The 138,374-nt window shown below is 44.7% G+C and overlaps 1 protein-coding gene across 2 annotated transcripts; it reads left to right on the top strand.

The window, feature by feature from the left end:
• The first annotated feature begins 16,755 nt into the window (after positions 1-16,755).
• Positions 16,756-104,393, top strand: LOC147612202 (BTB/POZ domain-containing protein At4g08455-like). Of its 2 annotated transcripts, XM_086784092.1 has the most exons (3): positions 16,756-17,435; positions 103,634-104,066; positions 104,197-104,393. In XM_086784092.1, the coding sequence occupies exons 1-3, from the start codon at positions 16,887-16,889 to the stop codon at positions 104,268-104,270; spliced, it is 1,056 nt and encodes a 351-aa protein (XP_086640218.1). In that variant the 5' UTR covers positions 16,756-16,886; the 3' UTR covers positions 104,271-104,393. The 2 variants fall into 2 exon arrangements, with proteins under 2 accessions (XP_086640218.1, XP_086640219.1); XM_086784093.1 differs by having other exon boundaries at positions 103,634-104,393.
• The last annotated feature ends 33,981 nt before the right edge of the window (positions 104,394-138,374 follow it).

Raw genomic sequence — 138,374 nt, 5'->3', positions numbered from 1 at the left:
TTAATTAAGCAAAAATTGAACAAAATTAGCTTAATTAAGCAAAAATTGAACAAAATTAAAGTAATCAATGATGAGATTGGTACCTCTAAGGAGATTTTAGGACTTCAACCTAAGCACATGGAGGGTTGTCCTTCCTTCTTCCATCACCCACTGATTAAAATTTAAAAAAAAAGAAAAGAAAAGAAAATGGTTACAGTTAATAAATCTTTTTTTGTCCATGATAGAACACAGGGGAGGATAGTCCCTTCCATGGTTGGACGCTCTTAGAGGGAACTACCTCATATAAAGCGGGCATATAGTGCTATTGTTAAAATAGTAGGGTAAATGTTTGGAGCAAGGGAGAGTGGTATGTGAACCCTCCATGGATGCTCTCGGAGGGAACTACATCTCATACAGGTAAGGGAGGGTGCAAACCAATGGCCAGCCTCTATAGTGCTATTGAAATAGCAATGATGTGGGGTAAATAATGTTTGGAGCAAGGGGGAGTGGTGTGTGGCCCCCCCTCAAACATTTGTATGAGTTGCATAAGTCTAGTATGGTTCAAAGGGTCAATGATGTTTGGAGCAAAGGGCAGTGTTATGTGACCCTCAAACATTTATGTGAGTTGCATAAGTCATAGACTATGGAGCCCAAAGGTTAAAGAATATGTGGAATGGCTAGCCCATGTGAAGGTAAAAAGTAGGCACCTAAAAGAAGTGGGAATAGAAGCCAAGTGGGTGCTCACTTCAAGGGAGATAGTGCTTGAATCTAGAAAGGTTAGTGCTTAAATCTAGAAAGGTTAGTGTGGTAGGCCACATAGAGAAAGATTGTTGGAGCAAGAAGAAGACTCTAAATAACAGTCAAGCAAACATCATGATGATAGAAGAGCCAAATGAAGGGGCTTCTGAAGAAGGAGGCCAATCATCGGAAAGACTCTTCTAGTTGATGACTGAAGGCACCTGTCTTACCTTGTGTTTTAACCCACTCATTGTATTCCTACCCTTGTGTAAATCTATAGGCTCTAAGCCAACATTGTAGTCTATGACACATGCGTGACTAGTGTGGTAGTACTCGTAACTTAAGGGGGAGTGTTGACATAGTAGGTGATTTGGGGTAAAGGTTTAGAGCAAAGGGGAGTGGTATGTGACCCTGGATTGATATACTTTGGCAGCTTCTCGCCATACCTATCTGATCCCACTGTTTGCAATATCCTTGACTTCACATTTGGATCTTCCAAGAGGGGAAATATGGGCAAACAATGTTTTCTTGAGATCTCTATATGGGTAAATATGCTTGGTTAGGATCTTCACATTGAATCCATCCATCTTGTAGTAAAGGCATGTTTAAAACAAAATATAAATGCATTACTTAACCAAAGAAGTATGCATAACTTTATAAGTTGGATGAAGTGTTGTTTTGCTTAAAACGTAAGAAGGTGGCAACAGATGTAATAAGTATGCAGAGGAGTTAGGTTTCCATAGGTTGAATTCACCATTCAGTTTGATTTGTAGCTGACTCAAGCTTACAATATCACCAAGCCTCACGAGGGAAGGATGGAGCCACATAGCTGGTGGTGGAAGAGAGCTCCCATGCAAGAGACCTTTGGTTGTCTTCCATGGAGGTGATGATATGGGTGCATTTGATGGTCCCTGAGCTTGAAGATATAATATCTAGGAAGCTTTTGCCATCAACTAGCCATGGACCAAGAACCTTTGCTAGTTGTAGACAAATATGGAGGTTGGAGAGATTATTTATTTATATATCCATGGGGAGAGATAGGGTATCTCAGAAACCATGTCCCATCTGATAATTACACCTGGTGGATTTAGGAGAACCATCAACAATCTATAATAGGTATTTTAAAACACTTGTCCCATCTGATAATTACACCTGGTGGATTTAGGAGAACCATCAACAATCTATAATAGGTATTTTAAAACACTTTGCTTATCCTAGACATATAAATTTTCAAAGCATGAAATGTCTAATGAGTATAGGTGGGCTTGCCTAGTCCATATTGACTCTTTCCATATGTTTTATGTGCAAGGGAATAAATGCATTTCTAATAGATGTATAAGCATCCCATGCATTGATTTTGTGTGTGTGTGTGTGTGTGTGTTGGTGGGCGGGTAAAGAAGAGAGTGTAAATAAGTGCATATATGTTGATATAAGGTTTGGAATGTAAAAGGATTAAGTAGTAATAAAAGAAAAAGAGCCATGGAAGCACTTAGGTGACTTGGGAAAAAAACGTCAGCATCGAAAGCATACAAGTGTAAATGGAGAGCTTTTGGACAAGTTTTGAGATGATATGTGGTTTCATTTGGGAAGGTCAGGATTCAAAAGTAGTACCTAGTTCTGTTACCATCCCCAGACCCATCTCTGTTGCCATATTCAACAAATCCGCCCTCGTGGGCTACATTAAGGTCCATGTTTGGATCTATCCTAGGTCCTTGGGGAATTGCCCCCCCTTCCTAGGCCAAGTCCCCTACTGTATTGACCCTTAGAGGTATTTCGGGTCCATGGGATGGTCTAGGCGGTATCTTGGAATGACCCCCCATTCGTCGCCTCCGTACGTCTTTGCAGAATCACGAGTTCCATGTCTTGTAGGAATGTAGGATTATTGATCATCTGCTCAATATCCTTTTTGGTGTAGAGTCGGTCCTCTACTTCAACTACCCTGCCCGCCAGGTTACCCTCTTCTTCTATGGTTGTAAATCCTTCCTCTGTTTTGGATTTCTCGTTTATGGGTTCCAAGTTTGGAATTTCTCCCTCACTTCTACCCATAGCTATTTCTAGTATCTTTCCCTGTGAGATTGAAGTGGGTTAAGACTTTCCGTTTCCCTTCTTCTTGATAAAAAACAGAAGCAGGATGTAACACACACAAGAGAAGGAAACCCTAATCCATAATCATCAACCATAAAGAAGGAGAGAAGCCATAGTCACCATCACTCTCACACACACAAAGGAGAACACAACATAGTGTTGTGTCCACACTACAAAGTAAACCTAATGTAATGTCCACACACACTATGACCAGCTGGACACGCGGTCATTTATGTCTCACACATGTTCCTACCTAATCTGCCAGCACATAGCATAGCTGGCTCACACTGACATCGAGCTTGAATCTCAACAGCCCCTCTCAAGCTCATGATGTACTGCCGATGAAGATGTAGATGAGCTTGGGATATCAACACTCTCAACACTCCCCCTCAAGCTCATCCCATGTACTCCCAACATAGTCCGGAAGTACTCAAACTTCTCCCTGCTAAGTGGCTTCGTGAAGATATCAGCCACCTGCTCATCAGTCTTCACATAGTGAAGATCAACTGTACCATCCAGCACCTTTTCTCTGACAAAGTGATAATGGACCTCTATGTGTTTGGTCCTCGCATGAAATACTGGATTCTTTGCCAACTGCATACTGCTCATGTTGTCACAATGTATGACAACTTTGCCATCAAGAGGCTCACATAAATCTGCCAAGAGACTCTTTAACCATATAGCCTCACAAGTAGCAATGGCTGCACCTCTGTACTCAGCCTCTGTACTGGATAAAGCAACTGTAGGTTGCTTTTTGCTACTCCAACTCACCACAGCACTGCCAAGTGTAAAAGCATATCCACTAGTAGACCTCCTGTCATATGCGCTACCTGCCCAATCAGCATCTGTGTAGCCATGTATGTCCAAGCTTTTACCACTCTCATAGAATAAACCATAATGTGCTGTGGTTTTCACATATCTCATGATGCGTCTCACTGCATCCAAATGTGGTTTCCTGGGGCTCTGCATAAACTGGCTCACTAGCCCCACTGCATAACTCAAATCTGGGCGTGTGATAGTCATGTATATGAGACTACCAACCATCTTCCTGTACATAGAAGGATCATCCAATTCCTCGCCATAATCAGCCCGCAATTTCACATTTTGCTCCAATGGTGTACTCATAGGCTTACACCCTGTCATGCCATACTTTGCCAACATATCCAAGGCATATTGGCGCTGTACTAACCAAGTACCTCCATGATCTTTCACCACTTCAATGCCAAGGAAATATCTCAACTCACCAAGATCTTTCATGTCAAATTTCCCACTTAAAGCTTGCTTGACATGCATCACATCTGTACCATGATCACCTGTAATAATCAAGTCATCCACATAGATGACTAGTAACACAATCCCATGCTGTGTCTTCTTCACATACAGTGAAGAGTCTGCTGTAGAAATCTGAAAACCAAGTGAGATAAGATATCTACTCATCTTATCACTCCAGGCACGTGGTGCTTGCTTCAGACCATACAATGCCTTTTTCAACCTGCATACGTGAGTAGGATATCTAGGGTGTACATACCCTTCTGGCTGCGCCATGTATACTTCCTCTTGTAAATCTCCATTCAGAAATGCATTCTTAACATCCATCTGATGCATTTCCCAGCCATTAGCTGCAGCCATAGCAATGACTGCTCTCACTGTGCCCATCTTAGCCACTGGGCTAAACGTCTCATCATAATCCAATCCATGGGTCTGTGCATAACCCTTTGCTACCAATCTTGCCTTATGTCTTTCAATAGAACCATCAGATTTGCACTTCACTTTGTAAACCCATTTACATCCAATAACATTCTTATCCTTTGGTAGGGCAACCAAATCCCATGTATCATTATGGACCAATGCGTCCATCTCCACATCCATTGCTTTTTCCCATACATGCTCTCCAACAGCCTCTGTGTAGCATGTAGGTTCCACATGCTTTACCATAGATGTCATATATGCATAGTGCATAGCAAAATCTCTGTATGTCAACCTGTCAACAGGATATCTGACCCTCTGGGATCTCCGCAATGCATGCGGGTCACTCTGTACACCTGTGACTCTAGCATGTGGTGGCACATATCTGTCCTGTCTAGCACCAGGTGTGCGTAATACAGGTATGCCAAGCTCCTCATCCAAACTTTCAGAACTGGATGACTCATATCCTGTGATTCCAATTCCTTCGACTTTCTTTTTGCCTTTATCCATAGCACTACTGCCAGTGCTTACACTCTCATGCCTCAAACGTCCTGACCATGGACGTACACTGCTACTACTCTCAGCTTCTGCTGGCCCAGACATAGTAGTAGAACTAGAACTTGCTTGTGATGGCAAGTTCACAGGCACATTCGCCTCAAGTGTGTCAATGACTCCCTCATCTTTGGCTTTATACCAACTAGCAAGCTCATCGAATACAGCATCTCGTGAGATGACTACTTGTCTAGTTTGAGGGTTAGAGCATTTGTAAGCTTTGCGATCCTGTGCATATCCAACAAATACACATTTCTCTGCCTTAGGATCCAATTTCCGTCTTCTTTCATCAGGTACATGAACATAAGCTACACATCCAAAGACTTTAAGATGTCCAATGTCTGGCCTATAACCTGTGAGCCGCATCTCTGGCGTGCTTCCATGAATGGCTGCTGTAGGTGTTTTGTTCAATATATAAACTGCAGTAGCACATGCTTCTGCCCAATAGTAATCTGGCATGCTCTTTTCATTAAGCATCGCCCTTGCCACTTCACATATAACTCTATTCTTCCTCTCAGCCACACCATTCTGCTGAGGTGTATACCTGCATGTCAATTGTCTCCTTATTCCATGCTTCCTCAAGAAATGCTCAAAGGCCTTTGAGGTGTATTCACCACCTCCATCTGTCCTCAGACATTTAATCCAACAGCCATACTGCTTTTCTGCAAAAGCTTTGAAATCCATGAATTTTTTCAATACTTCACTCTTCTCCCTGAGAAAGTATATCCATGTCATCCTGCTAAAGTCATCAATGAATGTAACATAGTATAAACTGCCTTTGATAGATGGATTTTGTGCAGGACCCCATACATCACTATGTACGATCTCAAGTGGCCTGTTACTCATATTTCCTTCTCTAGGAAATCTCAATCTTGCCTGCTTCCCAAACTGACAGGCTTCACAAACATGCATATGTCCATCATATTTGAACCTAGGCAATCCATTGACTATGCCTCTTGTTTGCATGTTCTTTAATCTCTGTATATTTACATGGCCAATCCTCTTGTGCCACATATCAATATCCTGTACCACATTCCTGCTCTTTGAGAACATGGCTGATTTTAGCTCTGGAATTCCAGCATCCAGCTTAAACAGTCTTCCTTCTTTCTTGCCTTTAGCAATCACTCTACATCCATGTTTAAAGTCTTCAACGAAGCATCCATGCTCATTGAATCTAACCTGTAATCCCTGTTCTACCATTTGACCAACTGAGGCCAAGCTTTTAGTGATCGAAGGCACATACAGCACATCTGACATAGACTTTGTCTGACCATTATGCATGACCAATGGTACACTTCCAACATGTGTAATGACATGCTGGGTATCATCACCTGTTTCCACATAGCCCTTCACATCCATTGGCTTCATGTGCTCAAACCATTCTCCATGACATGTCATATGGTTTGATGCTCCTGAGTCCATGTACCATGTATCATCATTCTCAGCATTTGTTGTCATAGAACCCACAACATGCTTCATGGCAAACAAATGATTTGCAGTTCCATCATTGCTACTTGATGCATAGTTGCCACCATGTTGTGCATAGTTTCCACCATAATGACCACCACGTTGTGCTCTTCCCCCTCTCAAATCATTCTGTTTGCGAAAGCAATCTCTCGCCATATGACCATATTTGCCACAATAATGGCATTCCACATCTTGCATAGAATTTTGTTGGCCTTGCCAACGTCCTCGTCCACGGGGGTTACCTCTGCCTCGCTGAGGTGCATAACCACGACCACCTCGAGCACTATATGAAGGCTGAAAATTCTGCTGTGGAGGCCTATCCTGCCATCCACGACCATTACCACCACGTCCACGTGATGCGAATCTCCCCCTGCCTCGAAAGCCTCTAGATGAGTAAAAAGCTTGATTTCTTGCATGTTCATCATTGCTTGACGAGGATGCACCACCTGTAACACTCATACCACCAAGGCCAAGCTTCAATTCTTCCACAATGAGCAATGACACAAGCTCATTAAAGTCTGGCATTCCTCCCAACCTTACTGAGATGGAAGTGTCAAAAGATTTGTATTCTTTGCCTAAACCACGCAACGTGAGTGCAACCAAATCATCATCATCCATTGGGGCATGGATTGATGACAAGGAATCTGCATAACCCTTGATTTCCTGAACATACTCATGTATACTCCGATTCCTTCGTGTTACACTGTGAATGTGTTGCTTTAGTTGTATCTTCCTTGCACCAGTGTCTGTCTCATACATTCTGCACAAGATACCCCATGCTTCTTTCGGTGTATCTGCATCTTGGATGTGAATAAGCAAGGCATCTGTTACACATATGGAAAAATAATGCAACACCTTCGAGGACCGCTCTACCCATTGCTTGTGAGCCAGTAACTGAGCATTATTTGGTTGAGGAGGTAGGTATGGCTCCGGGTCTTCCTCCGAGACAAGACTCCACAACCCTTTGCCTTTCAAAAAACTCTTCATTCTAAACTTCCATACTTGAAAGTTAGTGCGATCAAGCTTCTCTCCAACAATCTGTATCGGACCATCTCCCATTGTTACAAAAAAATAGAGTAGATGTACCCTTTCGATCACAATGTACGAAGTACCTGTAATGCTCCAAATCTCTTCAAATCACATCAAATGCTTACAAATTGTGTGCATTAACATCCCACAATGGTTCACCAACAATGTACACTCGATCAAAGTTGAAATCAAATGAAACTCCTTCACAAAAAATTTTCTGGTTTTTTTCTCGCCAGTAAATTCTCGCCAGTAACCAGTCAAGATTATGCTCTAAATCCTTCAAATCTTGTCCAAATGCAATGATTCAACTTGCATTATCTTCCCAACACATTGCTCCAACATATCCTAGAAGGGTTTGATCCAATTCTTCAAGGGGAATGAGAACCACCAAGTTTTGTAACCTCTGGTTTGAATTTTTCTGCACCTGTCAGGTACCACCTCTCACTAAAATTGCTCTATCTCCTTCAAATCTTCTCCAAATCCAAAACTTTTTGATTCAAAAGTTTAGCAACTCATAGGACTCTACTTGTACCAGAGGAATTTGGCCAATTTGATATAGGCAAAGATTAATGCCTTGATTAAAAATGCTCTGTTTCTGGACAGAATTTCTGCAAACCTGCACACCTCTGATAAATCACTTCAATGAGCTCCAAATCCATGAAATGAGCTGCAACCAAGCATCACAAGGCCTTAGCAATGTATTTGCTAAACTCTCCAAGCTTTAAAGCATTCAATTTGGTGTCCAAATGAGTGAATTAGGATGAAATCTTTGAAAACTGTCCAGAATTCTGCATCTTCATGCACCGCCTGCTCCAGAGGGCTGTAGAGAGAGGGGAAATCACAATTGAATAGATAGGCCTCTTAGCAATGACCTAATCTACCTTGGGTATGAAGGGTTTAGCTCAATTTTGCCTCTAGCTCCTGCAATTGATCCTCCACGGGGGGTATGTTTTCTGTTTTTGTGAAAAACCAGAAATTTTTGCATAAACTCACTTTCACTTGATTTTGCTCAAATCTGTATGCATCAATCTGCTTCAAGATCCTGTATGTTGTTTGTGTCCACTTTGTTAATACATTTGCAAGCCCGAATACATGTGCCTTTGTGTATACATTTGCCAAGAGTATACATTCACTTCAAGCTTTCCATGGAAGCTTTGAGAAAAAACCAGAATTTTTCACTTGCTCTATGCACTTCAATCTTCACTGAACTTGCTCTTTGATACCTGCAATCCGCAGAGTGGGTCTTGCTACACTCACCAATGGTCCTTAGCTCTCAGATCTGATGGCGGTGTGTGCTCCACAGCTTTTCCTTTGCTCCAAGCTCCAATGGCTTCCTTCACAGCTTTTTCTTCTTCTTCTCTCTTCTCTCACTCACTCTCACAACTCAGCTAATGAGCTCTTGGCTCTGATACCATGATAAAAAACAGAAGCAGGATGTAACACACACAAGAGAAGGAAACCCTAATCCATAATCATCAACCATAAAGAAGGAGAGAAGCCATAGTCACCATCACTCTCACACACACAAAGGAGAACACAACATAGTGTTGTGTCCACACTACAAAGTAAACCTAATGTAATGTCCACACACACTATGACCAGCTGGACACGCGGTCATTTATGTCTCACACATGTTCCTACCTAATCTGCCAGCACATAGCATAGCTGGCTCACACTGACATCGAGCTTGAATCTCAACAGCCCCTCTCAAGCTCATGATGTACTGCCGATGAAGATGTAGATGAGCTTGGGATATCAACACTCTCAACACTTCTCAGCTCTTATCCTACGAGTGTCGAGCTCTTGTTTCCTTAAGCTCAACTCTCATAGTTGTCGTTCCACCTCACTCCGTTTGAGGTCTAACTCTACTTCCTCGGTGGTGGGGAAGAATATTTGACCCGTCCTAGCTGCTCTTTCCATGTCTCGTCTTATTCAGGGGGGTGCCGGTATTCGTGCTCAAAAATTTGTGTACCCTCAAGGTTGGATTCCCTCTTTTTGGTATAATACACCTTCCTTAACTGACCCTTGTGGCCTCGGTCTAGTCCAATTAACTTTCTTGTACTTTCACGTGCAACTTTTTGCGTCGAATTTGGTGACTTTGGGTGCGTAATCCAATTGATAGCAAATCGATGGTGCCACTCCTAAAGAACGATTTGCAAGTTCTTGGCACCTTCAATGGTCCCTTATGTTTTTGATTTTTATGAATTTTTTGAAACAGAAAGAAAATAACACACCAACCTGCTCATTCACGCCGGTGGTTTAAAAGGTGCAAATATAAAAATTAACAAGAACAACCAATGAAGCCTTATCTTAGAAACACTCCACTACAACACACACCACATCACAACCAATTTCTCACAATTTTTTCTACCACACACATCTTATCCATTCATTTTCCACACAATGCACTACCAGAATGCAAGGGCAATAATGAATCCTATGCAATGGGAGCTGAAACTCTAAGAGGTTGGAAGAAACATGGGCTACCATGCCTCCAAGAGAGAACTCTACACATTCACCTAATGAGTGAGTAATAGATCACAACCGTCGTAGGGTACTTACCAATGCTTCAATCTTGAGTACCTTGAGGCCTCTAAGTTCACTTTGTTAAGCTCCAAACTCCAAGCTCCACCTCCACGCTATCACCATGGAGTCGCTCACACCGTTGCATAGGACAATCACTCTCTCTCTCACTCTCTCATACAAGCATGAATCATACAAGCATAATAGAGGCACAATGCTAGAATGTTCTCACTCCTTCAATCTCTCTCAAGACACAAAGGGAGAATTCTCAATAGCACAAAGGGGATTGTGTCTCTTCATTATGAGAAAATGCCTTATATACAGTTGGCCCTTGTTCATACTTGGGCGCTCAAAACTTACTTACGAGGCCTTGGGTGGCCAACATCTCATAATGTACAACTTTTATAGTGCCGTTTCATGACACTTATTAATGTCCTCAATTGAGGATCATGTTTGTTAATCTAAAATGGGATTAACAATGTATGTATGCATGTATGTACGTATATATGTATATGTATATATATATATATATGTATATGTATATCTGTATATATATATGTATATGTATATGTGTGTGTGTGTGTGTATAATATATATGTTGAAATATAAAAGTGTGCGGGCACAAGCCCTTGGCAAGAGGCTGTAAAAGAGAATCTGTAAATGTGAGAGAATTTGTGAAAAGGTGAGAAGAATCTACTGGGAGAGAATAAAGGGTAGCATGAGAAGATTTAGGAAGTGTGGAGATATTCTGGGAGAGGTGGAGAGAATCAACCAAAAGAGGTGGAGTGAATCAAGGAGAAATCAGTGGGATTAGATGCTTGGATGTAAACTCTATAAATTGAGGCATTGGCCTAATGAGAATTTGCTGGTTTTTTATTATCCATGTCTACATTAAGCTATTAGTTAATTGCTCACTAATTACATCTCATCTAATCACTTTGTTAATGATGTTGATTCTAGCATTTGATCCACCATAGCTCATCACATCGCTGTAATTTTAACATGGTATCAGAGCCTAGCCTAGAATCCATCAAGTTTATGAGCCCATTATCTAGTTAATTAGGATTAGTAGATAATTAAGAAATAATTAAATTTTTTAGTTATTTTCAAGAAGCTTTCTATACCCCCAGCCAGTGGTGGAGGAGCTCCCTCTTCTTGTAGGCTCAAAATTAGCCCAAACTCTTCTAGCCCAATATAGCTAACTCACTTATGCTCCAGCTAAGCTAATCAGAAGCGCAAACCGCCAATGCAAATTGCAGAAAATCGCGAATGAAGAGGCGCCATTTTTCTGAGGTGAATTTGACATTTCTGCTGCTCCAAATCAAATGGGTCTAATTCCTCTTAGCCCCGGGGGTTTTCAAGCATGCTCTACAAGCTGGTGAAAGTCAGAAATTGATTTGATCAAGTCTATAGTGAGATCCAAGCTCTTCATCAAATCTGCAGGGGTGACTTTGGTAAAACAGAGATTAAGCATTCAATGTTTCGTCGAATCTTGTGTTTCTTGGCTTAATCCTCTACTAGACTAATTGCTATTGATGGCCTTGAAAGGATTTGAGCTCATTTGAACTCTAAGGCCTCAGATCTGGGCTGCCCGCATACTCTGTTTTTTGAACACAAAACAGAGGATTAATTTGTTAATCAGTGATTAATCATTGCTAATCATTGTATTTTGGTACAATTGAGGGTTCAAATTAACCACTAGGTATCTGATACAGATCCCTATAACTTCAGATTTCAATTCGGAGATGATTTGATACTCCAACCATTCCGTACAAATTGGTTACCCTTGATTTAATGTAATTTCTAGTGATTTTATGCTGATAAATCTGTTGTAATCATCTCTTAAACACCACATTGAGTTGTAAAAGGGTAGACACTGCCCTTGAATCTTGAAATTCGATCAAGAGGTAAGACCCCCTTCACATCATCATGAGTACAGCACAAGAAATAGCCAAATTTAATGGGGAGCAGTTTTACACATGGCAGACAAAAACCATGTATCTGCTCATGAGGAAAAATCTATGGGGGCTAGTTGAGGGAAGAGATGAATGCCCAGAGGTGAGAGGGAAAAATGAGTGGAAGAGCAGGAATGAAAAAGCATTGGGACTTATTGCACTCAGTTTAAATGATGAAATCATTCATCATATCACAGGGATACAATGGGTAAAAGATGCATGGGATGAACTCAATAAATTATTTGGCACACAAGCTAAATATTCAAAGATAAATCAGCTAATGCAATTATACAAATTGGATATGAAGGAAAGTGAACCTTTAATCACACACTTGAACAGATATAAAAGCATTAAGCAACAACTGGTAGCTATTGGCAAAAAGGTAGAAGATGATGAGGCACTAGCAGTGCTTCTGAAGAGTGTGGACAAAGGTGAATATGAAAACATTGTAGCAACACTAAAGAATGTACCTGAATTGAAGCTACACGAGATAGAAGGAGCTCTACTAGAGCAAGAGAGCAGAGGCAAAGAGAAGAAATGGCTCGACTCAACAGCAGGAGAAGAAAAAGCATTCTTCACCCGAGGAGGATTCTCTCGAGGACGAGGACGAGGATTCTCTCGAGGATGAGGACGAGGAAGAGGCAGAGTAGGAGGAAGGACCTTCACTTGCCACAACTGTGGAAAGTGAATGGCAAGAGACTGCTACAACAAACCCAGTGGAGAAGGAACGACATCGGCAAACTTCATGGAGGCTCCTAAGGAAGTGGAGTTGACGGATCACCTTTTCTGAGAGAGAGAGAGAGAGAGAGAGAGAGAGAGAGAGAGAGAGAGAGACCCCACAACCCAATGTAACCTACCTCAACAAAGTAAAACCACTTCTGAGCCACCGATGATGTAGGCCACGTGGTAGATGTATGTGTGAGCACTTTAGTCAAGGTTGCACAGGCACTTGTAGTAGCCTTGGACACATAGAGAGAGAGAGAGAGAGAGAGAGAGAGAGAGAGAGAGAGTGTCAAGGACTATGAGTTTAGGGACTTGAGGCACTGGTCGCGGACTATCAAGTAAGAGAGAAACTTGGTATAGGGTCCAGGTGTGCTAAGTTCACTTGTGGGGAGGTGTGCTAGACACTAGTCACTCACGGACTATCAAGTAAGAGGGAAACTTGGTATAGGGTCCAGGTGTGCTAAGTTCACTTGTGGGGAGGTGTGCTAGACACTAGTCACTCACGGACTATCAAGTAAGAGGGAAACTTGGTATAGGGTCCAGGTGTGCTAGGAGTATTCACTTGAGGGGAGATGTTGAAATATACAAGTGAATAGGGTGTGTGCGGGAACAAGCCCTTAGCAAGAGGCTGTAAATGTGAGAGAACCTGTGAAAAGGTGAGAAGAATCTACTGGGAGAGAATAAAGGGTAGCATGAGAAGATTTAGGAAGTGTGGAGATATTCTAGGAGAGGTGGAGTGAATCAAGGAGAAATTAGTGGGATTAGATGCTTGGATGTAAACTCTATAAATTGAGGCATTGGCCTAATGAGAATTTGTTGGTTTTTGAATATCCATGCCTACATTAAGCTATTAGTTAATTGCTCACTAATTACATCTAATCACTTTATTAATGATGTTGATTCTAGCATTTGATCCACCATAGCTCATGACATTGCTGTAATTTTAACATTAAGCTATTAGTTAATTACTCACTAATTACGTCTTATCATCTAATCACTTTGTTAATGATGTTGATTCTAGCATTTGATCCACCATAGCTCGTCACATTGCTGTAATTTTAACAATATATATATATATGTGTGTGTGTGTGTGTGTGTGTGTGTGTGTATGTATATGTATATGTATGTATGTATGTATGTATGTATATGTATATGTATGTATGTATGTATATTATAATGGTTATTAGCATAGTAAATTAAAAACATAATCATTTATAGTACAAATATATAATGTTTATTAGCATGGTCAATTAAAAACATCCCTTTTACCACTCAAGGAACCATCTTCTAATTCATGTAACAAGGTACCATGTTACTTGGTACTAGGTCTACCACTAACCATATAAATAAACTATGATGTATACTCTTACATGTAGCATGTATGAATGGTCAAATAACTTTCTTGGTGTAGTTTGATTCATGTAACATCTATGATTCAACATGTAACTTTTTTGGTGTAGTTTGAATCTACATTAAACATCTCTGAGATGATATAATGGTCCTACTAGATTACTTAGACATATAGTGGACAATAATGACCATGACCTTTTGCGTTAAATAGAACTTGGACATACAATTGACAATAATGACCATGACCTTTTGCATGGTTAAATAGAACTTGGACATACAATTGACAATAATGACCCCATGACCTTTTGCATGGTTAAATAGAACATGTTATCCTTAGATAGACGTGGAACTTTTTTTTTTGGATATTCCACTGAGGTTTCTTGAAGCTTTCTTTACAAGTGATAATTGTTGTAAAGCAATTATTTTTTGCTTTGCAATGTTTTATCTTTTGTTTCAACTTTCAGTTAGGTCTTTCAATTCCTTTATATTTGTTTATAAGGTTAATGGCTACAAAAATTTACAAATTCTCAATCTTTGCAAAATGAGATGTACACATAGCCTACTTAAGAAGAAGAATTAAGAGTCGATGATTCACTCTCATCATTTGATATACTAAGGCCTTGAGTTGTTTTAATTTGTCAAGACCCCTTTATGAGGTGCACCCATGTTTGAGCAATTTAGTGCCTAACATCTAGGTTTTGACATATGATGGGTCATGTGTAACTAGGATGGCCATGACAACTTTTAGGAGGCTTGATTCACCATAGATAGATACATTGCTGGACCAATGTTTCACATTTGGGACATGTTGAGGAGCAAAGGAGTGCAACCCTCAAAACTCTATCTTAACATTGTGGGGCTTGCTTAAGGAGGATTGGGAAATCTTGGATGGGGCTTTTAAGCCACTAATACCACATATGAGATACAAAGAATATTAATAGTTGGAGATAGTTATAATGGCATGTTTTGGAGGTTGGTTGTTGGCATACTGGTTATATCCTATTCTTCCACCGAGTATTCAATAACCACCTCTTTTTTGAAGCAATATCTAGCCTAGTCACATTCTTTTGTATGCCATCCAAGTTCTTGTCTCACAAATGCATCATTGGAAGAGGCTGAAGGAAGATGCCTTCAAGTAAAACCCATTACTTAATAAAACAAACTTAACCTTTGAAACCCATTGGAAGATGCCTTCAAGTAAAACCCATTACTTAATAAAACAAACTTAACCTTTGAAACCCATTTTTCCTTAAAGGTTAAAATGGGATATTAAGCCCATTGTTGCAATACCATTACTCAATAAAATGAACTTAAGCTTTGAAACCCATTTTTACTTAAAAGTTAAAATGGGCTATCAAGCCCATTACACCCTTCAATTTTCAAAATTGCTCTTGACCCACCTCTTACTCTCTCATCCTCACTAGGTCACCTCCCTTGTCTCACTACTTACATAGGTTGTGGAGGCTCTTAGTAATCTAAAATTGTGAACAATATATAGTTATCTACGAAGTCAAAGCCTCACACTATTAAAAGAAGTCATATCATCACCAAGAATTATCATATTCACTTTGACCTTTTTCAAGAAAAAAAGGTGCATGCCACATGTCAAAGGTCTCTTGGAAGATGGTTGGGTGCCACTTTTATAAATACCTTGAGCTACTATTACAATAAACTCTTCAAGGTTTTCACTAAAGGTTAAAGCAATTATACAATAAATATATTAATTTACATAAAACATGCTCTCTTTAAGCTAACGATGGTTTTGGAGGGCACCACACTCAAAAGAGGCCTTGAAAAGACTTGTTTTCACTCAATCGATTACCTTTTTAGATTCTCAGGGGTGCTAGTCTCCTTTTACAAGTGAAGCAAATCGATATTTTAATGCTCAAGAGTGTAATATACATTCTTAATTTATAGAAGCTAAAATCTAGAGTGCCATTGCTAATGATGAAAAGATGATAAATTTCAAAATAAGGAGTGGTGGACTATGAGAAATGATTAATGAAATTTTATTGGATAGAGAGATTTGGATTAGTGTATGATTTGGATTAGATAGAGAAAAGTTTAGAGGATTATATATATATATATATATATATATATATAGCTTTTTGAGTACAGAAATTGAAATGTGTTAACTTTTATCTTGTATCCCTTACAAGAAAGAACTTGGAGAAGAAGAGGTGGCATCACAAGTTTTGGGTCAAATATTATCCTTACTAATCAAACACATTTAGACCAAGTGCCTTGTGTGGTTTTTCTAAAATCAATGAAAAGCAAAAGATTGCGCTCAAGTCCTTTATAACATGAAAGGCAAAAGATTGCACTCAAGTCCTTTATAACATGAGGGGCATGATCAGAGCTTGTCTTTTTTGCTATCTTTTCTCATTTGTTGATGGGACTTTGGCGCTCAGACTTATCCCTTCTACCTCATAGGTGGTAACTCTTGTCAACTATGCCAAAGCCTTGCCAAGATGGCTACCAAGTTCCGTTGATGATCACTAGGCTTTGATGCTCTTATACTTGTAAAGTTTTTAATTGAATTAATTAGACTATTAAAGTTTATAATTTGAAGCTTTCAAATGGAGTTTTGGTGAGCAGAAATAAACTAACAAACATGTGTAGCCGGCTTCCCTTCCAATAGTTGGGTTCTCTCTCTCTCTCTCACTCTCTCACACACACACACACACACACACACACACACACACACACACATGATGTAGTTCTCTCTCTGCGTGTGTGCGCGCGTAGCTCGAGGTTCTTACCCCTGTCTCCCTTCCGTTCTACACTGCCCAGATAGTGATGCATCCTTCGGCCTCCTCATCCTCGTCTCTCGACTGGGCGGAATGGGTACCGGAATGTCTACAGCCAGCGATAGCCATCGCCAGCGAGCTGCCTTACCACCACGAACACGATGGGGATGAAGAAGAGGACGAGGAGGAAGAGGAAGAAGAGGAAGATCACGACCATCTGGAGGAAGAAGAGCAACTGCAGGACGAGGAGGATGGGTACCTTCATGGCGATGTGGAAGAGCATGCCCAATTCCACCATGTTCAGCACCACCACCTAGGACTAGGGGTTGGACAAGGGCATGTGCAGCAGAGAGCGGGCAGCATCGTGTGTGTGTCTTGCAAAGAGGTGTACTGCCCCCGCAGAGGAGGGGGCACCTGCCGCGAGTGCTACGAGGAGGCTTCGGAGACGGAGGCCGCCCTGAAGAAGGAGATAGAGGATCTCAACGCTCGCATTGCCTTCCTACGTATCTGGGCTCCCGAGGCCATGTCCGACCACTTCTCCGACCTCGTGTTGGAAAGCTCCGACGGCTCCAAAATCAGGGCCCATCGAGCTGTGCTGGTATGTATTCTTCTCCCTGCTTATGTCTTTTCCGTAGCCCTTGTGCCAGCCAGAAGAGTTTGCAGCGTTTACACTTGCAGCCTACATGCATAGGCTACACTGCAGCTAGATGCCAACGATGTTTTGTGGGACGTTGTCAAAGAGCAAGATTGAGCTTTGTTTTGGGCATCTGTGCCAGCAGAAGACAATGTGCTTCAATAATCAAGTGGAGTGGGGTTAATGGTAACATACATCGGCTCTATACACTCTAATGGTGTCCTATGGAGAGTGCTAGCTAAGTTGGGTGGTGTCCATTTGTGAGCTCTAGTTGTACGATAGGACAGATGCCTAGAGAAACTTAAGGATTAAGGATGAGAACAAGTAGATTAGGAGGGAAAGCCGTAAATGAGACACAAAATATATGAGACGTAAATACTCATACTATTGCCATGTCCCTCACACCCCCTCTTCTTCCCTCCCTCCCTTCCCCCTACCTCTCTTTCATGATCACAACCGGGAGATGACCACTCCTATGTACCCGTCTTTAACACCCCCTCTCACATCTTGGTTGTGGGCCAACAACCACCTTCTGAAGTAAATGCTCAAGCTGATCTCATGGCAGTGCCTTCGTGAAGATATGTGCTACATTGTCCTGAGATGGACAATACTCTAGAAAGATATCATAGTCAAAACCTTCTCTCGGACATAGTAATACTGCAGCTGTATATGCTTTGTCCTAGCATGGAACACTGGGTTCTTGGCCATAGCTAAGGAACTTTGACTACCACACTTATAATGGTAGCAACATCTCGACAACATGCTTAATCTCGAGAGCCAAACAACTTCACAAGTGGCAGCCCATGCTGCTTTGTACACCGCTTCAGTGGATGAAAGCGCAAATGTCGCCTGCATCTTATTGCACCATGAAATGAGACCAAAACCTTGTGAGAAACAGTATCCAGTAGTTGATCTTTTGGTATCAACATTACCAGCCCAATCCGAGTTTGTATACCCTGACAAAAGTGCTCCTATGCTCTACAAAATGCCATAAGTTTGTGTCACCTTGCTTTGAACACGGAGACAAGCTCTCTAATGGTTTTGCTAGGGTTGAGAAGAAAACTAACTCGAAACCCCCCACTGAATAATTGATGTCTGGACGAGTGTTAGCTAGGTAGATCAAAGATCCAACTAGTTTCCGGTACAAAATAGCATTAGCCAAAGGGGAATCATCATACTTGGACTTCTTGCTACCTGGATCCATAGGAAGAAAGGGGTTTGCACTCAGCCATCCTAAAAGCTTGAAGTACCTCTTTGCAATAGCACTACTGAGAAAGAAAGATAGAGTTGGCTTGCTGCCAAAACTCCATCCTGAGGAAGAAATGCAGAAGATCGACATCACTCATCTCAAACTCTTGATGTAAGCTTGCCTTTGTAGCTTAGATCTTCTTCTCATGGTTCTCTGTGATGATCAAATCATCTACATAAAGTATAATCAATGCATGCATATCCCAAGGTGGAAAGGTATGCAAGGTACGGTACGAATCAGGTACGTAAGGTATACATTCAAGTACGGGTTGAGATTTTGAGGTACATTAAATATGTAAAGTATGTAAAAACATAAAACTATACTATATAGTGTATATATATACACAAAAAATGAATGAAAAATTGCAAACTTTAAATTTGAAAAACAATTCATTTCTGAACAGCAACACAATTACCAAAATGAGAGCTATCAGTAAACAAAAGCATAAATAGGTTTCAGGAAATGGAATCACTCAAACGTTGAGTACCCATGACTGAAATGCCACGGGCTACATACTATAAGCAATCAATCAAAATTTATAGGTTAAAAGATAGTTTACTATCTAGAGAAACCAAAAAATAATAGTTCTAGTCACTAGTGTCACTATCACAGCACATTGCAGGGCGCTCAATGATCAATCCACTTCATCACCATCAGATGATGAAGAAGATGAAGATTCAAGATCTCCATCTGTCAACATGTTTCCTTCGTTATCATACTCTCGGCAGCACTGGCTCTACAATGGTGGTGATTGCAACAGCTGGCACCACATCATCATCTCTCGTTGCAATGTTTGGATCAATGAGAGGAATGACTATGTTCGCACTTTGCTAAAATCGGCACGACAGCCAACCTAGGATTTTTTTTGGTCCAAAATGTTTTTAAAAACTGCCATGTACTTGCCAATGAGATGATAGCTCAAGTGGTGAAGGTGTTTGCCTAGGACCAAGAGGTCTTGGGTTCAAAACCTCCCTTGGTGCTCCCTCGGTAGTTGGATAGGTGGGGCCCCTATGGGCGGTGAAAAATTGGTCACTACGGGAGGATCTTGGGCCAAAGGCCAATTGAGGAAAAAAAAAACTGCCACGTACGGATCGGTACCATACAATATTGTACCGACACTAAAATGTACCTTAGCATAAGGTACGTACGTACGGATGCAACCTTGGCATATCCCCCTCTGAATATACATAGGGGTTAGTGAGCATTGATGACGTTAGTGGGGATGTCGTAGTATCTTGTCACGTGCATCCCGCACTTGGATGCCACGTAGACATTCTGTACAGAAGGTGCAGGACCTGGGATGGTGAACTGGTCCCATGTGAGCCCAGTCCGGGACGAGTCAGCCAGGGATCCATCTCAGTCGTCCGAGGTCAGGTGTGCATTGTCCTGCACATGAGTCCAAGGTCAGGTGTGCAATGTCCTGCACAAGAAGCAGTGCCAGTCCGCGCTGTGAGTCTCCCTCTGGAATGATGTCAGATGTGCTGAGTATCTGGTTTGCAACTGGATGCCAGGCCTCTGTAGGCATGTAGGTTGCATGAAGAGATGGGGCCAGCCCATAGGGCTACCCCAGTGTAGGTGTTTGCATTGGCATAATTAGTATGGGCATGGGGGAGGCATAGAACCACCCCCAAGGGGCCAGGAGGGCCCAAGACTTTGCCCACCAGCCAAGGCAAGGGCTGGAGGGGCAGTCGGCCAGCTCCAGACCCTCTGGACAGGCAGCCGACAGAGGGTAGAACCCCTAACAGTAGGCGGCCAGGTGTGGGGGGGCAGCCCTACACCTCTACGCATGGTGCCCAGCAGCAGGCTGCTGTCCCAGATCATATGCGCAGGCTGGACAGTACTTGTCAAGTGTGAAAACACTTTTATAAAAGTGTGAACCCAATTTATTATTAAATTCAGTCGTGGAGCTTCATGAGAGCCAGCCGACTGCATGTGTTGGGAAGTATAAAAGCCCAGCCCATAGTTTCATTAGAAGCATCTCACAATTCACCAAGAGCCTCAAGCATTCAAGGGCCAGGACAGCCAAGGGTTTGCTAAAGCTAAGGGGTGAAGGACTGAAGGTCAAGGGCAGGTTTTCCAGCCAAGAAAAGGTCAAGTACTCTTGTATTTGTTTCAGATTCACATCATTCTAATAAAGCAAATACACCATCCGTGGTGGGGGCCCTACAGAGGGTAATTGGGACCCAATACTGTGTCCTTCTCCATCTCCCCCTTCTCTCTCTATTTTCTGCACATCGTCTTTCAGTTTTGTGCGTTAATTCCGTCGCGAAAAGAGTGCTGTTTTCTGAGTTTTGAAGTACCGATCCTTCTCCGAAGCTTCCGCATATTACAGTGGTATCAGAGCCTACTTCAAGGACGAAGATTCAGCAAAGAAAACCAGAAAATTTTTTCGCTCGTGTGGTTGGTTTTTAGACGCCGGTGGACTACCCTTTTCGGAGTGACTCCTGTCCCTCGAAGGACGGTTGGTTTTTAGCCTCCGGAAGCCTCCGGAAGTCTCCCACACAGATAGTGGATGGTCAGATTGCGTTCCGGAAAGGAACTGCATATTCCCGCTATGGCGAGCTTTGGCGACGAGAGAGAACCAGAACCATGGGACCAGAGTGCACCAGGCAGCCCAGCTCGGGCACCCGGCTTGAGTGTACAAGACATGTTCCAGCAGATGATGCGAGCAATCGCAGACCAGACAACCAAGTTAGACGAGCAGAAGGCGCGGATTTTGGCTCTGGAGGAGCGTTCTCGCTCTCCAGCGTCGCGTTTTCCATCTCCTCCTCCCTCTCCTTCCGTACCCCAGATACCAGATCCTCGTCACAGGGACCCTCTCGAGGGGTCACAGCCGCAGTCAAGCTCCTTGCTTGAGAGGCAGATACGGGCATTGGAGATTCGACAACGAGAAGACGAAGCCATGCGACGAGTGGAACACGAGCGTTACCTCCGAGCTTTGGACGCCAGATTGACACCGGCGGCGCCCTCGAATCATTTTCCCGAGAAAATGAACTTCAGTAAGTATAATGGTAAACTCGATCCCACTACTCTGTATTCATGGTTACATCAATTTGAAGCTTACTTTGCCGCAGTTAGGAAATCAGATATTGACAAAGTGATCTTAGCCAGTTGGTATTTGGAAGGTGAGGCCATTCCTTGGTGGACTCAGTGGGCTCATGCCCACACCAGATCAGGTATGGCAGCTTATGGGTGGGACGAGTTCGTCCGTGACCTTAAGCAGCGGTTTTTACCGCCCCACTACCTTGAGCGACTCGAAGACGAGTTCAGGGGTGCGCGTCAGAATGCGCAACCAGTCCTTCAGTTTGCCAATAGAATTTCGACCTTGTGTCTACAATTAGGCTTATCTGATGCGGACAAGAAAGGGCAGTTTTTGTATGGCCTGGACACGCAAATCCAGTGGGAGGTGCGTATGTTTAGGCCAGCCACCTTTGAGGACGCACTCTCGCTTGCGCAGAGTGCAGAAATGAAACACAATGGTGGCAAGCCCAAGACTTCCCAGCCGGCTTCTCCTAAGGCTAACGCCTCGGGGGGAAAAAGCCAGAACCAGACGGGGTCTTCCCCAGGACAGAGCCCGGGAGCCTCTGGCTCCAAGAACTCGAACAATGCGTCTAAGCTTACTCCAGACCAGAAAGCGGAGGCAGGCAAGACAGGTGGCAAGTTGAGTGCTGAGGAGCTTTCTCAGTACAGGAAGGAGGGTAGATGTTACTTTTGTCACACAAAAGGACATACTTCTCGGGATTGTCCGAAGAAGCCTCCAAAGGCCGCCGCCGCCTCCACAGCTTCCGTGGTGAGCACAGCTCCGCCACAGATCCCCGCGGCTACCCCTAGTTCTTCAACCCCCGGTGCTTCAGTTGGAGCAATTATTAGCCGGGAGCTCGAAGATAAGCAGAAGGGCGCCCATAACCAGGAGTATGAGCGCAACGAATTGCTCAAGTCCTTTGGCTACATAGGTGGCCAGAGAGTCGTTGTCTTGTTTGACAGCGGCAGCACGGAGGATGTGATCACGGAAGAGGCCGCTAGGCGTGCCCGCTTCGAGCTCACTCCGGTGGACAAACAAGTTGAGGGATTTAGCACAGGTATGACTACGAGCGTCAAGTATGAAGCTCTAGGTGCTCAATTAGTCATTCAGGGCATAGAGTTTGTGCGTGATTTTATGGTTGCCCCTCTTGTAGGTGCAGACATAATTTTGGGGATCCAGTGGTTTCACAAGTTTCTCCCTGATGTCCAGTGGGACAAGCACACGTTCCAGATGGATCGGAATGTGTCAAACACCCCTGTGACCATTAAGTGTGAGCCAGGTATTCCAAACTTTCCGCTCATAAGCCACTTGCAGGCTAAGAGAGCAGTCAGGAAAGGCGCACAGTGTGCGATGATTTACATCCAGACACCCCAGACGGTGGCCAGTGCTTCCGAGAAGTACTCGGTTCTCCATGAAAAGTTCCAGAAGATTTTTCTTCGGGACAGTCTCCCTCCCCAGCTTCCCCCGTCCAGACCGGAGGATCACAAGATTGACCTCCTCCCAGGCTCGGAACCCCCGAGCAAGTTTCCATATCGCCTTTCGAAGGCAATGGAATCGGAGTTGGACCGCCAACTCCAAGAATTGTTGCAAGCTGGCTTCATCCGCCCCAGCGTGTCGCCATTTGCAGCTCCGATCTTATTTGTCAAGAAGAAAGATGGGTCTTCTCGGTTGTGTGTCGATTATCGTGCACTCAACAAGCTGACTATCAAGAGCCGATTCCCGATGCCTCGAATTGACTACATTCTCGAGAGGCTGAATGGAGCTAAGGTGTTCTCTAAATTGGATTTAAAGAGTGGGTACCACCAGGTTCGGATTGTTGAGGGGGACATCCCCAAGACAGCTTTCCGTACAGAACGGGCCCACTATGAATTTGTGGTCATGCCATTTGGTTTGACGAACGCCCCAGCTACATTTAACCGCATGATGATGCGTATTTTCCGGGAGTTGATTGGAGTGTGTGTGTTCGTATTTCTGGACGACATACTCATATTTTCAGCTACAGTTGAGCAGCATGACATTGATGTGGAGAAAGTCCTTAGGTTGCTGGAAAGCAACGAGCTCTATGTCAATGAAAAGAAGTCAGAATTTTATCTGTTCCAGGTGCATTACTTGGGATATATAATCAGTGCCGAAGGCATTCGACTTGATCCGGCTAAAGTGGCCGAGATTGTTAACTGGGAAGTACCTCAGACTGCTTATGACATTAGATCATTTGTGGGTATATGCCAGGCATATTCCACCCACATTGACAAGTTTTCTGATCTCTCGGCAGACCTCACCGATCTGCTAAAGGGAGTGAAAACAAGGAGGCAAAAGATTCGAATGACTCCACGAGCGTTGGAGGCATTCCAGAACCTCAAGGTGGCTTTGTCAGAAGCGCCTTGTCTAGCCCTTGCCTCGTGGGACGAACCATTTCAGGTGATCACCGACGCGAGTAACATCGCGATTGGAGGTGTATTGCAACAGAATGGTCATCCAGTAGCTTACATGTCTCGTAAGTTACTGCCCGCCGAAAAGAATTACTCAGTCTACGATCGTGAACTCCTAGCAGTTATACAGGCCTTGAAACATTGGAAACATTTCCTGTATGGCCGTGACTTTGAGGTTCGCACTGACCATCAGGCATTGCGCTGGATTCAGACGATGCCCAGTGCACAGTGGAGTGATCGACAGCACCGCTGGAGTCAGATATTCCAGCAGTTTGGTGGCATGATTGAGTACCTTCCAGGAAAGGCCAATCCAGTGGCCGATGCTTTGAGCAGGAAGGGACAAGTATCTACGATTCAGACCACTAGACTAGACCTTGTTGGTACAGGACTAGAAGACATGAAGCACACGTACGCGGATTCCGAGGAATTCGGTACACAGTGGGAACAGGCATTGGATGCCACAGGACCATGCCATTTTCTGATACGCGATGGTTGGCTTTACTACAAAGGCCGACTGTGTGTCATGAAATCATTTCGGGCAGCTCTTCTCCATGATGCCCATGACGCCATTACAGGTGGTCATAGGGGCATGAATTCGACTCTGGAGAAATTAGAACGGCAATACTATTGGCCAAAGATGAGGCGTGATGTGTTTACTTATGTACAACGCTGTGACATTTGTCAAAAGGTGAAAGCTCCTCGTGGAAAGAAGATAGGGTTGTTACAGCCTTTGCCAATTCCTGAGGGTCCTTTCCAAGACATTTCAATGGACTTTGTCACAAATCTGCCTCCCAGTCCGAGTAAGCGTAATACACAGTGTTTGACTATTGTTGACAGGTTCAGCAAATTTGTGATGCTTATTCCTTGCAGGGCCAATGTGACTGCCGAGGATGTTGCCCAGCTATTCATTCGGCATTGGTACCCGATTGGTGGGATTCCTAGGACCATAGTGTCAGACCGAGATGCCAAGTTTACCAGTCATTTTTGGAGGGCATTGTTTGATAATTTTGGTACTAAGTTGAATTTTTCCAGTGCGTTCCACCCACAGACAGATGGCCAGACAGAGATATACAACCAGTTGGCCTTTGATGTGCTGAAGTGTTATGTCCACGATCAGCAAGGTAAGTGGGAATCGTTTTTGCCTTTAGTTCAAGCTGTTCTGAATGACTCTTTTTCTTCAGCTATTGGCAGGACTCCATATGAGGCAGCGTTTGGAAGACCTTTCCAGTCGTTGTTAACCAGGACGTCGTCTTCAGTACCGGAGGCGAACAGAGTGACGGAGTCTTACCAGGAGATCCTAGAGTCCGTCAAAGACAGATTGGCTAAAGCGCAAGAGGCCTACACTCGACAGGCCAATAAAGACCGAAGGGACATGAAGTTTTCGGAAGGAGATTGGGTATATCTTCGGATTATGAAGCAAAGATTAAAGCAGGTGGGCAAGCGATGCCCAAAGTTGTCTTTCAGGAGCTTCGGACCATTCCCCATCCGGAAAAAGATTAATGAGGTGTCTATGCAGTTAAAGCTACCTCCGAGTTGGACTATGCAGGATGTATTTCATGTCAGTTGGTTAAAACCATATGCAGGTCCACCCCCTTCAGAGGTCAAAGACGAAGCGGAACCAGACATCATTGATGAAGCCGAAGTAATGGTTCCAGAACAGATCCTTCTGCACCGTTTCAAGCATGGCTCAGGCCGAAGACTACGACAGTTCCTCACGAAGTTTCAGGACCGAGGAACTCATGAAGCGGTATGGCTCGACAAAGAATTTTTCGAAGATTATCCGGCTTTATTGACGGATTATTTGGAGGCTATGCAGCTTCCGTCAAGTTAAGCAGAAGGGGATGTCACGTGCATCCCGCACTTGGATGCCACGTAGACATTCTGTACAGAAGGTGCAGGACCTGGGATGGTGAACTGGTCCCATGTGAGCCCAGTCCGGGACGAGTCAGCCAGGGATCCATCTCAGTCGTCCGAGGTCAGGTGTGCATTGTCCTGCACATGAGTCCAAGGTCAGGTGTGCAATGTCCTGCACAAGAAGCAGTGCCAGTCCGCGCTGTGAGTCTCCCTCTGGAATGATGTCAGATGTGCTGAGTATCTGGTTTGCAACTGGATGCCAGGCCTCTGTAGGCATGTAGGTTGCATGAAGAGATGGGGCCAGCCCATAGGGCTACCCCAGTGTAGGTGTTTGCATTGGCATAATTAGTATGGGCATGGGGGAGGCATAGAACCACCCCCAAGGGGCCAGGAGGGCCCAAGACTTTGCCCACCAGCCAAGGCAAGGGCTGGAGGGGCAGTCGGCCAGCTCCAGACCCTCTGGACAGGCAGCCGACAGAGGGTAGAACCCCTAACAGTAGGCGGCCAGGTGTGGGGGGGCAGCCCTACACCTCTACGCATGGTGCCCAGCAGCAGGCTGCTGTCCCAGATCATATGCGCAGGCTGGACAGTACTTGTCAAGTGTGAAAACACTTTTATAAAAGTGTGAACCCAATTTATTATTAAATTCAGTCGTGGAGCTTCATGAGAGCCAGCCGACTGCATGTGTTGGGAAGTATAAAAGCCCAGCCCATAGTTTCATTAGAAGCATCTCACAATTCACCAAGAGCCTCAAGCATTCAAGGGCCAGGACAGCCAAGGGTTTGCTAAAGCTAAGGGGTGAAGGACTGAAGGTCAAGGGCAGGTTTTCCAGCCAAGAAAAGGTCAAGTACTCTTGTATTTGTTTCAGATTCACATCATTCTAATAAAGCAAATACACCATCCGTGGTGGGGGCCCTACAGAGGGTAATTGGGACCCAATACTGTGTCCTTCTCCATCTCCCCCTTCTCTCTCTATTTTCTGCACATCGTCTTTCAGTTTTGTGCGTTAATTCCGTCGCGAAAAGAGTGCTGTTTTCTGAGTTTTGAAGTACCGATCCTTCTCCGAAGCTTCCGCATATTACATATCTAGTCCATACTATGCATAATGGAGTTGATAGTTATATAGTCTTGTGGGTTGACTACCATGAGTATATAACATGCATGCTCCTAAAAGGTGAATTTGGGCATGTTCTTGGATTCATCTAGGTATATAATTAAGCCGTATTAGCGGACATGCACTTTTCACATTGTGAAGTTTTCGTCCGAGTTGCTTGTGGGGGTGTCTTGCTTTTGACATGTTTTGTGCCACGCAACAAGTGGTAAGTGTTCTCTACACCTTTATTTATTTAAATGTAATTGTTATAGCCTTATAGGATTCACACTCATTAAAACTGAGGGCCCAACTTATAATGTGTTCGGGGTCCATATTTGTTTATAAGTTCCCAAGGATTAATTAATGAAGGGTGCCTCTTTGTAGTGTTTGTGGAGGGCAAGTGTGGGCACCCGAGCCTAGGCATCCACACACACTTATGGTAGTTATGCCAAGTGTGGTGCTTGTGGACAAGTGTCTACGAGTTGGTGTGCATGGGCCAACCTTCCTCACGATTTGTGAGCTAGTCGACTTCCATTCTGTATACACACTGGATGGACTTCTTAGTCTAATGATATTTGTGCTTGAAATTGTTTTTCGTGTGATTGCCTGCTATGCGTGCCCAATTCATGGGAAGGGACACCTGCGCTTGAACATGCACCTTTATAAGTACAAAGGTTGCCCTAATGACATCACTACTTATGTCAAACACGCAAATAATATCTAGATATTATGCTAGCCCCTCCTAAGAGTGGGTTCACATACACACACATAAGTGGGTGTTTACTCCTTTGTAAGAGGATGTTCACACACACACATACAAACACATAGGCAAGACCTTGATCCCAATAGCTTTTACTTGCAATTCTAGCTTATAAGAGCCCCAAATCTATAAATTGGAGCCCTCTCTCTTCATTTGAGCAGACTCTATGTTGCAAACTAGCATCTACTATGTTGGCTACTCCATGGTTAAGGCTCTCTACTACCTCTACAAGCTGCCCCTTCCACCCCTTATCAAACCTCAATCCCCATGGGAGATCTTCATCATGGGAGAACTGAAGAAATTGCAGCAGGAGGTCTCCACCCTCAAAACTGAGCTGACACACAAGGAAACAAAGATTGCCAGTCAAGAAACAAGGATTGCTGGCCTCGAAGCTCAATTGCAGGACATCAAGAACAAGCAGGAGATTCAGGAAGCAGCCCAAGAAGCAACCCAAAAAATACAGGAAACACAACAAGAAAGCACAAAACCTCAGGTAAAATCAGAGAACTTTGTCAGTGAAGTACTGTCAGTCCTGAAAGAAAATGAAAGGGTCAAAAGCCTGGAAACTTTTGTTCGAATTGGGGGCTTGCCAGAAGATTGGTCAGTAGGTACCAACACAGATGAACAGCTAGAGGGATACATCTTGGATGTAGATATCATAAAGGAACGACTCACTAAAGTGGTACCTTTTATAGACCTTGGTGACCCAACTGACATTCAAATTAAAGGGAAACAGGCTAGGGTTCGATACTATGATATGATTGATAAGATCAAGGTAATGAAGCAGACTAAATCATTGCAAGGTACCTCGGTGTGGATTTCTGATGAGTTGACCCCACTACAACTAAAGAATAGAGCGGGGGAACTGGCCAAAGTCAGAGAAGCAAGGAAACAAGGGAAGTGGGCGGTCTATAGAGGAGGAAAAGCTATCATCAAAGATTTTAAAGGTCCACCCTCCTTTTGAAGGACATGAACTTGATACTTATACATATCTAATCACATTAAGCACATGGTGATTTTACCATTGTAACATGTAACTCTCATGAGTCATGAGAGCTTTGAAGTTAGTTTCTTTTTGATCCCACATGCACTTTTCTTTAACCGATACCCCGAAGTGGATTGTAACCAAAGATGTATTCTGATCTGTCCTATAGGTCAGCTTTGGCCTCGACAGGACGTTAATATATCTTTCTTTCTTTCTTTCTTTCTCTCTCTCTCTCTCTCAGGCTGCCCATGAAGTATACCGGCTGTTGGGGACTATTTTGAAGGCTTCCATTGCGAAGAAATATTGAAGGCAAGGGTATTTGATCATTGTATTATGATTTTTCAGCCACTCAGCATTTGTCTTTTTAATTGGTTATATATGTACAGCCATTGAACACTTGCTATTGCCATTGGGCATGAAATTGAGCCATTGGGCACTTGCTATTGCCATGGGGTATTGTATCTCAGCTAGATGGGCTTATGGACAACTCTATGCATTTATGAGTCATACATATGGGTTTATGGACAGATGTGTGGGCTATTGGATAAGCTATGTTGGTTGGTATCCACATGGAATATACATATTCGTAGCATTTTGATGGGTCATTTTCATGACAGCCCTTGTATACGAACTATTCATGGTTGTATGTGGATAAATTTGGAGCGTGTGCTCCTCCAAAGTGTGTACATGATATTCTTCTCCTTGGGTAATAAAATACTTGAGGGGGGGGGGGGGGTTGGCCCATTCTGGCCTCTATATGGTGTCAGATGTGCACATCTCTCTTTTACAATTTTGTGGAATTAAGTGGCATATGTTTAAGGCCAATGTTTAATTGCATTAATGGTCAAGTGTTTTGTGAAACCCCTTCGGTCCCCTTGGAGTTACATAGATTGGGCAGTAGAGCAGTGCATGGTAGAGCTTGGGCAACGGGCAGAAGTCTAAGCAGCTTGGGTAGGGGTTTGGGGCCTGGGCAAGTCACCCAAGTCGGGCATATGGCCGGAGCAGCCCATTTAATGTGCAAGGATGGACATAGGGATGTAAGGGACCGTGTCGAGAAGGAAAGATAAAAGAGGCACGATTATTAAAATAGGGAAAAGCTTGGGTTAAAAAAAGCACAAGTGAGCGTTCTTTATATATAGCTAAAGCGGGAGGGGGCTAAATTTTAAGCTTCAGCTCTTTAAAAAGCACAAAATTAAAGCAAGCGTGCTTTTTAAAACTCAATATCCCTATAAATTCAGCCTCTCCCTTGTTGTTGGCTCATACATATAAGTGCAAGTTCTACCTACGTCATCTCGAGCCTCTTTATATCTGAAAGCTGCAAACTTCGTTTCAGTCCTCTCATGCACTTGAAAATCCTTTCTGTAATCTTTTTGTGAAGTCATCTGCAACAGTAAGACATCGTGACTTTGAGAGAGAGAGAGAGAGAGAGAGAGAGAGAGAGAGAGAGATGCAAGAATCATGTACAAAAGTAGCACCTTTTAGGATTTATTTGTCGTATGCCGTGACCCCTTTGTGAGCCCAGTCCGGGACATGCCAGGCACGACCTACGTAGGTCAATCTCCCAGCCCTAGAGTGTCAGGTCAGTCCTCTTTGTTGGGGTAAAGGCATAATGCCCACCCTTATAGTGTGTACAAGCCCATAAGTTATAGTACATAGTACACTTAGTACTTTTAATGTACTAAGTGCACTATGTGTACTAGTGCAATATACATGTGTGATAGGGGAGTCACACACTCATGCCTCATGAGTTGACTTATCCCCACAACTCTCTCTCTCTCTCTCTCCCTTGTTGTTTCTCTGTGTATGTCTCCCACACATGAATTAACCTAACCCTAATTCTTCCTTCTCCCACACAACTGGTATCAGAGCCGGTGCCCTTCGAATCTCTGACGCAGGCAGGCAGCAGCTCGACTCTCCCATTCAGCAGCCTATGTGTGAAGAGGCCAGAAGCGAACCACTAGACAGCAGTCGCAGGCGTGAGGGAAGGAAAGCACCTGTAACGTAGGCTGCAGGCGTGTTAATCACTGGCGAGCTACAGGCGTGTTAATCACTGGCGATAAAAAAGCACCCGTAACGTAGGCTGCAGGCGTGTTAGTCACCGGCGCCACACAACTGGTGGACATCGCGACAGGGGATGGCAGCGCGACTTTGCACTTGCTATCGAGCAAGTCTATGCCTGCGAGAAGGGGCGTTTCCACGCCTGTTAACAAGCAGGGTTTGCAGCAGTTCTCCTCTCCGAGCTCCTTCAGCCCCTTCACCTCTTCAAGGCCTGCGTTTGCCCTTCCCGGGGACTACCATCGTTTTGTGGAGCCAGGAGCGCCTGCAGACGTGATCTCCAGAAACAGCCGCAACTATAGCTATGAGGCTGATACATTCATTACTCAACCAAAGCCAACACAGCTCTAAGTGTGGTCATTTTGACCACTGGAGAGAAGATCTCATCAAAGTCCACACCATATTCCTGCTTGAAGCCCTTAGCCACTAACCTGGCTTTGTATCTTGGCTTTGCATCTGGTGCAACTTTGAGCCTGTATACCCATTTGCATGGCAAAACCTTCTTGCTTGCAGGCAAATGCACCAACTTCCATGTTCCATTTTTATGCCTCTTGGCGCCTCTCGTATCAGGCACAGACTACCCGTTGCTTTACATCACCGCCAGGGGCTTTGCCTCACCTGCGCAGTTCGCCTCTTCCAACTATGCCACAGCAAAACAGTTCGCTTCACGTGCTCTTTCGCCTCCGTGGGAACCCAAGTCGACACGGATGCCACCATTCACATCCAGAAGGCCCGCACGTGGGAGAAAAGCTCCACCACTCCTCTGCGTGAGATTTTTTGAGAGCTTTTCAGCAAAATTCTGCATTTGCCCATCGCCAATCCCACAGTGAGGAGTTTTCATTAGCACAATCTTTCTGCAGCAGCACCAAATTCATCAACCCGCCTGCAAATCAGAGAAAAAATCAGAAATTACAAGGTATTTTCCTCAATTTTTTTTGGGATTTGCAATTGAGCAAGTACAATGAACAATTGAGCAGATACAGGTGCCGAATTGCTCAATTTTGAGCGAAATTGGCAAAATTGGGTGACATTGGTCACAATCAGGATCAATTTGCAGGACATTGGTCACAATCAGGATCAATTTGCAAGAAATTGGATGTCGAAATTTGGGGATTTTGATGTAATTGTGCAATTAAGCACTCATACATGCTGTATGATGTGAAAAATCGCACATTTGGGCAAAATTGCAGCAAATTGCAGTGCAAATCAAGGGGCTTTTGTGCCGATTTGGTTGATTTGCATGCAGGCAATCGCATTTGATGCTGTGGATAATGTGTTGATGCCTTACAAGCACTCAATGTGCCTGTGAATCAAGGGGCTTTCATTATTTGGATGTATATGTGGCCAGGGGGAAGCATCGTGAAGACTCTGGATGCCTTCATGTGCGTCAATGTACCATGTATGATCAGAAATTGATCTTAAATCAAGGGGCTTTTCAAGTTCGTATGCTTGTTGAGCTTGGCAAAGCAGCAGGCAAGACATTTATGCCTTGAATCCTCAAAAATCAGCTTGCAGTCAAGGGGCTTTTGCCCAATTTCTGTTCGGGACTGTTGTATGCAGTGTACGGGACTGTAAAAGTCTGATTTTCACTCATTTGAACAGCCAGGAGAGCATTTATTGCTACTGTACCTGTTGGTACAGATTTGGTACAGCTTTGTACAAGTTTTGCCATGGCTGCACATTGATTTGAGTGGGGAAAAGGTTCAATTTCAGCTGCTGTACTTGCCGGTACAGGTTTGGTACATCATTTGTAAGCACTTGGTACTGTTGTACAGTACTTAGGAAGGGCAAAAGAGCACATTTAAGGTGCTGTCCAAAATCTGCAGCAACCAGATTTTGGTGATTTCATCACAAACAGTGGGAGAAAAGTTGCATTTGTGCTTCCGCAGTGGGAGATAAAGCTTGGGAGAATAACTGTGAGCACTTTGTGCTTTTGGTGCAGTGTTTGCACATTTTGCAGGGAGTCAGGCATTGACAGGTTGCATTTTGCTATGGCAACCACAGGTGAGAGCTCTTCATTGCTTCACATCAAGAAGCTTGAAGGCTCGCATAATTATGATATTTGGCAAACCCAGTGCTACAATGTGTTGCTCCAAAATTATCAGCACAAGCCTATCAAAGAAAGGGGTGTCATGCCCGCTTCTCTTATTGCTGAAGAGTGGGAAGATATGGATGAGCTGGCAAGATCTACTATCATGTTGTCTGTGTCAGACTCATTACTTTTCAGCATTCGTGAAGAGAAGACAGCTTGGGGAATGTGGCAGAGATTGCAGGACTTGTATGCCCAACAAAGTGCCTCAAGCAAAGTGTATTGGTTGAAGAAACTCATAGGTCTTCAGATGAAGGAAGGGGCGTCTATGACAGCCCATCTAAATGAGTTTAATGGTATTGTCAGCCAGGTCATTAATCAAAAGTTGGCAATGGACGATGAGTTCAAAGCCACTTTTCTGTTATGCACTTTGCCAGAGAGTTGGGACACATTCAGGACAGCCACTAGCAATTCGCATGCTATGCTGTCATATGCAGATGTTGAGGGTGCTCTTCTTCAAGAAGAGATGAACAGGAAAAACAACTCTGTTGGAAAGTCCAATGCAATGAATGCACGTGGGAGATCCCAGCAAAGGGGAAAAAGCCAAGAAAGGGGAAGGAGCAAGTCTCGCTCCAAAAAGGATTTGGAATGCCATTATTGTGGCAAGAAGGGACACATTAAAAAGCAATGCTACAAATGGAAAAATGATCAAAAAGAAAAGGGAAAAGGCAAAGACAAAGAGAGGGCAGACAAGGCTCTTTGGGAGCGTGCCATGAAGTCAGAGATGGATTCTCTGCATAAAAATGGAACATGGAAGTTGGTGCATTTGCCTGCAGGCAAGAAGGTTTTGCCATGCAAATGGGTATACAAGCTCAAAGTTGCACCAGATGCAAAGCCAAGATACAAAGCCAGGTTAGTGGCTAAGGGCTTCAAGCAGGAATATGGTGTGGACTTTGATGAGATCTTCTCTCCAGTGGTCAAAATGACCACACTTAGAGCTGTGTTGTCGTTGGTTGCGCATGATGATCTGGACTTGATTCAGATGGATGTGAAGACTGCTTTTCTTCACGGTGATCTCCATGAGGAGATATATATGCAGCAGCCAGAGGGTTATGCAGTGAGTGGAAAGGAGAAGCTTGTATGCAAGCTGAAAAAGAGTCTTTATGGGCTCAAACAGGCACCAAGGGAATGGTATCATAAATTTGATACATTCATGAAATCCCAGAAATTCAGGAGAAGTGACATAGATCACTGCTTGTACACCAAGAAAGCTTTGGATGGCAGTCTATTGATCCTCATCTTGTATGTTGATGATATGTTGATTGCCGGGAAATCTCGTAAAGAGATGGATGCCTTGAAGAAGAGGCTGCATCAGACCTTTGATATGAAGGATTTGGGTGATGCAAATCACATCTTGGGTATGCGGATACTTCGGGACAGAAATCAGCATGTGTTGTATTTGTCTCAGAAGGAATACATTGGCAAAGTCTTGCAGAGGTTCAATATGGATGGGGGGAAGCAGACTAGTACTCCTTTGCCTCCATATGTGAAACTCAGTGCTATGGACAGCCCACAGTCAGATAGAGACAGGGCTGATATGGCCAAGATTCCGTATGCTTCAGCTTGTGGCAGTCTCATGTATGCCATGGTTGCTACTAGGCCGGACATTGCATTTGCAGTGGGAGTGGTTTCTAGATACATGGCCAACCCTGGCAAGAAGCATTGGGAAGCAGTGAAAGGTGTCATGAGATACCTGAAGGGCACACAAGATATGTGCATTTGTTTTGGCAAACAGGATGCATTAGTGCATGGTTACACGGATTCGGATTATGCCGGTCATCCAGATAACCGGAAGTCTACTACCGGTTATGTATTTACATTCACAGGAGGTGCTGTGTCATGGATATCCAGGATGCAGAAGTGCACAGCCTTATCTACTACAGAGGCCGAGTATATTGCAGCCACAGAGGCTTGCAAGGAGGCATTATGGCTATCTCGGTTAGTGGTTGATTTGGGTTATACAGGGGATATTCCATTGTTGCATTGTGACAGTCAGAGTGCCATCCAATTGGCAAAGAACCCTGTCTTTCATGCAAAGACGAAGCATGTGGATGTGAAGTATCACTTCATCAGAGAGGTGATAGAGAACAAGCAAATTCAGCTTGTTAAGATTCATACGGATGACAACCCGGCTGATCTGTTGACAAAGAGTTTGCCTCTGGAGCGGTGTGCTCATTGCAGACACTTGATGGGCATTGGATGAGGCCAGTTTCAGCCTTGATATGGCCTTGTATATTATCATGTACATGCTGATTTTTTCTTTTCCTTCATTTAAGGGCACTTTGCCTTTAAGTGGGAGGTTGTTGGGGTAAAGGCATAATGCCCACCCTTATAGTGTGTACAAGCCCATAAGTTATAGTACATAGTACACTTAGTACTTTTAATCAGAGTCACACGGGGACGCGGGGACGGCCCTTAGGGACGCGGGACGCGGGACGCGGGGACGGGGACGGCCGGGGACGGGGGGGGGACGCGCAGGGGACGCCGTGCAGAATGGGGACGCATACAGTCGTCCCGGGGACGCGTTCCTGAAACGCGGGACGGGCAGGGGACGCAGACAGGGGTCATAAACGGTCAGAAAACGGCCAGAAACGGGCAAATTTCCAGCTATAAAAGAAGGCACACTTTAGGACTTTTCTCCACACTCAAGTTTGAAGCTTCAAGCCTCATTGCTCAAGCCTCAAGCTTCCAAAGTTCCAAGTTCCATTGTCCAAGCCTCAAGGCCCAAGTGGCAAGTTAGCCCTCTCTCTCTCTCTATACTATCTACATTGTGCCAACTTCCAAGCCATCTCTCTCTCTCTCTCTCTCTCTCTCTCTCTCTCTCTCCAAGTTCCATGATCCATCCCTCTTGAGACTTGCAAGCCTCAAGAGTCAAGCGGCAACTTGCAACTCTCTATTACACCCTTCTTCCCTCTCTCTCACACTATCATCATTCATGGCATCTCAAGGTGAAGGCGCCGCCGCCACATCTTCCGTTGCGGGCTCTTCACGAAGGAGGCCGGCGGTGCACACATGGTCATGGTGGGATGAGGTCCACTACACTAGTCGTGGAGTGGGCGGTGGTTCAAGCCTCAAGGGCATGGAATTGCATGATCTATTGTGATCTATCATCTATGATCTATCTAGTATCTCTATTTTGTACCCACTCTTTTTTGTAACCCTCACTGCCCATGAGGCATGTACTTATCTCTTTGTATCTATCAGACTATCAATCACATAATCAGTGTGCCATCGATGCTTTATTAGCGCATTTTGCTCAAAATGACTCTTGTTTTTTTGTCTATTCGGTGTAAAATTTTGTTCAAAGTGTGTCTCTATATGTATGTCATGCATACAACTCCTAAATTGCTTTTAAAAAAGAGGTTTTTTTTTGCCGTTCCCGACCCCGTCCCCGGGACGGCACTTCCCCGTCCCCGTCCCCGTCCCCGTCCCCATGTGACTCTGCTTTTAATGTACTAAGTGCACTATGTGTACTAGTGCAATATACATGTGTGATAGGGGAGTCACACACTCATGCCTCATGAGTTGACTTATCCCCACAACTCTCTCTCTCTCTCTCTCTCCCTTGTTGTTTCTCTGTGTATGTCTCCCACACATGAATTAACCTAACCCTAATTCTTCCTTCTCCCTTAACCCATTGTGGAGAATTCAGCAAGTGTTCATCATTTAGGAGCATGTAGAGGTCAATTGTAGCACTAGTTTCATGTTAGGCATATAGTTGCATTACATGTAGAAGGGGCCAGCCCTAAGGCTAGCCCCAAGTGGTGGGTAGCCTTGCAAGGGGCAGCCAAGCCTCTTGTCATGCCACCTAAGACCTGTCGGCAGCACCTTATTGTAACATGCGGAAGCTTCGGGGGAGATCGGTAACTTCAATGCTCAGAAATCAGCACACTTGTCGTGGCGAAATTAACGCACAAAACTGAATATAGATGTGCAGAAAAAATAGAGAGAGAGAGAGAGAGAGGGAGAAGAGGACACAATATTGGGTCCCGAATACCCTCTGTAGGGCTCCCACCACGAATGGTGTATTTGTTTTTATTAGAATGATGTAAAATACTGAAAATAAAAGACTGACTGAACCTTTCTTGGCTGAGAGGAATCTCTGTCCTTGACTTGCAATCCTTCATCCCTTTTGCGTTAACTTGATCTGAGCTGTCCTGGCCCTTGCTTTAGCTTCAGCACTTGGCAAATGATGAGATGAAGGAACTGAATTGAGGCATGGGTATTTATACCCCTCTAGACAGCCAGTCGGCTGGTTAATAGCAGTCGGCTGTCTCAAATCTGCCCTACGACTGATAAAATACAGCATATTTAACAATAAATGAGAGGGAGACCCACAACGCGGACTGGCACTGTTTCATGTGCAGGACAATGCACACCTGACCTTGGATGACCAGGATGGAACCCTCGCTGACTCGTCTCGGACTGGGCTCACATGGGCTCACATGGGACTAGTTTACCATCCCAGGTCTTGCACCTTCTGTACAGACATGTCTACGTGGCATCCAAGTGCGGGACGCACGTGACATCCCCTTCTGCTTAACTTGACGGAAGCTACATAGCCTCCAAATAATCCGTCAATAACGCCGAATAGTCCTCGAAAAACTCTTTGTCAAGTCATACCGCTTCGTGGGTCCCTCAGTCTTGAAACTTCGTGAGGAACTGTCTGTGTCTTCGGCCTGAGCTATGCTTGAAACGGTGCAAAAGGATCTGTTCTGGAACCATAACTTCTACTGCATCAACAATATTTGGTTCCGCCTCGTCTTTAATTTCTGGAGGGATCGGACGTGCATATGGCTTTAACCAACTGACATGAAACACATCGTGCATAGTCCAACTCGGAGGTAGCTTCAACTGCATGGAAACCTCATTAATCTTTTTCTGGATGGGAAAAGGTCTGAAGCTCCTGAAAGACAACTTTGGGCATTGCTTGCCCACCTGCTTCAACCTTTGCTTCATAATCCGAATATAAACCCAATCCCCTTCTGAAAACTTCATATCCCTTCGGTCTTTATTGGCCTGTCGAGTGTAGGACTCTTGCGCTTCAGCCAATCTATCTTTTATTGACTCCAAAATCTTGTGTTAAGGCTCCATTACTCTGTTCGCTTCAGGTATTGAAGACGAGGTCCTGGTCAAAAACGACTGGAAAGGTCTTCCAAACGTTGCCTCATATGGAGTCCTGCCAATAGCTGAAGAAAAAGAATCATTCAAAATAGCTTGAACTAAAGGCAAATAAGATTCGCACTTATCTTGCTGATCGTGGACATAACACTTCAGCACATCAAAGGCCAACTGGTTGTATATCTCTGTCTGGCCGTTCGTCTGTGGGTGTAATGCACTGGAAAAATTCAATTTAGTACCAAAGTTATCAAACAATGTCCTCCAAAAATGACTAGTAAACTTGGCATCTCGGTCTGACACTATGGTCCTAGGAATCCCACCAATCGGGTACCAATGCCGAATGAACAACTGGGCAACATACTCGACGGTTACATTGGCCCTGCAAGGAATAAGCATAACAAATTTGCTAAATCTATCAACAATAGTTAAGCACTGAGTATTACGCTTACTCGGACTGGGAGGCAGATTCGTGACAAAGTCCATTGAAATGGAAAGGGCCCTCAGGAATTGGCAAGGGTTGTAATAACCCTATCTTCTTTCCACGAGGAGCTTTCACTTGTCCCTTCTTGCTCAAAGCATCGGCCACTGGATTGGCCTTTCCTGGAAGGTACTCAATAATACCACCGAATTGCTAGAATATCTGGCCCTTCTTGCTCAAAGCATCGACCACTCCTTTCCTGGAAGGTACTCAATAATACCACCGAATTGCTGGAATATCTGGCTCCAGCGGTGTTGTCGGTCACTCCACTGTGCACTTGGCATTGTTTGAATCCAGCGTAATGCCTGATGGTCAGAGCGAACCTCAAAGTCACGGCCATAAAGAAAATGTTTCCAATGTTTCAAGGCTTGTATAATTGCAAGGAGTTCACGATCGTAGACAGAGTAATTTTTCTCTGCGGGCAGTAACTTACGAGACATGTAAGCTACTGGATGACCATTTTGTTGTAACACACCGCCAATTGTGATGTTACTCGCATCGGTGATCACTTGAAATGGCTCGTCCCACGAGGCAAGTGCTAAACAAGGCGCTTCTGATAAAGCCGCCTTGAGGTTCTTGAATGCTTCCAACGCTCATAGAGTCATTTGAATCTGTTGCCTTCTTGTCTTAACACTCTTGAGCAGATCGGTGAGATCTGCCGAGAGGTCAGAAAACTTGTCTATGTGGGTGGAGTATGCCTGGTATATACCCACAAAGGATCTAATGTCATATGCTGCGTAACACGCGGAAGCTTTGAGAGTCTTCTTTCAGCCCTAAACACCACTTAGAACATGCTGATGCAAAAACGCAGACAGAAGAGAGAGAAGAGGGAGAGTGATGACTGGAAATTCAATATCTTCATATGGTACAAAAAGGTACATAGATTCTACAGCCATGGGCTGTCTTGAAAAGGTAGTGAAATACCCTATTCTAATCCTAGTCTGACCCACACCCAAAGGGGGAGTGAATGACCTTAACTATGAGCACGTGTGCCTTTATATAGGCCCTTGGACAACTGGAGTGCTGGCCGACTACTGGTTGGCCGAGCATATATTTTCTCTAGCGTGCACAGGTCGTCGCTTCCTCCATCTTCTATAACAATAGGTGATCATGAATGTGACCAGGCGAATTTCTAGCAAGTCAGAGAGAGGAGGGTTTGCTAGCTTTGTGTGTTTTGCGACATTGGCCCACAATGTTCCTTCTCCTGCTAACGGAAGTAATTCTTCTAATTCCGGACGTGTGGCACGAAGAGGATATGGTACATAGTGTTGCCTTGTGGGTGTGACTGCCGAATAAGCTTCTGGTAGAATTTGGCGGGTGGGATCGAAAGGAGTAATCTGCATCAGCACTTTGAACATGAGTGTCGGATGTAATAGTGGATTGCCGTGTTGGATAAACTCCTCATATTCGGCAGCTGTCAAGGAATCCAAAACATTTTGTTCAGTATAAGGCACAACGTTACCAAGTGGAGGCAGATTACGTACCTCCTGAGGTTGCCATGGTGGAGATGGGATAGGTGTCAATATCTTCTCGGGGGCGAGAGTGTTAGTGGGAAAATCTAATTCTGGCGGAGAGAAGGAAGAGTAGATACATTTAGCTTGGGAAGAGTTAGTGGGTGGTGCGCTAGGATAAGGATTAAGCAGCCTATTGGCGATATTAGAATATACAGGGTAAGTGTTTTTGAAAAATGAAGATGGACCCTCATCTTCGCCTTGACCAGAGCTAGGGGGTGGGTGGCTAGGTTTATGGGCTTTAAAAAAGTTTTGAATCTCAGGGATTTCTTCGTTATCAACATCCGGGTAATTTATGTGAGTGGCATCAAAATTATAGCTTACGGTAGTGAGCATAGCCTCTAAATGCTTGTGTATATTAGTATAGAGCTTAAGGATGCCAACCGGGTGATATAAGGTAGACTCACAAAGATTTAAATGTTGGTGAGTATTATATACTTCTAACCACCCATGACTAATTAACCTTTGATAAGTATTAGCCGCCACCTCGTAGTTGGTTGGCGTCGCTGGTATGCCATCTGGAACAAACAGGTCGAGTTTGTCAACACTGTTGTCCAGGATGTCTGAATTTTGTAACACACGACACCAACTACGGAGGTTGAGGACTATAGGATGCAAGGGATAGAAGAAGATGTCTTGCGGGTTAGTTAATATAAGATCCCTCCTCAAAATGCCCATAATGATTGTTGGGTCAATATCTCTTTCAGTATTTTGTTTTATAAGGGTTAATTCTCCTAGGCCTATATCTTCAGCTAAGTTGATGTCATATTGAAGTAATGAGAGTGTTAGTGTAGATAAAAACAAGGTAAGAGTTTAAGGAGGGGCCCGAGGAGTTATTGGCAACTGTCCCAATTCCGAGGCGTGCTCAAGGAGGATAGGTAGATCATCGGTGGGCTCCGGTCGTTGACTCCTTTCTTGTGTGGCCAATTGGTGAGCCAAATCCTGTATGCGGATATCAGCGTTGTTGAGCTGGTTGGAAATGGCTGTCTCCTTGACCATCCTCTCAGCATCCAGTTCCTCAAATCTTTTCGTTTCCGCCTCCTGTGCTCTTCTGGCAGTAGCTTCTCTTTGATGGGCCTCAGTAATTTGATTTAATTGTTGTGCTGCCAGTCTTTGTGTATCCTGTAATTGTGCTTCCAGTTGTGATATTGTCTCTTGTCTTCTTTGCGCCTCTGCTTGGTTGGTGACGATTGTCTCATTGAGGGCCTTGATTTTTTCCGCATGTGCTTTGTTAGCCTGCTCTCTTTCTTGTTGCAGTCCTTGCACTCTTTCTTGTTCTTCTTTAAGGTGGGCTGTGAGGAGATCTATTTGTTGTCGAAGCATATCCTCATTATGCTTTGCGCCATCTTGGTACTCTTGCATTTCCCTAGCATGCCTAGTTGTGAGGCTCGGTGTTTGTGCTATCTCTTTTTGTAGCTGCTCCTTTGTTTGCTCTAGCCTTGCATTCAAGCCAGCATTTTCGTTGATTTTTTGTACAATGGTTTGACTTAAAACTAAATTATTGCTTTCCAAGGCATTGTATCTGTTTTCCTGTTCTTCTGTAGCCTTTAAACTCTTCATGATTACTTCTTTATGAGTTTCTTCTGCCGCTGCCAAATTGTCTTTTACGCTTTGTATTCGTGCATGGGCCTCTTCCAGTTGCTTCCATAGGCTGGCGTTCCTGTCACGTAGCATGTGTGTTGTCAATAAATGGCAACGCCACACCTTTTGTTCCTGTTCCCAGTTGGTACTAGTGGTAGCTCCTATTTCTGTAAGGGGATCATGGAGTAGTGCGTCTAAGCCTTCCAATGTATCCTGGATGAATTGCTGAGAATCCACATCCTTGAAAGATCCAAGTTGCAGCAGTGGCTTATTATCATTCAACTTTCTTCGTTTGCTTGGATTGGAAGTATCCGGGGAGTGTGGGCGCTTACTAGATTCTATTGGATCCTCCATTCCTTGTGTTGCCACTGGTGCTTCTTCGATTATTGGTCCTTCCTGTTAGCACATTCATCCCTAGTTTTTGCTCATTTATGGTGCCCATTTGGTCCCTTTTGCATGGCCCTTGCTTGTGGACTGGCCACCTCTTTTTCTAGTATTTTTTTGGGATTTTTCCTAGCTTTTCTGGCATTTTCTAGTGGGCCTTGTCCAGTAGCTCCAGTTGGCCTGTTTTGCAGCTCCAGTCGGCCAGCCTTCCCCTACTATAAATAGTGGATGCTGGCCTCTCATTGTTCATTCAGTCTTGTACATATGTTGCTCCCTCACTTATGAGACTACTTGTGTCTCTTGCTTGGGACTGTTTTGCTTCAGTATATTCAGCATAGTTTTCTCCATCTCTCTCTCTCTCTCTCGCACTCTCTGTTCATCAGCACATTCTAGTGCCACTTTGCTTCCGCTCTGTGCACTCTTTCATGGTATCATCACTCTTGGTTTATCAACCTCCTTGCTGCCCCAGATTCAGCCCTGTTTTCAGCACCTTCTCCTCTGTGTTTTCTCTCAGATCTGCAGCCCTTTGCTGCTGCGTTTTCTGGACAGCACCTGCTGGTCACTTCTCCTCCAGATTGGCTTCACCAATTGCAGCCATTAGGTATTTTCTGATCAGCGTTTTCTTTGCACGTGGAGATTGGACATAGGCGGCCTGTTTTTTTAAGGACAACAGTCTTCTGTGTGCTGCATTTTCCTCTCCAGTGGCCTTTCCCCTTTGTAGAGGGGGTCTTTGGTGTTGCAGGCTTTGGTGGCACTCTTGGTACCTGTGGAGGACACTCCTTCAGAGTTTGTGCGTTTTTCTTGAGGAGAGCCCAAGCTACTGTCCTTGTTGTTGCCTTTCCCTCTTGCACCCTCTTACAACATATTCTTGGGTGCTGTCAGCCTCTTAGGGCTGCGTTTTGGTAGGAGGAAAGACCCTATATCAGCGTTTTTTGATTTGGACGGTTTTTATCTTATGAGGGTTGGTTCTCTTGATTGGATCAATGATGACAACTTCAGATTTGGCTCCCGTACCACTCTCTTGTTATTTCCTTGATGAGGCAGACAAGTTGGATGGTGGTAACTTTCAGTCATGGAAGTTGCAGGTTACTTCTATTCTCAGAGAGTATGGTTTGATGGAGTTTCCCTCGTACAAGAATCGGTGCTTGCCGGACCTTGCCTCTGCGGAGGATGTGTGTTGGTGGAGGAAGACTGACGGACATATCTATGGCTTTCTCCTCCTGAATTGTCAGGATTCGGTTTTTCGACACTTCATCTATGCTCCTGATGATGCTTCTACTTTCTATGTGTGGCAGTTGCTTTGTGACCTGTATGGTGATGCCAGTAATCGGCAGATGCTTTCTGCTTTTGGGTGCTATGGAGCCAGTGATCTTCTGGATACTTCTTTTGGAGATGTTCCTGCAGTGAAGGATAGCAGTTTGCTCACTGCATCTGAGGAGTTTGTTTCTCCTGTTTCCCTGCCTTCAGTTTCTGTGTATACTTCTCCTTGCCAAGATGATATATCTGGTAATACCCTCAAAAGAAAGAGTCCATCTGCTCCAACTCTCTACCAAGAGTAGCCAAATGCCGTATAATAGCAGCCTCCTCGAAGGTCGTATCGCTAGATGTAAGAACTCAACTGCCCCCTCTGAAAACTGATGTCGGGACTCCACAGGCCCAACCAAATCCAAATCCCAATCCTTCAATCCCTGGAAGTACCACTGTGCCCCACGCATGATCACGGACACACTTGACCACAATCCAGAATCCTCACACAGAGTAAGAGGAAGAGGAACATCCACTGTAGTGGTAACTGAAGTAGTAGTAGCCTCCTCAATAGCATCACACAGCGTAGAAGCAGGCTCCTCCATAGAAGGCAAAGGGACCAGCAACACATCTTGGTCACTGGTTGACGAAGACCCTTTTGCATGGCCCTTGCTTGTGGGCTGGCCATCCCTTTTTCTAGTATTTTTCTGGGATTTTTTCCAGCTTTTCTGGCATTTTCCAGTCGGCCTTGTCCAGTAGCTCGAGTCGGCCTGTTTTACAGCTCCAGTCGGCCAGCCTTCCCCTACTATAAATAGTGGGTGCTGGCCTCTCTTTGTTCATTCAGTCTTGTACATACTGTACTCCCTCACTTATGAGACTACTTGTGTCTCTTGCTTGGGACTGTTTTGCTTCAGTATATTCAGCATAGTTTTCTCCATATCTCTCTCTCTCTTGCACTCTCTGTTCAGCACATTCTAGTGCCACTCTGCTTCCGCACTGTGCACTCTTTCACTTCCAAGGCATGGTTCTTTGGTGTTTGTTCTTCAGCTCCCTCTATTGGTGTATCCACTAGTCGTGATTCTGCATTCACTTGTGTTAAGTATAGTCGTGTCTGGATGTGGACTCATGTCCAAATTTAGGATAGATCCAAGAACTAACCTACTCGTAGTCGTGATTAACTCCCTGAGCTTATGGAGATAGGTATCTCAATGTCCTAATGCTGGCTTATTGCATTGGGTAGAGTTGCATTGGTCGCCGCTCTTCCGGAGTTGACTAGGTGGTCCGGAACCATGCAAGTGCCGGGTCTTGACTGGACACCGACATGCACTTGTCTTCTAAAATGTTGTGTGCTTCTTGTCTCACAAGTTCTTTTGTTTGTGCTTATATCCTCAATATCTCCATATTGCTATTGGCATTTTAGGAGTATAATGATTACCAAGAATCTTGCAAGTAAATGATTAATCACCTCATTGATGAAATGTGAGCCGCGATCACTCACCAATTCTAAGGGGCAGCCGAATCTTGATATGATTTGCTCATTGCAATTGTTCGTGCGTCCGCTTTCTTTGAAGCTGTGGCTTCCGTCCACTTCGTGAAATAGTCTGTGGCTACGATTATGTAGCGGGCTTGGGATGGATGCGCCGCTGGACTAATCGGCCCCACAAAATCTATCCCCCATTTTTCAAATGGTTGCCTTACGATGATGGGGGTTAGTGGCATTTTGTCTTTTTGTTGATGGGGGTTAGTGGCATTCATCGCATCTTTTGATGAACTCTATGGCGTCCTTGAATAACGTAGGCCACCAGAGTCCAGCTTGGAGCATTTTCCGAGCTGTAATTTATCTAGCAAAATGCCCACCTGCTATTCCCGAATGAGATTCTTCCAGTATGATCACGAATTCATCCTCTCTTACGCACCGTCTGAGCAAAGGGTACATCTTGCGGAAAGCCATAAGCCAAATACTCTGAGATCTCTTCGCTCCACTCAGGTACCATATCCAATTTGAATAGACAAGCATCAGGAAGGTCATCATCGACACCAGTTGTTGGTTCTCCATTTGGAACTCTGGACAAGTGGTTGGCCAACACATGCTGTGTTCCCTTCCTTACCGTGACAGTAAAGTCAAATTCCAACAATAATAGTAGCCAGCGTGTGATTCTTCCCGTGGTGCAAGGCTTATTCACTAGATATAGTAAGGCTTGATGGTCTACAAAAAATATGAATTTGTTTGCGAAGAGATAATGTTGATATTTCTTGACTGCATAGACCATGGCCAATCCTTCTCTTTCTGTAGTGGTGTAGTTCACCTCTGCATCATTCAACTGACGATTAGCGAAGCAAAGTGGATAGTCCAATTTGAACTCACTAGGTTGGGCTAGCACGCAACCAATAGCAAAATTTGACGCATCGATGTGTACGTGGAATATGAGATCCCAATTGGGGGGTCGCAGAATGGGTGCGCTTGCCAAGGCTTGCTTCAGACGATCATAAGCCTCTTGACACTCCTTGTTCCACTCAAAGATAATGAGAAGTTTATACAAGGGTTTGGCTATCTCAGCATAAAATATGATGAAGTGTCAGTAATAACCCACATGACCCATAAACCTTTGCACTCCTTTGTAGTTGGTAGGCGGTGGTAGCTCTAGGATCAGTCTGACCTTGCTATCATCTGTGGATATACTATTTTTTGAGATTATGTGTACCAATATCACACCATACTTGACCCAGAATTGGCACTTCAAGGGGTTTAATGATATCCGATATAATCGCCAGCGTTCAAACACTTTTCTCAAGCAGGTCAAATGATCTTTCCATCGAGAATGTGCACATAGATCATCAATAAACACTTCCAACCACTTTTGCAAGTAGTCCTTAAAAGCTGTGCACATCAATCGTTGAAAGGTCGCTGGGGCATTTGTGAGACCGAACGGCACGACTTTGTAAGCAAATGTCTCCCACATTGTATTGAAGGCTGTCTTGTGTTGGTCTTTTGGTGCTATGGACACCTGATTGTACCCGAAAAACCTATTTAAGAAGTTGTACGCTTTCCTCCTAGCCACTCTTTTCAAGACATGTTCGGTATACGATAATGGGTAATGGTCCTTCTGAGTGGCCGCATTTACTTTTTTAAGATCGACACATACTCTCAGTTTCCCATTCTTTTTAGGTACTATCACAATAGGTGACAACCACTCCGTATGTTCGATCTCATAGATAAAGTCAGTAGCAATGAGCTTATCAATTTCCTCCTTTACAATTGCTGCATACTTTGGATTCATTTGGTATGGTTTCTGCCTGGCAGGCCGTGAGCTTTCCATAATTGGATTCGTATGTTGTACCACCTCTGGCAGTACCCCTTTCATTTCCTTGTAATTCCAGGCGAAACAATCCTTGTATTCCTTGAGAAGAGCAGTGAGCTCTTCTTCCTCTACAGAAGTCAAATCTTTAGCAATATATACGGGCCTTGCTTCTTCCCCTGGTCCCACAATATTAACCTCCTTGACTTCTGCCGGGCCATCGTATGATGTCGACAACCCTTCCTTTTTTACCCTAGTGGCTGTTAGCCAGGCCACTCTCCGATCATCTACTGTATAGTTCTTGAAATGGTCGGGCACTGAAAGCCCATTTGTTTTATCCTCATTGTCCTTTTTGGCCTTTGCCATGATTTTCTTGGCCTCACGCTCTGGCTCTGCCAAGGCTTTGTTGCGTTTTCGGTGTCCCGCTTTTGTAAGTTTGGGTGTATCAGTTTCTTGAAGGGTGATTTTCTCTTGGTGTCTCCCTTCCAATGATATTTTACTCAACTCTTCACCCCAATCCTTTGAGAATTCATCATGTACCTCTGTAGCCTCAAGGTATCGCATCCGTAGTATGCTTCGTAGCAGGGCGTTTCGTCGGGCGAGGTACCGTTTCTGTCTCCGCCATCGTTTGAGGCGTTGAGCACTGGTACGGCTTGATGTCTCTCCTCGTGATTCCTCATCCATGGTTTGCCAATTAACCATGCAGGTAGAAGTCATGGGGACGGTTCCAGATTCCAAATACTGGGTTTCCTTGGGTTGCATTACATCAATGGTAGCCAACACGTGCATCCAATTTTCGCTGAAATTAGGGGGAGGTAATGATGCATACATTCTCGTTTCCTCCTCATCCTTGGTCTCCTCGTTTGTAGGTTGGCATATTTGTAAGGATGTGGTTCGCTCCGTTGTGACCGAGTCATTACCGAACAATTGCCTTCCATGGGGTGTGCTTTCCATGCTCTTAGATCAATCTTCAAGATTTGTGAGTCCTTGTGTACATATACATGGTCCAAGGCCCAATCATGCACCAATTTGGATTCCCTCATGAAGGGTCGTCCCAATATTATGTCATATGTATCAGGTTGGCGTAGGAAGTCCATGACCACAAATGTATGACGATAGCGAAACGAAAAAATTCTGAACTTAATATTTTCCAAGAGCCCAATGGGTCTCAAAGATGTTCCATCAGTCATCTTAACGATTAGATCTGCTCTTTTTAAATCAGGTTTTCCCTAGTTTTCCTAGTAACGTTTGGTAATGATGCTGACACCTGTCCCACCATCCAGGATAGCCAATGCTTGGTATCCATTATGATGAATAGGGATGATAGCGTTCGTATGGTCACTCTCATAGTAGCGTCCTAGTTGGTTAACTGGTATTTTAACGACTCGTGTTCCCTTTGTATGCTTCAAGGGTCTTTCTGCCAAGGGTGGCAGAGCCTCATCAATATTATCAGTTGGCCTTAGTCCTCCCTCGACCCATTCTTTTACATCTGTCCATAAGGTGGGTGAATTGCGTAACAGTTGCCCTAAGGGCATCTGGACAGGTGTGGATAGTACAGCCGCGAGGCTTCCTATATCCGTGGGTTCTTTTGATATAGAGTGTTCTTCCCATCGAGGGGTCTCGTACTCTTACAAGGGAAAGGAATGAATAGATTCCCCCAACTCATTTTCCTCAAACATTCTAGTCATTGTGTTTATTTGGGAGTTCTCTTCAGTTCCTTCCGGAATCGAGTTTGGCATGTTCAAGACCCTATTCCGGGGTAGTTCATCTCGTGGATAGATGGTATCCCTTACTCAACTGGCCCTTGGCTTAGTTTCATGAAGTTGTTGGTAATCTTCGACTAAGACTTTGGCATCTTCTAGCTTCCTTATTTCTTCGTCGGCATTGGGATACTCACCAACCCCCTTTAGGGTTGCTGATTGTTCTCCTTGCTTTCCCTGGTCTAAGCCTCCAAGGTTGATCCCTTGATCCCCTTCTTCCTTTGATTGTGTGGATCGGGTATCAATCGTATCTTCTTCGGATCTGTCTTGGATTGTAACTCGTGTGTCTCCCTTTCCTAATTTCTTCACTCTTCTCCTGCAGCCAGACTTGGAAATAGTCGCATCCGCCCGGTTCTTTCCCTTGTCTCTTGATTGAGCTTGAGCTCGTGTTAGGACATTGAGCGGTGTGATCTTACCAGATTGCACACTAATGGTACGAATGGTGGCTTGATTAGCAATAGAAGTGGAACCACTTGCTCGGTAGGGACAATCTTTGATCAAATGATCAATTCCACATTTAGTGCATGTGAGCACTGGCATGTCATTGGGCGGGGTCTGTTAGAAGTCATCTCCTGTTTATTTTTATAAACCAGGGCCTTTGTTGTGGGTGTGCCTGCCCTTATGAGGTGTTTTCTCATTTTTCCCCACTCTCCGTATTTTTCCCTATTTTTTCTATGGCTTGGGTGGCTTCCCAGGTATGGCAGGAGGGCCCATGTGCTGGCCGACTGATGGTACTGGTCCACGACTCCATATCTGTGATGGCCGACTGCTGACAGCTAGCCGACTGGCTGTATTTGCTGGTCGTGGAGGTTCAGGGCCAGTCGGCTGCCTTTAGCACAGGCCGACTGGGTATTTGGGGCCATATAAAATGGCCCCATGGCCCCCATTCCATTTTGTATCATACTCGGGATCCTCTTGTGTATATAGAGCAGAGTTACACGCCTCTATTTCTCTCTCTCTTGTGCTGTGATTTTCTGCACTGCGTTTTGCTCTTGTGTTCCCAGATCTGGTCATCATCTCCGCTACGTATTTTGACATGGTATCAGAGCCCTAGGCTCTTGATAGATCTTGGGAGTTTTCTGAGCAAGAGGGGGACTGTTGTGTTGCTGATTGGTGGATTGTTTGGGACTGTTCGGGAAGAGGAGAAGCAAGAGGACGGCCGGCTGATTTGCTGGACAGCCACTTGTAAGTGTTAGTTCTTTTTTGTTCCCACCCACCCACCCTTTTCAGAGTACATCCCCGCAATGGCAGATCTGTTTGAGATGGCCGAGAGGCACGTGAAGATCTCGACTCTCCCCACGTTCCCAGTGGACCGTCAATTGGATGGGAACAATTACGGCATCTGGAAGGTTATGATGAAATTTGTTTTGGAGTCTTACGACCTCGCTGATTTCGTCGTTGTTGGGGTTCCGCGGCCGGAAGTAGAGGAAGGGGAGTTACTGTTGATCCGAAAGGACCGGGAGGCTCAGACAATGCCAGGGTCCGTTCGTTTATCTTTCTCAATTGTACACCGCAGGTAATCAATCATGTAAAGCATATGACGCTGGCCAGAGGCATATGGCAGCACTTGGCTTCTCTTTATAACAGGGTATCACCCATGAAGAGGATCTCCTTAGAAGTGTAGATGCGGGTTATGAACCCTGCAAAGTCCTCGACGATGCGGGAACACATTAACAAGCTGCAGGCTCTTCAGCAGGAAGTTCTTCAGGCTGGGAAGCAGATATCATCAGAGGACATGGCCATAACGTTGCTGTCACACTTGCCCTCTCAGTACTCAGCATTTTACTCGTCTTTGATTACCAGTGGCAGGCTCAGCATCATCACGTGGGAGGAGCTTGTGCCCATGGTCCTTGACTAGAAGGAACGATTCACGAACCCTCCTCAGGGTGGAGGTTCGGAGGCCTTAACTGGCCAACGGTCGAAAGGCGGTAACACGGGCAAAGGGAAGGCTTCGTCGGAGAAGTCTTCTGAGAAGAAGTCCGTTACTGACCGCGAGCAAAGAGGACTTGTAATGATTGTGGCGAGAAAGGCCACTATTGGAGGCAATGTCCCAAGCGGAAGACCGAGAAGGGTGAAGATTCCTCAGTAGCAATCATGAAGACTCCGGCTTTTGTGCACTTGGAGGTGGTGGACACCGATGTTTCATTTTCTTCAGGCAGGGAGGAGATTGGAGGACTCTCCGCAACAGATACTCGGGAGTGGATTCTAGATAGTGGTGCTTCCAGGCACGACTCCTTCCCGTTCCGGTTTACAGGATCTCTGCAGGCTTTCTGGTCACATTCTTACTGGGGATACATCCACTATCCCAGTTCACAGTGAGGGCAGGATGGAGATAGTTCCCGATGGCAGGGGGCCTCCCAGGTGTTGTATGTTCCGTCACTTGGTTTTTATCTGTTGATAGTGCATCAGGTTTGCAAGACTGGTGTACGGGTGGAGTTTGATGAGCATTTTGTTGCTCTCCGGGACAAAGCAACATGCCAAGTAGTTTGGGAAGGCGGAGTGGAGAAAAGAGTTTACAAGCTTTCAGCACTCTCTCTCCCAGGTCCTCAGGTTTGTGATGAGTGGCAGTCTGGTAATGGCCACTTAAGTGTGGATACGCTGCAGGTGCAGGCTTTCCGGGACCAGATGGTGGATAGCTTGCCAGTAGATGGCAGCAGTTAGCAGGAACTCTCCAGTACTGATGTTGGTAGTTCTTGTGTTCGTCAGTCAGAGGAAATTGAACAGGTAACTTATGCTCTGACGTCTCGTAGTATTCGGGACAAAGAACCTCCAGTAGATGAGGATGTTCTTTCCACGGGGACCTTTCGGAAAGCCAGGCAGGTGGCAGTTGATTACTTGCTTAAGGAGGTGCATACTCCAGGCTTTGTGGTTCCGGATTCAGAGGGGGTGGTTGACAGGTTTCAGAAGGCCTTGCGTGGTCTTCCGGTATTGCGAGGCATGAACTGGCTCACAAGGATCAGTAACGGTTAACTCTGTGTTCGGGTCCATCGGTGAAGTAATAGGCTTGCAGTTCTCCATCCCAAAGGCCTCAAGCAACTCATGAACATACCGCTGCTGAGAGACGAAAACCCCCCTCTAGATCTCCAATCCCAAAAAGAAGTGGAGTAAGCCTAAGTCGATCATCTCAAACTCCTTTGACAAGGCAGCCTTCGTCACTCTAATGTGCTCCACATGACCGCCAGTGAGAATGAGATCATCCACATAAAGGATGATAAGTGTGACCAAGCCGCGTTCCCGAAAGAGATACAAGTTCGGATCTGCAACCGATCTCTGAAATCCAGTCCGAATAAAGAAGGAATCATGATTCCAAGCCCTGGGAGCCTGCTTAAGACCATACAAGGCCTTACGTAGCCTGTAAACCATCCCTTCAGATCCTGGAACAATAAAGCTGGAGGCTGCTCAACGTACACCTCCTCCTGTAGGTCACCATTAAGGAACGCAGATTTTACATCCATTTGATACACGGGCCACCTCTGAGAAGAAGAAAGGGCAAGAACGGTCCGAATCGTGGACATCCGCGCTGTCGGTGCAAAGGTATCCTCGTAGTCGATGCCTGGCCGCTGAGCATAACCTTTAGCCACAAGTCTGGCTTTGTGTTTGTCCACCGACCCATCAGACGCATATTTGGTCTTAAAGACCCATTTGACACCAATGACTGACCGCTTCGACGACCTCGGTACCAAATCCCAAGTGTTGTTCTTCTCGATGGCATCAAGTTCCACCTGCATGGCTTTCCTCCAAGTATCCTGTGAAAGGGCTTCCTTTTCGGAAGTGGGCTCTTTGTCCCGCATGATACGAGACATCAAAGCATAGTTCACCTGAAGAAGCTCCGCTGGGTTGCTTTTATCTCGGACTCTTATGTGATTTTCGAGGGCCGTCCTCTGTGGTCCACTCGGAGGGTAGCTCCGTGACACCTGACTCCCGAAGGGTGTCTAGCAACCACCTAGGTACTCGAACAGATCGTGGAGCCTCCTGTGGTCGCGGGGGCTCTACTCCAGCTGCGGGCTCAACCTCCTGTGCTGGCTGAGGTTGATCAATTGGAATGATGGTCTGGGAATCATCATCAGACTCCTCTGGATCTCCAAGAAGTGGCGGCTCCTCGACAGGGGATACTGGAACATGCTCGTCAAAGACCACATCCCGGCTGACAACAATCTTGTCCCTGTCTAGATCATACAACCTGTAGCCCTTGGAAAGAGAGTTATACCCCACAAATACAAGCTTGCGGGACTTGTAGTCAAGCTTCCCCCTCTGCTTCTTCGGAATATGTACATATGCGTCACTCCCAAAGACACGGAAGTGCGAGACATCAGGTTTCCTGCCAAAGTATGCCTCAAATGGAGTCATATGGGGTACTGAAGTCGTCGGAGATCGGTTGAGGGTATGGACAGCCGTTGCCACAGCCTCCCCCCAAAGTGGACGAGGAAGATCACGATGCTCCAGCATGGTCCTCACCATCTCCACCACAGTCCTGTTCTTGCGTTCAACAACTCCATTCTCCGAAGGCGATCCTGTATTGGCCAGTTCCCTTTTGATGCCATGATCTGCACAAAATCTGAGAAATACAGTCGAGGAGAATTCACCTCCTTTATCAGCCCTGAGAGTCTTGACCTGAAATCCAGACTCTTTCTCCACCATCACGTGCCAATCCTTGAACCGAGCAAAAGCCTGGTCCTTCTGGGAAAGAAAGTAGACCCACGTGAATCTAGTACAATCATCAACAAGTATCATAAAGTAGAGAGATCCTCCCAAAGATGGTGTCTGCTGAGGTCCACACAAGTCAGTGTGAATCAACTCCAATGGTTTCGAAGCCCGCTCGGAAGCCTGCTTCGGAAAGGATTCCCTGTGCTGCTTACCACGTATGCAAGAACTGCAACGCCCTTGCCTACTACCAACATCTGGTCTCGGAAAGCTCGCCTCAATGCATCCACATTTAAGTGGCCAAAACGAAAGTGCCACAAATCGCCGATGTGAGAACCTGTCAATGAGGAGAGTGTAGAGAGCTTGTAGATACCATTCTCCACACTGCCTTCGCAAACAACCTGGCCAGTCTCTCGGTCCCGTAGAGCAACTGAATGCTCCTCAAATTCCGCCCGAAAGCCAGTCTTGCATACTTCATGCACTGACAGAAGATGAAAACCCAGAGCAGGGACATAAAGAACACGGGAAGCATGCTTGCCCCTCTTGCCGTCGGGAATAATCTCCATCCGGCCCTCACTATGTATCGGAATAGTGGAGTTATCGCCAATAAAGATGCGACCTGACTGCCGTTTCAGATCGAGAAAGAAGTCACGGGATGGAGCCATGTGCCTGGAAGCACCACTGTCAAGAATCCATTCCCGGGTATCCTTCACGGTGAAGCCAACTGCCTCCTCGCTCGAAGATGATGAATCATCGGAGTCCACCATCTCTAAGTGCACAAATGCTGGAGTCTTTGCAGTTGAGGCTGAGGAATCAGCACTCTTCTCTGATGGAGGAGAGATGGTGAATTAGGGTTTAGAGTTCATTCATGGGAGACATACACAGAGAAGCAAGGGAGAGAGAGAGAGAGAGTTGTGGGGATAAGTCAACTCATGAAAAGCATGAGTGTGTGACTCCCCTATCACACATGTATATTGCACTAGTACACATAGTGCACTTAGTACATTAAAAGTACTAAGTGTACTATGTACTATAACTTATGGGCTTGTACACACTATAAGGGTGGGCATAACGCCTTTACCCCAACAACCTCCCACTTAAAGGCAAAGTGCCCTTAAGTAAAGGAAAAAAAAAAATCAGCATGTACATGATAATATACAAGGCCATATCAAGGCTGAAAATAGCCTCATCCAATGCCCATCAAGTGTCTGCAATGAGCAAACCGCTCCGGAGGCAAACTCTTCGTCAGCAGATCAGCCGGGTTGTCATCCGTATGAATCTTAACAAGCTGAATTTGCTTGTTCTCTATCACCTCTCTGATGAAGTGATACTTCACATCCACATGCTTCGTCTTTGCATGAAAGACAGGGTTCTTTGCCAACTGGATGGCACTCTGACTGTCACAATGCAACAATGGAATATCCCCTGTATAGCCCAAATCAACCACTAACCGAGATAGCCATAATGCCTCCTTGCAAGCCTCTGTGGCTGCAATATACTCGGCCTCTGTAGTAGATAAGGCTGTGCACTTCTGCATCCTGGATATCCATGACACAGCACCTCCTGTGAATGTAAAAACATAACCGGTAGTAGACTTCCGGTTATCTGGATGACCGGCATAATCCGAATCCGTGTAACCATGCACTAATGCATCCTGTTTGCCAAAGCAAATGCACAAATCCTGTGTGCCCTTCAGGTATCTCATGACACCTTTCACTGCTTCCCAATGCTTCTTGCCAGGGTTGGCCATGTATCTAGAAACCACTCCCACTGCAAATGCAATGTCCGGCCTAGTAGCAACCATGGCATACATGAGACTGCCACAAGCTGAAGCATACGGAATCTTGGCCATATCAGCCCTGTCTCTATCTGACTGTGGGCTGTCCATAGCACTGAGTTTCACATATGGAGGCAAAGGAGTACTAGCTTTCTTCCCCCCGTCCATATTGAACCTCTGCAAGACCTTGCCAATGTATTCCTTCTGAGACAAATACAACACATGCTGATTTCTGTCCCGAAGTATCCGCATACCCAAGATGTGATTTGCATCACCCAAATCCTTCATATCAAAGGATTGATGCAGCCTCTGCTTCAAGGCATCCATCTCTTTACGAGATTTCCCGGCAATCAACATATCATCAACATACAAAATGAGAATCAATAGACTGCCATCCAAAGCTTTCTTGGTGTACAAGCAGTGATCTATGTCACTTCTCCTGAATTTCTGAGATTTCATGAATGTATCAAATTTATGATACCATTCTCTTGGTGCCTGTTTGAGCCCATAAAGACTCTTTTTCAGCTTGCATACAAGCTTTTCCTTCCCACTTATTGCATAACCCTCTGGCTGCTGCATATATATCTCCTCATGGAGATCACCGTGAAGAAAAGCAGTCTTCACATCCATCTGAATCAAGTCCAGATCATCATGCGCAACCAAAGCCAACACAGCTCTAAGTGTGGTCATTTTGACCACTGGAGAGAAAATCTCATCAAAGTCCACACCATATTCGTGCTTAAAGCCCTTTGCCACTAACCTGGCTTTGTATCTTGGCTTTGCATCTGGTGCAACTTTGAGCCTGTATACCCACTTGCATGGCAAAACCTTCTTGCCTGCAGGCAAATGCACCAACTTCCATGTTTCATTTTTATGCAGAGAATCCATCTCTGACTTCATGGCACGCTCCCATAGAGCCTTGTCTGCCCTCTGTAAAGCCTCTTTATAACATGAGGGCTCCCCACAGTCAGTGAGCATCAAGTAGTCAACCCCTGGAACAAACCTGTCAGGGACTCTGGAGGGTCTTGTGGACCTCCGTACCCAATGACCATCATTTGCAGGTTGCTGTCCAGCCTGCATATCACCCATTGGTGGCTCCTGTTCCATGCCATAAGGCTGAAAAATCATGCCCGGTATCTCCTCTAACTGTGGTATATCCATAGGGATATCTTCTGCCATCTCTGGCTGTCCATTTGGACCATTTTCAGCACCATTTAAGGGCTGGTTTTCCTGCTGTAATGGCTGATTTACAGCCCTTTGTTGTTGTCCATGATGTCCATCATCATCAAAGATGACTCTGCCAGGCTCCTGTTGCCTTGCAGGCTCCTTATACATGCATGTTTCATCAAAAAAATGACATCATTGCTGCGTATGATCTTTCTATTCATGGGATCCCAAAGTCTATACCCCATTTCACCTCTGTCACCATATCCTAGGAATATGCATTTGTGAGACTTAGGATCAAGTTTGGTGCGCATTTCCCTGCGTATGTGCACGTACGCAACGCAACCAAACACTCTCAAGTGCTTGTATGACGGAGGCTTCCCTGTCCATACTTCTTCTGGCACTTTCCCACCAAGCCTCGTGTTAGGTGACCTGTTTATAAGGTGAACGGCTGTCATAACAGCTTCAGCCCAAAAACCATGAGGTAATGCAGCATGTGACAACATAGAACGGACCTTCTCCTGTATGGTCCTGTTCATCCTCTCTGCTGTCCCGTTTTGTGGAGGATCATAAGGAGTAGAGAGCTCCCTCTTGATGCCTTTAGCATCACAAAAGTCCTGAAACTGTTTGGACATGTACTCTCCACCATTGTCGGAACGCAAAGCCTTCAGTGTTTTGCCAGTTTGATTCTCAACAAGAGCAACAAACTTCTCAAACACTGAGAATGTATCACTCTTCAAACGAAGAGGATAGACCCACACCTTGCGTGTGGCATCATCTATAAAAGACACAAAGTATTTTGCCCCTCCCAAAGAAAGCTGAGGCATCTCACATACATCTGTATGCACAAGCTCTAACTGAGCATCTTTCTGTCCAAGAGCTTTCTTGTGGGGGCACTGTAGTTGCCTACCATATATACAATGCTCACAAAACTGAAAACTTGAAAACTTTAGAGAAGGCAAGTAACCCAAACGAGACAATTGCTCCATTCCCTTGACACTCATGTGTCCCAACCGGCTATGCCACATAGAGATTTCCGGCAGCTCGGTTGCATTTACATTAGCATGGTGACAAACACCTGCATGCATAAAGTAAAGAGTGTCCACTTTAGAGCCTCTGGCAACAACCAGTGAGCCCTTACTAATCTTCCACTTTCCACTACCAAATGTGGTAACATAATCAGCATCATCAAGCTGTCCAGTAGAAAGCAGATTCTTCTTGATCTCAGGCACATGCCTGACATCATGAAGCATAAGCTGTGAGCCATCTGAAAATACAAGCCTTACATCACCTCTGCCAAGAATTTTGCATGCATGGTTATCACCCAAATAAACCACTCCTTCATTGCCAGCAGTATACCTGACAAACAAGTCTCTGCAACCTGTGACATGAAAGGAGGCACCTGAATCAATGATCCATGAGTGCATACCATGACCACCTGTAAGAAGTGAATGGGCATCAAGTGAAGAAGTAAAGAGGACCTCATCCTCACTGCCACCTGCATGTGACACATTGATTTCTTCGATCTTGACTCCACTTTTGCCCTTTGGCTTTACATCTTTGGCTTCATCCTTCTCTTTGTCTTTGCCTTTTCCCTTTTCCTTTTGATCATTTTTCCATTTGTAGCATTGCTTTTTGATGTGTCCCTTCTTGCCACAATAATGGCATTCCAAATCCTTTTTGGAGCGAGACTTGCTCCTTCCCCTTTCTTGGCTTTTCCCCCTTTGTTGGGATCTCCCACGTGCATTCATTGCATTGGACTTTCCAACAGAGTTGTTTTTCCTGTTCATCTCGTCTTGAAGAAGAGCACCCTCAACATCTGCATATGACAGCATAGCATTCGAATTGCTAGTGGCTGTCCTGAATGTGTCCCAACTCTCTGGCAAAGTGCATAACAAAAAAGTGGCTTTGAACTCATCGTCCATTGCCAACTTTTGATTTATAACCTGGCTGACAATACCATTAAACTCATTGAGATGGGCTGTCATGGAAGCCCCTTCCTTCATCTGAAGGCCTATGAGTTTCTTCAACCAATACACTTTGCTTGAGGCACTTTGTTGGGCATACAAGTCCTGCAATCTCTGCCACATTCCCCAAGCTGTCTTCTCTTCACGAATGCTGAAAAGTAATGAGTCTGACACAGACAACATGATAGTAGATCTTGCCAGCTCATCCATATCTTCCCACTCTTCAGCTGTAAGAGAAGCGGGCATCACACCCCTTTCTTTGATAGGCTTGTGCTGCTTTTTCTGGAGCAACACATTGTAGCACTGGGTTTGCCAAATGTCATAATTCTGCGAGCCTTCAAGCTTCTTGATGTGAAGCAATGAAGAGCTCTCACCTGTGGTTGCCATAGCAAAATGCAACCTGTCAATGCCTGACTCCCTGCAAATGTGCAAACACTGCACCCAAAGCACACAAAGTGCTCACAAATGTTCTCCCAAGCTTTATCTCCCACTGCGGAAGCAAGAATGCAACTTTTCTCCCACTTTTTGTGATGAAAACACCAAAATCTGGTTGCTGCAGATTTTGGACAGCACCTTAAACGTGCTCTTTTGCCCTTCGAAAGTACTGTACAACAGTACCAAGTGCTTACAAATGATGTACCAAACCTGTACCGGCAATTTCAGCAGCTGAATTTGAACCTTTTGATCACTCAAAACAGTGTAAAGCCATGCCAAAACATGCACAAAGCTGTGCCAAATCTGTACCAACAGGTACAGTAGCAATAAATGCTCTCCTGGCTGTCCAAATGAGTGAAAATCAGACTTTTACAGTCCTGTACACTGCATAAAACAGTCCCGAACAGAAATTGGGCAAAAGCCCCTTGACTGCTAGCTGATTTTTGAGGATTCAAGGCATAAATGTCTTGCCTGCTGCTTTGCCAAGCTCAACAAGCATGAAAACTTGAAAAGCCCCTTGATTTAAGATCAATTTCTGATCATGCATGGTACATTGACGCACATGAAGGCATCCAGAGTGTTCACGATGCTTCCCCCTGGCCACATATACATTCAGTACACAAAAGCCCCTTGTTTTACAGGCACATTGAGTGCTTGTAAGACATCAACACATTATCCACAGCATCAAATGCGATTGCCTGCATGCAAATCAATCCAATCGGCACAAAAGCCCCTTGATTTGCACTGCAATTTGCTGCAATTTTGCTGCAATTTTGCCCAAATGTGCGATTTTTCACATCATACAGCATGTATGAGTGCTTAATTGCACAATTACATCAAAAGCCCCAAATTTCGACATCCAATTTTCTGCAAATTGATCCTGATTTGACCAATTTCCTGCAAATTGATCCTGATTGTGACCAATGTCACCCAATTTTGCCAATTTTGCTCAAAAATTGAGCAATTCGGCGCATGTATCTGCTCAATTAATGATTGCACCTGCTCAATTGCAAATCCCAAAAAAAAATTGAGGCAAATACCTTGTAATATCTGATTTTTCTTCAATTTGCAGGCTGAATGATGATTGCAGATGCTGCTTTTGCAGAAATGGGCAATTGAAGGAGCTGCTGTGCAGGTTTTTGGAGCCTTGTGTGTGCTGACTCATAGCGTGTGTTCGCTCGACTACCTGCGAGCGATTGGTTTATCGCATGAGTTCCCCTCGTAGCCAGCCGGTCATCCTATGCTGTCGACCGACGCCTTGCTGCTGTTCGCTCCACGCTCGACGCTTAGCGCTGGCGCCTTTGCTTCACGCCCAGCAGTCAGCGCTGGCTCCTTTGCTTCACGCCCAGTAAAAGTCAGTTCGCCTGCCTTCGCATAGCTTCGCCTAGCACCACTTGCACGTCGACGGGCTCCGTCGGATCCAGCGCTACTTGTTGCCACGTATTCGCCTAGCGCCAGCTACAAGACGAGCTCCGCCCAGCGCTAATACGCTGAAGGGCCTTCGCCTAGTGCCTTCTACGCCCAGCGCCCTAGCGCCAGCCTTCGCTTCGCTCGCCTCCACGCTCACGCTTCGCCTAGACTGCGAATGCTGCCTTGTGCCACGTGCTCGCCCAGCCTGAAGTCGACAGTCCTGTATTCGCCTTCTTCTCCTCCGTTCTCTTGCAAGCTTCTGGCTGCCTGCTGCGACTCTGATGTAAGCTGCTCACGCTATCGTTGTTTGTACTGCAGGAAGCCTGCTTCGCCTGCGTGTACACACCCAAGCCAGTCACTTGCTGCTAGCTCTGATACCAGTTGATGGAGGAGAGATGGTGAATTAGGGTTTAGAGTTCATTCATGGGAGACATACACAGAGAAGCAAGGGAGAGAGAGAGAGAGAGTTGTGGGGATAAGTCAACTCATGAAAAGCATGAGTGTGTGACTCCCCTATCACACATGTATATTGCACTAGTACACATAGTGCACTTAGTACATTAAAAGTACTAAGTGTACTATGTACTATAACTTATGGGCTTGTACACACTATAAGGGTGGGCATAACGCCTTTACCCCAACATTCTCTGTCCGCTTAGGGCCCTTCCTCCAGTAGTGGCCTTTCTCGCCACAATCATTACAGGATCTTTCGGCCTTCAGCTTCTCTCGTTCTGAATCAGGCTTCTTCTCAGAAGACTTCTTCGGTGAAGCCTTCCCTTTGCCCTTGTTGTTATTCCGGCCTTTCGACCGTTGGCCAGTTAAGGCCTCCGAACCTCCGCTGTGAGGAGCGTTCGTGAAACGTTCCTCCTGGTCCAAGACCATTGGCATAAGCTTCTCCCAGGTAGTGGTGCTGAGCCTGCCACTCGTAATCAACGAGGAATAGAAAGCAGAATACTGAGCAGGCAAGTGGGACAGCAAAGTGATGGCCATGTCTTCAGATGATATCTCTTTCCCAGCTTGTAGGACTTCCTGCTGAAGGGCCTGCAACTTGTTAATGTGTTCTTGCATCGACGAAGACTTTGCAGGGCTCATAACGCGCATCTGCACTTCCAAGGAGATCCGTTTCATGGGTGATACCCTGTTATACAAAGAAGCCAAGTGCTCCCATATGCCTCTCGCCAGTGTCATGTGCTTCACATGATTGATCACTTGTGGTGTGCAGTTGAGGAAAATAGATGACCGGACCCTGGCGTTGACACAATCCCACATGTGTGCCTGTGCCTCTCGGTCCTTCCTCGTCGACAGTAACTTCCCTTCCTCTGTTTCCGGCCGTGGAACCCCGATCATGATAAAATCAGCAAGGTCATATGACTCCAGCACCGACTCCATCATGACCTTCCAGATGCCGTAATTGGACCCGTCCAACTGACGATCCACTGGGAATGTCGGGAGAGTCCGAATCTTCACGTGCTTCTCAGCCATCTCTAGTAGATCTGCCATCGCGGGGAGTTACCTGAAACGGTGGGTGGGTGGGAAAAAAAATCTGTAAAACCTGCAAGTGGCTGTCCAGCCCCTTTGGTCCGTCTTTCTCTTGCACCTTCTCTTCCCGTACAGTCCAAAACAGTCCACCAATCAGCAACCTAACGCTCCCCCTCTTGCTTAGAAAAACTCCCAGGATCTATCACGAGCCTAGGGCTCTGAAACCATGTGAGAATATGCAGCGGAAATGATAACCAAACTTGGGTAGACAAGAGCAAGTAGAATGCAGAAAATAGACAGCACAAGAAACACAGAGAGATAGGTGTGTAAACTCTTCTCTATACACAAGATTCCGCAAAAGACTGAATGAGGAAGTGGTGGGGGCATGGGGCCTATTTATATGCCCCATGTGAGCAGTCGGCCAGTATCAAGGGCCTCCACGACTGCATGAGCAGTTGGCCAGCAATGAAAAGGTCCACGACTGCATACATCCAGTCGGCCAGCAATCCAGAAGCCCACGAATGATGTGTGGGCAGTCGGCCAGCCACAGGACTGCAGATGGGACAGTCGGCCAGCCACTAAGTGCTCCTGCCAACCTTTGGCATCCCTCCACACCACTGGAAAAAATGGGAAAAAATACGGGGAGTGAGGAAAAATGATAAAACACCTTATACAGGGCGGGCACACCCACTACAGAAACCCTGGTGTATAAATATAGACAAGAGATGACTTCTAACAGATCCTTGTGAGCAGTGTGATGCCTCTTTGACTTAGAAGCAGAATGGTTCATTGATCTGGTTGATGGACACCATGCTGCTTGTGAGGTGGTGAGGATGCAGAGGTTGCATTGCAGGTTTGGGCTTCCACTAGAGGAACCCATGGTCATCCAGAGGCACTTTGTTCGTGAACAGATCGTTGGCTGATGACATCTTGCTAGAGTTCTGTTCGACAGAGGAGAGTACGGTGGACCTCTTCATGAAGTCGCTATCTCAGGATTTGCTCAGGCGGCACCCCAGCTCCCTGTGGTTGGTTTCACAGACAGGAGCTGAGAGGGGGTGTTAGAAGTCATCTCCTGTCTATTTTTATACACCAGGGCCTTTGTTGTGGGTGTGCCCGCCCTTATGAGGTGTTTTCTCATTTTTCCCCACTCTTCGTATTTTTCCCCCATTTTTCCCTATTTTTTCTATGGCTTGGGTTGCTTCCCAGGGTTGGCAGGAGGGTCCATGTGCTGGCCGACTGATGGTACTGGTCCACGACTCCATATCTGTGATGGCCGACTGCTGACAGCTGGCCGACTGGCTGTATTTGCTGGTCGTGGAGGTTCAGGGCCAGTCGGCTGCCTTTAGCACAGGCCGACTGGGTATTTGGGGCCATATAAAATGGCCCCATGGCCCCCATTCCATTTTGTATCATACTCAGGATCTTCTTGTGTATATAGAGCAGAGTTACACGCCTCTATTTCTCTCTCTCTTGTGCTGTGGTTTTCTGCACTGCTTTTTGCTCTTGTGTTCCCGGATCTGGTCATCATCTTCGCTACGTATTCTGACAGGGTCGCCACTTGTTGTGGTTAGTGTGTATGATTCATATTCCTGTTTGGGCATTTGGCTACCCGATGCGGTCCACCACAGTCATAGCATTGTAAAGGTCCTCTTCTCAGATTTGAGTTTATTTCCTTGCCCTTTCATTGTACCGTGGTTTGAAACATAGGTACTGGCGTGTTGTTCTGTAGGACATAGTAATCTGGTGTGACCTCACCCATGTCCTCATAGTATTCCCCACTGAATTCTAATTCTCGTACCAACTCAGCATCTTCTGTTGGCTCTTCAATCTTTACTTGATTGATCTTAGCTTGTGGTGGTTGTGGCGGTAGAACTAGTGGAGATAAGGGCGAAGCGTCTTGTACCTGGAACATCCCCCTAGATAAGTAAGAAGAGTTGGGTTGTCCAGCAGTGGCAGTGGTTTGCACAGGTGGTGCCGGCAAGGCCAATGGGGCTCTATTTGCTGGTAGTTGTGCCACATTCTGAAACCTTGAAAATCTACACATTAACGTGTCATGATTACCCAATTTAACACAACACGCACAATACAGTAATGGTCTTGCCCTTAACTGTGGACATTCGGTGGTGGTATGATTTAGTCTGCACATGGAGCACCACACCAATTCCCTGCGGGGGTAAAGGTGACTATGCCCATGACCTGACGTCTCTCTTCCTTCCTTGACCTTTAATTTCTCCAATATGGCATTGTTGAGCTCATCCACAGTCATATGTTCGACTTGCTTGCTTCGAGTTTCAATTTCTTGGTGACTCGAGACAAGCGAAGTCGTGGTTGCTACAGACGTTCTAACATCCTCGGGTTGCGGCAATTCTAACATGTTATCTTCATATTCGATTGCCAATTTGCAGCATGCATCAAGAGTAGCTGGCCGGGCTAGTACCAGGTAATCATGCATTTTATGGTCTCCAACCCCTCTACTGAAACAAGGTAACAATTGATCATCTGTTAATCTTTCCCGAAGTTTGCATCTTGAATTCAAGTGTTTCAGGCAAGAGACATAGTCTCTCATTGACTCATCTTCCTTTTGTTTGATGTTATGTAGTTGTTCCACAGGGCTTCATGTGTCACCACTACGTGCAAAGCTGGGCACAAAAACATTCTTTAACTTGGTGAAGTTAACCTTGTCCTCAGGCTTAAGGGTTTTGAACCATTGATGAGCTTTTCCCTCTAAGGTCAGCGAGAAAGCATGTATCATGGAACGGTCCGCAGGTTTCACATGTAGAGTCAAAAATCTCTACATGCTGGATAGGATTCCCATCCTCAGAGAATTTTTGGACAAGTTTTGAGATGATATGGGGTTTCATCTGGGAAGGTCGAGCTTCTAGAGTAGAACCTAACTCCCTGACCATCCCCCTACGGTCTACCCATCTCTGCTGCCATATTTAACAAGTCTGCCCTTGTGGCTACATTAAGGTCCATGGCTGGATCGTTTCTAGGTCTCTGGGGAATTGCTTCCCCGCTTCCTAGACCTCGTCCCCTACCTGTATTGGCTCTTCTAGGTATCTCAGGTTTATGGACTGGTCCAGTTGTAGTACCTTGGTGGGATTCCCCAATAGTAGCCTCTATGCGTCTTTGTGTCGTGTGATTACATGCTATAGATGTGACGAATAAGGACATTATGCATACAAGTGCCACTATGTTACCCTCTTCTTCTCTGGTTGTAAACCCTTCTTCCATTCTGGATTCCTCGTTGATGGGTTCCAAGTCTCCATCGCTTCTTCTGGTAGCAATTTCAAGTTCTTTTTCTCGTAATTGGAGAGGGTTAATACTTTCTGTCTCCTGTCTCTCGGCTCTTGTCCTACGAGTATCAAGCTCTTGTTTCCTTAAGCTCAAGTCTCGGAGTTGTCGTTCTACCTCACTTCGTTGGAGGTCCAATTCCATTTCCTCGGTGGTGGGAAAGAATATTTGACCCGTCCTAATTGCACTTTTCCTATCTCGTCTAATTCGAGGGGTGCCAGTATTCGACAGCCTAGAATCAACGCTTGGAATCGCACTTCTTGTCTTGGACCGAGTCAAGCGCTAGTTGACGGACCCATGCATGCAGATTGCGCCTCTTTATCATGACTAGTTTGGAGACCGAAAAATTTCTGGGCGATATCAATGATCCCACTGGACTTGGTTGGGGAGTGTGGTTTATCTCCTTTTCCAAACTCAGCGTATCTCAGCCCTTCTTCCATGGATTCTTCACTACTGGTTTCTGCGGTGATCAGGTTTCTCAAAACACTCAAGTGTGTGCTTGCGGAATGTCTTGATCCCACATTTCTTTGGTAGGAAGTTCTTGGGTGATTTGATGCACTATCGTCAGGCGTAAGATCGTCTTCGATGAGTTTTCTAGATCTTAAGTGCATGTATGTATGATTTGATAAGCTATTAATTAACCCAATTTGATTCAATTTCCGATTCTATTGCTCACGTCGTGAAACAGCAGGACTCGGTTTACATCGTGAAAGAATGGTTCACGTTGTGAAACTATAGGAAAATGGTTCACGTCGTGAATTGTTTTCCTGCACTTTCACGTGCTCAACAATTTCCCTCCTTTAAGATTAAATTCCTTCTTTCAGTCAAATTCCCTTCTTTAGCCGACTCTCACAGTCTTAGTTTTATCAATCCGTCGGTTTTGGTCTTCACGTGAAACAACAGGATTTCTTTCACGTCGTGAAACAAAAAGTGTTTCACGCCGTGAACTGCTTCGGAAATGGTTCACGTCGTGAAAGTCTATTACAACCCACCAAAAAGTGGAGCACGTGAAAGTGGACCGTGTCAGAGGTGTCAGGATAAGGGTTTCTATTTTTGGAATGTAATCCCGTGATTTCCAGCGAAAATCTCGGTATTGATTTCGTGAGCGACTCGCGGCGTGAAATTGCAGGAGAATGGTTCATGTGGTGAACAACTTCTTGCACTTTCATGTGGAGTTTTTCGTGCGGCAATTTTTAGTCTTGGGTGCATAATACTTATCCAAATGATGAAAATTAGATTGTGCCAATGCTAAGGAATGGAATGCAAGTTCGTGGCTCAATCAATGGTTCCTTATGTTTTTGAATTTTTTGAATTTTTTGAAAAAGGAAGAAAACAACACCTAGCCCGCTTCTTCACGTTGGTGTTTTTTGTGGTGCTAACATTAAACTTATCAAGAGTAACCAGTGAATCCTTTCCTAGACTACTTTCCACAACATTCACAGCATCAACCACACACACCTTATCCTTTCATTTCCACACAATGCACTACCAGAATGCAAAGGCAATAATGAAAACTATGCAATGGGAGTTGAAACTCAAAGAGTATGGAAGAAACAAAGGTGTTTCCTTGGCAGCGACGCCAAAAAGTTTATGGGTTGCCTTACCTCCAAGAGAGAACTCTACATATTTATCTAATGGATAAGCAACAGAACACAACCGTTGTGGGGTACTTACCAATGCTTCGATCTCGTGTCTCTTGAGACCTCCAAGCTCGCTTTGTAAAGCTCCAAACTCCAAGCTCCACCTCCACTCTGTCACCGTGGAGTCACTCACACCATCACATAGACCAATCACACTCTCTCTCACTCTCTCATACAAGCATAAACACACAAGCATGAAAGAGGGACAATGCTAGAATGCTCACTCCTCACTCTCTCACAAGCACAAGGGAAGAGCTCTCAATAGCATAAAGGGGATTGTGTCCTTTTCATTATGAGAAAATGCCTTGTATACAATTGGCCCTTATTCACACTTGGGCGTCCAAAACTTACTAACTAGGCCTTGGGTGGCCAATATCTCATAATGTACAACCTTTATAGTGCCTTTACATGACACTTATTAATGTCCCCAATTGAGGATCATGCTGTTAATCCGAATGGGATTAACATCAGTGCGGAATTTTGAGCCTCAGACTTATGCACGGGCACTTACCCTCGCTCAAAATCAAGAGCTGATGGTGAACGGAGGTAAGTCCAAGTAGATAGAGTCCACCCCAAAGCCCCTATAGCAGCCATCTACCCAACAGTCATCTACCCAGGGTAAGGGGGCTTATAATAGCAAAGACCAAAAGGACCAAAAGAAAAATTCTTTTGATCAATTGGGCCATAAGAAAGATTCTACGCCTAAGAAGACTCCTGAAGAAAAAGCTATTGAGGGCATAACTGGAGGTTATCTCCAGCATGATGAACAGACACGGTACCGACAGAGAATCGTTGTTTCTTTTGTCACACTGTGGGACACGGGAAGAAAGATTGCCCAAAATTCCAAGCTGAAAAGTCTGCTAAGGCATCCACTTCCATAGTAGCAACGGTAGCATCATCATCCATACCTCCGCCATAAGTTCCAAATGCCGTTCAGCTTTTACCCTCTTTGAGTTCAGTGCCACCAGTGGTATTTGATGATAAGCAGGAGGGTGAGGTTGAGGGCAATACAAAGGCTCTCATCCGTGCCTATGGCACTTCAAAGGGACAACAATTCATTGTCCTCTTTGACATGGACAGTTCTGAGGATGCCATCTCTCCGCAGTTGTCTACCAAGATGAGCTGTACCTTGGTTCCTTATCATTTGGATGTGGACGGGTTTACCCTTGGTTTACGTACATTATTCATAAAGCTTTGCAATTTTGAGTTTTAGGTTCAGCCGGCCACATTCCAACGGGATTTCATTGTCTCCCCCCTCTTAGGGTGTGACATGATCCTCGGGATCCAGTGGTTTAGACACTATGTACCCATTCCTGATTGGAGTCAGGACACTTTCACCATCGTTGAAGGCTCTCCTGAGCCTCTCATGATTTGTGGGGATTGGAGCATTCCTGGCATTCCACTCATTTCCCACATTCAGGCCCAAAAAGCCATTAGAAAAGGACCACCGTACACTAGTCGACCAGCCTATTCCGTACAGCAAACAGCAGTCGACCAGCACCTGCTTCTCCTCCGTACATTGTTCCGTACAACCTACAGCCGACAAGTACCTGCAAAATCACATGGGTAAAAATTTATAGCTTTACATGTTTTGAAATTTGGGCATTTTCTCTGTGAGAGTTTTTCTGGCAGATACAAGGAGGTTTTCTTGCAAAGAAACCTCTACAGGCTTTTTGCAAGGCTTTGAGTGCAGAAATTTTGGGCATTTTGGCACAGTGTGAGCCACTTTTGCTGCTCTACTCAGTCAGTGGTGCATTGTTTTGCACATTCAGAGGATTGAGAGTGCAAGCATATTTGGGTCAGTTGTACTCAGTGGAGTACAGTTGCTTTCAGGGTTGTTGCTTTTGGGTTTTTTGATACACAGGTACAACATTGTGCACTGGCATAATGGCAAATCAACAGCAGAGTGATGTGTTCACGTACTTGTCTAAGGAAGACGTCCAGGTCCATTGGCTCCAGAGACTCCTCCCCAAGGGGGTGCTCGTGGAAGAGGACAACAGGCACAGGCACTAGGTCAGCCACTACGTGTTCAAAGAACAAATGCTTAGAAGACATGGGATGCCAAAGATGCACAAGCCTTATCACTTATTGCATTTTCAGTACAGAGGTCTATTATACCTCATATTCGTTCAGTTGGCTCTTCACGGAATGCATGGGTGACTTTGGAGCAGATGTACGCTGCTCGTAATGAGGCACCGATCTCATTTTTGAAAAGAGAGCTGGAAAATTAGAAGATGCATGAAGGAGATGATATGTCTAGCCACTTGAACAAGCTGCAGGATTTGAGAGAGCAACTCATCAATGTGGATGAGATTATTCCTGAGACACAGCTTGTATCCACCATCTTAAACTCTTTGCCAAGATCCTACTTGGCTTTTCATACCTCTTTGAACCTCAGCATGAGGAATGCTATTGAGCCCCTAAAGTATCAGGAACTTGTTGCTCTCTTGTTACAGGAAGAGCAAATCAGGAAGAACATGAACATGAACACAAGTGTTGAACAAGCATTCGTGACAGGTCAAAAAGGGAAAGGCAAGTCTCAGCCAAAGAGTTCAAATCAGAATTCAGGTGATGGTGGTTCATCTCAGGATACCAAGAAAGGTGATGGACAGCCCAAGAAGAAGGGCAAATGCCATTACTGTAAGAAGCCAGGTTACTACATCACAGAGTGTAGGAAGAGGATTGCCAAAGAGAAGGCGAAGGAATCTGGGATGTCTGTAAATGATGCCTCTAAAGCTCCTCCGGAGACTGCTTCCTTTGTTGAAGACAGGGATTACTGTTTCTACACATGCAGTTACGATGCCTCTTGGTCTTCACAGGCACTCAGTGTGACTGAGCATGCATGTACTTGGTATTTTGATAGTGGTGCTTCAAAGCATATCACATCTCGCAGGGATTTGTTTTGTAATGTATGCCCTGCCCCTGTTGGCAAGACCGTTCAGTGTGCCAATAATGCTTCATATCCAGTTCGTGGCATTGGGGAGATTCAGCTCACAGCCATTGATGGCTCTATTCTTCGCCTTACAGATGCCTTATATGTACCAGGGATAAAGAAGAATCTGTTGTCCATTTCTTCTTTAGCACAGTGTGGTATGCAAGTCAACTTTGATGATGACAAATGCGTGGTCAGAGACAAAGCTAATGCCTTGACCTTGACTCTATCAGTTGGATGCATTTCAGCCAGTGGATCAGCCCGCTTATCATGCATTCACTCTTACTCCAGCTATGGTTGATGCGGAGTTATGGCATGCTCGCATGGGGCATGTAAATTTTGGTAGTCTTATGCTTATGCAGCAACATAACATGTTGACAGACCTACCTCTTATGGAGAAGCCTCCAGATCACATTATTTTGGGAAAAATGCATCGGTTTTCCTTTCCACGTGATCAGGCTCTACGAGCAACTGCAAAGTTGCAGCTTATACACAATGATCTTTGTGGTCCCATGCAGACGAAGTCATTAGGATTTTGCTTCTATTTTGCTACATTTATTGATGACTTCTCTCGTATATGCTGGGTCTATCTGTTGACACGGAAATCACAGGTATATGATGCATTTTTGGCCTTTGTAGCACTTGCTGAAACAGAGTCAGGATGCAAGGTTAAGACCCTCCGTTCTGACCGAGGGGGGGAATATGTGTCACACATGTTGAATTCCTTTCTTGAGAGTAGAGGTATCAAGCATCAGTATACTACTCCTTATGCTCCACGGCAAAACGGGGTTGCAGAAAGGAAGAATCGGTCACTCATGGAGATGGCCAGATGTATGTTAAAGGCAAAGAAGCTACCACATGTCTTTTGGGTGGAAGCTGTTATGTGTGCTTGTCATATTTTGAATCGATGTCCCACAAAGGCATTGGTTTCCATTACTCCTTTTGAGGCTTGGCCTTGCCGCAAGCCTTCGGTATCACACTTTCGTACTATAGCCATGAGAGCAAGGGCTACCGGTTATATGACCCACTGTCCAAGAAGATATTCACTAGTCGGGATGTGATTTTTGATGAAAAATCAGAACTATCCATGGCTAGTTATGATGCAAATCAGGCTGAAAATGATGTGTTTGAAGGCTTGCTACCTATGGAGTTTCATTCCACAGTTGGTGATCCAACCCATGAGGGTTCAAGGCAGCCAGCTAATCATGAAGATGGTGCAGAAATTCAGCAGGAGATTGAGCCAGAAGTTGAGCCAAATATGGGGCAACAGGCTCCACAGGTCAGACATATACCTAGATGGTATTTGAGGACATTACAGGACAGCCATCTAGATGCTCCTCTTGTTGGCCGTACTCGTAGGGAGACACGGACCAATGAGCATGCACACATCATGGATTTAAATATGGTTATGGCAGCCAGTTTACAGGATGATGATGAGCCTGATTCATTTGTGGATGCACGAGACAATGTGCATTGGAACAAAGCCATGCAGGATGAACTTGATTCTATTAAAAAGAATTAAACATGGGATTTGGTTGATCTGCCCAAAGGCAAGAAAGCCATTGGTACTAAGTGGGTCTATAAGTTGAAAAGACATGCAGATGGATCCATTGACAGGTACAAAGCCCGTCTAGTTGCAAAGGGCTATGCACAGAAGAAGGGCATTGATTATGAGGAGACATTTGCTCCTACATCCCGTATGTCGACACTTAGGAGTGTCATTGCATTGGCTGCACATCGTGGTTGGGTTGTTCATCAGTTGGACATCAAGACTGCTTTCCTACATGGGGACCTCGAGGAGGAAGTTTATGTACATCAGCCCATAGGTTTTGCAGAACATGGTCATGAAGGGAAAGTATGCAGGCTGAAAAAGGCCTTGTATGGTTTGAAACAAGCTCCACGAGCTTGGTATGCAAAGATAGATGCTTGCTTGCTCACAAAAGGCTTTGTGAACAGTCCATCAGAAGCCACTTTGTATGTAAAGAAAGAAGAGAAAGATCTGCTGGTCATCAGTCTTTATGTAGATGATCTTTTGCTCATGGGATCAAATGATGACAAAATTGCAGCTTTTAAAGGCATACTGCAACAAACATTTGCCATGTCTGATTTGGGGCTCGTACACTACTATTTGGGCATACAGTTTGTGCAGAATAACAGAGGCATTGGGTTGTTGCAATCTCGGTATGTTGCTAGACTTTTGGAAAAGTTCAAATTTCAGGATTGCAAGCCTATCAGCACTCCCATGGAGCGTGGGATGAAACTGTCACTACAAGATGGCAGTATTTTATTTGATGCCACTACATATGCTCAGGCTGTTGGGTGCCTTATTTACTTGTGTACTACACGGCCAGATATTCAGTATGCCGTATCTCAGTTGAGCAGATTCATGCACAGCCCGTGATTGTCACATTGGCAAGCTGTGAAGCGTGTATTTCGGTATTTGCAGGGTACCTTGTCTCTTGGATTGCTTTATCCTGAGGGGGGTGACATGCAGCTATATGCTTACAGCGATTCAGATTGGGTTGGTGATTTTGATACCAGACATTCCACTAGTGGAAATTGTTTCTTTCTTGGCTCTTCATGTATTTCTTGGCTAAGCAAGAAACAGACCACAGTGGCCACTTCGTCTTGTGAGGCAGAGTACAGAGCAACCTACACTACTACTGTTGAGTGTGTCTGGCTGCGTCGTCTTATGAGTGATATGGATATTTCAGTGGAGGAGCCTACACCTATCTATACTGATAGTCAGAGTGCCATTGCCGTGCCGAGGAATCCTGTGTTTCATGCTCGCACGAAACACATTGAGATTCACTATCACTTTGTTCGAGAGAGACTCCAGGCAGGTGATATCAGTCTGATTTACTGCCCTACAGATCAGAATGTGGCAGACATCTTCACCAAGGCATTACCACGCCCGAAATTCGAAGCATTCCGCACTGCTTTGAATTTGTTTCCTTTTGGTGGATGATGTATAGTGATCACATATAACTTCAGGGGGGTTTGTTGGGTTTTATGCTGTGTATGCACCCAGGGGAGTGCTAGTGATCATCAGTAGGTTATTGGGGCACTTTTTACTTCAATTAGTGGAGGTTTTTTTCCCTAGTTTAGCTTAGTTTCACTTATAAAGGTTTATAAGTGGTTTGGTCCACCTGGCACTATTTATGACCGGACTATGTGAACACACTTTAGGTCACATCTTTTATGTGTGGCTATTGTACTTTTTATTATTATTATCAATACATGAGCAAACGTGTTCCTCTCTCTCACTCTCACGTTTCCTGTTAGTGTGCCTTTCAAAACCCTAACCCTAACAGCCATTTCCCACACGAGCTGGAACAACAATTACTCAGGTCCGGTTTTATCCGACCATCCTCCTATCATTTGTTGCTCCCATTCTGTTTGTCCAGAAGAAAGATAAGTCTGCACGATTATGTGTGGATTACAGGGCGCTCAATAAGCTAACAGTGAAGAATAGGTTCCCCATGCCCAAAATAGAGTACATCCTAGAACGACTCAATGGTGTAAAGATTTTTTCTAAGATAATGTAACACGCGGAAGCTCTGGGAGTCTTCTTTCAGCCCTAAACACTCTTGGAAACCTTCTGATGCAAAAACGCACCATCTGATGCAGAAACGCAGGTAGAGAGAGAGAGTAGAGAGAGAGAGTGAGAAGTGCTGGAAATTCAGTATATACTATGGTACAAAAAGGGTACATATCTTGCAGCCCTTGGCTGCCTTCATAAAAAGGTGGTTAACCCTAAAATCTGTCCCCTATGGGACCTCTAGTGATCCCAACCCCTAGTGGGTTTGAATGCCTAAAACAATGAGTACTTGGGCCTTTTTATAGGTCCCTTGGACAAAGGGTAGACTGGCCGACTGCTGGTCGGCCAGTATTAATGCATTAAATGCTTATTAATTCAGCCGACTGGGTGGTGCTCCTTGATCTTGATGCGCATGATGCTGGTTCAGCCGACCACCTCCAGTACTCAGCCGACTGTCCTTTCTATGCAGCCAGCACCAATGTCCTGCAGCCGACACACTTCTGATCTTCAGCTTGTTCTCCATGCTAGTCTACTCTGCCACAAGTGCTCTGTACTCCTCGGTTCTACTCTTTATCTGGTTGCCTCTTCTGGATCTAGCCCTGAGAATGTCCATGGCATCTATGATGCACATGACATCCCCCTCTGCTAAACTTGATGACGGGAATCCAACCTGCTCTTGGATGACTGTCATCATCCCAATCCTGTCCCGAAGTCCCTCCGTCATCATCCATTCCTGGCAGCCTTTTTTCTCTGAAAATCCGGTCTGTTCTCCAAACCACTCTGTCTCTGATGAAGATCTATGCATCTGGTCTTCCTCTAGTCCACAATCCATTCCTGCCCTGACTCTGAACACCGTCTTGGTCTTCATTCCTGGAACTGAGTCTGGCACTCTCACATCACCCTTGGAGGATCAACCTCCCTTGGGACCGTAACCTGAGAACCTATCTGGCTCACGGAACTGCCATCCCCATCTGGCATTGTGGAACACCACCAACAAACCTCCTGGGAGTTCTTCCCGATCTGTGTTCCCGCCTTGGGCTTCGAATCCGTGTACTTTCCTGTACCTTGGACCTGTACACCATCATCTGGGACTGAATCAGTGATTAGCTTGGCTGAGCCTGATGCTCTGATACCAATGTAACACGCGGAAGCTCTGGGAGTCTTCTTTCAGCCCTAAACACTCTTGGAAACCTTCTGATGCAAAAACGCACCATCTGATGCAGAAACGCAGGTAGAGAGAGAGAGTAGAGAGAGAGAGTGAGAAGTGCTGGAAATTCAGTATATACTATGGTACAAAAAGGGTACATATCTTGCAGCCCTTGGCTGCCTTCATAAAAAGGTGGTTAACCCTAAAATCTGTCCCCTATGGGACCTCTAGTGATCCCAACCCCTAGTGGGTTTGAATGCCTAAAACAATGAGTACTTGGGCCTTTTTATAGGTCCCTTGGACAAAGGGTAGACTGGCCGACTGCTGGTCGGCCAGTATTAATGCATTAAATGCTTATTAATTCAGCCGACTGGGTGGTGCTCCTTGATCTTGATGCGCATGATGCTGGTTCAGCCGACCACCTCCAGTACTCAGCCGACTGTCCTTTCTATGCAGCCAGCACCAATGTCCTGCAGCCGACACACTTCTGATCTTCAGCTTGTTCTCCATGCTAGTCTACTCTGCCACAAGTGCTCTGTACTCCTCGGTTCTACTCTTTATCTGGTTGCCTCTTCTGGATCTAGCCCTGAGAATGTCCATGGCATCTATGATGCACATGACATCCCCCTCTGCTAAACTTGATGACGGGAATCCAACCTGCTCTTGGATGACTGTCATCATCCCAATCCTGTCCCGAAGTCCCTCCGTCATCATCCATTCCTGGCAGCCTTTTTTCTCTGAAAATCCGGTCTGTTCTCCAAACCACTCTGTCTCTGATGAAGATCTATGCATCTGGTCTTCCTCTAGTCCACAATCCATTCCTGCCCTGACTCTGAACACCGTCTTGGTCTTCATTCCTGGAACTGAGTCTGGCACTCTCACATCACCCTTGGAGGATCAACCTCCCTTGGGACCGTAACCTGAGAACCTATCTGGCTCACGGAACTGCCATCCCCATCTGGCACTGTGGAACACCACCAACAAACCTCCTGGGAGTTCTTCCCGATCTGTGTTCCCGCCTTGGGCTTCGAATCCGTGTACTTTCCTGTACCTTGGACCTGTACACCATCATCTGGGACTGAATCAGTGATTAGCTTGGCTGAGCCTGATGCTCTGATACCAATGTAACACGCGGAAGCTCTGGGAGTCTTCTTTCAGCCCTAAACACTCTTGGAAACCTTCTGATGCAAAAACGCACCATCTGATGCAGAAACGCAGGTAGAGAGAGAGAGTAGAGAGAGAGAGTGAGAAGTGCTGGAAATTCAGTATATACTATGGTACAAAAAGGGTACATATCTTGCAGCCCTTGGCTGCCTTCATAAAAAGGTGGTTAACCCTAAAATCTGTCCCCTATGGGACCTCTAGTGATCCCAACCCCTAGTGGGTTTGAATGCCTAAAACAATGAGTACTTGGGCCTTTTTATAGGTCCCTTGGACAAAGGGTAGACTGGCCGACTGCTGGTCGGCCAGTATTAATGCATTAAATGCTTATTAATTCAGCCGACTGGGTGGTGCTCCTTGATCTTGATGCGCATGATGCTGGTTCAGCCGACCACCTCCAGTACTCAGCCGACTGTCCTTTCTATGCAGCCAGCACCAATGTCCTGCAGCCGACACACTTCTGATCTTCAGCTTGTTCTCCATGCTAGTCTACTCTGCCACAAGTGCTCTGTACTCCTCGGTTCTACTCTTTATCTGGTTGCCTCTTCTGGATCTAGCCCTGAGAATGTCCATGGCATCTATGATGCACATGACATCCCCCTCTGCTAAACTTGATGACGGGAATCCAACCTGCTCTTGGATGACTGTCATCATCCCAATCCTGTCCCGAAGTCCCTCCGTCATCATCCATTCCTGGCAGCCTTTTTTCTCTGAAAATCCGGTCTGTTCTCCAAACCACTCTGTCTCTGATGAAGATCTATGCATCTGGTCTTCCTCTAGTCCACAATCCATTCCTGCCCTGACTCTGAACACCGTCTTGGTCTTCATTCCTGGAACTGAGTCTGGCACTCTCACATCACCCTTGGAGGATCAACCTCCCTTGGGACCGTAACCTGAGAACCTATCTGGCTCACGGAACTGCCATCCCCATCTGGCACTGTGGAACACCACCAACAAACCTCCTGGGAGTTCTTCCCGATCTGTGTTCCCGCCTTGGGCTTCGAATCCGTGTACTTTCCTGTACCTTGGACCTGTACACCATCATCTGGGACTGAATCAGTGATTAGCTTGGCTGAGCCTGATGCTCTGATACCAATGTAACACGCGGAAGCTCTGGGAGTCTTCTTTCAGCCCTAAACACTCTTGGAAACCTTCTGATGCAAAAACGCACCATCTGATGCAAAAACGCAGGTAGAGAGAGAGTAGAGAGAGAGAGTGAGAAGTGCTGGAAATTCAGTATATACTATGGTACAAAAAGGGTACATATCTTGCAGCCCTTGGCTGCCTTCATAAAAAGGTGGTTAACCCTAAAATCTGTCCCCTATGGGACCTCTAGTGATCCCAACCCCTAGTGGGTTTGAATGCCTAAAACAATGAGTACTTGGGCCTTTTTATAGGTCCCTTGGACAAAGGGTAGACTGGCCGACTGCTGGTCGGCCAGTATTAATGCATTAAATGCTTATTAATTCAGCCGACTGGGTGGTGCTCCTTGATCTTGATGCGCATGATGCTGGTTCAGCCGACCACCTCCAGTACTCAGCCGACTGTCCTTTCTATGCAGCCAGCACCAATGTCCTGCAGCCGACACACTTCTGATCTTCAGCTTGTTCTCCATGCCAGTCTACTCTGCCACAAGTGCTCTGTACTCCTCGGTTCTACTCTTTATCTGGTTGCCTCTTCTGGATCTAGCCCTGAGAATGTCCATGGCATCTATGATGCACATGACAGATAGATCTTAAGAGTGGCTACCATTAGGTCCAGATCTTCGAGGCCGACATTCCAAAAATGGCCTTTAGGATCGAGCGTGGCCGCTACGAATTTGTGGTGATGCCCTTTGGTCTCACCAATGCACCCACGACGTTCAACAAAATGATGTCTCAGGTTTTTCGGGATCTCGTTGGCAAATGCGTCTTCATCTTCTTAGATGACATTCTTATCTTCTCAAGGACTGCAGAGCAACATGAGCGAGATGTGGCACAGGTTTTGCAACTCTTGCAAGACAATGAGTTATTTATCAATGCCAAGAAGAGTGAGTTTGGAGTCTAGGAGATCCATTACTTGGGTTACATCATCAGTTCTTCAGGTATTAGCCTCGACCGTGAAAAGGTACATACCATTCTCAGTTGGGATGTTCCCACTACAGCCTAGGAAATCCGCTCATTTGTGGGTCTTTGTCAGGCCTACATCACCCATATGGACAAGTTTTTTGACCTTGCAGCACCTCTTACTGACCTGCTCAAGGGCGTGAAGACTCGTTGTCAGAAAGTGTCCGTCACTCACGGGCAAGGCTCTAGAGGCATTCCAAGCAATGAAGAAAGTTGTCTATAAGTCTCCAGTTTTGAAGTTGGCATCATGGGATGATCCGTTCAAGGTGATTACCGATGCCAGTAACCTTGCTATTGGAGCTGCTTTACAGCAAGATGGTAGGCTATCAAAATACGCAGTGGAGATGATAACCAAATCTGAGACCACAAGAGCAAGTAGAGTGCAAAAAATGGACAGCGCAAGAGGAGAGAGATAGATGTGTAACTCTACTCTATATAGACAAGATCTCGAAATGATACAAGATAAGAATAGCAAGGGGTGTGGGGGTCCATTATATATGGACCCCAGGCAGCAGTCGGCCTGCTCCAGAGGCAGCCGACAGGGTTCAATCCTCCACGACCAGCTACAAGGGCCAGTTGGCCAGCATACATGAGTCGGCCAGGACTGTACATAAGTCGGGTACAGTTTGGCTAGAGGAAAAGCGCCTGCCAGCTCACGATTGCCCCCCCAAACCATAGATAAATGGAAAAAATACGGGGAGTGAGGAAAAATGAGAAAAGCACCTACAAGGGTGGGCACACCCACAACAGAGGCCCTGGTGTCTCAGTAAAGACAGGAGATGACTTCTAACACCCCCTCTCAGCTCCTGGCCCTGAAACCAACGCCAGGGAGCTGGAGTGCCGCCTGAGCATAGCCTGAAGTAGAGACTTCGTGAAGAGGTCCACCGCAAGATTCGCAATCTTGCGTCCCATGAGACTTCAATGGCGTTTGCATAAAAGAGCTCAACAGCCCCACGGAGAAGCTCAAGTCCAATCTGGTGTTCCGCAACCAGATGATTGAACCAACCAACTTCCGATACTGCGAGGCATCAACTGGCTTACAAGGATCATTAACAGTTAACTTTGTATTTGGGTCCATCGGCGAAGTAATAGGCTTGCAGTTCTCCATCCCAAAGGCCTCAAGCAACTCATGAACACACCGCTGCTGAGAGACGAAAAACCCCCTTTGGGTCTGCCAGATCTCCAATCCCAAAGAGAAGTGGAGTAAGCCTAGGTCGGTCATCTCAAACTCCTTGGGGTCGGTCATTTCAAACTCCTTTGGGCAGCCTTTGTCACGCCCAATGTTGCATAGAAACGCGTTTCGTACAGGTTTGATACGTATGAAACGTTTCGTCTTGTACGAAACGCGTTTTTTATTCATCTTGAATAATTTAATACCCTACAGCCTGTCACATCACATCGTTTCGTACCTTTTCTGTGCGCGTTTCCCAGTGGCGGCCACCTATACTTTTTCGCCATTGTGTACCAGCTCGCCATTGAATCAACGCCCGTGTCAGCCCGCCTGCTCCTTGGTGTCCTTGGGCCTTGTGGAGGTCTTCTAAAGGGATAATGTCATGTTTTGCTTTATGTTGGTTTTCTCTGCACAACTCACAAAGCAGCACGTTTTGTTCTCCTAAAGAGGCATTTGAGGACTTGGCTACCGGCAGTGACCCTGAGAGTGAGGCTGTAGAGGCAGAAGATGCAGATGAGGATGAGCATGAGGATGCAGATGAGGATGCATCATTTTATTTGGACATGTTATTTAGTTTGAACTTTGGACATGTTATTTATTTTGATCTTGGATTTTGTGTCACGACTCATCACCCATGTGGTGATCCTTTTGATTTCTGTTTAATCACATCACCCATGTGATTTGTGATATCATCATATCTTACATGTATTTTGTTTTTCTTGAAATGAATTCAATGTGGTCTCTTATAAGTCATGTCACTAGTTTTTTCTTTTGTATATTTCAAGTTAAAAATATACATGCTTTTTCTATTTTGTATGAAACCTTTTTGTACTCGTTTCTTACCTTTTATGAATTGTTTCAAAACGTATGAAACTCGTTTCATACCTGCCGTTTCAGAAACCCCTGGCAACACTGGTCACACCAATGTGCTCCACATGACCGTCGGTGAGAATGAGATCATCCACATAAAGGATGATAATTGTAACCATGCCGCGTTCCCGAAAGAGATATAGGTTGGGATCTGCAACCGATCTCTAAAAACCAGTCCGAACACAGAAGGAATCAATCTTCAGATTCCAAGCCTTGGGAGCTTGTTTAAGACCATACAAGGCCTTACGTAACCTGTAAACCATCCCTTCTGATCCTGGAACATTAAAGCCTGGAGGCCGCTCAACATACACCTCCTCCTGCAGGTCACCATTAAGGAACGGAGATTTTACATCCATTTGATACATAGGCTACCTCTGAGAAGAAGCAAGGGCAAGAACGGTCCGAATCATGGTCATTCTTGCTATCGGTGCTGCAAAGGTATCCTCGTAGTCGATGCATGGCTGCCGAGCATAACCCTTAGCCGCAAGCCTGGCTTTGTGTTTGTCCACCGACCCATCTGTGAAGGCGTCATGTGCCTGGAAGCACCATTGTCAAGAATCCACTCTCAGGTATCCTTTGTGGTGAAGCCAACTGCCTCCTCGCTCGAAGACGATGAAGCATTTGAGTCCATCATCTCTAAGTGCACAAATGCTGGAGTCTTTGCAGCTGAGGCTGAAGAATCAGCACTCTTCCCAGTTTGCTTAGGACACTTCCTCCGATAGTGGCCTTTCTCGCCACAATCATTGCAGGACCTCTCGGCCTTCAGTTTCTCTCGATCCGTGTCAGGCTTCTTCTCAGAAGACTTCTCCGATGAAGATTTCTCCGATGAAGACTTCTCCGATGAAGCCTTCCCTCTGCCCTTGTTGTTATTCCGGCCTTTCGACCATTGGCCAGTTAAGGCTTCCGAACCTCCGCTGTGAGGAGGGTTCGTGAATCGTTCCTCCTGGTCCAAGACCATGGGCACAAGCTCCTCCCATGTAATGGTGTTGAGCTTGCCACTAGTAATCAAAGAAGAGTAGAAAGCGGAATACTGAGAAGGCAAGTGGGACAGCAAAGTGATGGCCATATCTTTTGATGATATCTCCTTCCCAACTTTGCAGGGTTAGCGATACCTTATTATAAAGAGAAGCCAAGTACTGCCATATGTATTTGGCCAGTATCATATGCTTTACATGATTGATTACCTGCGGTGTGCAGTTGAGGAAGATAAATGAACAGACCCTGGCGTTGACACGATCCCACAACTGTGCCTGTGCCTCGCGGTCCTTTCTGGTTGACTGCAACTCCCCTTCCTCTGCTTCCGGCTGTGGAACCTCGACAACGATGAAATCAGCAAGGTCATATGACTCCAGCACAGATTCCATCATAACCTTCCATATGCCGTAATTGTTCTTGTCCAACTAACGGTCCACTGGGAACGTGGGGAGTGTTGGGATTTTCACATGCTTCTCATTCATCTCTAACAAATTTGCCATGGCGGGGATGTAACTGAAAAGGGTGGGTGGGTGGGAAAAAAGCTTACACACCTGCAAGTGGCTGTCTGGCAAATCAGCCCGCCATCCTCTTGCTTCTTCTCTTCCCGAACAGTCCACCAATCAGCAACGCTATAGTCCCCCTCTTGCTCACACAACTCCCAAGATCTATCAAGAGCCTAGGGCTCTGATAGCATGTCAAAATATGCAGCGGAGATGATAACCAAATCTGAGACCACAAGAGCAAGTAGAGTGCAGAAAATGGACAGCACAAGAGAAGGAGAGAGATAGACGTGTAACCCTACTCTATATACACAAGATCCCGGAATGATACAAGATAAGAATAGCAAGGGGTGTGGGGGTCCATTATATATGGACCCCAGGCAGCAGTCAGCCTGCTCCAGAGGCAGCCGACAGGGTCCAATCCTCCACGACCAGCTACAAGGGCCAGTCGGCCAGCATACATGAGTCGGCCAGGATTGTACATAAGTCGGGTATAGTTTGGCTAGAGGAAAAGCGCTTGCCAGCTCACGACTGCCCCCCCAAGCCACAGATAAATGGGAAAAATATGGGGAGTGAGGAAAAATGAGAAAAGCACCTACAAGGGCAGGCACACCCACAACAAAGGCCCTGGTGTCTCAGTAAAGACAGGAGATGACTTCTAACAGGCCAGTGGCTTATTATAGCCGCAAGACCCACTTGCCCTCATCATTGGAAACAACATTGCCACGGCTTTTCAAGTAAGGAACAACCAACTCTCAAGGTTTCTCAATCCCCATCTCTTGGACAATTGCATCAAAAGTGACCACATCTTCCTTAACCTGAGACTTGGATTCAATAACCCTTTGTACATCTAGGTCCCTTTACAAGGCACGGAGCTCTTCAAGCTCATTCATCAAAGCGTCAAGATCTTGCTGATCTTCAGCCCTAGCAGATTACTGTGGATCGTTAGTTGCCAAAGCCCCAACTTGGTCCCTTTCTCTATCCTCTTCCCGCATGCGGCGAATACGGGTAATAGAATCCTCCATAGAATGATTTGAATGGCTGGCCATGATGTATCTACCAAGTCTTTAGAAAGAAAAGAATTTTCTTGCCCTAGAATCGCTCTCTACCAGCTTTCCAAGGATGATACTGAAAAGACTGCAAGGGTGCAATAGTGCCCCTACACAGATAGGAGGGCCACATAGTCTTTCCACACGCTCACTGCCGCTTAAAACAAAGATAACCTCTTTCGAAGAGTGAGAGTAAGTGTCACCAGCCTGGACATTTCCCCGTATGAAAGGGGTCTGGTGGACTCTAGGATGTCTAAATATTTGGAAAGTACAAGCTTTGGGAATGGGGGATTATCCTTGAATACAAAGGACCACACTTCTAAAATTTAGGAAAGTTGCTATTTTTGGCCGGACTCCGATGGAAATTCTGTTCGCGTCATTACATCTGGAATTGAGCAGATACCAAGAGTTGGCAAAGTGCCTATGACAGAATGTCTACCAGTTGGGATATTTTTAGAGATAAAGTTTATGGAAGGACCCATCTCTTAGATTGGGACATGTGGCAAGAAAGTGGAGCAAAGTGAGACAAGTGGCTTGACACTTGTTAGAAAGTGGATCAAAGTGAGACAAGTGGCCTCACACTTGTCACTTCAGCTATTGTGTGGCTCTCCACTTGTCATTGTAACCTTCTCTTGCCATTTTAGCTCATGGGAGGCCCAAATCTATAAATTGGAGCCCTCTCTCTTCATTAATGGAGGCTCTCTTGTTGCACACTAGCCTCTACCACCGTTACAGGTTGCCCTAATGATGGCTACTCTCTTTCTCTCTCTTGAAGGCTGTCCATGAAGAATACCGGCTGTTGGGGACTGTTTTGGAGGCTTCCGTCGTGAAGAAATACTGAAGGCAAGGGTATTTAACCATTTATTATGATTTCTAGCCATTGTACTTGTTGTACCAGCCTTTGTACCTGTTGTACCAGCCATTGTACTGGCTGTATCAGTCCTTGTACTTGTTGTACTTGCTGTACCAGCTCTATGTCAGAATATGGAGCGGAAATGATAACCAAACTTGGGTAGACAAGAGCAAGTAGACTGCAGAAAATAAACAACACAAGAAACACAGAGAGATAGGTGTGTAAACTCTTCTCTATACACAAGATCCCGAGAAAACTGAATGAGGAAGTGGTGGGGGCAAGGGGCCTATTTATATGCCCCTGGGAGAGCAGTCGGCCAGCACAAAAGATGCCCACGATTGTGTGAATGCAGTCGGCCAGCAGAAAAGATGCCCACGACTGTGTGAATGCAGTCGGCCAGCAGTCCAGAAGCCTACGCATCATCTGTGTGCAGTCGGCCAGCCACAGGACTGCTGTTGGGACAGTCGGCCAGCCCTGGAGTGCTCCTGCCAACCTCTGGCATCCCTCCCCACCACTAGAAAAAATGGAAAAAAATAGGGAAAAATACGGGGAGTGAGGAAAAATGATAAAACACCTTATACAGGGCGGGCACACCCACAACAGAGGCCCTGGTGTATAAATATAGACAGGAGATGACTTCTAACACCCCCTCTCAGCTCTTGGCTGTGAAACCAACTCAAGGGAGCTGGAGTGCCGCCTGAGCGTAGCGTGAGGTAGAGACTTCGTGAAGAGGTCCGCCGCATTGTCCTCCGTCGAACAATAAAGTAGCAAGATGTCACCAGCCAAGATCTTCTCACGTACAAAGTGATACTGTATCTCTATATGCTTGGTCCGGGCATGGAAAACCGGGTTCCGAGCGGTAGCTATACAACTCTGGTTATCGCACAGGATGACTGTGGGCTCCCTCTGTGGAAACCCAATCTCGCCTAGCAGCCTCCGTAGCCATACAACCTCACAAGCAGCACCACAAGCAGTCCGATACTCTGCCTCTGTCGAAGAAAGGGCAATAGTTGGGTGCCTCTTGCTGCTCCAAGAAACTGCTCCTGAGCCGAGGGTAAAACTGTATCCTGAAGTAGATCTCCTCATGTCTGGATCTCCTCCCCAATCTGAGTCACTCCAACCTTGGAGCTTGACTCCATTCCCTCCTGTGTAAAAGAGTCCCAGATTCTTCGTACTCTGCAGATACCGCAAGATCCGCAATCCTGCGTCCTAATGAGACTTCAATGGCGTCTGCATAAAAGAGCTCAACAGCCCCACGGAGAAGCTCAAGTCCAATCTGGTGTTTAGCAACCAGATCAATGAACCAACCAATTTCCGGTACTGCGAGGCATCAACTGGCTCACAAGGATCAGTAACGGTTAACTTTGTGTTCGGGTCCATCGGCGAGGTAATAGGCTTGCAGTTCTCCATCCCAAAGGCCTCAAGCAACTCATGAACATACCGCTGCTGAGAGACGAAAAACCCCCTCTGGGTCTGCCAGATCTCCAATCCCAAGAAGAAGTGGAGTAAGCCTAAATCGGTCATCTCAAACTCCTTTGACAAGGCAGCCTTCGTCACTCCAATGTGCTCCACATGACCGCTGGTGAGAATGAGATCATCCACATAAAGGATGATAAGCGTGACCATGCCGCGTTCCCGAAAGAGATACAGGTTCGGATCTGCAACCGATCTTTGAAATCCAGTCCGAATAAAGAAGGAATCAATCTTCTGATTCCAAGCCCTGGGAGCCTGCTTAAGACCATACAAGGCCTTACGTAACCTGTAAACCATCCCTTCAGATCCTGGAACAATAAAGCCTGGAGGCTGCTCAACGTACACCTCCTCCTGCAGGTCACCATTATTGAACGCAGATTTTACATCCATTTGATACACGGGCCATGTCTGAGAAGAAGCAAGGGCAAGAACGGTCCGAATCGTGGACATCCGCGCTGTCGGTGCAAAGGTATCCTCGTAGTCGATGCCTGGCCGTTGAGCATAACCTTTAGCCACAAGCCTGGCTTTGTGTTTGTCCACCGACCCATTAGACGCATATTTGGTCTTAAAGATCCATTTGACACCAATGATTGACCGCTTCGACGGCCTCGGTACCAACTTCCAAGTGTGGTTCTTCTTGATGGCATCAAGTTCCACCTGCATGGCTTTCCTCCAAGTATCCTGTGAAAGGGCTTCCTTTACGGAAGTGGGCTCTTTATCCCGCATGATACGAGACATCAAAGCATAGTGCACCTGAAGAAGCTCCGCTGTGTTGCTTTTATCTCGGACTCGATGTGATCTTCGAGGGCCGTCTTCTGTGGTCCACTCGGAGGGTAGCTCGGTGACACCTGACTCCCGAAGGGTGTCTAACAACCACCTAGGTACTCGAACAAATCGTGGAGCCTCCTGTGGTCGCGGGGGCTCTACTCCAGCTGCGGGCTCAACCTCCTGTGATGACTGACGTGGATCAACTGGAATGATAGTCTGGGAATCATCATCAGACTCCTCTGGATCTCCAAGAAGTGGCGGCTCCTCGACAGTGGATGCTGGAACATGCTTGTCAAAGACCACATCCCGGCTGACAACAATCTCGTTCCTATCTGGATCATACAACCTGTATCCTTTGGAAAGAGAGTTATACCCCACAAATACCAGCTTGCGGGACTTGGAGTCAAGCTTCCCCCTCTGCTTCTTCGGAATATGTACATATGCGTCACTCCCAAAGACACGGAAGTGCGAGACATCAGGTTTCCTGCCAAAGTATACCTCAAATGGAGTCATGTGGGGTACTGAAGTCGTCGGAGATCGGTTAATGGTATGGACAGTCGTTGCCATAGCCTCACCCCAAAGTGGACGAGGAAGATCACGATGCTCTAGCATGGTCCTCGCCATCTCCACCATAGTCCTGTTCTTGCGTTCAACAACTCCATTCTCCGAAGGTGATCCAGTATTGGCCAATTCCCTTTTGATGCCATAATCTGCACAAAATCTGAGAAATACAGTCGAGGAGAATTCACCTCCTTTATCAGCCCTAAGAGTCTTAACCTGAAATCCAGACTCTTTCTCCACCATCACGTGCCAATCCTTGAACCGTGCAAAAGCTTGGTCCATCTGGGAAAGAAAGTAGACCCACGTGAATCTGGTACAATCATCAACAAGCAGGATAAAGTAGAGAGATCCTCCCAAAGATGGTATCTGTTGAGGTCCACACAAGTCAGTGTGAATCAACTCCAATGGTTTTGAAGCCCGCTTGGAAGCCTGCTTCGGAAAGGATTCCCTGTGCTGCTTACCACGTATGCAAGAACTGCAACGCCCTTGCCTACTACCAACATCTGGCAAGCCAACCACCATCTGGTCCCGGAAAGCTCACCTCAATGCATCCACATTTATGTGGCCAAAACGAAAGTGCCACAAATCTCCGACGTGAGAACTTGTCAATGAGGAGAGTGCAGAGAGCTTGTAGATACCATTCTCCACACCGCCTTCCCAAACAACCTGGCCAGTCTCACGGTCCCTTAGAGCAGCTGAATGCTCCTCAAATTCCACCCGAAAGCCAGTCTTGCATACCTCATGCACTGACAGAAGATGAAAACCCAGAGCATGGACATAAAGAACACGGGAAGCATGCTTGCCCCCCTTGCCGTCGGGAATAATCTCCATCCGGCCCTCACTATGTTTCGGAATAGTGGAGTTGTCGCCAATAAAGATGCGACCTGACTGCCATTTCAGATCCTGAAAAAAGTCACGGTATGGAGTCATGTGCCTGGAAGCACCACTGTCGAGAATCCATTCCCGGGTATCCTTCACGGTGAAGCTAACTGCCTCCTCGCTCGAAGATGATGAAGCATCGGAGTCCACCATCTCTAAGTGCACAAATGCTGGAGTCTTTGCAGCTGAGGCTGAGGAATCAGCACTCTTCCCTGTCCGCTTAGGGCCCTTCCTCCAGTAGTGGGCTTTCTCGCCACAATCATTACAAGATCTTTCGGCCTTCAGCTTCTCTCGTTCTGGATCAGGCTTTTTCTCAGAAGACTTCTCCGGTGAAGCCTTCCCTTTGCCCTTGTTGTTATTCCGGCCTTTCGACCGTTGGCCAGTTAAGGCCTCCGAACCTCCGCTATGGGGAGGGTTTGTGAAACGTTCCTCCTGGTCCAAGCCCATTGGCACAAGCTCCTCCCAGGTAATGGTGTTGAGCCTGCCACTCGTAATCAACGAGGAATAGAAAGCAGAATACTGAGCAGGCAAGTGGGGCAGCAAAGTGATGGCCATGTCTTCAGATGATATCTCTTTCCCAGCTTGTAGGACTTCCTGCTGAAGGGCCTGCAGCTTGTTAATGTGTTTCCGCATCGTCGAAGACTTTGCAGGGTTCATAACCCGCATCTGCACTTCCAAGGAGATCCGCTTCATGGGTGATACCCTGTTATACAAAGAAGCCAAGTGCCCCCGTATGCCTTTCGCCAGCGTCATGTGCTTCACATGATTGATCACTTCTGGTGTGCAATTGAGGAAAATAAAACGACCGGACCCTGGCATTGACACGATCCCACATGTGTGCCTGTGCCTCTTGGTCCTTCCTTGTCGACAGTAACTCCCCTTCCTCAGCTTCCGGCCGTGGAACCCCGATGATGATAAAATCAGCAAGGTCATATGACTCCAGCACCGACTCCATCATGACCTTCCAGATGCCGTAATTGGACCCATCCAACTGACGATCCACTGGGAACGTGGGGAGAGTCGGAATCTTCACGTGCTTCTCAGCCATCTCTAGTAAATCTGCCATCGCGGAGAGTAACCTGAAAGGGTGGGTGGGTGGGAAAAAAAATCTGAAAACCTGCAAGTGGCTGTCCAGCACCTTAGCCCGCCTTCCTCTTGCACCTTCTCTTCCCGTACAGCCCAAAACAGTCCACCAATCAGCAGCCTAACGCTCCCCCTCTTGCTCAGAAAAACTCCCAAGATCTATCTCGAGCCTAGGGCTCTGATACCATGTCAGAATATGCAGCGGAAATGATAACCAAACTTGGGTAGACAAGAGCAAGTAGACTGCAGAAAATAAACAGCACAAGAAACATAGAGAGATAGGTGTGTAAACTCTTCTCTATACACAAGATCCCGAGAAAACTGAATGAGGAAGTGGTGGGGGCAAGGGGCCTATTTGTATGTCCCTGGGAGAGCAGTTGGCCAGCACAAAAGATGCCCACGACTGTGTGAATGCAGTCGGCCAGCAAAAAAGATGCCCACGACTGTGTGAATGCAGTCGGCCAGCAGTCCAGAAGCCTACGCATCGGCCAGCCACAGGACTGCTGTTGGGACAGTCGGCCAGCCCTGGAGTGCTCCTGCCAACCTCTGGCATCCCTCCCCACCACTAGAAAAAATGGAAAAAAATAGGGAAAAATACGGGGAGTGAGGAAAAATGATAAAACACCTTATACAGGGCGGGCACACCCACAACAGAGGCCCTGGTGTATAAATATAGATAGGAGATGACTTCTAACACTCTATTGCATGAAGACCCGTGGTTTTTGGGGAAGAATCAGTACCCACACGAAGGTATATGGATTATGTTGTTGGCTCGGCATTTCTACAGCTTATGTTCCGGCTTGGTTGCCTCGTGTTGGGCTGTGTTATGGCATTTGCATATGGATAATCCGGCGTCTCCCGTGGGGAGAGTAAGGCCCTCAAATCTTGTACATGATATTATTCTCCTTGGGTAATAAAATACTCCAAGGGGGGGGGGGTCGGCCCATTCCGGCCTCTATGTGGTGTCACACGTGCAAGCTCCATTTTCAGCATTTGTGGATGTTTTGTCCAGCTTTGATGTTTTATGCAAAGTGATGATGGATATGTGTTAAGGCTTTGGCCATGTTTAAATGTTTTAATATGCATTGATGGTATCAACAAGTGTGTAAAAGGCCCTGGTCCCCCGGGCACCGCGAGTTACAGTAAGACGAGGGCTACCTTAGAATCCCAACCTTCTTTCACGGAACGACTCCTTTCAACCATATCCAACATCATATATGGCATAAGCTTTGTAGAAAGCAAAGGTCTGATACCAATGTAACGTAAGGACAGTTGTAACACGGAAATCTTATCGATCATGAAAACTGATCAAACACGTACATGCCAGATAAGAGAGAGAAATCAACAACTCTGCACGATACACCACACTAGGGGTGAGAAGATGGGCTGACTCCCCCCCCCCCCCCTCCCTTTATGGTTAGATTACCAAAACGGAGTTTGCTTCAGATACAACCTTGCGGGTGCCCAAGGATTCTCCACTGGCTAGCACCTAATTCTTCCAGTACAAGATGAAAACAAAAGCAAAATATATGCTGAATTTGATGTTCATCCTTAGAACAAGAGAGAGCTTTCTCGGCTTAGAGCACATGCAGGAGAACCATGGACAACCCACAACATTCCCACATCAGCCCGAGACAGCCCTGTAACTCCACGTGTTTGGCTCACAGAGCAAATCGACCAGCCTTGAGGGGCTGTTTTCAGTAGTCGCCAGCTCTTAGTAGCCCCAGGGAAGTTTCCCACACAAATCGACCAGCTTTTTGGTGCACCGGATGCCTTGACTAGCAGCTTTTTCAGGGCTGTTCGCAGCCGGCCAGCACCAGAAACACCTCTAGAAGTAGTCGACCAGTTCCCTCCTTCCACTTGGTTGATATCCGACGCGGTGGATGGTGGTAGAAAGCTCCAGGTCTGGTTGACCAGCTCTCCATGCACTAGGAAAGCATGTGCATGAGCCCAAACTCGAGTTCTCCTCCAGAATAGAGCTTGTCCTTTAATAATAACTCAGGTGTGTGCTTTTTAGGTCCAGGATGCGGCGCCTACAAGCAGATTGCCCAAATCATGTTTAGTGTCCGTCTCTTGACCGCGGTGTGTATTAAAATAGTCCTGCCCAGTGTGTACAACTCATAAGTTGTCCGGTCACTTATAAGTGAGTGTGGACCTGCACCAATAATATTAGTATTTGAAATCATAAACCTGTAAATTGGGATTTTAGGGACACTTATCACCTGTAAAACACATGTAGACCACGTGTCAGTCCCAAACAGGTGTGCACATACACGTCCCACAAGGTGCCGAGGTGTCCTCGGCCCCATGGACAACACATGTAATCTTAGGCATTGTCTTGGCAAACAAGACAAATAATCCAAATGTAAAATCAAAGTCATGAATACATGAGTGCAGCTACACTGGAAGAAACACCCATCCACTCAGTTGTATCAAGTAAAGTGTTTAGGGCTTTATGATCCTTTCGGAATCTTCCCAAAACATAAATACAGATAATCACTAGGATAGCTAGTCCCGGGAAATCACATCATGTCAGGCTCCATGAGCCATACATGTACTGTCATGTAAGGCTCCATATGCCATACAAACACACCATGTCAGGCTCCACAAGCCATACATGTGTGTCATGTCAGGCTCCATATGCCACACATGAACAGTAGAAAACAGAAGCAATGAGAAATTTTGTGACACCCCACCATGAATGGTGTATTTGCTTTATTAGAATGATGTAAATCAGAAAATAAAGATGGAATCTTCACCTGCACTTTCACCTTGGTTGGAGCTTTTCCTACAAGAGGAAAACCATACAATCTCGCGCAAACTCTATGCTGTGAATGACTAATTTAGCACCTTGAGCTTCAAACTTGATGCTTGTCGTCATGCCCATGCTAAAACTCTCAACTTTCTTGTCCACTTAACTCATGACGAAACGGGCTCGCCGAGCGGCTTGTTCCATGACCATATCCTTTGAGCTACTAGTGTCAAACAAGACGACGACTCTCTGCCCACCTATGTAGCCAAAGGTCTTGAGTAATTCGTTGCGCTCATACTCTTGGTCTTGGGTGCCCTTTTGCTTATCTTCGAGCTCCCGGCCAACGATTGCACCAACCGAAGCACTGGGATCCCAAGAACTAGGGACAACCGCTGGGGTCTGTGTGGCAGTTGGGCTCACCATGCCGTCGAGGTTGTCACCAATTGGCCGACCATTTGGTCCATCTCTAGTTTTTGCGTCTCGTTCACTTGAGGCCAGGCCGGTGTCTCGTGTGAAGAGGCCAGTATTTTGCTGACATGGACGGGAGCCAGACTGGTGCCACCCGTGTGTTAGCAGGATGGTGTCGTATGGACGGGAGCCAGACTGGTGCCACCCGTGTATGACCTGGACTGTGCTCGACCCATGGGATTGTCACGCCATGGAAGAGCCAGTATTCGTGCCGTGTTTTGCCTATGGGACTGTCACACCATAGGGAGACTCGTGCTTGGAACTGTGTCTTACCTATGGGACTGTCACTCCATAGGAAGACCAGGTTTTTATGTTTTTTTATGTCATGCCAGTTTTGTGCCGACAGATATTTTGTACTTGTTCCATGAACGGGAGATATGTCCATGTTACTATTTGCACATGCACACATGATTTGCATGTTTGAAACTGTTTTCGCATGACATGTATTTGTGTGTTTGCCTGCTTGACGTGTTACTTACTGAGCGGGGACGCCGGCCAGTGAGTCGTGAAGTCTGCTCTGTATTCTGACGAGTTTTAGTGCATGTGAACAGGTGGTAAGTATATCGCACATGTTGTTTTAATACTTTATTTCTAACCTTTTAATTTATAAGGTTACAGGTTCACACCCACTTAAAAGTGGGCACCCACTTAGGGGCCAAGGTGGGGAGCCCCACTTAAGTGAGTGTGGGGATGGGCATGGTCACCTACCCACACCCTCTTGGATCTGGCCACCCACATGCAAACGTGGGGAGCCAGCCAACACTTTTTGTTGACTTCACTTTAATATTTACAAAAGGAAGCACCACGTCTATCTCTACACACGGATGATCAAGCAATCAACTCCTTCGCTTCAGGGGTACGTTTCATCTTTTAGGCTGCCCCTCTCCATGGCAACCTAGGCGACTGCAGAGCATACGGCACTTCAGTTTTTCCTCCAATTCAGGCGGCTGTATTTGCTGCAGGTGGGCTGCGCCTGTTTTCCAGCAGGTTGCCCTTGCTACAGCAGGCGCCTACATCACTTCCTCTCCTACAGGTGGGCTGCACAGCGTAACTAAAGTGCACACCCAGCAGGCTGCCTTCTCTTCGCCCGGTAACACTGCAGGCGACTATGTGTGAGCTCCTTCAGGGCATCTTCCCTGCAAGCTGCGTGAACCTCTACAGGCGGCCAAAACAGGCTGCAACTAAACATCTCTTCCTCCTTCTCAGGCTGCGCATACACTCTAGAGGGTTTTGCGCCTTCTCCTTTTCCTCCTCTGCACAGCAGCTACCATCAACAGAAGGATACAGCCGGCTGCTCCTCCATGCAGTCTTCTCTCCACGCTGCAGCCAGGCCTCTCCTCCCTTGCAAGTGGGTACTCCTTCTCTCACAGCAGGCGGCTGTGGTCTTTGCGGTGGTACTTGTCCTGGTGGCTACACTAAGTTTATCTACAAGGCGGCTGTGCCATCCCAACAAGGTTGCACTTCCTGTCCATAGGCGGTGTTTTCTTTCTTCAAGTGGCTTCTTCTCGGTGTCTCTTTTATGTGACTGTACACATGGGTATTGGACTTCCTCAGCCATCTACAAGTAAGTGAATTTCAGATTTTAGTAAAGTATTTTATGTTTAAATCTGATAAGGGATTTATCCCGCTCGGCCAACACCCGTTCGGTGCCGGGTTGTCCAAGCTCTATTGGAGAACCACGGTCCAAAGGTGCTGAGATCGGGAGAGCCAGGCGTTAGTACGAGAGCGCCTGTTTGTGCGTGGTCTCGGAACACCAGTGAGGCGCTCTCCGCGGAGTCGAGTGAAAGCATAGGACCGTAGAGACTAGACCACGCTAGTGGTCACTCTGCTTCGAGCATCTACATCGAATTTCGACTTCGAGCCTATTTGTTTGGTACTGTTTTTATATGTACATGGACATTATCTGGTTCTTGGAACCCATGGAGCATTGTATTCATTAAATACTCCCAATTAATATATCATATATTGAGGGGGGGGGTCGGCCCGTTCCGGCCCCAGTGCTGGTGTCCATCTTTCCATTTCATTTCATTTCAATTTCAAGTTGTATTAAGTTGTCCATTTCAAATTTGTGGATTTAAAGTTGTGCTATTAAGCGTGTGGGTGTCCAACGGAGTCTTTCCCACTTGACGGGATCGGTTTCATTGGTATCAGAGCACGGTTGTTTCCTTCTTCCTAGTGGGGAAACGAACCTGTGTACTGGACATCCCGCTTTTAGCAAACTTAAAACACAATGGACAGCCAAGGCAACCTTTTGGAAGTGCCAAATTCGAGGGGTCCATCTAGTGCCTCTTGTGGGTCTGATGCCCTGCGTGGTAGGCACAAGCCCCTTGAAAGGGTTGTTGATAGTGAATCAAAGGGTCAACTGTCTCCAAGAAAGACAGTTATGCTTGAACAAGAGCTTGATGCTATGAGGGCTGAAATGGAACATATGAGAAAACTTTTGCAGGCTCAAGAGCAAGAGTTAAAGTTTTTGCATGAAGATCCCCATCTACAAAGTGCTATTGAAGCCAGGAAGGCTGATGCTATGGTAGATGTAACTTTTGAATCAATGGCTCGTGAAGTGGGCAAGAAACCAAGGGAGTTGGCACTTGCCTACCTCCTCCGCAAAGGTGATATCAAAATTCAGAAATCCACCTCGTTTGAAGCATGGAGATCCCGCATCCCAAAGGCTGAAATCTTTTATGCAAAAAGAAGAGGTGACAGTCACCTCTCGACATGCATCCTCTCCACAAGGCAAAAAGCCTGACAGATATATGTATGCCAGTGCTCATGGAGGGCATGAAAGTCACATGCATGTAAGACATGTATCTCATGGTGACAGGTCTGCTTCCAGAAAAATTTTGCCTTCTGAGTTGTCTCATGGTGGAGAGACATTGTCATATGCAGGTAAGTCACATGCATCTGAGTTTCGAGTTCGTGGAGCACATACCACCGTGTCCCATGAAACTTCTATGACGGCCCATGGAGCCCATGCAGATAGGGCTGCGCCGTTGGATAAGGGGAAAAGAAAAAGAGAAGACCATGAGCCTCATGCCAGGAAGCTCAAGGAATTCAAAGTAGGTGACAAATCTGTTAAATTTGATGCTTTTCATGGTGAACATGATGCTTCTAAGGTGTTAGCATTTGTGGCACAGTTCGACATTGCTTTTAGCGATGAGGATTTCACAGAAAAGTCAAAGGTGCGCCATGCTAGCATGTTTTTGAAAGGGACTGCTGCTCATTGGTGGATCACTGAAAAGATCACCAAGGATCCCATTTCTACTTGGAAGGAATTCAAGGATAGATTTTATGCTCAGTTCTTGCCACCCAATGCAGAGCAAACTCTCACTCAAAAGTGGGACAGGTTGGAGCAAAGAGACAATGAAAGCGTGCAACAGTATGTTAACAAATTCTGGAAAGTGTTGCTGGAAGTGACTCCCTTTATGCAAATTACTGAGGATGAAAGAAAGAGGAAGTTTCGTTCTGGACTGCAACCAGCATATCGATCGGGCATTGAATTGCACCCGAAACATACGTTGCAACAACTCACAGCTTCTGCTCTTGCTACGGAGCAATTGGTGCTCAAGATTAAATAGGATCAAGGAGCTTCCAAGGGGAAGGACAAGGATGTCCCAAATCAGCAAAAGGGTGGACAGCCACCTAAAAAGAACTTCTGTTAGTCCTACAAGGGTGGTAAAGCTGAAAATAACACATCTAAAGAATAGGGCCCAAGGAAGAACAAATTCGGCTTAACCCCGGAGCAAAGAGAGCAATATGCTAAGGATGGAAAATGCTTTTCTTGTGGTAGCAAAGACCACATGTTTCGACAATGCCCAGATCGCAAACCAAAGCACGAGGACAGCACACCAAGGCTAATGTACATGCAGTTCCTGATGTGCAAGGAAATACAAGTCATGATGCAAAAGAGCGAATGGTTTGCAAGGCTTGGGGGCAAATCAAGGATCAGCCCGCACTATTCATGTTTGATGACTGTGCAACTGACAATTTCATCTCTATGCAAATGGCAGCTGCATTGGGTATTGAGGTTGAAAACATGGGACCTCAGATTGAAGCCGAAGCTGCATTTATTGGTAAAGTTGCTACACTGAATGGATGTGATGTATTGTTGGGCAAGCCGTGGCATCATAGGCTTGAGCCCCGCAAAGACTACAAGTCCAATATGATTTCTTTTATGCATAAAGGCCGCATGCATTTTATTGATGCTGGCAAAGAAGGGGATTCCATCCCACTTGTATCACACATCCAAATTAATAAAGCAATGAAAAAGAGTCTTTCAGCGTACTTGGTTTTTGTGCGTGATAGTTTTGTGCCAAATCATCAAAATGTGGATGCTGTGTCTAATGATAGGCTGAATTTTCTTAATGCATTCAACGACTGTTTTGCTGACTCGTTGCTAGGTGAATTACCTCCCCAAAGGCCCGAAGATCACCGCATAGATCTTGTGCCAGGTAGTTCTCCACCTAACAAACCCGCATACCAAGTGAGTGTTGCACAACAAGAAGAAATCATGAAGCAGGTAAACGAGCTTTTAGAGAAAGATTTGGTTCAGCCCAGTTCCTCACCTTACTGCTCTCCTGTGCTTCTTGTTCAAAAGAAGGACGGATCATTCCGTATGTGTGTGGACTATAGAGCTTTGAACAAGCTTACCATCAAGAACAGATTCCCAATTCCGCGTATTGATGATATCTTGGATAAGCTTGATGGCTCAGCTTGCTTTAGCAGACTTGATTTGAAGAGTGGTTATCACCAGATACGCGTTGTGCCACAAGATGTCCATAAGACTGCATTCAGGACAGCCTTCGGATTATATGAATTTTTGGTAATGCCTTTTGGTCTTATTAATGCTCCTGCTACTTTTAATCGAATGATGGATAGGATATTCCGACCCCATCGCAAGTTCACAGGAGTCTTCTTTGATGATATCTTGGTTTTCTCCAAGAATGAGCAGGAACACAGAACTCATTTGATCACAGTGTTCGAAGAGTTGCGGAAGCATAAACTTTTCGTCAATGCCAAGAAAAGTGAGTTTTTCCTTTCAGAGATTCATTATCTGGGTCATATTGTATCCAAAGATGGAGTTACAATGGATCCTGCAAAGATAGACACCATTCGCAATTGGCCCGAATTGCAAAACGTACATCAAGTACGTAGTTTTCTGGGATTATGTTCGTACTACAGGCGTTTCATAAGGCATTTTGCTATGATTGCCACTCCTCTACATGATCTCACGAAGAAGAAAACTGCTTTCAAATGGACTTCAAAGGAACAGGATGCTTTCTTGCAGCTCAAGCATGCTATTATATGTGGTCGAGTATTGATTGTTCCTGACTTGCACAAGTCATTCGTGGTTGAATGTGATGCTTGTAGTGATTGCATAGGAGCTGTCCTAAATCAAGAAGGGCATGCAGTTGCATACGAGAGCCGTCGTTTGCATGATGCTGAGCTTCATATGGATATCTATGAGAAAGAGCTCTTGGCTGTAATTCATGCCTTAAAGATATGGAAACATTATCTTCTTGGGGCTGAATTTGTCGTCAAGATAGATCATCAAAGCTTGAGATACTTTCTATCTCAAACAAAGCTTTCAGAGAAACAGATGAGAATGGCAAACTTTCTTTCCATGTTTCATTTTCAGATTGTGCATACTCCAGGAAAGAAAAATGTGGTGGCCGATGCACTATCTAGGAGGCCTTATGTTGCTGCAGTCTCAGTGGCCTCTCATGGAGATTTATCTGCTATGAGAGATTTGTATCATTTGGATGCTGATTTTTGCCATATATGGACTGATTTGATGGCTGGTCATTCACATGCCTCTTATGTTATCAACGAGGGTTATCTAATGAAGGATAATTGCCTATGTGTGGTAAAGGATTTGCGTCCAAAGGTTATGGACGAATGTCACGCTCCACCTTATGCTGGTCATAGAGGTATTATGCCTACTACTCGCATGATTCAGAGGTATTTCTTTTGGCCGAGCATGCGTAAAGACATTGAGGCTTATGTGCGTGCATGTATCACTTGCCAAAAGGTGAAATTTGATAGGCAAAAGCCTTCAGGTTTGCTTCAGCCATTCCCTATTCCCTCGCAACCTTGGGAAAGTATCACAATGGATTTTATTATGGATTTGCCTAGATCCCAGCATGGGAATGATGCAATTTGGACTATTGTGGACAGGTTTAGCAAGCAAGCTCATTTCTTGCCTGTCAAGAAAACCATTAAAGCTGATCATATGGTAAAGCTTTTTCTTGCTAATATTTTTAAGCATCATGGTATGCCTAAATCCATTGTTGGGGATAGAGATCCCAGGACTACAAGCCTATTTTGGAGGGCTTTGTTTGATAATATGGGAACTAAACTTGAGTTTTCATCAGCTTATCATCCCCAAACGGATGGCCAAAGTGAAGCTGCAAATTCAGCCGTGTTGGATTTATTGAAGTGTTATGTGGCAGATCAAAAGAGTGCATGGGAGAAGTATCTTCCACTTGTTGAGTTTGCCTACAACAATACGATCCATGCTTCCACGGGAAAGGCTCCGTTTGAGATTATCTATGACAGAGTGGTATTACCACCCATCCCTCGTACTAAGGATGAGATTTTTGCAGCTGATGAATATGTTCGTGACTTGGATGTTGCCTTTGGTCAGGTGCGGACAGCCATTGCAAGATCTCAGGATAAGCATAAAATGGCTGCTGACAAGCATAGAAGGGACATGGAAGTCAAAGAAGGTGATTGGGTATTGCTGAAATTTGAGAAGGCTAGGCTTCGGAAGAGGCCAGGACGAGAAGGATCATATCCTAAGCTTTCTCCTCGCTATTATGGACCCTTCAAAGTGATTCAGAAGATCAATGAAGTGTCCTAGAGGCTTGCTCTACCTAGTCATTGGAAGATTCAAAATGCTTTTCATGTGAGTCTATTTCGGAAATATGTGGGGCCAGATCCTGATGAGCCTGTCACAGAAGATCTGCCAGAGATTGAAGAGCTTGAGGAGATCCTCCAACAGATTGTTTTTCACAAGGAGAGAAAGCTACCTGCAGGAAAGCTTTCCAGGAGATACCTTGTGAAGTTTAAGAATTATTTGCCTATTGATGCCAAATGGGTAAATGAGGATTATTTTTCAGATTATCCGCAATTGTTGCAGGCATATCTTGAGGCTTTTCAGTTGAGGTCAACTCTTTAGAAGCCCGGGGGGATGTCACCAATTGGCCGACCATTTGGTCCATCTCCAGTTTTTGCGTCTCGTTCACTTGAGGCCAGGCCGGTGTCTCGTGTGAAGAGGCCAGTATTTTGCTGACATGGACGGGAGCCAGACTGGTGCCACCCGTGTGTTAGCAGGATGGTGTCGTATGGACGGGAGCCAGACTGGTGCCACCCGTGTATGACCTGGACTGTGCTCGACCCATGGGATTGTCACGCCATGGAAGAGCCAGTATTCGTGCCGTGTTTTGCCTATGGGACTGTCACACCATAGGGAGACTCGTGCCTGGAACTGTGTCTTACCTATGGGACTGTCACTCCATAGGAAGACCAGGTTTTTATGTTTTTTTATGTCATGCCAGTTTTGTGCCGACAGATATTTTGTACTTGTTCCATGAACGGGAGATATGTCCATGTTACTATTTGCACATGCACACATGATTTGCATGTTTGAAACTGTTTTCGCATGACATGTATTTGTGTGTTTGCCTGCTTGACGTGTTACTTACTGAGCGGGGACGCCGGCCAGTGAGTCGTGAAGTCTGCTCTGTATTCTGACAAGTTTTAGTGCATGTGAACAGGTGGTAAGTATATCGCACATGTTGTTTTAATACTTTATTTCTAACCTTTTAATTTATAAGGTTACAGGTTCACACCCACTTAAAAGTGGGCACCCACTTAGGGGCCAAGGTGGGGAGCCCCACTTAAGTGAGTGTGGGGATGGGCATGGTCACCTACCCACACCCTCTTGGATCTGGCCACCCACATGCAAACGTGGGGAGCCAGCCAACACTTTTTGTTGACTTCACTTTAATATTTACAAAAGGAAGCACCACGTCTATCTCTACACACGGATGATCAAGCAATCAACTCCTTCGCTTCAGGGGTACGTTTCATCTTTTAGGCTGCCCCTCTCCATGGCAACCTAGGCGACTGCAGAGCATACGGCACTTCAGTTTTTCCTCCAATTCAGGCGGCTGTATCTGCTGCAGGTGGGCTGCGCCTGTTTTCCAGCAGGTTGCCCTGGCTACAGCAGGCGCCTACATCACTTCCCTCCTACAGGTGGGCTGCACAGCGTAACTAAAGTGCACACCCAGCAGGCTGCCTTCTCTTCGCCTGGTAACACTGCAGGCGACTGTGTGTGAGCTCCTTCAGGGCATCTTCCCTGCAAGCTGCGTGAACCTCTACAGGCGGCCAAAACAGGCTGCAACTAAACATCTCTTCCTCCTTCTCAGGCTGCGCATACACTCTAGAGGGTTTTGCGCCTTCTCCTTTTCCTCCTCTGCACAGCAGCTACCATCAACAGAAGGATACAGCCGGCTACTCCTCCATGCAGTCTTCTCTCCACGCTGCAGCCAGGCCTCTCCTCCCTTGCAAGTGGGTACTCCTTCTCTCACAGCAGGCGGCTGTGGTCTTTGTGGCGGTACTTGTCCTGGTGGCTACACTAAGTTTATCTACAAGGCGGCTGTGCCATCCCAACAAGGTTGCACTTCCTGTCCATAGGCGGTGTTTTCTTTCTTCAAGTGGCTTCTTCTCGGTGTCTCTTTTATGTGACTGTACACATGGGTATTGGACTTCCTCAGCCATCTACAAGTAAGTGAATTTCAGATTTAAGTAAAGTATTTTATGTTTAAATCTGATAAGGGATTCATCCCGCTCGGCCAACACCCGTTCGGTGCCGGGTTGTCCAAGCTCTATTGGAGAACCACGGTCCAAAGGTGCTGAGATCGGGAGAGCCAGGCGTTAGTACGAGAGCGCCTGTTTGTGCGTGGTCTCGGAACACCAGTGAGGCGCTCTCCGCGGAGTCCAGTGAAAGCACAGGGCCGTAGAGACTGGACCACGCTAGTGGTCACTCTGCTTCGAGCATCTACATCGAATTTCGACTTCGAGCCTATTTGTTTGGTACTGTTTTCATATGTACATGGACATTATCTGGTTCTTGGAACCCATGGAGCATTGTATTCATTAAATACTCCCAATTAATATATCATATATTGAGGGGGGGGTCGGCCCGTTTCGGCCCCAGTGCTGGTGTCCATCTTTCCATTTCATTTCATTTCAATTTCAAGTTGTATTAAGTTGTCCATTTCAAATTTGTGGATTTAAAGTTGTGCTATTAAGCGTGTGGGTGTCCAACGGAGTCTTTCCCACTTGACGGGATCGGTTTCAGAGGTTGCGATGGTTGTCTGTGAAGTGGTAGTCTCCCTCGAAGTGTGTCCTTTCGTATGACAAAAGAAACACCTACCCTCCTTGTACTCAGCTGTCTTCTCAGCACTCAATTTGCCACCGGTCTTGCCGGCCTGAGCTTTTTGGTCTGGAGTAAGCTTGGGCGCATTGGTCGAGCTCTTGAAGCCGGAGGCTCTCGTGCTCTGTACTGGGGAAGACGTTGTCTGGTTCTAGCCTTTTCCTCTCGAGGAGTTTGCCTTGGGAGTGGCAGGCTAGGAAGCCTTGGGCTTTCCGCCATTGTGCTTCATTTCAGCACTTTGTGCAAGCGAGAGTGCATCCTCGAAGGTGGCTGGCCTAAACATACTCACCTTCCACTGGATTTGCGTGTCTAGGCCATAAAGGAACTGCCCTTTCTTTTCCTTGTCAGATAAGTCCAACTGCGAACGTAAGTTTAAAATTTTATTGGCAAATTGAAGGACTGGTTGCGCGTTTTGACGTGAACTGCTAAACTCATGTTCAAGTTGCTCAAGGTAATGGGGTGGTAGAAACCGTCGTTTAAGGTCGATGACAAACTCGTTCCAATTATAAGCTGGCACACCTAGTTTGGTATGGGCATGAGCCCACTCGGTCTACCAAGGAATGGCCTCAACTTCCAAGTATCAACTAGCCAAGATCACTCTGTGAGTATCATTTTTTCTAAGTGCGGCAAAATAAGCTTCAAACTGATGCAATCAGGAATAAAGAGTTGTGGGGTTGAGTTTACCATTATACTCACTGAAGTTCATTTTCTCAAGAAAATGATTTGAGGAAGCCGTGGGTGTCATTCTTGCGTCCAAAGCCGCAAGGTATCTTTCGTGTTCCTCACGTTGCCTGGCGTCTTCTTGTGCAGTAGCAAGCAGCATGGGATGCTGCCGCATCGACTCTCCATTGCTCGCATCTGCAACTCGAGCATCGAACTCAGTTGCGGTCGTAACCTCTCAAAAGGGTCATTCGGTAGAGGGTTTGCTGTTGGGATCAGGGAAACGGAAGGAGAGGGAGGAGGAGACGGAGAAAGAGGGGTTGGAAAACGGGTGTGCTCTTCCAAGGCCAAGATCTGTGCCTTCTGCTCTTCCAATTTGGTTCCCTGTTCTGCAATTGCTTGCATCATCTGCTAGAACATCTCCTGTACACTCATGTCCGCCGCCCTCGAAGGATTGCTTGGTGCACTTTGTTCCCAAGTTTATCGTGCTCTCTCTTTGTTGTAGCTCGCCATAGCAAGAGAATGCACTTCCTTTCCGGAGCGCAATCTGACCATCCACTACGCGTGTGGGAGACTTACGGAGACTGAAAACCAACCGTCCGTCGAGGGATAGGAGTCACACCAAAAGGACAGTCAAAGGGATGGTCCACCGGAGTCTAGAAACCAACTACATAAGTGTGATTTTTTTTTCTGGTTTTTCTGACACTTGAAGAAGGCCTTGATACTCAGAATTCAGCAATCATTCACGACGAAAAGATGTGCAGGAAATAGAGAGAGAGAGAGAGAGAGAGAGAGAGAGAGAGAGAGATGAAATGAAATGAAATGTTATATTAACGTCTTCAAAAGGCCAAAGTGACCTATGAGACCAAAGTTACCACCATGTGACATCTGATACACTATCTGGAAAAGAAAAGAAAGGACTGAAGGTAAGTATCTAGCCCTACAATACATCAGTAGGGAGCATCCGGAAGCAGCAACTAGGGAGAGTGGGAAGCTAATGCTACTAGTCAAAATGGGGTACATGAGTACATGGATACATGAATACATGAATATGGGGGAGTACAAAAGTGACAGTGAGTACAACAGTATATGGTTGGAGTGGTAATCATCCTAGGAGCTCTAGCACGGGTCTCTGCCGGATGGCCTGGATATCTGCCATAGTGAGATGCATGGTCGGACGAGCCCGATGCCTCGCAATGATGCTCTGAATCCTCCGGTGTAGGCACCGTCTCTGATGCAAGGATCCGCGAACCCTCGGGCGTCTAGATCTGCCCAACTAGATAGCTCTCTCAACTAGAGTCCCACGGGGTGCCCATTGTTGGGCTGTCGGCTGTGTCTCCTCCCGGGTAGTCCCTCTAAAGAAGTCAGTAATCTGTCTCTGTGTGGACTCCCTGCCAGTCGGGCGTCCCGCTCCTCATAATGGACTCTTTGAGCCTACAGATCTCCAGGAGATAAAAACCCAAACATCGCTGATCACAATAGTCCATGACTCTAGCCAGTGGTCCAAATCCCTCTCTGAAAAGGCAATGGTAGCGCCCTCGAATCTCATAATATGCTGTGCAGCGACAGATGTGGTGCTCCTCCGTCTCTGGCTCTATCCAACAAATCTGACATATCCTGTCCCCTGGAGGTATGCCTCTAAATCTACCTGTCTCTATCTCTAACTGTTTGAAGAGGTGCGGATCTGCCCAATGGCGCACCTCAATCCATGAGACAAATGGGTATCCATGTAGCTCGGTCTAAGTATAAAGCCATCCTCAGTGGTGCGAAGAAGATGGTCTCTATAGAAAGCCATCTTCGTCCCTAACTCCTGTGAGGGCTCTAGCCATGTCCCTTGTATTCTGCAATTGAGGACAATTGTATTATAAGAGGGAGGGAATGTAACTATTTGGCCCTCCTAGCTCTCTTCACATGATGGAACACATGCCGGGACACTAGATGGGTTGAAGAAAGCATGGGGACAGGAACCATAAGGTTTGCTCAAGAAAAAGCACCAATCTTCGTCAAAAAGCAAGAAAAAGCAAAAAGTCAAATTGAGTTGACCGCAAGTGAGGGATATCATTGGCAAGAGGAGACTGAGCTGGACTAAAAATCTAAAAGCTGCTCTTCCAAAAAGTAGCTCCAAGGCCAAAAAGCAAGGCCATGAAGCTAGAAAAGCAAAACAAGAACTTTTGATTAAAGTTGAGTAATATTTTACTTAAAAAAAGCAAAAGCAAAAGCTTGGATAAGCTTTTTGGCAAAAAGCAAGGCTTCCCCAAGGTATAAAAGAAGCATGAACCCTTGTGTAACATCAGGATTGAAGGGTGGTAGCTATCATCAAAGCTTGAAGGTCATCTTCTTCATCGTCATCATGAAGATTGTAGAAGTGTGTGAGTAGATCATCAACACCATCATCACCGGCTGCTGCTCGTATTCTTGAATACTTGCGCCACCTGGCCTGTATGGTCCTACTGTTGAAAAGAGGTCTAGATTGGCTAAAAGCTTATAAATTAATAGCCTAGGGCTAAAAGCTTATAAATAAAGCAAGAAAGCTATTAAATTAAGCAAGGTCCGATAATAGCCGGGTTATTACTATGTAAGTGACCTTGGGGTCACTTACAGACACAAGAGGTCAAGTAGTCACGTGATGGCGTGGGGCTACCAATTACTCATTGACAGAAAATCTATCTTCGTATTTGTGAAGGAACAATTTGAATCACTCACATACAAGTTTGTAGTGTTTTTGTTACTATTTATATTTTAGCTTGAATGTGAGTACCTTATTTGACTTGTCAAACTAACATGAATAGAAGTGTAATTCTTCAAAACACTCTGAAAAGCACAAAACTTAAAATATACAGAGAGGAAGGCTTGATTTTTCAACTTTACCTAACTACATATCAAGCTTTTGGGAGGCTTGTATACTGTTGAAGCTTGCTGTTCTTTTGATGTGTATACTGGGCATGTTATAAATCTGTGCGGATGCATGGACTTTTTGGTTGAACATTTGCTTGGAGAAAGGCCATAACTTTTTGTTCTTGTTTTGGGGGTTTGGGTGTGTGTGTGTGTGTGTGCAGGCTAGCCGATCTTCAGTTTTTAAGGCTATGTTGGAGAGTGAAATGGAAGAAAGCAGGAGTGGTATGATCAAAATCACAGACTTTTCATATGAAGTTTTGAGATTGTTTATACAATACCTATATACAGCTGAGATTTACACCGAATCTTTGGAGGATTGTGCATTTGATCTGTTGGCTTTGGCGGAGAAGTACAATGTCAAGCATCTGAAGTCAGTGTGTGAGCGCTTCATGACCTCGAAGGTCAATAGTGATAATGCTTTGTTCAGCTATGAGTATGCTTGCCAGCATGAGGCTAAAACTTTGAAGGAAGCTGCCCTCAACACCATTTTAGAAAACATTGACGAGCTTCCTGCAAAGGATGAGTATCGGGAGCTTGTAAACCGAGATGCCAGGCTAGTTGTGGAAATATTTGAGGCCTACCTTGCCAAGAAAGGTAACTTCAAACAGTCAAGAGCTTGATTCATTTGTCTGCTTTTATAAAAACATGAGCACCTCTGCAACAGGAGTGGTGGATTAATAGTGCTAGCTGCAAGCTATAACTGCCTTTTGATATATTTATGCAGGAATGAGTCAATGGTGTTACATTTTTAGCAGTAAGGACAGACCAATCTACTGTCACTTAAAACTCAACCATTAAGAAAACAAGCTGTGAAAATTGGGTTTTTAAACCTAACTAGTATTTGACCTGTGGTCATGCGACAAAGGATAGAAAAGTAATGTTTGAATAAGAAATATTCTTTAAGTAATTTAAATTCTCCTTTGATTTGGTTCACCACAAACCAAAACATGCAAGTAAAAAATGTATGTTTTTACTAAAAATGACCAGGTACCTTAGCATGTAATGCTCCTCAGAGATAAGGTAAGAGCTACTCTTAATTTAGTTAATATCTTTGTATTGAGATTATGATATTTAAATTCATTGTTAGCTTAGTAGGGTTTCATTGTTTCGAGTTCTTGTAAGACAAATACTCACAGGTCTTTCTGTATGAAGGAATATATTGTGTCATCAGTATCATGGCAATAGTCAACTGTTTTTTGATTTGGTAATTGAAGTTCACTGAAATTAATGGCACATGACTTAAATACATCACAAATGACCTCAACATAATGCAGAAAGAAAGGGCTTCTTGGTTCTTTGGGAGAAAGTGCACTATCTCTCACTCACACTCAATGTGCAGCTTGTAGAATGAAGATTTTATTGAGTTAATGACATACCGCACTAAATACTCATGGTGTATACCACATAACACATGCACGTGATGTACACATAATTCATTAAGCTTTTCTAGTTATTAAGCTCTTGTATCAAAAACTTATATTTACTTGATGGCCTTGCACAGACGAAGGCATACGCAAGATTTAATTGAAATTGTAATCATAGAGACACCCATTGTAGCCCTCCCATTCTGAACGTTAGAGCTAAATCAACCCTCAACTGGTCATAGAAGGGTCTTTCAAAGCTTTGCACTCTAACCTTGACATCAGACATGACTTTTGATGGGCATGGCTAGTAAACCTCGAGAAAATTAAGGAAAATAAGCTATTTGAGATTAACTTTTGACGGTGGAAAAGGTGGCGGGAAAAAAAAAGCCTTGCCCACTCATGGAGCCCTTTGCATGGCATGTTTGAGTTACCTTCTAACTTCCATAGACGCCTTGAGCATGAAATCCTAATCCTTATTGCCAATACACTTAAGGTTCGTAACTATCATGAACATCAGATCATCCAGTCAACATCGATGCTAGTGGTTCAATTATTGACCAAATTGGACGAGGAGTTGAGGAGTCAAAAGTGGCCGAATATCATAGAGAAGATTGAAGCACGGAAACCTTGAAGAGTGTGAGAGCCTAATTACGAGATGGGCACCTTCATTATGAGTAATGGTGTTTTTTCAAAAGGAGGGGGAAGGAAGGCAACAATTGGAAATCATGCCTCCTTTCCTTGCTTGCAATCATGGCTAACCCCTTGGTTGAGTTTAAATGGAGGAGGAGAATGAGGAGTTGAAATGAGTAATTTGATGTTGCGCTTATTTGAGAGAGAGATCTTAATTGTAATTGTGAGAGAAGACACTCTCTCTTCTCATCATCTCACACACGCACACAAATATTTTGATTAAAACACACACACACACACACACACACACACACACACTCTCTCTCTCTCTCTCTCTCTCTCTCTCTTTCACACACACACACACGTGCACGCACACGTGCACGCACACGCCCACGCACACGCACCCACACCCACACACACACACTCTTACATTGGTATTCATCACATTCTCTCTCTCTCTCTCTCTCTCTCTCTCTCTCTCTCACACACACACACACACACACACACACACACACACACACACACACAGAGGCACGCACGCACGCGTGCGCGCGTGCACACACACACACACACTTATGCTCATCATCTGTACTCATTTATCTTTTTTTAAAATTTTATATACGTATACATGGGTATACACACACGCACCCCAGCTCTCTCAGGGCTACCTTATGTTGCGAGTAGGCTAGTACATCCCTCTCTCTCTCTCTCTCTCTCTCTCTCTCTCTCTCTCTCATTTTGTACAGTTTAAATAGTTAAAAAATAGGCATGCATTTTGTCTATTACTTTCATCACTTTAAAGCCTTGTGTGTGCAAACCATCATGGAATATCAAGTTTGAGGAGCATCATGGTGCCATGCAAGACCTGTGGGACTAGAGGAAAAGAAAATGCCATGGTCCCACTCCCTCATAAATACAACGTGCTTTGCCTTTGCGAAACGAGAGGACCCCTGAATACAAGCCCAAGTGGCCATGAGAGTATGGTTGATATCACCCCATATAGTGCTGATGCATGAAGACTCAAAAATGTGGGCACCCTCAATTGCCTCCCTGCATTTAGCTCTCCAGATTTGCAATGCTGTAATACTGGCAACAATCTCCCAACTGGTGTCAATCCTCTGTCTGGGGGGTGTATAATGTGAGTGAGGGACATCCTACAACAAATCATGCTGGGCTATACCTCTACAAATGAAAATAGTAGTGTCTATATCATTATCCTCGTAGAAAAGCAACGGACCAGACTGGGAAAGCCAAGCAACTACCCCCAAGTAACATACATGGCGTAACCACTCAATTTTCCATAAGTTGGGCTATAGAACCCCAAATACGTTGTGCAATGCTTGCTGCACATCTCAGGCATGTAGGTGCTACACCAAAACCCGACCTCCAATGATGGATGGGGGGACCTCCATGTAAAAATAACCAAAATAAATGAGAGATTTGGCTCCTTCTGTATAAATGCCAAAGCCTATGCCATGCATCAGTGGAATGGTGTCATAACTCTCCCAATGAGGCATGAGAGTAGGGATCCTATGCATCTGCCGAGAGATGAGAAGCCTGGCATTCTTGACCATGAAACTGAAAAAGGGAAGGCTTTTTAATGGATCGGAGGCATCAATCCACTCCCATTCACTTGGATCCCACTGGAGATATCTAATAGGACTGTCACCATATAGCCACAAGCACCAAGAGCCATGAGTCCATGTCTAAGAAGAAGGGTCAATCCACTCCCATTGACCTGGATCCCATTAAAGATATCTAATAGGACTGCCATCCCACTCACCTGGATCCCACTGAAGATATTTGATGGGACTACCACCATACAACCACAAGCACCAAGATCCATGAGTCACTAAGAAGAAGGGTCAATGAACTAATGCTTCCCCAAACAACCAACAATCCTCATTAGACTAAGCCTGGTGTCTAGGATGATCCCCTCCATGCTACATCTCCTCAATCTCCGTCTAGGCATGATAGAATAGATGGTGCGATCTATAGCCTCCTGGCTCGGGAGAGTAATGACCTATAAAGGTACGCCTATCCTAAAAAAGACTCCCAGGCATCTCGAATGATAATCTCAATGAAAGGCCCTAGAGAGCCACTCATGTGGTATAGCTACATCAATCTAATCAATACATATGCGAGAGCCCCTAAAATGCTGAATGGATGGAGCTGTTTGATCCACCAGAAGACTCAAAAATCGTCTAAGCAAGAACTGTATATGCACATCTCTCCCATCTTGACCACTGCATGTAATGAAATGCACCAAGTGGAAAACCAACCTCATCCCGAATGAACTCGTTCCACATAATAGGTGAGCCTCATCCAAAGACCTAGGAAGCCTTTGTGTGGTAAAAGAGAGGTCTCATGCTTCTCCATGCTCTGATGACAATGTCTACAATAAGAGGGGAAGATGGTGCCTTGATACTTGCATCTATGCTAGGCAACCAATCTCTCCCAACACGGGGTGTACATTTATAAATTTGAGAAAAGGAAAAATACTTCCAAGGCTCAGTGCCTAGTAGGAAACCTCTAACTGCGAGTTTGCAAAGAAACACCTTGCAGTGAACATCCAGATCAATAATATTCAGCCCAAGCTTTGGAAACTGATTAACTGTAAGCTAAACTGATTAACTGTAAGCTAAACTACCCTAGCAAGTGTGTGTGGTGTCATCTAAACCCGAACAAAAAAAATTAGGGATCAATCTCTGCAACTGACCAATGCACGCACAAGAGAAGCACCAACAAGAGGCAATAAAACAAGATGAGGAAAGAAATACATGATTAGCCACCAATGCTTTGGAGGCTAAATCCAATCTCTAGGAGATTCAATGAAGAAGCTTCTTTCGAACACTCATAAGTACCGGACCAAATTGTCATGCAGGAGAAATATCGACCCCAACATGGCATCCCAAGTATCTAGCAATGCATCCTTTGCTGGTCCAAGTAAAACCAACAAGCTCTACACCCCAAGCAACTCTCGGTGTGTCACTAATCCAAAAACCAATAGACTTGCGCCAATTGATGAGGGCCCCCGCTGCCAAACAAAATTCTTCGAGTGCCACCTGAAAGGATCATAAACATATGTGTGAGGTCTCCAAGAACATGGCTGTGTCATCAGCTAACTTAGAGTTAACCAACTCCTCATGACTACAAAGAGGCAACCTCAATCTAGAAATACCAGTAGTGGAGCGGAGGAAGATGCTCATGGCTCTGCGACTATGATATTTAAGAATGGGGCTAAAGGGAATCCCTGTGGTACTGAGCAAGAGATCTAAAATTGCTCCTCTATCACTACAAGAGCGAGCACACTACTGTGGGTATCAAGATACATGCATGAAAATCCCCCGATCCATCTTTGAGAGAAACCCATATGGCAAAGAGTACCCTCAAGGAAGTCCCAATCCACTCTATCATAAGCCTTCTCAAAATCCAAAAGCAGAATGGCTAAAGGCTAATAATTCACTTTGGCCCATTCCACGGCCTCCCAAAATGTGAAAATGTTACCAAAGATTCTCTTCCCGTGCAAGAATCCATTCTAAGTATCATGAATGACATGCTGCAAAATTGGTTGCAATCTAATGCTTACTACCTTAGCAAGAATCTTATATGCAATCCCAAGTAAGGTGATAGGCCTCAACTATTCAATCAAGGTCTTGTCCCCACTCTTGGGATAAGGGAGATAAGCTTCTCATTGAGAGAAGAAGACATAGAACCTGTGTCCCACATCTCCTAGAGAGCCGATGTGATCTGTGCCGCCCCAATCGGATCCCAAAAAGTAATGAAAAAAATAGGGGAAAAACCATCCTCCCCTGGACACTTACCCCATGAGGTAACGCATGAAGAGCATGAATGAACTCCTACATAGAAAAAGGGGCATCCAGAATGGCACACATCTCCTCAGTAATCAAATGTGGCAATGCATTCCAAACCTTCCTCTGTGCACTATGTCTCAAATCTGAATGAGGCTCAGCACTAAGAAGCTAGCAATAGAAATTAGTGGCAATCTGTCTAACCATAAGGGGGCCTGAATGAAGAGTGCCATGTTAATCGTGTAATCTCTGGCATGAGATGGGCTTTGAGTAGCAAAGAAGTGTTTGTTGCATCTGCCACCCATCTAAGGCCAAAAGGATTCATGGGCATTGGAACGGTACTTTGCCCCCACTACTCAAGAGAGTGATGAAGCTCAGCCGTATAACAATACATAAAGAGTGTGCAACCCAGTGAGCATGAGGATGCTTCTCATGCTCTCTCTGTAAGGTAGCCAATCTACATCTAATAGGACTTTCTAAGTCCAAAGCCTCTTGGCTCTTAGAAAGGGCGCGCATGTGATAAAAGTTGCTAATACCATAAAGAATAGAGGCCAGGCTTTGCGAGGCTGGTGAGAAATCATGAGATCTTCAAATATCAAGCATCTAATGTGATAGCCTTGCATTAGAGAAAAAATGATCAAGGATGCATACATGACGTGCTGATCCATGGTGACTCAAATCTCTAATACATAAAACCACTAGACAATGATCTGATTTTGAAGTGCCTGCAGCAATAAAAGTATGGCCCCCTCTGTCAAGCACCCAATCATCCACATAAAATCGGTCTAATTGTGCATAAATACATCCTCCATCCCTTCTCCTGTTAGACCATGAAGAAAAAAGAGTGGATAGTCTCCTTGGAATGTCATCCTCATGCCAACAATCTCTACCATGAATGGAGAATATAAACCTCTCCCAAGATGCTCTCTCAAGAGGATGTACCAAGCCCTCATGTCCATCTAATTTATCCATTGGCATCTTAACCATGTTAAAATTCCCACCAATAATCCAATGGTCAGGATGAGGCATCAACGTAGTGAGAGATTTCCAAAAGACAATCCTCTCGTCTCTATGGTTAGGAGCGCAGAGGTTAAGAATACCAATGTGTGTAACACCCTGTATAAGAAGGATCCACTGTGCTCTCACAGGTAAAATGACACCACGTCCAATGATGCAAGGTAAAACTACAACTGAAACAAAAATACAAACACTACCTTTGGTACCAATGGTTGGAGACCAAAAGGTGTGTCTTGAAAGAAGCTTGCCTAATCTCCCACATAGACTAGCATCCAATTTATGCTCTTGCAAGAGCAATACATCCATAGGTCCACCTGTAATGCACTGTGAAGCTGAGTTTTAACAATCTGTTTCCGTCGACGCAGGAAAAATCCCCAAGACCTGAATGTTCCATTAGACAATCCTCATAAGGACTCAAGAGTAGGAATGACTAGATCTCGTGGTCGATGAAAGATCCCCTTAAAGACAGAGGTATGTCTCGCACATACGTAAGGGAGGGAAAATCTGACGATGAAAAGCTTACCTCTCGTTCCCACTTTGGGGAAAAGCTAGGGCTGGTCCTCAAAACTGGAGAGGTACCATGGTAATGCAACTGCGCAACATCATCCTCGAGGGTGCAATCATCCTATATCTATATGACTACATTCTCTTAACGAGGGATCTAAATTTTGTGTTTGCGAAGCCTCATTCTCCAGAGAAGGATCCACATCCTATGAGGCAAGAGGTGCATAAGGGTTGGGGTTCTCCTCTAAGGGTGCAAGTAAAGGAGTAGGTATGAGGTTCCAAGGGCGCCTGCCATCTCTAACCATAACACAATGTTGTGTGGTCTCCTAGGGCACAGGGGCAACTGGAGTTTGGGAAGCTACAAGAGGTATCTATTAGGTAGGACCACGTCGCCTCCTAGTGTGGCCTCTCGATCTAGGACAATATCTAATAATATGGCCCTATCATTCGATGACAAATCGAACGCTAGTTAGGTTTGCATAGACCTCTTTTGGAAATGAGAGCCATCGGGCCTCTGAAGCATGATATGATCATTAGTAATCGATGCATCAAGAACAAGCACAAAAACCCAGGGTACACCATCAAAAGTGGTAGTGACAGCACGCGGAAGCTAAGTCAAGAGAGCCCTGGGGGGCCGGTACCTCTAAAGGGTACCCCCTATGGAAGATAAGAGCTTCCAACAATAAGACTGATGAAGAGCAGGGAATCGTAATGAGATTGGGGTGAGGCACCATTGGATCAAAGCCCACCTAGTATTGAAAGAAGAAGATCTTCCTAGGGCCAAGAGGAAAGGGGCTACCAGCCACACCTGAGAAGTAGCTTTCGAAGAAAGAAAGTCCACCCAGTATTGAAAGAAGAAGATCTTCCTAGGGCGAAGAGGAAAGGGGCTGCCAGCCACACCTAAGAAGTAGCTTCCGAAGAAATGGAGTTCACCTCGAAGAAGACGTGTATCCTAGAAATGCACAATCAGCCTTGAAGGGAGAGCTGCAAGAAGCCATTCATGGGCATGTGAGGGAGAGGGGTGGGAGCCATAAACCCTCGCGATAAGGGTGGTTTGGACCTCAATGTCAATGCGTGTTTGGAACTCAAAGTCAATGCCTGTTGGAGAGAGGTGAGCTCGTTTTGCGAAAAATTGATGATTCTAGCAGCCTGTGGGGATGAGGAAGGATTGGCTATGCAAGAGGCCATAAAGCCAATCAAAGGTGGGCAATCGACTCAAATCCAATTAGAAAACGCTACTGAAGGAAAATAAGAGGGCAGAGAAAGAGGCGGAGAAGTGGGCAAGAGGTAGCGGGGCATAGGAGGAGGTGGGGGGCAAAAGAGAGGCAGAGGAGGAAGAGGGGGCAATAACACAGGCAGAGGAAGCGACGGGGGGCAGAAGCGAGGGCAGGGGAGGAGGCAAGGGTAGAGGCGGGGCAGAGGTGGGCAGTAGAAGCAGAGGCAAGGGGCAACAAAAGTGAGGGCAGGTGGGGGGCACCAGAGGCGGGGGCAGAGGCGGAGGCGAGGGGCAGCAAAAGTAGGGGCAAGTGGGGGGAAGCAGAGGCAGGGGGGGCAAAGGCAAAGGCAGAGGCGAGGCAAAGGCGAAGGGCAGCGGCAAGTGGGGCCGGGGGGGGGGGCAAAGGCGGAGGCGAAGGGCAGAGGTAGAGGTTGGCTGGGGGCAGAGGAGGTGGAGGTAGGCGGGGCATTAGAATCGACTTGTGAATTGGCTAAAAGTGCATATGGTAACCATGGTGTTATTAAATTTCCTTTTTGTCCTCATAGGTTTCAGAAATGCTTCTCTTTCATGTGTTCACGATCATATAATTGAAATACCTAGCTAGAAAACCCCTTAGTACTTCACTTGCTCTAGAAAATTAGCATCCCCTTGTTGTCTTGGCTGCAAAAATTAAAGCAAGAAGTTGTTGCTGTCACAACCATTTTTTTCTCTATTAGCTCATTGTAAAGATGAATAGCACTCGAATTAGGAAACTAATCGCTGCATTTTACATGGTTTTTTCCTTTTTCTTTTTATGTTCATTAAAAGAAAATGAAAGAATTGGAATTTATATTTTTCTTACTATTGGTCTTAGTAATTATATGCTTAAATTTATAGTGATATCTATAACATGTGAGGGAGTGCCTTGATACAGTTGTATTTTTTTTTGTGGATAGAGAAGTAAACTCCACTAGTTTCTTGCACTTTGCTATACTCTCGGGTTGGCATGTGGCATTTGTGCCTTCCTCACTATAGTACAAATGATTAAAGTTCTTTGTATAAGTTCCTTATTGAGTTTCATTATGTTATAAGTAAATTCTTTTTCATTTCATTTATCTATAGTGGGGTTCTTTTAGGCTACACACACATTTTTTTGTCCTCCCTCGTTACACATAGATTCACTTTAATCAAGTAGATAGAGCCATTCGACTTTTGGTATTGTTTGTATCACCATTTGTAACAATCAGTTAACTTTTATTTGCATGCATGACTTTGAGGTGATTCATATTAGTATACCCCTACTTGTTAAAACTCTCTCCTTTTATGATTTGATCAAACTTCAAAATTTCTCCAACTTAAACTTACGTGATGGGTTATCTGGTCTCAATATAGTGATTCAAAATCTCATTACTATTGAGTCTAGTGATAGAAATACTTTTTATGACTTCCTTTGCTTAGTCGAGCCTTGCTATCTTGGTTCTGAATGAGACTAAAGCCTTGTCCGTCCGAGTTGGTTTGTCCCCTAGCAATGGCTCTCTGCATAGTTTCCTTAACCTTGACCTTTTAGCCCCTAATTAAAAAGACTCCTTTGAGTGATTCATTACCCAACCTTCTAAGGTCGAGGATAGTAAATTAAAAGCTTTGCCATCTCATTCCTTTGCTTTCTCCTAGGCATGTGGAAATGGAAGCAGGCACAGTTGGCCATGAAATCTGGAGCTAAGTAATATGGGTTTTCTTGCTCTATATTCATTGTCATGTCTTTGGCTTTTCTTTGCAACCTTTCTAGGAAGGAAGTGGAGTAATGCAAACAAGATGCTTTTGGATGGGAGACAACACCTCAACTCTAATTACTATTTTCTTAATAGATATTTAGCTTTTTCTTAAATCCATTGGTATTTCAAAATATCCCTCCAATAAATAAGTGTTTTTAAGAACTAAATTTCTTAATAGATATTTAGCTTTTTCTTAAATCCATTGGTATTTCAAAATATCCCTCCAATACATAAGTGTTTTTAAGAACTAAATTTCTATTGGCCTACTAGCCCACCACTAGTCACTCCTTAACCGGCATAAGCTCCAATGACCATATATCAAATTCCTTTATCGCATGAGAATGTATGGACTACGTAGTAACTCTACTCGTTAGAAACATAAACCCAAGAACAAGAGAGCTATGAGTCTTATGACTAACAAGACCCATATGAGCTGCAATAGTATGATCCCTATGGGTATCGACCAGGGTTAGCCCATAGGCTACACCTCTCTGTTCGAGGCCATGATGTAACAAAGAGCAAGAGACCTTAACAATATGGTACGTAGGCCATTGATGCAATCTTTTTGATGCAAAGGCCCACACCATATTACGGAGTGCCCTCACGAAGACCTTGCACGAAATCCCACGAGTGCTCCTAGCACTCTATATCCTATGCCTAACCCCAACATAATTCCTTATGGGGGCACATGCTATAAGTGTGGATCGGAATATGCCTACAAGGATTATCCCAACAGAGTGACAATCACCCCCATGTCATAAGCATCTACCTCCACTTTGACAAGCCTTAGTCTGTTAAGCGTACAAGGAGGACACATTCACATAATTCCCTTTAATGCAATTACAAGGCTCCAAACCAAGACGAGCGGCATCCAAAGGAACAACATCCAAGGCTACCAATAATTAAAAATCTAAAGCTTTGACTTCGAAGAAAGCAACTAAAGAGGTATAGGCGTAAATACTAAAAGCTGTTGTAGCCCCCTATAAAGGCCAATGAACCAAAACTAGAGGTCCAAAAGAAGAAGACCTCAAAGAGCACACACTAAAAGCTGTAGTAGCCCCTAAAAAGGCCAATGAACCAAAACCAGAGGTCCAGAAGAAGAAGACCTCAAAGAGCACATGTAAAATTGGTGGCCAACTCATCAATCCAGAGTATATGAACGTGGTGTCATTCAAGTAAAACTCCAAAGTAAGCAATTGAAACACATGTGTGTAGCACTCATTAAAAACCCCTAGACACAAGTGATCTAGGCAGAACGTGATGAGTCCATATAAAACTTGAAAAACATCCAATAAATCCACCAAAACAAACAGATCAACTAACCCATGGTAGAATTTATCTTAGGCTTAAGAAATTAAGCATAGACCACACTTAAAGAAGTGTAAAATAAAATATCATGAAAAAGTGTCAAAGGTGAGACACACTTTGAATGCAGATTCTAGCCATCATTGAAAAAGTTAAGGATCATGTCCAAAAAGAATGGCTAAGCAATGGTAAAAAATCATGAAAACATCGTTTAGAATTAATCCAAACAGAAATAATTACTAATACGACAAAGATCTCTGCATCATGGTCCTCCATAATGATCAAGTCATCTACATAGATGACAACAAGTACAACCCCTCTACACAGTGTCTCACATACAGTGAGAAATCTGGATTGGCTACATGAAAGCTAATAGTGACAAGATATTCAAAAATCTTGTCTGACCATGCTCTTGGTGCTTGTTTTAAGCCATACAAGGCTTTCTTCAACCTGCAAACATGCTCGGGGTGACACATCCTCATAACCAGGTGGCTGCAACATATACACCTCTTCTTGCAAATCCCCATGCAAGAATGCATTCTTTACATCCATCTGATGTAAAGACCATTTCTTTGACACAGCCACTGCTATCACAACTCTGACTGTTGCCATCTTGGCAACTGGGCTGAAAGTTTCCTCATAATCAATGCCATATGTCTGTGCATATCCTTTGGCTACCAATCTAGCCTTGTACCTGCTTATGCTTCCATCACTGTTATGTTTTACACCCACTTGCATCCAATGGCTTTCTTGCCTGATATTCCCATTGGAGACCCAAGGTCTTGAGTTCAAATCCTCATTTGCACATAGTATCTTGTTCCAATTTTTTCTAAGTCCCAAACCCAAATTCACCTTCACCCCATGATGTAACCTAGGAAGTAAACTATGATTTGCTGAGTAAAATATGCCCGCTTAGTAAACTAGTAAGTATACTTTTTCAATTTACTCAGCATAGTTTACTTAGTTGAGTTTATTGGGCCGAGTTTACTTCATTCAACTACCCAAAAAAGGCATCGCGATTTAGATCAATGCAATCCACTGATGTCACATAACAAGGGTCTTTAAGACCCGTGGTGGTAAATAGTGTTGAGGATCACCCATCCCCTGTTACAAGCTCATTACTCCACACCCATCCCCCTACATTAACACCCCCATCACCCCCTTACACCCTGATTAACACCACCCTCATCTCTCTCTCTCTCTCTCTCTCTATATATATATATATATGTGTGTGTGTGTGTGTGTGTGTGTGTGTGTGTGTGTGTGTGTGTGTGTGTTAACACTACCCTCATCTCTCTCTCTCTCTATATATATGTGTGTGTGTGTGTGAAAAGTATGTATATTACTTCTTACACTAACCCCCTCCCTTTTATTTTCAAAAAATATAGCTTAACCTTCTCCCCATTCTATTTTTCCAAGTAATTCTCCTCCTTGCATTCCTTTTCATTTTTACCTTCTCAAAAAATATCTGAACAATATAATCCAAAAAAACCATTTTTGTTTTTTAATATAACCTCTCTTCCCCCTTTCCACTCTAATCATTTTCAATTATCTTTTCCTTCTCCCTTTCCACTCTAACCATTTTTAATTTTAATCTAACCTCTACTCTGACCTTTTAAATTAATTTTCCCCCTTTTTTATTATTATTATCTTCCATCTTACTAACACTTCTTGTGTATATTCTCTCTTTTTTACTAGCCCTCCTCGCATCTTTTTGTTTTACTTTATTTTCTCCCCAATTTTTTTTTAAAAAAGAGAAAAAAGTAAAAAATATAAAACTCCAAAGAAAACAAAGAGAAGTTTTCTTTTTATACCCACATGCCCTATCTTCACATGTTTTGGTACCTTAATTTACTCCATGTGCATCTTTTTTCGCATCATGGCACATCCATTAGCATATGTTCTCAACACCATCTCACCACCATGCGAGCATTTTCACACCATGAGCTTCATGCACATTCTTCGGTGATACAAAGATTGGTGGGGTGTTTTCCCATTCATTGAGGATGCTTGAGAGGATTTAGTCGGAGCAAGCCATGATCATCTCATTACATGATGATGTATCGGCATTCATCACACTTTATGGCATTTCTTCGGTGGGGTGTTTTCCCATTCATTGAGGATGCTTGAGAGGATTTAGTCGACTTCACGAGCAAGCCATGATCATCTCATTACATGATGATGTATCGGCATTCATCACACTTTATGGCATTCCATGACATATTTGTCTATAGCTCTAGTGTCACGTGGATTTATTCCACACACATCTTCAGATCGATTTACTTTGTTTTGACCCTTGCATTGCTTCATTTCTTGAGATTAAGTGGGTTTTTTCAATTTCACACGTTCGTACCTATGTCACTTGGACCACATCATGGTGTATCATGAGGAGCTCCACATGTCCCCCTATGGCCTCATCACATCGCAAGCTTTGTATCGCCACACATCTTGAGCCTTGGGAGGATCCCCTTGTACCTCATATATCCTCACCATCAAGCTTTGTGTCGCCACATATCTTGAGCCTTGGGAGGATCCCCTTGTACCTCATATATCCTCACCATCAAGCATTATATCCAAGCACCCTCTTTCTCTTATTGAGGAGGATCTTTCCCCTACCATTGATACATCTTTTTTGGAAAACCCCTTTACTCGTGTGATTTTACCTGCCCACCATTCAAGATGTGTGCACCACTTCTATCATTATCCACCCCCCTCATATTGCATGATGGTTCTCACTCATCACTTACATCTGTGAGAGCACCCACTCTTAGCACTTACATTTAGGATCCAAGATCCTTGGGTACAAATACTTTCTCGTCCATCAACTTTTGAGGGGGTTCCCAAATCCATCCTTGTTACACCTTTCACCGCCTATATCAAAGAATGGTAACAAAGTCATCTTCATATAAACACTTCCTCATGATGTCATCTTGACCCTTCTTCTTATAAAGCATTCCCACTATCAATAAATGGGGGGCGCCTTTCTAAAATGACGCATCTAGATTTATCCTTTTTAATGGGGCAGTCAATGGGAAATTCATTAGCCAAGAAGTGATGTGTCTTCACTCCATTCTAGTACATGGTCAATGTGGACTAGTGGAGCATCAGGAAGATCATCTTCAACCCCCTAGAGAGGGTTTTCCATTTGGAATTCTAGAAAGGTGGTTAGCATGGACATATGCAAAGATCCATTTCACACTGTGATGGTGAAATCAAACTCCAAAATAATAAGTAACGATCTGGTGATGAGCCGCCCAGTGGTACAAGGCTTGTTCACCAAATACAAGACATAGAACACAAACTTAGTGGCTAATGCATGTACTTATTCATGGTACATATACCATGGCTAACCCCTCTCTTTTAGTGGTGGTGTAGTTGCACTCAACGTCATTGAGTTTATGAATATCAATTTAAGGCTAAAGGAAAGTCCATGTTGTGCTCCCCTAGCTATGCTAGCACATGCCAAGGCTGAAGCGTCTATATGCACATGAAAGATTAGATCCCAACTAGGGGGATCTTAGGATGGGTGTGCTTGCTAATGCCTTCTTTAGTTTCTCATATGGTAATTGGCATTCATTTGTCCATTCAAAGACTCAGCAGCTTATACAAAGGTGTGGCGTATATGACATACAGAAAGATGAATCTTATGTAAACACCTACGTGCCCCATGAATCTTTGCACCCCCTTTGTAGTTAATAGGTGGTGGAAACTCTAAGATCATGTGGATATTATTTTCATCAATGGAGATACCATTCTTAGAGATGATATGTCCAAGAATGACACCATGTTTAACTCAAAATTGACATTTGAGTGGGTTAATGAGATGCACTCAAGTCTACACCTTGTGAAGACTAGCTGAAGGTGAACAAGATGCTCCTTCCACTTGGAGTGCATGCATAGGTCATCTATGAATATCTCCAAGATCTTATAAAGGAGATCTTTGAAGATTTTACACATCAAGCATTAGAAGGTGGTGAGGGCATTGGTCAGGCGGCGCTGAATGGCATGACAGGATATGCATAAGTTCCCCATTTCATAACAAACACCACCTTGTATTGGTGATGGTCGTCTATGTCAATCATCACTTGCTTGTAGCTTGAGAAGCCATCCAAAAATTTGTAACTACTCGATGACTCTTTCTCTAGTGTATGGTATGTTTAGGGTAAGGGGTAGTGATCACAAACTGTTGCATTACCTTTTGAGGCTAATGCATACTCTAAGCTTTGCGTTCTTTTTGGGAACGATCTCATATAGTGTCAATGAGATTGTCTAGCTCTTCTTTGACCATTTGATGACCATACTTGAGATTCATGTGGTAGGTTCTCTGTTTGGATAGTTTTGTACCTTCATATGCAGAGGGATGGTGTGTTTCACCATATCCATTCCCTTCATGTCAATGTATTTCCATGCAAACACAACCTGAAATGCCTTGAGCAATGTTATCAATTCTCCTTCTTTCTTAGGGGTGAGGTCCTTGTTGGTAATGAACATTGGCATAGGTGCTTCACCTGGTCCAGCAAGGTTTATTTCCTTGACCTTGACATGACCGTCATATGAGGTGTGGCTCTTCGTCAGGGCTCCTTTGATCCTTCTCACCACTCAAATATTCCTCTTGAGGCCCAACAAGCTCTTTGAGTTTTGCTTCCTTCTCTACCTTAGCCTTAACCTTATTGAGCTTGCATCTAGTAGCTTGGTAGAGCTTGGCTTGCTTAGATCTTGTGGGCTCCTCATTTCTTTTATAGACCATTGCCTTGGTGTTATATGCACATATGTGTGCATATACTAGGAGACTAACCCCCCACATTAGGCTTGTGAGCATGGGAGCATGGGAACAAGCTCTAGTGGAGCATGGGTTAGGACTAACCTTAAGGGTTAAGGTTAGGGTAAGGCATCCAAGGGTCACACATGGGAAATAGAGAGTCAAGAGTCACTTGAGGGCCCTCCTATATAATAGGGGCATGGGGTACACTCAAGGGAGGCTAGGCTAGATTATGATATGATGTTCTCTTGTATAGAGGATTAGGGAATTCCGTGAGTACTATTTTTTCTACTAAAAAAATTTTGGTTTAAAATAAGCACTTATGGAATTTTTACCAAAATACCACACATTTTACTGTGGATATTTATGGTACAGTGGATTCCCTGAATTTCTATAATTTTTAGAAATTTTTTGAGCATTTTTATAAAAATAATATTATTTTTATGCATTTTGGCGGGTTTTCCGTAGTGATGCTATCAATTTTTTTGTCAATTTTCTGCTAAAATGCAGAGTGGGGCATCCAATTGATGCATGGAGTGCTCTCTTGTGTGCGTGAAAATCTCTTCTCCTCTCAATTCTGAATTTTCCTTCTATTTTCTTCTCCCGCGTGTGTGAACACCCTCTTATTTCAAGGCACTTTTTTATTAAGCTTTAATCATAATTAAATGATAATTATGATTAGAAAAGTTTAATTAAAATCTTAAGCAAACTCCTCTGTGTTAACAGAGAAGGAGGGAGTGGAGGGAGTGGAGACGAATGAAGAAAGAGGTGAATGGAAGAGAGGAGAGCCTCTCCTTTTTTTGAAAAGCGCTGGGCGGGGGGGGGGGGGGGGATCTCTGCTGTAGGCGGTTGGTAAAAAACGCCCCCCCAAATTTTTTTTGAGAAGCTTTATGACTAAAGCTTAAAAAAAAGCTTTATTTTTTTGCTTTAAAAAATATTTTAAAAAAGAATTTTTTTATTATTTAAAAAGCTTAAAAAGGGGGAGAAAATATGAGTTTTGAGAAAAAAAATTCTCTGAAAATTATCTTCTTGAAACCTTTTGGTTTTCCGAATTTCAGAAAAATCATTTGACCTTTCAGATTCTGAAACCTTTTGACCTTTCACATTTTGATTTTTTTTTGGGTCTTTTCATTTTCCCAAAACTGTTGGCTTTCCGTATTCCAGGAAAACCATTGGGATTTCAAAATTTTTTGACCGTTCGTATTCTAATGCATTCGGGGTAAATTAAAATTTTAAAAAATTCATGAAAATTAGTGAAAAATTAGACAAAGGTTATTTTAATTTTTTAGAAAATGTAGGATTGGTGTTTGGCATGTGGTGTGTCCATTCGGGCTCTCGTGACCATTTAAACTCCTTTAAAAATCTTTTTTTTAACCCAAAAAATCTAAAAATCCATTAAAATTATAAATTTTCATTGGATTTGAGAATTATCGAGCCGAATTGAAAATTTTATAAACGATGGGATTCTCAAGAGAAATTAGGAATATTCTAGAAATTATGTTTAGAAATCTTAAAAAAATTGGTATTTTTAAAATATCAATGGTATTTTGACAAATCTAAATGGCCACGTCATAGATAGAGTTATTGACAATCTAGTTTGTTTGGATGTCCAAGCCATAGAGTAGGAAGACTTGTTTGTTCATTTTTCCACAATATTCTTTTATTAGATATAGATATGTGGATAAATGACTAGTTAAAACAACTCAGATTATGGAAAAAAATACAATCATGTGCATTAGTTATCTATCAAAATTTATCTTTGTCAGCTTGTAAAAAAGACATGAGAAATGGGAATGTCATTTTATTATATAGGTTGGAATGCCATAAGATAGGTTTGGTGGAATTCAAAATTATCGTATTTTGAGGCCCTATAAAATTAGGAACAATTATTAAAAAATCATGATAATTCTTTTTCTCGAGAATTTAATATTTTTGAGATGAAGGATCTAGGGGAGCTCGGATATTTATTGGGCATTGAGGTGATTAGGTCACCACATGGTATTGGATTACTGCAGAGACAGCATGGCTTGGACATGTTGTCCAAGTATGGTATGATAGGCTGTAAGCTTATCTCAGTGCCATTGGATCAGAATGGCAAGTTGAGTGCAGATTCAGGAGAGATTTTGGAGGATCCTACTATGTATAGGCGCAAAGTAGGAAGCTTGATCTACATGATGATCACCAGGCTAGATTTGAGCTATGCTGTTGGGTTGGTGAGTCAGTTTATGCAGGTTCCTCGGAAGCCGCATTTGGATGCATTGAGATGCATACTGAGATATGTGAGGTCTACTTTGCATTGTGGACTATTTTATGAAACTGGGAGAGAGATATGTGTACATGGATACACAAATGCTGATTGGGCTGGTAGTATTTCAGACAGAAGATCTACTAGTGGCTTCATGTTTTCTTTCGGGAGTGCTGTTGTGACTTTGAGTATCAAGAAGCAACCTACGGTTGCTCTATCCAGTACAGAGGCCGAGTACAGGTGGTGCTGCTATGGCAGCATGTGAGGTAGCTTGGTTGAAAAAGCTACTTGCAGATTTGGGTCTATCAGTGGATAGACAAGTTGTCATTTTTTGTGACAACATTAGCAGTATACAGTTGGCCAGGAACCCAGTTTTTCATGCTCGCACGAAGCATATAAAGGTCCACTACCATTTTGTCAAAGAGAAGGTTTTGGCAGGAGACGTTGACCTTGTTTATGTCAGCACCACACACACAGGATCAGGTAGCTGACATCTTCACCAAAGCATTGGGTACAGAGAAGCTCTACAGATTCAGGGCTTCTTGGTGTACATGAGATGGAGTTGAGCTCGAGGGGGAGTGTTGAGATATCGAGCTCATCTAGTGAGGCGGTGGACACTGATGACCCGCCTGGGGGATAGGCCCTACACTTACACCACTGGCATGGTTGGTGAGATCATGGGTGATATGCGGCTAGTGGGATGACAGGCTGTGTGAGCCATTCTAGAGACTGGCATAGTTATAGCGCCAGCTCATTTAGTTGGGTTCACACTATAGAGAACCCTAGTATGTATTTGGTTGAGTACCTTTTCATTGTGTGTACTCTTATCTTTGTATATGGTGTGTTGAGTGTTGAGTGAAGAAGAAGAAGAAGATTTTCAGCCTCTCACCTTGTGTGTTCTCTATTAGGGTTTTGTGAGTGTGTGTGCGCTTGCAAGAGCTCAAGCTCTCTTCTCCCCTGCATCTTTTCACAAAATAGAGCTGAGAAAGGAGGACACAATAGTTGCACTCACACTTTGTGTATTTTTTTGTTGCACCCTCACCCTCACCCTCACCTTCTCATGCCTCTATCTCTACACTTGTTATCATCCCTCTACATGTGCACTTGCTATCACCCTGTCAAGATGGGAGTTGGGCTCATCAACTTTGATCCTCCCCAGCACATCCTAAACACATCTAATACATAATATTTGTCATGGATGGAGAAAATTAGTTTAAGTGTGTTTGCAGAGCTGACGTGTGGTAGGAGCTATCTAACTACCAATCCATTTGTAGAAGGAGAACTCTGTTAACCCCATTTTTGGTGGTTAAGTAGGGGGACGGCTCTAGCGGGCCCCATCAAAAAATAATTTTTATTACTAGAGTTATGGACAAAGTGCTCGAGTTCTAGGAAGTACAAATCTTTGGTGCTTTATAATAATGTCTCGCCAAGGTTGACACTAGCCACTTAATATTGGTTAATAAGGCACATGGCTTTGATGGGCATCTTTTACACATTTTTAACAAAGCCGGAGTCATTATGAGTGATCAACATTAACAAATTTATTCATTTGGGTCACTTTGTAATTTTGGCCGCGTGCCTAGGCAGTTTTTTAGCACTTCTTGCATATCTATTAATTTTTTCACTCTAATGTGCTTATAATCATGTAATCAAGGGATGACCAAGCTAAGTGTAATTCCTATATCAAAGGGATAGTCTAAGACACACATATGACTAGTTTAGACTAAGGTTGAACACCCAAGTTTGGGTGCTTAGGCACTTAGTAAGTTGTATAAAAGATAACTTATGAGAATGGACACTTCCCTTATATGAGATTAAGAGGACTAGATTCTCTCCTCTACCCTATCTTATTTGTGTGTGTGTGTGTGTGGTGAGAGTGTGAGATATTGCAAAGTACTTGTCTCGTACTCTATAGCTTCTTATTTGAGGGGTTTATCCTTCGAGAGTTACAACAACAATGCGGGTGACAATGGTGGATGCTATAAAAGTGGTTAGAGAGTCTCCTCCCTTGAAAGAAGCTCTAAATGGGTAGCCATCCCCACCACGACAAACAAGTGAGTACTCTCACTAGTTTTGGTTAATAGGCTTCCCTGTGGGTATAATGGTTTAGCTTATCCCTTTTTCCTTTAAGTTTAGCTTAACATGGGCACTACTACCAGGGATGTTGAGATATCGAGCTCTAGTGAGGTGGTGGACACTGATGACCCGCCTGGGGGATAGGCCCCGCACTTACACCACTGGCATGGTTGGTGAGATCTTGGGTGATATGCGGCCAGTGGGATGACAACTGTGTGACAGCCATTCTAGAGACTGGCATAGTTATAGCGCCAGCTCATTTAGTCGGGTTCACACTATAGAGAACCCGTGTATGTATTGGTTGAGTACCTTGTTGAGATTCAAGCTCGATGTCAGTGTGAGCCAGCTATGCTATGTGCTGGCAGATTAGGTAGGAACATGTGTGAGACATAAATGACCGCGTGTCCAGCTGGTCATAGTGTGTGTGGACATTACATTAGGTTTACTTTGTAGTGTGGACATAACACTATGTTGTGTTCTCCTTTGTGTGTGTGAGAGAGATGGTGACTATGGCTTCTCTCCTTCTTTATGGTTGATGATTATGGATTAGGGTTTGCTTCTCTTGTGTGTGTTACATCCTGCTTCTGTTTTTTATCATGGTATCAGAGCCAAGAGCTCATTAGCTGAGTTGTGAGAGTGAGTGAGAGAAGAGAGAAGAAGAAGAAAAAGTTGTGAAGGAAGCCATTGGAGCTTGGAGCAAAGGAAAAGCTGTGGAACACACACCGGCATCAGATCTGAGAGCTAAGGACCATTGGTGAGTGTAGCAAGACCCCCTCTGCGGATTGCAGGTACCAAAGAGCAAGTTAAGTGAAGATTGAAGGGCATAAAGCAAAGGAAAAATTCTGGTTTTTTCTCTAAGCTTTCATGGAAAGCTTGAAGTGAATGTATACGCTTGGCAAATGTATACACAAAGGCACATGTATTTGGGCTTGCAAATGTATTAGCAAAGTGGGCACAAGCAACATACAGAATCTTGAAGCAGATTGATGCATACAGATTTGATTAAAATCAAGAGAAAGTGGATTTATGTAAAAGTTTCTGGTTTTTCACAAAACCAGTGGACATACCCCCCGTGGAGGATCAATTGCAGGAGCTAGAGGCAAAATTGAGCTAAACCCTTCATACCCAAGGTAGATTAGGTCATTGCTAAGAGGCCTATCTATTCAATTTTGATTTCCCCTCTCTCTACAGCCCACAACAGCAGGCGGCGCTTTTCTATGCAGATTTCTGAAGAGTTTGATAAGATTACATCCTAATTCACTCATTTGGACACCAAATTGAATGCTTTAAAGCTTGGAGAGTTTAGCAAATACATTGCTAAGGCCTTGTGATGCTTGGTTGCAGCTCATTTCATGTATTTGGAGCTCATTGAAGTGATTTATCAGAGGTGTGCAGGTTTGCAGAAATTCTGTCCAGAAACAGAGCATTTTTAATCAAGGCATTAATCTTTGCCTATATCAAATTGGCCAAATTCCTCTGGTACAAGTAGAGTCCTATGAGTTGCTAAACTTTTGAATCAAAAAGTTTTGGATTTGGAGAAGATTTGAAGGAGATAGAGCAATTTTAGTGAGAGGTGGTACCTGACAGGTGCAGAAAAATTCAAACCAGAGGTTACAAAACTTGGTGGTTCTCATTCCCCTTGAAGAATTGGATCAAACCCTTCTAGGATATGTTGGAGCAATGTGTTGGGAAGCTAATGCAAGTTGAATCATTGCATTTGGACAAGATTTGAAGGATTTAGAGCATAATCTTGACTGGTTACTGGCGAGAATTTACTGGCGAGAAAAAACCAGAAAATTTTTTGTGAAGGAGTTTCATTTGATTTCAACTTTAATCGAGTGTACATTGTTGGTGAACCATTGTGGGATGTTAATGCACACAATTTGCAAGCATTTGATGTGATTTGAAGAGATTTGGAGCATTACAGGTACTTCGTACATTGTGATCGAAAGGGTACATCTACTCTATTTTTTTGCAACAATGGGAGATGGTCCGATACAGATTGTTGGAGAGAAGCTTGATCGCACTAACTTTCAAGTATGGAAGTTTCGAATGAAGAGTTTTTTGAAAGGCAAAGGGTTGTGGAGTCTTGTCTCGGAGGAAGACCCGGAGCCATACCTACCTCCTCAACCAAATAATGCTCAGTTACTGGCTCACAAGCAATGGGTAGAGCGGTCCTCGAAGGTGTTGCATTATTTTTCAATATGTGTAACAGATGCCTTGCTTATTCACATCCAAGATGCAGATACACCGAAAGAAGCATGGGGTATCTTGTGCAGAATGTATGAGACAGACACTGGTGCCAGGAAGATACAACTAAAGCAACAGATTCACAGTGTAACACGAAGGAATCGGAGTATACATGAGTATGTTCAGGAAATCAAGGGTTATGCTGATTCCTTGTCATCAATCCATGCCCCAATGGATGATGATGATTTGGTTGCACTCACGTTGCGTGGTTTAGGCAAAGAATACAAATCTTTTGACACTTCCATCTCAGTAAGGTTGGGAGGAATGCCAGACTTTAATGAGCTTGTGTCATTGCTCATTGTGGAAGAATTGAAGCTTGGCCTTGGTGGTATGAGTGTTACAGGTGGTGCATCCTCGTCAAGCAATGATGAACATGCAAGAAATCAAGCTTTTTACTCATCTAGAGGCTTTCGAGGCAGGGGGAGATTCGCATCACGTGGACGTGGTGGTAATGGTCGTGGATGGCAGGATAGGCCTCCACAGCAGAATTTTCAGCCTTCATATGGTGCTCGAGGTGGTCGTGGTTATGCACCTCAGCGAGGCAGAGGTAACCCCCGTGGACGAGGACGTTGGCAAGGCCAACAAAATTCTATGCAAGATGTGGAATGCCATTATTGTGGCAAATATGGTCATATGGCGAGAGATTGCTTTCGCAAACAGAATGATTTGAGGGGGAAGAGCACAACGTGGTGGTCATTATGGTGGAAACTATGCACAACATGGTGGCAACTATGCATCAAGTAGCAATGATGGAACTGCAAATCATTTGTTTGCCATGAAGCATGTTGTGGGTTCTATGACAACAAATGCTGAGAATGATGATACATGGTACATGGACTCAGGAGCATCAAACCATATGACATGTCATGGAGAATGGTTTGAGCACATGAAGCCAATGGATGTGAAGGGCTATGTGGAAACAGGTGATGATACCCAGCATGTCATTACACATGTTGGAAGTGTACCATTGGTCATGCATAATGGTCAGACAAAGTCTATGTCAGATGTGCTGTATGTGCCTTCGATCACTAAAAGCTTGGCCTCAGTTGGTCAAATGGTAGAAAAGGGATTACAGGTTAGATTCAATGAGCATGGATGCTTCGTTGAAGACTTTAAACATGGATGTAGAGTGATTGCTAAAGGCAAGAAAGAAGGAAGACTGTTTAAGCTGGTGGATGCTGGAATTCCTGAGCTAAAATCAGCCATGTTCTCAAAGAGCAGGAATGTGGTACAGGATATTGATATGTGGCACAAGAGGATTGGCCATGTAAATATACAGAGATTAAAGAACATGCAAACAAGAGGCATAGTCAATGGATTGCCTAGGTTCAAATATGATGGACATATGCATGTTTGTGAAGCCTGTCAGTTTGGGAAGCAGGCAAGATTGAGATTTCCTAGAGAAGGAAATATGAGTAACAGGCCACTTGAGATCGTACATAGTGATGTATGGGGTCCTGCACAAAACCCATCTATCAAAGGCAGTTTATACTATGTTACATTCATTGATGACTTTAGCAGGATGACATGGATATACTTTCTCAGGGAGAAGAGTGAAGTATTGGAAAAATTCATGGATTTCAAAGCCTTTGCAGAAAAGCAGTATGGCTGTTGGATTAAATGTCTGAGGACAGATGGAGGTGGTGAATACACCTCAAAGGCCTTTGAGCATTTCTTGAGGAAGCATGGAATAAGGAGACAATTGACATGCAGGTATACACCTCAGCAGAATGGTGTGGCTGAGAGGAAGAATAGAGTTATATGTGAAGTGGCAAGGGCGATGCTTAATGAAAAGAGCATGCCAGATTACTATTGGGCAGAAGCATGTGCTACTGCAGTTTATATATTGAACAAAACACCTACAGCAGCCATTCATGGAAGCACGCCAGAGATGCGGCTCACAGGTTATAGGCCAGACATTGGACATCTTAAAGTCTTTGGATGTGTAGCTTATGTTCATGTGCCTAATGAAAGAAGACGGAAATTGGATCCTAAGGCAGAGAAATGTGTATTTGTTGGATATGCACAGGATCGCAAAGCTTACAAATGCTATAACCCTCAAACTAGACAAGTAGTCATCTCACGAGATGTTGTATTCGATGAGCTTGCTAGTTGGTATAAAGCCAAAGATGAGGGAGTCATTGACACACTTGAGGCGAATGTGCCTGTGAACTTGCCACCATCACAAGCAAGTTCTAGTTCTACTACTATGTCTGGGCCAGCAGACAGCAGAAGCTGAGAGTAGTAGCAGTGTACGTCCATGGTCAGGACGTCTGAGACATGAGAGTGTGAGCACTGGGAGTAGTGCTATGGATAAAGGCAAGAAGAAAGTCGAGGGAATTGGGATCACAGGTTATGAGTCCTCTAGCTCAGAGAGTTTGGATGAGGAGCTAGGGATACCTGTTGTACGCACACCTGGTGTTAGGCAGGACAGATATGTGCCACCACATGCTCGAGTTACAGGTGTACAGAGTGACCTGCATGCATTGCGGAGATCCCAGAGGGTCAGATATCCTGTTGACAGGTTGACATACAGAGATTTTGCTATGCACTATGCATAGCAAAATCTATGGTGAAGCATGTGGAACCTACATGACATACAGAGATTTTGTCATGTATGCACTATGCATACATGACATCTATGGTGAAGCATGTGGAACCTACATGCTATACAGAGGCTGTTGGAGAGCATGTATGGGAAAAAGCAATGGATGTGGAAATGGACGCATTGGTCCATAATGATACATGGGACTTGGTTGCACTACCAAAGGATAAGAATGTTATTGGATGTAAATGGGTTTACAAAGTGAAGTGCAAATCTGATGGTTCTATTGAAAGACATAAGGCAAGATTGGTAGCAAAGGGTTATGCACAGACCCATGGATTGGATTATGATGAGACGTTTAGCCCAGTGGCTAAGATGGGCACAGTGAGAGCAGTCATTGCTATGGCTGCAGCTAATGGCTGGGAAATGCATCAGATGGATGTTAAGAATGCATTTCTGAATGGAGATTTACAAGAGGAAGTATACATGGCACAGCCAGAAGGGTATGTACACCCTAGATATCCCACTCACGTATGCAGGTTGAAAAAGGCATTGTATGGTCTAAAGCAAGCACCTCGTGCTTGGAGTGATAAGATGAGCAGATATCTTATCTCACTTGGTTTTCAGACTTCTACAGCAGATTCTTCACTGTATGTGAAGAAGACACAGCATGGGATTGTTTTACTAGTCATCTATGTGGATGACTTGATTATTACAGGTGATCATAGTGCAGATGTGATGCATGTCAAGAAAGCTTTGAGTGGGCAATTTGACATGAAAGATCTTGGTGAGTTGAGATACTTCCTTGGCATTGAAGTGGTGAAAGATCATGGAGGTACTTGGTTAGTACAGCGCCAATATGCCTTGGATATGTTGGCAAAGTATGGCATGACAGGGTGTAAGCCTATGAGTACACCATTGGAGCAAAATGTGAAATTGCGGGCTGATTATGGCGAGGAATTGGATGATCCTTCTATGTACAGGAAGATGGTTGGTAGTCTCATATACATGACTATCACACGCCCAGATTTGAGTTATGCAGTGGGGCTAGTGAGCCAGTTTATGCAGAGCCCCAGGAAACCACATTTGGATGCAGTGAGACGCATCATGAGATATGTGAAAACCATAGCACATTATGGTTTATTCTATGAGAGTGGTAAAAGCTTGGACATACATGGCTACACAGATGCTGATTGGGCAGGTAGCGCATATGACAGGAGGTCTACTAGTGGATATGCTTTTACACTTGGTAGTGCTGTGGTGAGTTGGAGTAGCAAAAAGCAACCTACAGTTGCTTTATCCAGTACAGAGGCTGAGTACAGAGGTGCAGCCATTGCTACTTGTGAGGCTATATGGTTAAAGAGTCTCTTGGCAGATTTATGTGAGCCTCTTGATGGCAAAGTTGTCATACATTGTGACAACATGAGCAGTATGCAGTTGGCAAAGAATCCAGTATTTCATGCGAGGACCAAACACATAGAGGTCCATTATCACTTTGTCAGAGAAAAGGTGCTGGATGGTACAGTTGATCTTCACTATGTGAAGACTGATGAGCAGGTGGCTGATATCTTCACGAAGCCACTTAGCAGGGAGAAGTTTGAGTACTTCCGGACTATGTTGGGAGTACATGGGATGAGCTTGAGGGGGAGTGTTGAGAGTGTTGATATCCCAAGCTCATCTACATCTTCATCGGCAGTACATCATGAGCTTGAGAGGGGCTGTTGAGATTCAAGCTCGATGTCAGTGTGAGCCAGCTATGCTATGTGCTGGCAGATTAGGTAGGAACATGTGTGAGACATAAATGACCGCGTGTCCAGCTGGTCATAGTGTGTGTGGACATTACATTAGGTTTACTTTGTAGTGTGGACATAACACTATGTTGTGTTCTCCTTTGTGTGTGTGAGAGAGATGGTGACTATGGCTTCTCTCCTTCTTTATGGTTGATGATTATGGATTAGGGTTTGCTTCTCTTGTGTGTGTTACATCCTGCTTCTGTTTTTTATCATACCTTTCATATTGGTGTGTACTCTTATTCTTGTATATGGTGTGTTGAGTGTTGAGTAGAGAAGAAGAAGATTTTCAGCCTCTCACCTTGTGTGTTCTCTATTAGGGTTTTGTGAGTGTGTGTGTGTGCTTGCAAGAGCTCAAGCTCTCTTCCCCCCTGCATCTTTTCATGGTATCAGGGCCTGGTTCGTGCTAAGGGCTGAGCTGCAAGCAAGAGAACCACAGGAAGCGGTACGAGGGTAAGAGCTGCAACTACTCTTCCCTATTGTGTTGGTGACTACACCCTTGTCGGGAGCTCTACGGGAGGCACCGGCAAACGATCTCCGATTGAGGAGCTTTCTTCGCGGGAGTGAAGCTATAGGGCAACTATATAGTCCTACGGACTGAAACTTTCAGGCCTAAAACGCGTTTCAGGCGCGTCTGGACCTCCGTTTTTCAGAAAGCAGGCGATTTCGAGCACTGCGGGTAAGTCATCGATTCTCTGCAGAACTCTGTTTTAAGAACTGCAGGAAGACAGATTGACTGTGCAGACACTGTGGGTGCTGCAAAGAGGTCTACAATTGCCATTGGGTGTATGTATGCACATTGAAGTCATTGGTTGTGACATTTGAGAGTACAACAGTACCGCTGTGCAGAAAATACTGCAGGTTGTGCAGAAAAACCAGAGTGCAGGTTCTGGTGAAATTGTGTATTTGGCAAGATGTCTAATGATGGCATAACACAGATTGTGGCTGAGAAGCTGGACAAGAATAACTTCCATGCTTGGAGGTTCAGGTTGACTAATTTCCTGATGGGAAAAGGCTATTGGGACTACATAGAAGGTGAGCATGAAGAGGCATCGGAGATACCGGATATAAATCCGACTGCTGCTGCAGATGTGAAAGAGTTTAAAGACTGGAACCAAGGAGCCAGGAAGGTTATGTATTGGCTTTCCATTAGTATACAGGACACCATGATTGGGCACATTCAGGATGCCAAGTCCCCCAAGGAGGCGTGGGACACCTTGGTAAAGCTTTATGAAACAAACACCAAGGCACGTAAGATACAGTTGAAGAATGAACTTCATACTGTGGAGAAAAAGAGCATGTCTGTGAATGACTATGCGCTGAAGATAAAGGGTATTGTGGAATCCCTTGCATCTATTGGTGTGTCAGTAGATGATGATGACAAGGTGGAAGTCTGTCTACGTGGTCTCGGGCCACAATACAAGGCGTTCAAGACGTCTATTCAGACTCGGGAAAACATTCCCAACTTTACAGACTTGGTGTCTATGCTGATTATCGAAGAGAACAACTTGGGTGAAGACCAACAGTCTTCACAAAGTAAAAACAGTTCAGAGCAACAGGCCTTCTACACGAGTTCAGGAAGAGGACGAGGTAGAGGAGGCCGTGGACGCGGTCAAGGAGGTGGCCGAACAGGTAATCAGAATTATGGCCAGAAGCAGCAGCAACAACAACAACAGTCCCAGAATCAACAACAACAACAACAACACGCAGGTGGAAGAGGCAGATTCAGAGGCAAGGGGAGTCAAAGAGGCCGTGGAAATTGGCAAAGGCAATATAATGATGCACGTGAATGCTATTATTGTGGTAAGCCTGGACATGTGCAGTCAGAATGTTATAAGAAGCAGGCTGACATGCAAAATGGGAAAGTGCAGCAAAACAACTATGCATCCTCAAGCAGAAATAATGAGGATAATGAAAGGTTGTTTGTTATGCAGCATGTTGTGAATGCCATGTCTGAAAATGTTGATGCAGCACAAAAAGATAATGTATGGTATGTGGATTCAGGCGCTTCGAACCACATGACGAGTCATGGGGAGTGGTTCAAGGAGATGAAAAACCCGAAAAGACCAGGTTTTGTGGAAACAGGGGATGACACTGCTCATCCAATCGCCCACGTTGGAGATGTGCCATTATCTATGCAGGATGGCAAAGTGAAGTACCTTGCAGATGTACTTCATGTACCGAACATAACAAAGAATCTGGTTTCAGTTGGCCAGATGATTGAGCAGGGTTTGCAGGTTAGGTTTAACCCTGATGGGTGTTATGTCGAAGACTTTAAAGACAAGTGCAGGTTGGTTGCAAAAGGCAACAGAGTGGGCAGAATGTTTACGTTGGATGTAGACATGCCTGAAATGAGTGCTGCGATGTTTGCAAATGGTTCAGGAGTTGTTGCAGACACAGACATATGGCATAAAAGAATTGGACATGTAAATGTGCAGAGATTGAAGTCTATGCAAACGAAAGGAATTGTGACAGGGCTGCCAAAATTTAAAGTGGAAGGTATGCAGAAAATATGTGAAGCATGCCAATTTGGGAAGCAAACAAAGCATGTGTTTCCACGTAACAGATATGTGAGCAGAAATGCACTAGATGTTGTGCATTCAGATGTATGGGGTCCTACGAAGACTGTGTCTATGGGAGGCTGCAGGTACTATGTCACTTTCATTGATGACCACACAAGGAAAGTGTGGGTATATTTCATGAAGGAGAAGAGTGAGGTTTTCACTCACTTTCAGAATTTCAGAGTTTTGGTTGAAAAGCAAACAGGAAAATATGTCAAGTGCCTAAGGTCAGATGGAGGGGGAGAATACTTCTCCAATGAGTTCTCTGAATTTTTGAAAACGAATGGAATTCGGAGACAGTATACATGCAGATACACTCCGCAGCAAAATGGAGTTGCTGAGCGGAAAAACAGGCACATTGCTGAGATTGCGCGGGCATTGATGGAAGAGAAAAATATGCCGCATTGCTATTGGGCTGAGGCTGTTTCTACAGCAGTATACATCATGAACAGGACTCCAACTGTAGCCATACATGATGTAACTCCAGAGGAGAGGTTTACTGGCAGAAAACCAGATTTTTCTCATCTGAAAGTTTTTGGATGCATTGCATATGTGCATGTGCCAGATGAGCTGAGAACCAAGCTGGATCCGAAAGCTGAAAAATGTGTGTTTATTGGATATTCCCTTGAGCAAAAGGGATACAGGTGTTATAACCCTGCTACACGTGAGTTGAGGGTAAGCAGGGATGTTGTCTTTGATGAGATGAGCAGCTGGTATGCTGCTGAAAAAGAAGCTGTTGGGGCTGATTTGAGTGGAAGTGTGGTTGCACAGAATGCAGGTCAGCAATCACAGTCTTTGAGTGGACCAGGAGAGTCCTCATCTAGTGGGTCTATTGATAGACCATGGAGTGGCAGGCTGCGTCATAATACCAGCCCTGCAAATGTGATTAGTACATCACGTAAAGGAAAAGAGAAAGTGGTTGAGCCCCTTGGTATGCCTGACATTTCTGCAAGGCATTCTCATGTTGATGGAGAGTCTAGTGGCTCAGATATGAGCCTTGATGAGGAGCTTGGGATCCCAGCTATGAGAACACCTGGTGTAAAGAAGGCTATGGAAGCCATGAATGAAAAGCTACGAAGATCAGGGAGAGTGAAGAACCCTGTGCAGAGATTTACATATGATGGTTATGTGGCACATCACTATGCATATATGGCAAAGGTTGTGCAGGTTGTTGAGCCCACATGCATTGATGAGGCTGTTGGAAATGTGTGTTGGGAGAAAGCTATGGATGAGGAGATGGATGCACTATATGGAAATGAAACTTGGGATTTAGTGCAATTGCCTGAAGGCAAGAAAGCCATTGGATGCAAGTGGGTGTACAAAGTTAAACATAACAGTGATGGAAGCATAAACAGGTACAAGGCTAGATTGGTAGCCAAAGGATATGCGCAGACATATGGGATTGATTATGAGGAAACTTTCAGCCCAGTTGCCAAGATGGCAACGGTGAGAGTTGTGATAGCAGTGGCTGCGTCAAAGCAATGGTCTTTACATCAGATGGATGTAAAGAATGCATTCTTGCATGGGGATTTGCAAGAAGAGGTGTATATGTTGCAGCCACCTGGTTATGAGGATGTGGGTCACCCCGAGCATGTTTGCAGGTTGAAGAAAGCCTTGTATGGCTTAAAGCAAGCACCAAGAGCATGGTCTGACAAGATTTCTGAATATCTTGTCACTATTGGCTTTCATGTAGCCAATGCAGATTTCTCATTGTATGTGAGACATGGTGATAGAGGAGTTGTGCTTGTTGTCATCTATGTAGATGACTTGATCATTACGGGGGACCATGATGCAGAGATCTTTGATGTAAAGATCTTGCTTAGACAGAAGTTTGAGATGAAGGATCTGGGGGAGCTCAGATATTTCTTGGGCATTGAGGTGATTAGGTCACCACATGGTATTGGATTACTGCAGAGACAGTATGGCTTGGACATGTTGTCCAAGTATGGTATGACAGGCTGTAAGCCTATTTCTGTGCCATTGGATCAGAATGGCAAGTTGAGTGCAGATTCAGGAGAGATCTTGGAGGATCCTACTATGTACAGGAGCATAGTAGGAAGTTTGATCTACATGACGAGACGCATACTGAGGTATGTGAGGTCTACTTTGCATTGTGGACTATTCTATGAGACTGGGACAGAGATATGTGTACATGGGTACACAGATGCTGATTGGGCTGGTAGTATCTCAGACAGAAGATCTACCAGTGGATTCATGTTTTCTTTGGGGAGTGCTGCTGTGACTTGGAGCAGCAAGAAGCAGCCTACGGTTGCTCTATCGAGTACGGAGGCCGAGTACAGAGGAGCTGCTATGGCAGCATGTGAGGTAGCTTGGTTGAGAAAGCTACTTGCAGATTTGGGTCTATCAGTGGATACACAAGTTGTCATTTTCTGTGACAACATTAGTAGTATACAGTTGGCCAGGAACCCAGTCTTTCATGCTCGTACGAAGCACATAGAGGTCCACTACCACTTTGTCAGAGAGAAGGTCTTGGCAGGAGACCTTGACCTTGTTTATGTCAGCACAGAGGATCAGGTAGCTGACATCTTCACCAAAGCATTGGGTACAGAGAAGCTCCGCAGATTCAGGGCTTCGCTTGGTGTACATGAGATGGAGTTGAGCTCGAGGGGGAGTGTTGAGATATCGAGCTCTAGTGAGGCGGTGGACACTGATGACCCGCCTGGGGGATAGGCCCCGCACTTACACCACTGGCATGGTTGGTGAGATCTTGGGTGATATGCGGCCAGTGGGATGACAGGCTGTGTGACAGCCATTCTAGAGACTGGCATAGTTATAGCGCCAGCTCATTTAGTCGGGTTCACACTATAGAGAACCCGTGTATGTATTGGTTGAGTACCTTTCATATTGGTGTGTACTCTTATTCTTGTATATGGTGTGTTGAGTGTTGAGTAGAGAAGAAGAAGATTTTCAGCCTCTCACCTTGTGTGTTCTCTATTAGGGTTTTGTGAGTGTGTGTGTGTGCTTGCAAGAGCTCAAGCTCTCTTCCCCCCTGCATCTTTTCAAGGGAATCAGGGTGACCTTCTTAGCCCATGTGGTATTCTCCTTGTATCTTTCTATTCTTTTTGGTCTTAGTATATGAAGACACATTAAGGTGAGGAAGGAGAAAAGAAAGGATAAGTTTAGGTTCACCCAAGGATTTGGGTGGTGTTTTGTTTGTTTTTTTGTTAGATTTTTTTTTTGGGCGGTTTTGTTAATGATTTATTTTTTTAATGGTTAGATGTGTGTATATAATGTGATTTTTTTAATGGATTTAGGAGGTGACATAGTTTCTGTTAGCTCTCTATAAGTATTGTAAAAAAGTGCCTAATGTGAGTTAATTAGTGCTTAATTACATTGTATTAGAAGTATTATCACTTTGTATTTATATTTTTAAGATTAATTAATGATTAATTAGGTATTAATCAAAATCATCACTATCTAGTTAATTTACAATGAAACTTGTTCTACTCATAAGTTGAATTTTCGGAGTTTGAAATCTGAGACCACCTTTAGAATCATGAAGGGATTGACCTCTACAAGCCTATGACTTTAGATAGACCAAATAATGTGACATAAAAAAAAAGATATTTTTAGCTAAGTTAAGCATTGTAATCTATTATAAAAAATAAATATTTTTAGCCAAGTTATGCATTGTAATCTACCCTACATTAGCTCTTATTTCATATATTTGACATTAGGATTAGGGTTTAACTTGTTCAAATTAGGACTAATTAAAGTTTTTTCACTTTGTTACTATGTAACAGAGTGTATAGAGAGTGAAAATCTCTTTGTAAAAAGCTTTGATTATCTTTGTCTCCTTGTAGAGTGAATAGGTATGTGCATTTGGACTTGTTATTTCTTAATCCTATCACTACTATCTAGAGCATGATTATTTATCTTTGCACTTAAATTTTCATGTATGTTTGCCTTGATTCTGGTCACTTCTTAGCTTTTGGAACTAACTCACTATTGTAATTGTGAAGCAAGAGAAGGACACGATCATGTTACGATGGTGGGCATGAGGTAAGAGATTCTATCCTTCTATCCTTTCTACTTCACTAGTGTGAACATGATATCCTTTCTACTTCACTAGTGTGAACATGATATCCTTTCTACTTCACTAGTGTGAACATGATACCAAAAGCCACCTAGTTGTATTTGCATTTGCTAGGTTGATGCATAGAAACGGCTTACGACATTTTGACATCCATTGGGAGTGGTAAATTGAGGTATAAATTCTAACCTCATCTTTTTTTTGCATCTTTTTTTGCTTGGAGATTATCCCAATATCTCCAACCATGCATACCCCATTTTTTTGTTCTTGAATGTGAATTGATTCTTAACTTTTGAGTTACATACTACTTCTCCAACATAGTTTGAGTGTCAAGACTAGTGTGGGCAGGTAAGTATTGGTAAGCATTCTATCCTTCTTTTCACCCACGGTGCACTAGAGTCATTTAGTGACATACCTTATGGTCAGTTTATGATGAATGTAATAAGTCCTCATGGAGTCTATGAGCTGGACATGGATTCACTATCTTTGCTTTAGTTCGGTGGACTAATCTTGTTTTGAATTCACAATTCTATACAAGCAAACCAAGTATGGACATACAAGTGGATTTATGGACAACGAAAGCAAGAGTGGCTACGATCTTTATGGATTCTACACAACAATCTTGAGAACCACAAGTAAGTAGTTAGATCTTATTGAAATCTTGCCTTAAGGTTTTCTCTAGATTCAATTGGAGAAATAGCATGCTTGTTAGCATTTTGTACTAGACCTTAAGTGAAAGATACTCTTTGGGTTAGAATCTTTGGTAAATTTTGTTGTTACTTGCATGCATGTACTAGTTTTGCATTTATAACATTGTCGATCCATAGATCCTTTGGTAAACATGGCTTGCTTTTTGAGTCTTCTTTGCTTGAGTCAAAAGCAAAGGCTTTTTCAAAGCTTAAAGGCTGATATTTATGAGATTTTCCCTCTTCCAAAGGCTTTCTAAATCCTGACCATAGATTTATCTATTCTTAGGGCGAGGATTTGCACAGAGTTAGGCCAACCTAGGGACTACCTAGCCAT

The sequence above is a fragment of the Cibotium barometz genome, chromosome 46 (genome assembly GCF_041138505.1).
Source record: "Cibotium barometz isolate CiBa-2024 chromosome 46, ASM4113850v1, whole genome shotgun sequence".
NCBI lineage: Eukaryota > Viridiplantae > Streptophyta > Polypodiopsida > Cyatheales > Cibotiaceae > Cibotium > Cibotium barometz.
This window is presented reverse-complemented; position numbering and strand designations above follow the sequence as displayed.

What these genes read in the sequence shown, in the direction of transcription:
- LOC147612202 (XM_086784092.1), top strand. Translation starts at nt 16,887, where the DNA reads ATGCATCCTTCGGCCTCCTCATCCTCGTCTCTCGACTGGGCGGAATGG. An exon ending in GGGCCCATCGAGCTGTGCTG is followed by an intron (nt 17,436 to 103,633) that starts GTATGTATTCTT and finishes GTGTGTGTGCAG; the next exon opens with GCTAGCCGATCTTCAGTTTT. An exon ending in GGCCTACCTTGCCAAGAAAG is followed by an intron (nt 104,067 to 104,196) that starts GTAACTTCAAAC and finishes ATATTTATGCAG; the next exon opens with GAATGAGTCAATGGTGTTAC.